At 42.7% G+C, this 133,376-nt stretch overlaps 2 protein-coding genes across 12 annotated transcripts; one reads left to right on the forward strand and one right to left on the reverse strand.

Moving 5' to 3' along the window:
• The first annotated feature begins 21,723 nt into the window (after positions 1-21,723).
• On the forward strand, positions 21,724-42,347 carry mgmt (O-6-methylguanine-DNA methyltransferase). Of its 3 annotated transcripts, none has more exons than XM_037783070.1 (5): positions 21,724-21,885; positions 24,206-24,354; positions 33,120-33,280; positions 37,707-37,846; positions 41,542-42,347. In XM_037783070.1, exons 1-5 carry the CDS (start codon positions 21,832-21,834, stop codon positions 41,668-41,670), a joined length of 633 nt encoding a protein of 210 aa, XP_037638998.1. In that variant the 5' UTR covers positions 21,724-21,831; the 3' UTR covers positions 41,671-42,347. The 3 variants fall into 3 exon arrangements, with proteins under 3 accessions (XP_037638998.1, XP_037638999.1, XP_037639000.1); XM_037783071.1 differs by having other exon boundaries at positions 21,746-21,885; positions 24,209-24,354; XM_037783072.1 differs by lacking the exon at positions 21,724-21,885 and adding an exon at positions 21,958-21,973.
• Positions 42,348-49,979: 7,632 nt separating this feature from the next.
• LOC119495832 (transcription factor COE3) lies at positions 49,980-121,443 on the reverse strand. 9 transcript variants are annotated; one of them, XM_037782683.1, is made up of 16 exons: positions 120,501-121,443; positions 120,001-120,157; positions 119,605-119,668; positions 119,255-119,310; positions 117,381-117,454; positions 115,572-115,640; positions 78,963-79,044; positions 76,826-76,967; positions 72,153-72,283; positions 71,030-71,156; positions 59,944-60,032; positions 54,874-54,939; positions 54,494-54,665; positions 53,907-54,092; positions 53,295-53,462; positions 49,980-52,019 (listed from the first exon to the last, which is right to left on the reverse strand). In XM_037782683.1, the coding sequence occupies exons 1-16, from the start codon at positions 120,629-120,631 to the stop codon at positions 51,988-51,990; spliced, it is 1,746 nt and encodes a 581-aa protein (XP_037638611.1). In that variant the 5' UTR covers positions 120,632-121,443; the 3' UTR covers positions 49,980-51,987. The 9 variants fall into 9 exon arrangements, with proteins under 9 accessions (XP_037638611.1, XP_037638610.1, XP_037638613.1 ...); XM_037782682.1 differs by having other exon boundaries at positions 72,153-72,286; positions 120,501-121,442; XM_037782685.1 differs by having other exon boundaries at positions 76,850-76,967; positions 120,501-121,437.
• Between the last annotated feature and the right edge of the window lie 11,933 nt (positions 121,444-133,376).

Below are 133,376 nucleotides of genomic sequence, written 5' to 3' on the forward strand. Positions count from 1 at the left end.
TGTGTTCACCGTGACGGGGGGGTAAGGGAAGGCTGGCAGCCACCGAATTGTCTTCGACGAGTGTTACACACTGCGGCGAACGCGGCATTACATATTTGGCCACAACTTACCAAAGACAATGTTCAAAGGAGTTATTTAAATTTCAAGGAAGACGAATGACTCATATATGATGTGTATTTTTCACTTCTAGAGAGCTGCGCCTTTGATGGCGAGAGGGGGAAGACGTGGGTTTGTTATTGAAGTAAAGAATAATAAGGCCACTGCATGTTGGCCGACTCTCCCTGCACAAAGACCTTGATATGAATCCAATGCACTATGTATGCCCCTTAGAAAAAGCAAGGATACAGGAAAGCATGTGGCTTTTGATCCTGCTTTCCTTCTGTTGTCTTTCATCTGACCCATCCCTCCAAAATTGTCACCAGGACTCGTGCAGAAGACGGAGCAGAGATCTGCTAATCCAACCCCTCAGGGGCAAGCACTGTTTTTCTCACTCACTTCCACTTTTTTTTGGATGCTCCTGGACATTTTTAGTCATTGACTCGCAGAGGACAGTGCCTTAAGTCTTAAAAACCTTCCACTCTGTACATTGTGAACCAAGTGGGTATGAAACAAAACTCAGTTTTTGATTCTAGCATTTTTTTGTTACCTCTTCCATGAGTAAACTGTGTTGGATGTTTGAAGAGGCGTCAGGTTAGCCACAGTATCAGCTCCGTATCCTTCCCCTCAGAGGTAGAGAGAGTCTCTGCATGGTGAACATGTCAGCGAATTACACACTGTGAACAACTGATTGAGGCGATGGAGAGGAGGGCATTCCAAAAAAGATAATATGTTTGGTTTGGAGCTGATCCGCTGAACATACATTTTTCTCCCACATAAATTTCCCTGGTCCGCCCTCCGCAGCGGAGTATCCCCCCTCTCAACTAAGTACTTTAATTCTCTGGATTCAGCATTTCGACTTTATAAATTCCATCCCTTTCACCTAAGGGTAGCATTTATAATCAGAAATGTGAGTTTATATGTAGAGTAAATGATGCATTTGAACGTTTTAGTGTTTCCATACCACACAGGCCCATAGTGGCTCTGCTAGTTAGGGAGTATCCACCTCCGGATAGTTACGGTCAGGGGCTTAAATTCCTGGTGGTTGCACGGACGAGCATGTGAAACAAACCGTGACATTTGGCAAATTGAACACCAATAAAATTAAATTGTTTCCGTAAAAGTCAATGCAGAGGTGCTTCAAAGTTTGCCTCTAAAAGATGAAACTTTTTTTTTTTTGCATCAAAACTCTTTGGATATTTGTTTTGTCCATCATGGCAACAGCTGTGATTTATCTTATACAAATAAAAAAAGGGGGGGCTTTTATTCTCAAATGCGACAACCTAGAAAGGCTATTAATGCCAGTCTTCCACATCGATTTTAAGGCAACCTCGCCACTTCCTAGGTAACAACAAGGTACTCATATGGTAATAATCATAATATGTCAAGTATCTCCAGCCATCAGAGATGCTAGTCTCAGTTTAATGATTCTGGGAAATTGAGGATTACCCAGGATATGAGAGCAAGCCTACAGTTTTCATATGGTGTGGGAGGTTGCAGGGCTCTGTATTAGTAATCACAGGGGAGAGCCGAGAGGTGGGAGAGAAAATCTGCTTCTTCTCTCCTCTCATTCATCATAGCAGTCCTCTGGTGAGGAAACATGGCAAATGGCCAAATGAATGCACTTCATAAAGCGCAAATGTCTCCTCTGATGTGCCTCTCACTGAGGATCTGGAGAGAGGGGGAAAGATTTCCACAGATATATTATTGTCAAACTCCGCTGCCCCCGCTTCCAAGTGTTATTATGATATTGTAGGAGATCTTACAATAAGATTTGGTGACTTCACTCAAGCAGTTACCATAACAATGTTACAGTGATGGCAGCGGTTTTCAATAGCCGCCTAAACCGAATGAAGCACATTGTCAGGCCGGATGATAAGTTTTCCAAGAGAAGCACTCGTTTTTAATGTTTTATGATGTTGTAATTTAACAGGGTAATCTCGGAATGGAAAGAAGAATCTCGCTAGGTAGATAAAAGTGACTATAAGTGGAGGAGATGTGAGATAAGATATTGAGAGTGGAGCCAATTCACACCACTCACAATGAGATGGTCAGCACCACAGGGAGGTGCTATGGATCTGTATCGCCTATTACATGCAGCACGTGCACTTTAATGCATGAATTACCAAATGTGTAACACTTTACACATCTGCCAGGTCATTTTTTCACCTTTTACGCATTGTGTTGCACACGTACGACAAAAAAACACTCCTATAATATAAAATTATTTAGAAGCAGGATAAAAAAAGGAAATGCTTCCAACCTTTTGTTGTAAAATATCAGGAGTGAGGTAAAAGTAAAATAGGTTTATATTTAAGCCAAAATCAAATTTGAAATAATTAAAATGTAATAATGAATGTATAAATAAAAGCAGGCTATTATACTAATTAAACAATTACCACAATTCTCCTATTATTAGATGGTACTTTTCTGTGTGTATTTTTATATAAATGTACACACTTTAGATAGATAGATAGATAAATGACTCAGTGACCAAGAACAACATAACAGAAGCCTGAACATAATTAGCCTTTTCCTCACAATACTGTTTTTATTAGATGGTACTTTTCTGTGTGTATTTTTGTATAAATGTCAGTATTATAGATAGATAGATAGATAGATAGATAGATAGATAGATAGATGGATATATATATATATAGATAGATAGATAAACTCAGTGACCAAGAACAACATAACAGAAGCCTGAACATAATTAGCTTTTTCCCACAATACTGTTAACAAATGTGTTATTTTCATATTTTATGTTACCTTGGACACACGTTGGTCGTGGGAGAAAATAATTTATTATACTAATTAAACTGTTACCACAATTCTCTTTTTATTAGATGGTACTATTCTGTGTGTATTTTTATAAAAATGTGCATACTTTAAATAGATAGATAGATAGATAGATAGATAGATAGATAGATAAACTCAGTGACTAAGAACATAACAGAAGCCTGAAAATTATAATTTTCCTCACAATACTGTTAATAACTGTGTTATTTTCAGAATGGTGAAAGGTTAGTTTGAAAGGGCTGTGGAGAAAAGAAAATAATTTTATATAAAAAGATATGATTAATATTTAAAAAAATTATTAATAACAAAATGTAAACGTATATATGAAATTTGTTTTACATATAAATACTGTACTTCTAGTTACCTAGAAGATGCCTCGCCTCTTATGCTTGTGTTTTACTATCTCTACCTGATTAGAGCAATTATGCCTTTTATGTATAGTCCCTCATTGTATCACTGTATTAATTACAGTATTGATTCAATTTAACACCTAATGCCCAAAAAGCATAAATCACATTTTCCCACTTAACTGTGTGTTTGAACTAATTAAGAGCAGAGCTGAAGCTGCTGCTGTCTTTGAAAAAAAAAAAAAAAAGAATATGTATAGGATTGTTATTTATTATTTATTCCCTGGGCTGTCACGATGGAATGTGATTAAACTGTTTGTACATGCTTAAGTATACATTTTTCTTTTTCAATTATGAAGATATCAGTTAAAGCAACATATTGTTTGGATTGTTTCGTGTTTACATTTATATGAAGTGAACAAAGCCTTTCAGCGAGATGAGGAATCTGATATTTTCTTTTTTAATGCCTCTTCAAATTAGATCTTCACTCCTAACAATACTGTACGGTTGCCAATCATGGCATACGTACAGTATTGTACCGCAGCTTTGCCTCATTTCTCATGCCAACTTACAGTTACACTTGGACATCTAAAGTGAGACTGTAAGGGAGACGAGTGGCAAGAGAGGGCAAAGGAGGCGGGAGAAAGAGATCCAAGAAGGCTTGGCTTGTATAATTACACTCTCAAGATGGCATATTTACCGTCTCTGCCAGCGAGGTCATGCCTTCTGTCGTAGTAAGCGTAGTGGAGTATGAAAGAGCCAATTACAGCACACTGGGTGACCTTTTAACAACTATTACCACATCCCATCAACACATTATCATGATGGAGATTGTGATTCCGCGAGAATTACAACATTATCCTGTCACATCCAGCGCCGAGACGGGCTTGTTGTGTGACGGCGGTGTGACAGCGCAGCTTTGAAGAATCAGCGCAATAAAGGGAGACAAGTGAAATGAAAAAAAAAAAAAAAAAGTGAGACGGAGAGAGATATGGAGGAAGGATGAGAGAGAGAGAGGGGGGTTAGAACAATAGCCCCGTACAGTACATTAGCTGTGGATGTCAAGCACCCCAGTCGTTCCCAATGAAAAGCACAACAAATAAGACGTTGGCCTGTTTGTATTCATTATCAGTCAGCACATGCCCCGGCTCCTGCATTAAACATTAGACTGCCTCTGATGTCTGCTTAACAGTTTAATTCCCTCCCCGCCGCTCAGCCTGTCATAATAAACCCAGCGAAGCACACACAAAGTCAAATAAGAGTGTGAGGGGGCCGCCTTTGTGTGTGTGTATGGCTGTCCTCGTGTTTGTTACTGTGTGTGTGTGTTTGAGCAACATACAGATCATTCATAATAGCCCATGCCCTCTATTGCCAGGCTTTCCTTTATTGTAGTTTATCTGATCACAGATTAAGTCGATTTTAGAGTGGCAGGCTCGTCTGCCCATGTGTGTGTGTGTGTGTGTGTGTGTGTGAAAGATATATCTGTGTATACATCAAGTGCATTTTTGAGTGTTGCTTCGTTATGTGTGTGTTTTAATGTGTTCAGCCTCTGTGTGTGTGTGTTTTTTTTTTCCCGTGCGCTCCCTATCTCGCCGCCACAGCCAGAGGTTGGCACGAACACCACATGGTCATAACAGTCTCCTTGAGAAGGGGGACCAGCCTCTTAGGCTGGCAAGCCTGGCAGCCTGGCACAAAGACGCCAATCTCAGTCAAAAAGGAGGAGACCAGTGGGCACAGAAATCCCCCCCATTCAAAAGAGATGATTGGATTAATTAGATAAATCCACTGTATCCAATGCAATTGTGTGTTGTCCAGAAATATGTTCATGTTATTGGTAAAGGTATGGCCTCTGACACGAGCCGCTCGCACAGTAACACTGGCATAAGGGTGACCATCTGCTCCCTAATCTGACAGCGCTGGAAATATGAAGTCCTTCACTTCCAATGAACATTTATATTATTCGATTTATTCCACTTTGATAATTTAATCCACTTATGAATTTATTCAGTGTGCTCTGGCTGTGCTAATCACGGGCTATGAAAACACTGCAACAAAAGCTGTCTTCTAATATTAATAAATCACAAGCAGTGGTGCACTGTAAATATGTTTCAGCAGCATTATCAAAGAAGGGGAGGGTTTCTCTTATTTCTCCCTCTTAGGGAAAATAGTGTAATTACCCCTTGGCGTTGTAAGAGAGCAAAACTGTTTCGGGTTTTACTTTTTCATGACATTTGAACAAAGATATAAAATTTGAAGGAAAAAAAAACATTGGTTGTCTATTATTCATATGCTAATGTGTACTCCCTGAAAAGGGTGTGACATTAGTAATTCAGCACACTATTATTGTATTTGGGGTCCTTTTTTTTTCCTGGTGGAAAGCCTTTATTTGTCTTGTAAATGCGGGAGAAGAGTAGTACAATGCGTGTATGTCTTTTAAAAGGCATGTTTAGCCAGCAGAATGTTAACTAAGGTAAGCAGTGTTGTTTTAGCCCCTCAGTAACCACGCCAATTATCTGTAAACTTATTTTTTTCGACTTCCATGCATACTTAATGCATCCCCTGTTTCCCTCTCGCCATCTGCCCCCCCTTCCACCTCCCCCCCCACACACGCCCTCACCCCACCCCCCCGTCCCCCTCCGCCCTCCCCCCCTCTCCAACACTCTGGAATTTTTATGAGATAGGACAAAAATGGGCACTTCCCTTATTAACATCTCACAGTGGAAATCAAATATGCAAGGAAAGTAGTGTATCTACTAATTAGTGCTGAATTCATAATTACTGTGCTCATTGATGGAGATACATTTGAATACGTTCATTTCCTTAGGGAGAGAGGCAGGCTGTCCGGGATAGACTGGGAGAAAAAAAATCCCCTTCAGCCCCCCCCCCCACCCTCCCTTTTCTTTTGGAAATTAGGGATCCGTGGCACATGGCGATACTACCAGACTAAGATCCGAAGTGCCCGCAATTTTCTTCAGATATAATTAATCAAGTGAAGCATGTAACCTAATGAATGTGTTTGATATCCGCTCCTATTCAAATATGGGCTTTATCGCGATGTGTGCCGGAATTGCTTAGAGCTATGCATAGACAGTGACATTGCTTGGAAATGTTCTTCAACAGTTTCTCTTTGCGTGTAAACAATATCCATGCTTGTCAAGGCATGAAAAAAAAAAAAAAAAAAAAAAAAAACAGACAGAGAGAGAGACACATTTTAATTGCAGTAAATTAATAACAATTAAGCCGCAGGATGCTGGGTATCTTGACAGTGCTTTGTTGTTGCCCTGGAGATAATTTCACAGAGTGCCTTGCAAGTCTGACAAGCAGGTGAAGAGGTAGAAAAGAGAGGAATTGTGACATTTTCACAGATATTTCACATATAACAAGGAAATAAAAGTGGCCTGGCTCTTTTCCTTTTCACAGTGGATTAAATAAATAATTAACCAACTTTGGAAGTTGCTGAATTTTTTGACCATGAAAGTTGACGAATGAGTTCAGCGTTGAATCGAAGAACTGTCCAACGTAGGCACCAAAAAAAACAATGAAAAATTGTGAAAGCGAACACACAGCGCAGGTAGACAGATAGACAAACGGACGTTGCGGGGAGGAAGATCCATAAGTCCTTTCTGTGACCTCAGAGTGTCAGACCGGCGGAGTCACGTGACGGACAAAGGCTCTCTAATTAACAGAGAGGACTCTGGAAAGCCGCTCTGTAATGAGGCACCATGCTGGACGGGCCTCCAGTGAGGCACTCGGCCCATATGCAAGGCCAGCATTGCAGGAATTTACATACTGCAGGTCAATTGAACATATGCACACTCAAAACTGACTAATGACTTCCACCAGCGCTCTGATTCTATTTCACAGCCTGCTCTCAGGATGAACATAGTATAGAACACTAATGAGGACAACATTGGGAGGCGTACGACTGCAAACATTAATATATGTATTGAGACATGGGTTCAATATTAAACCTGGTTGCTGGGGGAAATGGGCACAACATTTTCACGGGTGCGACTTGGAGCTCCCGTACAAAGGGAGAGCAGCGTTTCATAGTGTGGCCGATCATCAGGGAGCAAAAGCCAATGTCCAGTAAAGTGCCCATCCTTGTCTTTTTGCCGCACATTTACTCTCAGACAGCTGATGCCCAGTACCTGTAAGGCCACCCATTCACTATTAAACTCTTCCCCCAGCACCCCACAGTTCGGACAGTTTGGGGGCTCGGCAGGGGTGTGTGTCCATCTGTGTGTGGCTGCGTGTGCGTGCAAGCGTGCATACATGTGTATGTATGTGCATGAGAGAGGGGGTTTATGTTGAGGGGGTGGCGGCGGCGGCGGCGAGGAGTTGGAAGGTGTTAAAAGAAGGAGTGCTGGTGGTGGTGGGGGGTGGCTCTTATTTGGCTGGGTGTAAAAAAATGCCCCCAGGTCTCCTGATGGAAGAGACAGGTATTAGCTCTGAGACCTCCATAGTCCCAGCTTGCCATTAGTTTCCTCTCCAGCTGCACCAGGATCCGGACTATGAATCTGCCATGGCTGGTCATTCATCAGTTTCACAGTCCGCACCAGCACACACACACATTCCAATAACAACACTGTGAAATAGTGAGTGAGTGAGAAAGAGACACACAGAGAGAAAGAGAGAGATGGAGGGAGAGAGAGTAAAAGTGTGAGAGAAATATCTTGTCATACAGAGACTTTTACTTCAGCAAGTGTGTATGGCCCACTACAATACAGTACCTTGGACTCAAATGGGGGGGTACATTACCAGCCCAGAGAGAGTGAGTGTGTGTGCATGACCAAAAAGCCCTGCGCTCAAATGTTTGCCTCCGCCTGATTGTGTACATGTGTGGGTGCAGTCTTCCACAAAAAGGTGATGAGACATGATATAAATTAACTCGGGGGTTCCGCGCGCTGCCGTTTCGCACAGTTGAGCAGCTAGCCCTGCATGGTCCCACAGAGCGATGTGGAACTTCCTGTCAAACAGGAAGCATTTAAATGTTGGCTGGAGAGTTATGGAATTGCCTGTGGAAACATATTCAGGGGGAGGTCAAACGCAGAGGTCAGCACTCCAAGACTTTCCGTGTCAAGGTCAGGAGTTTTTGGAGTTCTGCCGGTTTGTTTTAATTGTAATGTTCTGCGATTGGAAATCAAGCTGTGAAAAAAATATCAGTGACATCCGTGCACTTCAACCTGAAGTTTTGAAATTTAAATCCTTGTTGACATGCTACAGTATTCCCTTTTATGAAAAGTGCCGAAACAAAACAAATCAATGAAAGTATTCTGTCTCATCCAGACGACCTGTCCTACCAAAAAAGACCTTTTTTTTATTTTTCGCTGCCCTGAGTGAGTGAAGGCCACAAGCTCTGTCATGTAGTGTATATGCTAACTCAAAAGGAAGGACAGGTCCTAGCGATTCGGTCGCTTGGGTTGATGTGACCAGGACATGGCCATGGCAGCAGTGAAAGCCCGGTTGAGCCATAGTGACACGTCGTCTCCATCCATCTTCAGTCTGAAACATTTTACGCTAACTGACAGAGCGTGGCGCTTGCTTACCCACCTCCCAGAGGAAATAGTCCAGACTGGTGTCTTCTTGACATGCACTAAAGAGTGAGCAGTCCAGAGGTCCGGAGGGGCATTGTGTATTCAGTCCAAGACGAAAGGTTAGATCCTCTGAAGGAAAAGAGGAGTTCAGTATATATTGTTGAAAGTGACAATGACTTTTTTTGGTGTGTTATTCAAGCAAATAAACAATTCAGGCAGTCCTTTCAGATTTTTTTTTTTTTCCATGTTGTTGTTATTGTGCAGAGGCGCTGTGTAAGTGCAGGTATGATGGAGGTGTGAGAGTGAATCTCTTGTTTATATCATGGCTTCATACTGGAATCAGAAATTTTCTTGATTCTATTTATTATTTCCCCCTCTGGGGTCAACATTATTGATCCCTGGGGGGAAATAATAAAATATAATATTACTGTTGCTCTTATATAAACATAAGAAATGTAAGAAAATAGAAATAAAGGAGTATGTAACATTATGTTATGTGCATAATGCTACAATACAAACAAAATATAATGTCAAGAAATATAAGTACTAAAATAAAAAAAGAAAATGAGAATATAAAAAATATGAAATCTGTACAAATATTTGCATTAAGACGTGCATGAGTGCATAAGAACAGCACATTATGTTTACTGAGGAAATACACTGTTTGAAAATAAATGTGTGAAATGTGTATATAAATATGTGTGTGAAAAATATACATTTCAAAGTTAAAAAAACAAACAAAGTTGGCTTAATTTTCCATAAATGTTTTCCAACAAATCATTTAAATAGCTAAAATATTTCCAATACAGATGTAACCGGCTCACTGACGTGCCGGATTTTGTCTACACTTCTGTTCATATCCTGTATCTCGGTCAGGTACCCGAAGAAGGGGGGAGGTAGAAAAGGAGAATTGAGCAGTGGCTGTAGTAATAAATCACAGGATCGCTGGTGACATTCATACAATACGGATACAGTGTTAACTCAATGAGTCGGACAGCCCTAGCCTGTTCCTCCATCCTGACCTTGCCTCCCTGTCGTAATCAATCATGTTGGCACGGCACACACGCTCCTTATTTATTATTACTCTGGACCCGCATGTACAGTAAACAATGAGTAGAATACATTGGAAAGACTGAGAGAGTGGGGTGCTATTATAAGAGGGGAGGTAAAGGTCCAGTGGAATAACCGGGGGGCATATGTGTCCGGCTGGCTGGTTAAAAGACTACAGAGCAGGATGGTGAGCAACCACCGTGGCCGATAGACGCCCATAACGTGCAGAAATCACCTATACTAAGTGCTCATTGCACCACAAAGGTCACCATATTGTCACTAGTTACAATTTACAAGTGCTGCTGTTGATGTTGTGAAACATCATAGTGTCATGTTCATGCACTGCCCTTTGTATAGACTCAGATATGTGGACTCTATTTAAAGGGAGGTGGTGTTAAAGCTGTTTTCTTCCTCCTCCAAGATCACATTAAGAAACTGTCAGACGGATGTCATTTAATACAACGCCTTTTGGCTGTTTTTTCCTTTTCGACATATTGTAATTTCACTTCTCAGGTAGCAGGTGTATATCCGGAGTGACAAACCGCTTCCTTTGTAAAAAACTAATAGCTTACAAAGTCAGTGTAAATTAACTATGACCCAATGTGAAGCCTCCATAACACCACCATAACAATCCGTGAAAGCCGGCCAAGCCAGACGTCATACAGTCCCATATGCAGCCTATGCAGGGGGCCTGTCTTGGCAACAAAACAGGGCCCCAATGTACAGCAGAGGGCCCCTGAACTCCTCATGAAGGATGGCTGGCTACGAGGAGGGCCGAGGGGGAGTCAGTTTAAAACACATACCATATGCAGTTAGGAAGAGCCTCATTTATCAGCCGCAGAAATTCCTGGGTTTTTACACCTCAGACCCCCCAGCACTTTCTCTCCTCCCCCTAGGGGTTAGCCACCGCCTAACTGTGCACCGCAGATGACAGGTCTCTGAGACCCGGCTTTAACTGCAGACCACAACTCTGATTTGTCTCTCCATTGAAATAACAAGGAATTGATTATGCAAGTAATCTAGTGACAGGCTGTACAGCGGTAAGTATGCGATAAATATGCCAAATAGGTTCATGTTACTGTGATTTAGCTTCTTTTTTGTGATTTTTTTTCTTGTAAAGTCCATCAACCTCTCCTGTCTCTTTTGCCCTTCTCCTACCCTTCCTGTCCAAAGCTCTTCCTCGCAGTTGGACATCATCTGGCCCGTGAATGGCACATTGTTATTCTCGTTCCTCAGTGGCCGCGCGAGCAGATGCCATGAGCAGCCGCAACACCGGTCCCTGCACAAGGTTGGTAACTCGCATTCAACGCGAGGCCGTAAATTACATCCCGCGAACACACAAACACTCTGCGCTCAACTGAGTTTTCGGCAGTTTAGAGCACCATTGGAGGAGCATGGCATATCCTGATTTTGTTTGAGTGAAGACCGGGTTTCAGGCAGCGGGGGGAAGTGGCCCCGCGGCGCACGACCGTGGCCTAGACGAAGAGATCAGGCACGGACAGCTGGGCTTTGAACTTCTTACCCCTGCGTTCCTGGGGTCAACAGCTTGGTGGCCGCTAGGGGTCAACCAGCAGTAAGAGGCCATCTTCTAGTGAACCGGCCGACTTGTTTTGACTGGGTCCCTGTGGCACGATTACCCCATGGCGACTGGAGGTGATACTCTTCGGAGGGATCAGGTGAAGCAAAGTTTAGAAATAACATTTGGATTGCAGGCCTATGTATGCACATTGCTGGGATGGAAAATGCTACAAATACCTTCTTGAACTGAAAAGAAAAGATCTGTTCAATTTAAGACTTTAAGACTTAAAAACAGACTTGCCAACAGTAGGAGCCCTCAATCTGAACAAAACTTCAAACAAAATCACGGAGTTAAGCTCGCTAGAAGTACAGTAAATAACGCTATAGATCTAAGATGAGACACAATAAAGTATGATTTGTTATGATCTTGGGAAATACATGGCTCAAAATCCAATCAAACATATCACCAAAGTGTGTTTGAGGAAGAATCATCCTTGTTGCGACTCGCTACAGACAATATTTACACACTCAAATCCCACGTCTAGTCAACGGATGCATAGTGGCTCGCTAAGATATATGGGCTGCTTTATTCATAGCACTTCAATTACAAAATCATGTATTGGGGGAAGAATAAATTAATAATAAAACCCCCTATCTGAACTTCTAATATTTTGCTTGGCGAAGGGAAACGAATTACCCTTTTCAGAACTGATGATGTATTACTAGCGTTTGATCCTTGGAGGTTTCACCATGCTCACATTCATTACTTTCAAGTGCTGAGGTGTATCTGCAATTAGAAGCACCTTGCAGTGGATTTCTGACACTCCCGCAGACTTGAAACACCAGATCATAGAATCATCACAGCATTATAGTGCAGTAGAGGGGACGGTGTCTCCTTCGAATGGAGGCGAAGATGGGGGGTGGGGTGGTGGTGGTGGTGGGGGAGCTTAATTTAACCATGTGCCCGTAAGTGAGGGGAGCCGGTAAGCAAATGAGGACCTTTCATTAAATCAAAGGTGATTTTTGTTCTGCTAATGGGTGCCCCAAAAATCTAGTACAGCAGCGAAACATGTGATCATTCTCTGTGGAGCCTGCTATACTGCTACAGACCGGTCAGGGCTATTCTTATTACAGTATGCATAATGTAATGAGCATGCTTGTGTAATTTAATCACACTGAGTGGACCGCGTTAGTATTTCTTTGAAACGACAAAGCCATACAAGCATGTGGTTTGATAAAAAAAAAAAAAGAAAGGGGAATAAATAATACAATCACTCACCCGGCTTGTACAGTTAATGCACTTGCTATTTCACAAATGGCAGCCATTTACATGCTATAGTGATTTCATAGTATGGAGTAGTCATGTGTCTTTTTTTCCCACCCGAGAGCTCAATTTTACATTTCAATGCCCAACTCTCAAACGTCTTTAGAATTATTGTCCTCGAGCATCGCTATCATCCTCAAGTCCTCCGCTGATTGGCCGTGACAGGGCCAAAATGGCCACCGCGGTGAAACACCTCAGAGAAGCAAAGGAAGTTTAGCCAAAAAACACGCTGAGCCATTATGTTAAAGTAAACGACAGCACATCCTAATGTCATTTGGCAGTGCTAGCGCTCGGCAATTAGGGCCTCTCTTAATGCGACGCTGAGAGCATTTCTCCTCAAGGTTAGCGCCTCATTTCCCCACGATGGGTCTGCGGGGCCGCACCAGATGCATTGTGGGAGCTGGGGGGCGCGAGTTAGGACAGGTGTCCGCCACCTTGGATATCTCCCCTCGCAGCTGGCACCAGCTGGCACCCCCAGTGCCCCATCCGGACGGTCTGCTCTCCCTTCTCCGTGGAGGAGAAGGAGGAGGAGGAGGAGTAGTGAGGGGTGGGGGGGGGGGCATGTCAAGGGCAGACCTGGTACAAGCTCACTCACAGGGCACCCATGCCATGACATGACCTGGCCCCTAGGGGAGCTGCCAGCAGTGAGGGGTAGGAGTAATGTGGTGCAGCCGTGCCCGTTTGGAGACCTGCTCCAGCATTCCTAATGGACCGGCAATGATGAGGCCCAGCAGTGCCAGAGGGTCAGAGGCAGCTTCTGTGGAGGACGCCGCTCTCGCCACCAGAGAGCCGAGGATGTCATGTCTGAAGGTGGTCTCTCTGGATGCACAGCAGCCATTTTGCCAAGAGGTAAATGGGAGACACGTCTTTGAATTACTGAATTACTGAGGTATGTACTGTATATTTGCACATGCACAGATACGCCCATATTAAGAAAACAAAACCGTGCAAGAATCACGTGTTGTAGAATGTTGCAATTTACAAACTTTATTTATGAACATACAATGTTTTGTTTTGCACGACTACGGCCACTTTAATAAACGTAAATGATTACGGATAATAATTCACACAATTTGCTTTATGTTCGGTTAGTACCACATATATATTTTGTACTGAAATATGACATTCATGCATGTGCAAAACTTAATATGGACGACTGAATTACTTAAAAAAATACAATATATTAAGTCAGATATGAAAATTTGAGTCATTGAGACAAACATCAACATTGTATGTTCATATACAATTTACATGTTACACAAATCATATAAATCATGTATGTCACACAAAATATGTTAACTGATTTCCAATAATATACATATACATACATTTGCATAAAGCAAGCATATTTGCCCACTCACATGGTGATAAGAGTATTAAATACTTGACAAATCTCCCTATAAGGTACATTTTGAACAGATAAAAAAAATGCGTGATTTGCGATTAATCTCGATTAACTATGGACAATAATTAAACATTTCAATCGATTGACAGCCCTAATACATATCTATACATATATAAAAAAAAATTACGTATTTACTCATTAAATTGTACTTACTAAATTGTACTATATAGATTATTTATATGGATACAAAAAATAAAATATCTGTGTCTGTGGTAAAATGGCTGAATGCTGCAGGGGTTAAAGCAAATTATTATGAATGTAAACTGGCTGACTTGTCTCCAGTCAGGAGAAATCACTTCACATTATAAGCACATTATGTTCCAGGCAATACCACACAGTGGTTCCCTACTCATGATGTGAGTTAATTCACTTAATATGTCTTTAATGGGGAGCGGCTCTTCTTTGTATAAAATGGTTTTCCACGCTGACCATTATCTGAAATCAAGCCTAATGATGGCTCCGGTTTATGATAATGACCATTATCACACAGACCACCATCATGTCTGCCAAATGATCAAATGATCTTGCATTTCTTACTTGCCGTCTGAATTCGTTAGTCATGTAAATTTAAGCCCTTGATGAAGCTCACCCCCTGTTTCTCCTGTATAATATTAGACATCTGATGCTTGTGCTGCTGTTGTTCAGACCTTATATTGAACTGAGGCTGCTTTTGAAGTTGTTAACAGCATATAGGATATCATCTTTGCTCTCATCAGCCCTTAATGGACCAAACAAATGCTGATAATAATAATAATAACATGCATGAATCTCATCTTAGTTACAGTCATCAGCGTCTAGTATATAAAGGTAACTGTGAGGCAATAATAACAATTTGTAATAACACACACTGGCTCTTGGTGTCTGATGCCACATGAATCCTTTGAAGTGCAGACTGTTGATTACTGTAAATGAGAGCTGTTTCAGGGTGGATTGTGGGTAATTATATGCAGTGCACCCCAGGGAGCAGTGCTAGGACCCAGGGGACAGCAGTTCCACAGGAGAGTGAAGCACAGACAGAGCAACACATGCTGGGCCACCGATTCCCAGCATGAAACAAGTCAACAGGCCTGTCTTTTATTTCTAATGTCTGTGATTTACATGAAAGAACCACTGTCACCCAACCGCAACAGTGTGTTGTACACCGCAGTTTGATTGACAGCATTTCATATTTCACGTGTCCCTGCACCCCCCTCGCCCCCCTCTACTCCCTCCCCCGTACAACTTGATGATGATTGCAGCGTTATAACATAGAACATATTGCAGGTTTAGCTGCTGTGAAATGTAACTCCTCTATTTATATATTTAGCATGTCATATGGATGGCAATTTTTGTCTGTTACAGCATGTCAAATCTAAAATGTAATATAAATAATTAACTGTTGGTGTGCATTTAAATCACACATTTAGGATTAAATGACATCCTGTGGTTCTTTTTTTTCAAATATTAATCTTATGTGAAGAGGAATAGACAAGCAAAACTAGATTTGTATTGGTGACACATACCCCCTATTTAGCTTTTATATAGCAGTATATAAAATGTAATGAATGGTTTATAACATACTACAACGTGGTTGTAAGCCAATATATTCATATCTTTAAGTGTTTATTAATATACAGTATTTGTCAACAATCATAACTTCCTCTATGAAGAGATAATAAACGGTCTATAACACACTGGTTGTAAGCAGATATAAAGATATTTTAAAGTGTTTCATATACAGTATTTGTCAATAATCAAAACTTCCTCTATGAAGACATGTTTTATATTATTAAAAAATGTGTTTAACTATATTTTCATTAATTACCTACAGCATACGTTTATGGTTGCCAGTGGGAGGAGTTATAGTTGTTGTTATATACTGCATTTACAGGCTGTATGTAAATGGTTTATAACACACTATAAGGTAGTTGTAAGCTGACATTTTTAAGTGTTTATTAATATACAGTATTTCTCAACAATCATAACTTCCTCTATAGACATATTTTATATTATTACAAATGTGTTTTACAATGTTGTCATTCATTATCTGTTATACAACAGCGTTATGGATTGCCCATGTGGAGTTATAGTTGTTATATAGCCTACTGCATTTGTAGGCTGTATATAAGCCTACAATAAACGGTTTATAACACACTAGTTGTAAGCAGATATAAGGACATTTTAAAGTGTTTATTAATATACAGTATTTGTCAACAATTAAAACTTCCTCTCTGAAGACATATTTTATATTATTACAAACTATTTTTTTTCATTGTCTATTTATACAACAGCATCCACTTATGGATGCCCACAGGAGGAGTTATATACATGTACATATGCAATAGTTGTTGTTATATACTAAATTTGCAGGCTGTATATAAACATATAATAAACGGTTTATAACACACTAGTTGTAAGCAGATATAAATGTTTATTAATAAATTAATTTGTGGGTATCCATAAGTGGATGCTGTTGTATAAACAGATAACGTCATTGTAAAACATATGTCTAATAGTATGAAATATGTCTTCATAGATGAAGCTATAATTGCTGTATAGTAATAAACAAAAAATGTCCATATATCTCTGTTATAAACCATTTATTACATGCTTATGTACTGCATATAAATGCTAAATAGGTTGGGGGCTAAAGTCAATAATTTTTCTAAGTACACATTTTCTAATTGTCCTTATCTATCACATATACATTGAAAATTGAATTCAAATTAGGATGCAATGTGAGGCAAAGTTTCCAATCATGCTGGGAGCCCCGCAATCTCTTTCTCTTCACTTGAGCTCATTTCTCCACTAATGACTTTGCCCTCTGATGCAAGCCAAGGGATCATCAAAGGTCCTTGAAACAAAAAGGGAAATATAGCAATTACTGGGACTTTCATCGGCAAGAAAGAGATTAAAAACCCCGTGGTTGTATAAGCGCCCGAGAAGCAAACCCCGAGATCTGTTTCACTATTAAATGTATATTCAAGCACCTCGCTGCGGACGTTATTCATCATCAACGTGTTCTTCCTTTCACCATTTTCATTCTTTTTTTTTTTTTTTCCTCCTCCATGCGTGATAATAGAATCAAATGTATTATGTATTACTAATCACATGATAAAAGCCTGTGGTGCTAGTAAAGCATGTAGATTCCAAAATGCTGTGCATGTACAAGAAAGTCATTGCCTTTTTAACGGTGGCCTGAGGGAATGGAATTGTCCCTTAGCCTCCATAACCATTGACACAAAAGGTCCCCAAACAATTTCAAATTACTGCTTTATTTCTCTCTCTTATATAATCCACCCACATTATTAAATCTACCACCTTCTGGGACTTTCCTGATACAATAATATTACAGTGCTAAGATGTTTACATTCGAGACCGCTAGCTTTCCTTGTTATAAACATGTATGCCCTTAGGACTTAGCACAATATGTATGCATACTACTTGGCCTAAATGAGGCACAGGGTCATTTTGTTTTTAAGAGGGGTCAATATTACCTCAAGCAAGGGGCCAAGGCCAACACCAGAACCTGACTGAGCAGAAAATGACTGCTGATACTCACAGATGAGATCTATTATACATTAAACACGCTTGTAAATATTCACTAGTAGGACCATTCAAATGGAAAATATGGTTTAGGTCAAAGGTCTATGAAAATGTTGTCTCCAGAGGAAGTCCCCCTAGGATAGAAGCAATGATGATAACAGGGAGAAACACCCATAGGGGACTGGGGAGAACATTAAGAGTTGTTTTACATGTTTGACTGTGGGACAGCGATGATACCAGGGAGATAAATGATGGGCACTTATCAGACTGGACTGACCTAGAGTTATGTACCATGGCTAATGGAATGTAACACTCCCATCAATTACACGCTGCAAGGCTGAATTACAATGAATTCATGTCCAATAAAGTTTTCTCTGTTTAAGCATTTTATAAGCATAAAAGATTTAAAAAAAAAGAAGAATTAGACCACACAAATAATACCAGAGCAGGTAGTGCTTTGTGACTACAACAATACTTATTGAAATCTATGAATAGCAAAGCACCAAAGGTGCAGAATAATACACGGACGTCAGTTTTATTAGCGGTTTGTCTCGCTGACAGGATCACATGGCTCGAAAATTATTTCATCATGTTCGAGTCCAACTGTGGGACTACGGTGTTATCTTCTATTTTTGTCTCTCTCGGCCGTATATTTCAGAGACCAGGAACAATGTAGTCTGACAGACATATTCTTTATGAGGGGCTCGTGGCCTCTCTAATTTGACACAGTTGTCAGAGATAAAGCTCCTTAGAGAGTGTGGCCATGCTCTGGGTAAGAATGGGGATTAAATTAACACCCCCACCTTCACATCCTCTGACCCCAATACTGGAGAATAAAACATACATGGTGACTCACTTCAGCACCCCACATCTCCCTTCCAACTTCATCTCTGGATGGGTTTGATTTTATAAGTAAAACAATAATGCACTTTATTTTTAAAACAATTCTGTAAATTAACTGAGAATTAATGCAATTAGATAAAAAATACAAAGATATTTTTGACAATTTCAATAAAATCTGATATGAAGAAAACAATCCTGTTTATCAACAAGCATCTTTACTGTAAATGTGGCCAGCGAGAGTAAAATGACACCCCGAACAGCTTGCACAGTGTAACAATACACTCCCCCTCCTTGGTAGTTTCCTATCAAATGACCCGAGCACGTAAAATCAAATCAACACTGGAATGGATCATATCAAATTCTAATGAAAACATAATGTGCTCTTAAAATGTGTGCTGGCCCGGCAGCCAGTCATCCAGAGAGTCTCCCCCAGATGACGTGATGAATAGGGAACACTGATGGAATATGCATCAAAGTCGAGCTCATGATTTATGTAATAGCAGTCACTTGGACACTGATTAGCTGCTCTGTCAAGCGTGTAATACGAGAGGCACAACCCCTGGTTTATCAGTCATTTATCTGAAGTGCGTCCTGATATTATCACTGGATCCTAATGTCATCATTATGCCGCACAGCATGTGCGGGCCAGTGTGTCATGGTGCCGGCGACACTGCCTGTCAGGAGTTCAAGCCTCTTCATTTGCAAAGTGCTCAGACATTCATAGCACTGTGTCAACAGTAAAATAGAGAAGCCGCATCATATCAGAGATGGAGGGACGGAGGCACACAGGCACACTAAATAAGTGGGCACCAGAGGGTACAGGGACATTTTGTCACGTCTCTATGATTGCGGCATTGCTTATGTGGTGATCAGGCTAATTCTTTTGAGAGGAGTGGAATGACAAAGTGTCAAAGTAAAAAAAAAAAAAGAACAGGTCGCCCTTTTCCATGCCTGCTTCATGGTTTGATTTAGAGGAACATAGACATAACATCTACTGTACACTGGGTACACACAATGAGAACACCCAGACCTCCTCGACGTGCAATGTGAGGCCCACAGAGCCATTTCTCCTGATTAAAATGCACACTCACACACGAAACTGTGTGAGAGGACGGCGGTTGTTCAGTCTGACAGGACTTTTCCTGCTCTCCTAGAGAATATCTGATATCATAAATGACTTCAACTCCTCCCACGCCAACATGAGAGTGAGACTGCGAACACAGGAAAAGAGAGCAAGACACAGACAGGCAGTGTATGACTGAGCTATGGCGATCATACATTACCGGATGGACAAAACTGCTAATAAACAATTTCTGTCATGATGTCAAAAAAAAGGGGTTAGGGTTGTTATTCTCACAAACATCTGGTGCTGTACACTAAAAGGAAACTGTGCAACGTATAAGTCTATCAACACCTCACGCAAACAAAAATAGTGAGGGAAACTGAACAGGAAAAAGAGCTCTTTGAGTCTCAAACAAAAGATATCAGCCCGGCTGCCAACACAGACAGGGCACCACACCTTGGCAACGATGCCGCTCACAATCAAAGGAACAGTCGTCATCAGTGCAGCCGTGTTTTTAAAGGATATCTTAAAAAGATTGAAAATATGTGTCACTGTGGAAAACAATCGAGGCTGGAGCCTTTAGTGTATCAGGTTATCACACGCACTTCAGGGCTGTTTATTTCAACACACCACAGCTAAGTATTTCCTGTTTTTTTAAAATTTGCACTTATCAGAATAAATATACATGACTGTACAAACAAAATATAAAATGTGCAAAACAACTTTGATGTGCCAGCAGTCATTAAAATTAATATACAATAAATATAGGATGACAAAAAAAGGCAAAAGTTGCCTTTAAATCATTTTAAATTTGCACATTTGAGACTTTTTTTTTTCTTCTCTAAATGTAATAAAGCAAACGCAAAAACATCCACTGTGACTGCCACATATGATAATTGTCTGGCCACTGAATGCAGCATTAAAATGATTTCAAACAGTATGGCTCAGAAGATCCAGCAGAGGGGGCTGCTTACTGCAATCATATGCTGATTAATTGAGCTTGATTCTCCCCATGCTGCGAACATAAGTTGTCCCACACTGTAGGCTACATGTTGGTATGTGGGTAAAGGTCACAAGGCTTTATCGAAGTCACCTTTTACCACAGGTAGCCCCTCACATCATTTTTGATGAATATTAAGAAAACAGTGATTTTCTGATTATCCTTCATCAAGCCTATATCAAACTAGGTTATGTTCATTTTTATTAATTGTGCATGTTTCTCTCTAATTAGCTAATGAGAGACAAAAAGCATGTTTAGAGCAGAAAAATGCAAATGACTCTTAGAAAATAGCACAAAAAAAGTAAATGGCAAGGCTGAGAATCATCCTTCATTGAAATGTCAGAGATAAATGGCTCAAATGTCACATCAATTAAAACGGGGGACAGTTAGTAGTTCATTAAAGAGAGAGCCATATTGCACCGTCGGGTACCGTTGCCAACCCTTACTATCTGGGGCAGACTGGCAGCGGGTCCAGATGGCACGGAAATCCTCACAGATTTCAAAATGGTCTCTGCAGGGGTGGCGTTTTCTCCCCCGCTCCCACCCTCACCGCTGAGATGGGGTGTGGGCCACAGGCCCACGCCGGCCTACACATTCCAAACGGAGGCATGCAGAGAGCTGAAGGCACCACAGAAATAAAAATAAAGCTGCAGAGGACAACAGACACTTTTAAACAATACATGACTGATGCCACACACTTGGTCATAATGACTGAAATATATGCTCCAGTTAAATCAGTGACTGCTCCAGGCAACATAAGGCAACTCCCTCTCTCCTTTAAACTGCATAAAACTCTAATAAAAGGATGTTGCCCCATGTGTTGTTCATAATAACACGCTGACTTTATTAGTCGGTAATACATAAGACGTTATTGGTTGTTGGCATCACATAGGTGTTTTTTAAACATGGGACCCTGAAGACCTCACTGTCATCGGAGACACAGAATTGGATAAATGTCTCAGCTATAAGTGGATAAATAACAACTGTTTGAAATTAATGTTCAAAATATGCATTATCATTTATTTTTTTTCCTGCTGTAAAAAAAAAAAATATCAAGCAAATCAAATATCTAAATCACTACCATTACTAGTCTTCGGGGTACTGGAGAGACCCCCCTGAAGGACCCCAAATCCCAATTTGAGACCCATTAGACAAGCCTTCTGTGTCTGTCCCTGGCAAGGTGGGAGGAGCGAAGACTCATACCGACCAATCACAGAGCTCGAGTTGACTTTGGCCTCTTCTGATTGGTCGACGCGACCAACGCGGTCTGGAGAATCAGGAAGAGACTTTTTTTTTTCTGTCACGCTTGTTTTTGCAGAGAGACATGATGAGGAAGCGGACGTCTCTCAGACACCCTGCGGATACAAAAACCTTCACTGTAAGCTACAGAGCTAATTCACGATGTTAAAGTTACTCTAATAAACCTGCAGTTCAAATATTATCATACTAACCAGGACTATCTTTGAGTAAGGCCTTCAAGTTACCAGACTACGTTCATCTTTTAGACATTTTAAGTGCGCACTTAGTGTAAAGCGTGTTTTTTAACTCGTTTTTAATGTACTTATAAGCTCAAACAAACGCGGGAACCTTTGCGTACGTTTCGGCATGACTTTCCTTAATTTTAATCGCACTTAAAAGACACGTGTTGCGTTTCTTTCTACCCAATTACGCACGCAGGTTTGACCAGGAACTAGTGTAATGAGACAACAGTCCAATGATTGACGAGCACCAGGATGCTGCCAGTGCTGCGTATTGTTTGTTGTTCCTCACCGTGAAGAGCTGGGTGGGTAAACATCCTAACACATCCAGAGTATATATAGTCACTTAGACTGGTTGTGTGCGAAAAACCAGCACAAAAACATGAACGCATTATTTTTAATCAGCACCAGACTATTAGCCAAGGCCATTATTGCCAAAGTCCATTATTCTATCTATGAGTCTATTACCAGCTTGCTAAATGGCAGCAGGCAGTATGTTCAGCGCTTATCCAAAGTGCACTGTACCATTGTTTTTGGCTCAGAAAATTTTCTCCTCGCCTTTATTGTCAGTTCAGGCAAACCCCCGATGAATACAGTGAGAGCTGCAAGAGTAGAAACAAGAAAGTTGAAGCAGACGCATTTGTGATCGCATACCATGACAGATGTGTGTGTATCTGAAGAGGGGGGTGCAACTGGAAGTCTAAATGAAATACTGTAAATGCATGACTACTTTTTTTTTTTTTTTTTTTTTTTTTATATATCACATAACCTTTGTTTAATCTAAAAATATATATATTCTTTTAAAAATAATTATTAAAAGTACAGGCTGAATTGAGTATTTTTTATGAATTAGTTATTTTTTATTTTAGGGCTGCAACTAAGATTATTTGAATTATAGATTGGTGTAAAATATGAGAGAATAGTTAAAAAATGTCCATTATTTCCATCATTTTTTGTCTGACTTACAACCCAAAACCCCCCCAAAGAAAATCTCTTTACCATCACACAAGATACAGAAAAGCAGCAATTCCTTACATTTGAGAAGCTGTAACTATTCTAGTATTTTCACTATAGAATAAATACAGTAAATGATAAATTGGTTATCAGAATAGTTTCCACTTGCGATTAATCAGTTAATTGTTTCAGCTCTAGTTTGTTTTTTTGTTGCTTGATTTACTAGTTTACAGGACTGCATCTAGTGAGTGCATTTTTAAACTGCAGTTATTCTCTGGTTACGGCGTCTTAAATTTGAGGATTTGCTACTTTTCTCTGTTTTATATATTTGTAAACTAAATATCTTTTGGTTTTGGACTGTTGGTCAAACAAAACAACATGTGAAAATGTCACCTTGGACTCTGGAAAACTGTGATGCACATTTATTTTTAGTATTTTCTGATAAACTAAACAATTTGTTGATGAATCAAGAAAACAATCAGCAGAATAATCCATAATGAAAATAATTATTAGTAGCGCGTTGAAATATATGGATATGAATTACACGCACTATTAAAAATGAAAGAGAGAGAGAGACATATTGCGTTTGTACCCTTTAGACACTTTTCAGATCAAGCTTCCTGGAAGGAAAGGTTTCCTTGGTTGAAACTCTTACAATCAATGTGACCTTTATTTATTATAACCCCCATCTCTCAAAAACTCACATATAACATAGTCAATCATCTCTCCTTCCCTCAAAGTAAAAATAAAAAAGGAACTGCTGTCTGGTTATTGCCAGTATCCATCTCAGTCGTCAGAAAAGCTGCACGTTTTTGCTGTTGTTAAGGGCTGGAAACCAGAATCCCATCGGAGTTGCACCCTAAGGAACAAATTTAATGCTAGAAAAACATCCCGACCATCAACCAAAAATGACGGATTGAAAATAATGTCGAGCTATCTTGGGAATCCCCCACCAGACAAGGGAACAGACTGCATTGTTTTTCTCATTTATGTGATATATAGAACAGAAAGAGGGGAAAAAATGGGCGATTTATTGGTTAGATAGGCGTATTCTTTTCCATGCACAAAAGAAATATTGGATAGTAATGTCGAGATCAAGTCACATCATGACATTGTTTGGAGGCTAGGTGTTCAAATATGTAAGTCATCATCCGTTGGTGGCCCGCTAGGTTTCCAATAGATCATTCAATGCAAATATGTGTGGGAAATTGTGCAAGTTGCCACATGAATATGTCAATGAACGGAGTGTAATTTGTGCTTCCTTAGCAGGGCAGCAAGATGAAGAAGCGAAGGGAGAGCCAGTGCACTCAGAAGACCATCTCATTGCTGAGCCCCCTGGGGACGATCCGAGTCAGTGGATGTGAGAATGGTGTGCACACCATCCAGATCCTAATGGATGTCGCACCTGCTGAAAGGTACTGTACAACAGCCGGGCTGGTGACGTGATAAACAAAGGTGTGAAATTTACAGGCGGACAGAATCCACTCCTGTGATGGAGTGCCACCATTCCTCATTGGAAGCAGGGCATTTTTGTAGATCCCACAAGAAATATCCGGGAGAAAGTTGGGCAAATATGAGCCGGCACTAGAAATATGAGGGGCACTAGAATACAGTTGGGCTTGAAATTAGATTTCTGATGGCATGTGGTTGTGATTCTTCCCGCAGTATATTTGAAATTTCCGAAAAATAACTTGTTTATTACCCACCGGGGAGTTTATTAGAGCTGATGTCTGTAGGGTCAGCAGAGGCCATGGGGAGCATGGACTGTTCGCTCCTGTTTATTTATGTTCCCCTCCAAGTTGCATGCAGTAGTTTGGAGTGTCGACCGGCACTCAGAAATGTAATATGTGATTGCATTTCATGCCCTGCCCATCCCTCAAAATTGTGAGAATGTTGACAGCCTTACTGAAGCGATTGAAACTGATTAAACTCGGCGTTAATAAGTACTTATTCCTTATTTTTACAGGTCCACATCCTACATCTCAGATTAGTTTTGATTAGATTGAAATTAAATATCCATGTATCGCAGATTCGCATTTGATAAACTTGAATGGTTTGGGAAATTAAACCGTTTTCCGAATGCACCCGGATAGGAAGTTATCCTTTTGCAAATGTATGTTCAAATTCTAATTTATGGAAAACCCATTAATGACCTTGTATATTATACCTCAACATGTGTTTCCTTCTCGACTGTCTGCTATTTCCTAAAATTCATCAAGCAGTAAAAACATTCCACTTGTTGTTAATGAGTTGAAGTGAGAAAATTAATAATATGGAATTTTGATTATGGAAGATGTCCTGTAACCATGCGCAAGCACCTTTCTCCGTCTCCTTGTGAACAGGGTTTAATTTGTGTGTTCGGGTTCAGTAGGAATATGCAAATGAATTTAATGATTCGCATCACTAGATCATTTCTCAGTTTAATATCATTTGCTATGTCGGTCATAAGTGATGCCTCGATCCCATCGCCCGTCTGTACGTTCTCAAAGGTGTGAGCAAGGAATCATTAAACTAAATGTTTAGATTTTATCACGACCAGTTGAATGCAACGTTATTGTCATAGGACAGGGGAACTAGAGCCACCTCAGATATATGGAGCAGCACAATGTAAACAGGCATTAAGGGAGGCGAGATAAAGTGACAAAATATGGGCTTATCTTTGCAACCGGCTTTACATGTAGATCTCACAAAAGCCCGCCTGTAGCAGTAATAGTTCAAATCAGCCATTTCCATTGATTTATTTATGACATACTAAACAAGGCTCTCTCCAGCTTTGGATGTGGTGTGGTGCAGGCTTAGGAAGTCAGTGTGATAAATGATCTCTAAGAGCATATTTTGGATAAGGGAAATAGATAGCATCTATGCATAGCATAAAGTAAGACCTACAGTAGTATATTTGTGAGCGAGTCAAAGCTTTTGCGGGGCTTATGCGACTGTGTTTGCTTTCTATGTTTTGTTTTTTTTCCAGAATTGGTTGGTGTTGAACAGCCGGTGCGGCAACAAAAGCATTCGTGGCATTGATAGATAGTTATTGATAAATGCCATTATAGCTACATAAACGCCCTTGAAGTATTGCTTACACACCATGACCGTCAGCTCTTTCTAATAGAAACGTCTCAAGCCCCTTTTGCTTCCTAACTGATCTTAGGAACATTTCCTAAAATCAACCTCCTCTGCCAGTCTAACGACAGCCCTGAAGGCACCATCAGATGAACAAATTCATTACATCTCAACAACCCCTGTTGGGGCCCTACGCACCAGCCTCCCTGTTAACCAGCTTTTTTTTCTCCCCCCCCTTTTAGTTTTTTAGCATGGCCTCAGCGTTCGCAGAAAAAAATGATCCGCATTTTGTTTACAGGAGATTACTATTATCTGAAATATGATGCTTCTTGCCTCTTTCGCACAGAGCACAGACACATAATATAGAGGAAATCATAGAGTACTTTTTTATTAGGGTGAAAAATGAAAAAAAAAAGGGCTGGACTCCTGCCCCGAGACATTTTGTGAGCATATTATTTTACAATGCTTTGATCAATTTGTCTGTCAAGCTGGCTGAGATGTGGGGGAGCAGGAAAAAAGCAATTTAGCTTGTGAGGTCCTCAATAGAAATGTACTACAGGAGCCTGTGTATGACATGTTGCATTAGAACCTGAGTAGCCTTTATTGCCTGATAATGTCGCGAGGCAATGCTGATATCAATCACCCTTTAACAGCCGGTATGATGTGTTTTATGAAAAGAAGAGAGAAAAAAAAAAATAATAATGCACGAAAGCATTTCTTGGAAAATAATTGATTTAATTCTGAGCTGAGGGATTTCTACTTTTAACAACATAAAAATATTGTGTTGGAAAAAAATAGGCACAAAATGTGCTAGAAGCTAAAAATTGCTAAGAACAAGCTCTTTGCATACGCTCCTATAGAAAACTGTAATTAATTTTACACGGATAAACATTCTCATTCTCAGTCTCATTTGCATATAGATATAAACAATATATTTGTGCATCTGAATTCCCAGCACACTTGAGTCACGTGGTGTGCCTAAAATCCTAAGTGGCTAAAACCAAAAACAAAAAAAAAGAATTATCATTATATTTCCCGGGCCATAAATCCGCCTTTTTTTTTCCCTGACACAAAGCCTTATAAATCTGTGTCTGATTTTTCACATTGCACATTGTTTTTAGTTAATGATTTTCATCTGTTTGTTGTTGCTGTGATAGTGGGGAAATGTACCATATGCTCCGGCAAAAGACAAATGATTAGCAAATGAAATTCTGGACAGCTGTCTGACTGAAAGCGTTTGGTTGATAGCATTCTGCTACCATAATTAGCTTAAGCTTTGGGTTAATTAACTTTCTACCTGGATATGCATAATAATAGCATTCTGCAGAAAGCCAAGGAGCTTCCAGTATATCAGCAGCAAAGGCAGGCGTTTTATTTTGTATTTCGCCTGCATATTTCAATTTCAAGAGGCGATTTAGCTCGGGAGCATCGTCAAATATTGTAGATTTTACTCCCCAAGCCAGATAATTCTGAAACAATAGGGGTGTATTATGTGGCAGAAATGCCATTTCTGAATGTAATTAAAGCGGATGAAAGCAATCACCGATTTTTAAACGCTTTTGTCTAGCACGAGGCCTACTTGTAAAAAAATACCCATCAAGAGGAGAAAAGAGGCACGAGAACCCCCAAGTCCTTATATAAGAGGCCTTTGAGACTGAAGTGAAGTACAACAGTAATTAGTCTTTTGTATGAATTTTGCCGGCCATGCTCATGATTAGTTAAGCATATGAGGGGACTGCAGGACTGCATTGGTCTTAAGGAGGAGGGTGTTAAAGTCTATTTATCACCAGTTATCCTCACAGCTTTCCATTATCACTGACAACACTGGATGGGGCCTGAGAACAGCCTAATTGTTCGGAGGTGGAGTGTTTTTGTGTCGAACCCGTCACCCCCAGTCACATTGGCATTCATAAGCAGCCAGACATTTTCCATCTATCTAGCCCTAATACCCAAGCTGTCACAACAGCTTTTACACACTACCGACGCTAGTGTGAAATATCTGAGGTGATGCATTTATCGTTTTTCTCACACTCGTGTAGTGTTGTGAATCAATGTCCTGGTTCACACTGAATAGCAGTATGGTAAATGTGTTCCCTGTGTGGGGCCTGTTTACATGATGTGCTCACACACCGGGAACCATATCAACAATTTTTTTTTTTTTTTTCCCCTCTATAATTTTTTTCTCCGTCTCTCTCACCTTCTCTCTTGTATTTAGTCTGACACATAATTTAAATTATTATTTTGCTAGATAAATAAACTGCTTACATTTGTAGCTAAAATGCTTTGTCATACAAACGGCGATCTGCTGAGATATTGAATGAAATCATCAATAAAGCAGGGGGGGGAGACTTTTTGACGTGGTCCCTTTAGAAATGGCATGAATAATTCATCGCGTAATGATATTCAGATCATTTTTGTGCTATTTTTTACTGCGGCCTTAGAATATTGTTTTGCATGTTGTGAAGTGCAGTACTCAGCTGCGTATTCATTAAGGTGCTGCTCCCACTGGCCCTTGGACCCATCTGTGCTCTACGTTTATGCCTCCCGTCTCTCGGGACCGTCCCAATCAGGCTGCATGTGCCATTTCCTGTGTAAACCAACACCTGTGTAACACACTACCTGTAAACCGCCCCCGCGCAGACGAGACGCCGACGTTCGCCTCGGACGAAAATCTGCAAATGTTGTGGTTTCTAAAGCAGAACCTCCAGGGTGAGGAGCGAGAGTTACCCTTCGCTGTAGAGACGCAGCTAAAAGCAGCTCCTGCAGTTTTTTTTTCTTTCTTTTTTTCCCCCTGCTGTCGACCGGGAAGTTTTTTCCCCGGCGCGAGGGTTCGCGCTGGTTTGTTTTAGAACTTGATTGGATTCTATATCTGCAACATGCAGAAGTGTACAGTGTGTGACATACTGAGGCAATATGCAGAGAGATGATTCCGCTCTGACATCTTGGAGAGGAGTACGAGTCAATTATGCCCAAGTGTTGTTCTTGCTTATCTTCCTGCGGCACCAAACAAGGATTTAGTCAAGGATTTAGGGGTGAGGGGGCGGTGGTGGGGATCATGGTAAGCGGTTCACAACAAAACACTCAAAACTCCTGGGAGCGGGCACTGATTTAAAAATAAATTACAGAAGACGAAGCGCTAACACTCAAGGGCCCTCAGCAGTGCTGGCGTACACAGGTGAAGATTAGCCTCCTCGCTAATCAGAGGAACAAGGCAGTAATTTGCTCTGAACACAGACAGTAATTAGGACTTGGTGACACTGGATTCCCATAATGCCTTTGTGCTTGACGTGGTCAAATTTTGACAGAGGCTATCCATGCAGGGTCACTGTCCCTCCAGTCTCCCGGCCCTCTTCAGTCGAGGCTCTAAAAGGTCCCTGCAGTTACAGGGGATCCCTAATGTACTTTATGCCTCCCTCACTGGCTCCTTACCATTCGGGTAATTGGAATCTCTTACTATGGCACTTGAGAATAGAGGCTAAAAACACTATTTGAAACTGCTCAGTAGTCTGTTGTAGATAAACATTGCAGCGTCGGGGTGTGGATACACTACATAATGGAGTAAGAGTTAAGGCTCCGGTAATACATGCCTTCACTGACTCCTGTGGCTAGCCAGTTGGGAGAAGACCTAATTGTTGTGTGCTTTGTTGCCTACTCTGCAGTATTTTACCACCACCTTTATGTATTGGATTGAGCGCCGCGGCCTCTTTGGTGGACATTCGCTAATAAGAGCTGTTGGATATCTGGAGAGCAGTTTATCCGGCCGAGTTGTTTTTATTTTGAGCACAAAACGTGTACCCCTCCTAAACAGAATAGGAAGCATTCCTTACAGCTTACCACTCCAAAAGCTCTCCACTTTAGCGGCGCAGTAGCTAGATAGGCATCTGAATGATCTTCAAATGGTTGAACGAGCCGCATTGAGCAAGTGGCTTACAATTGTATCACAGCCTTTGGCTCAGAGACCATCAGGATCTTGACATTCATAGAGACATGCTGTATTTTTTTCCCTTTTTAGACAGTCATTTTAGGCTTTTTTCATGCTCTCTTGAGTCTTTGACGTCTCTGAGTTAAGTATCTGCGGCTATAAAGCTTGAGGAAAATATTGGACTGCTCTTGGCCTTTTCTATTTCATCCTCTGACCCGCCATGTTACCCATGATCGGTGAAGGAGAACTCTGGCAGGCTGTGTCAAAAGTGACAGCCGATCGAGTCGGGATGAGCGCCATCACGCTTCACAGGATGGAGGCATGAGTTCTGAGTTTTTCCCCCTTTTTGTGCAATATACCATTACACCCTTCGCCAGATTCCTTTCAATTAGATCCTGTGGTTAACCTGTTTCATTCTTAACGTCTGCTGCTGATAGAAAAAGTCTTACTGAAGTCTTGTGCAACTAGAGATACGGAATATGCCAAAGGAAATTGACAAATTTAATGTCTTTTTTTTTTTTTTGGTTCCTTTGTCTCCTTTGATTGTTTCCTCCAGGATGAATGGAATAACCTCCCAACATTTATATAAATGCTCAATTCATTCTTTATATTAGAGTTGGAGAATAGGTAGAACTCCAAATGACTCCCACTTTACGCAGCAATGATTTATGGTAATTGGAAATTGATTGTGACAGGAGCACAATATTAGAAATTTTCTCAAATCACAATCTTCTATCAGGGGAAATATTCTTTTTAGTGCGGCAGATCCTGGCTAGTTTGGAATTAGTTTCTTATTTCCTTACCTGTGATGAAATAATAAACGCCTGAAGGACATTGGGAAAGAAAATATATGATTTTAACTAGTCAAAAAGATAATAAATAACAATTTTGCTTTAACCAAATCTGATGTGTTTATTCAAACTTATTAAACACAGGTATTGAAATACAGTTTATGATCACTATTAATTATAATTCTTTGTTTTTACATAAAGGGTATGGCAGGTCCCTTTAAGACAATATGAAGATTGCTCCTCCTCTGAGAGTTTCTTTTGTAATAAGCCCAACATTTATCGCACATCTCTAATCTCTCATTTGAAGGGCAGAGTTTTCTAACGTGCCAGTCTGGACACTATAAAGATCATATGATGCTGCTTGATTTGTAATTCATTGAAGCGACTGGAAATGTTGCCCGAGCGCAGGAGCTACATCTCCACTGCCCACATGCTCTTTAAAAACAATCCCCCATTGCACCTCGAGGTGACAGACTTCAGCTCGACTGATGTTGTTCCACTTTTATTTATTTATTTTTCGGGTGTTGTTTACCGGCCATAACATGTACTGCATTGCATTAACTTTTACTACTGTCAATGTTGTATCACTCAAAAGCACCTTTGAAGCCGGCGCATCCGTAACGGAAGGGGGCTGAGGGGAGGAAGGAAAATTAGCCACGGTGACAAGTCTGAAGTGTGAGCTGGAGGTCAAAGGTGCCGAGCCTTAAGCAAAGGTGCTCTAGCCTTTGTCCGGTAGATTGTAAGGGCCTGCGGGTCCAACAGGAACATTTCCACACACAATATCCCCGAGCTGTCAGTGTGCAGCGGCTGGAACATCCTCTCAGAGAGAAAGAGGGGCTGTGGAGGGGTAGTGGTGGTGGAGGTGGTGGGAGGAGGCGCACTGGGGGTGGAGGGGAAGCGGGGAGGGTGTAGAGAGGGAACAGTGGCCTGAAGATCCTTGCAGAGAGAAAGAGAGGTGGGGGGATGGTGGGTGTAGGTGGTGGGGAGCCAAAAGAGCTGGAGTGGGAGGATAGAGAAATAGAGAGGGGGAAATGAGGAGAGAGGGAGGGGAGGCGAGGCGAGGGATGGAAAGGAGAGACAATGACAAGTAGGGGCTGGCTGGGCACTCACCCATGCCGACAGAGATTGCCATGAGCCATGGCCATTGTTTGAGCGGGTCTCAGCACAGGACCCGCCGGTGGGTTTCCGAGTTTTCACCACTCAACTATAAACTGCTGTGCGGTTTATTTAGAAATGAGAGTATTTACACCTTTTACTGTATTTACACCCACTGTTAAACGGCACCCGGGAGATTTCCATCGCACAGCCACAAACTAGCAGGCAGAGCAGGGCTCCCTGAAAACTGACCTGCTCAGTCATAACACTCCAGTAAACCTCGGCTTCACATGTCCAATATAAAACGTTGCTCAAACTGTGACCTGCAGAAGTGTAAAAACACTTTAGGGCCGCGTTGTTACGGCGGGCAGGAGAGAGACGGTCCGCGTGTTTAACAAAGTAAATGTCTATTATTAATACCGTACAGGATAAGCCAATTTTGAAAAAAGGGGCACTTAAATGGTGATATTATTTATTTATAAGTCCTGTACACCAGTTAATGGAATTGGCGGCCTGCTTTAGATCCACAACACAGCTTGAGGTCCACTTTGCAGTAATGCACATGCTAAGAGAGGACCTTCCCAGTAGGGTCTTTAAGTGTCAAATATGGGTCAGTCTGCTTGCATTGACCTGGGGGGTGGTCAGCAGCGGAAAGAAATTCAGCTGTTAAGTGATGCCAACTCAACCATCGGCAAATTCCTCCAAGCATCTACTCATGCTAAGATGAACGTCCAAGTGCAGCGTTTTGCTGGCCAGCACCGCTCTGGCCAAAAAATCCATTTATTCTTGTCATGAACTATAAACTAGACCCAAGCAGAGTTGAGACTGTTGTTAACGCTGCGCTCTTAACTTTTTTTTTTTTTTCCATAAAACAGCTGCAAGACTTTTTGAAAACTCTTTATTTCTTTTTTTCAGAAGCTGGTTCTGCTTTCTTTAAGCTGTTTGAAATAAACTGTTAGCGCCGTTCCTTATGACCTGACAATGTTTTCTTTCATACTCTATCATGCTGCACTTCATATAAATATATATATATCTACTGTAACAAATGCCCGGATTACTGTCTTTATATTTTCGCAGCTCTGATATTTTGTCACAAGCCCAGTGACAGGAGCGACATGTTGAACTTTAGATTTTAAACACGTCTTGACTTTAGTTTCACTAAGCGAATTATGCCATCTTGCATCTGTGTCACCCGTGGCATGTTATTACACTCTTGTGCCATATTTTAGCACTATTCAACCAAGAACTGGGTATTATGATTGCTCCTCTGATCCCCACCTCAACTCCCCATCCTGCCTTATATCCCTCGCAGGAGCGCCGAGGACCCCCTGAGCTGTGTGGTCAACGATAGCCCGGCAGAAACGAGCCCCGAGTTGCAGCGCTGCGTCGAATGGCTCCAGGCGTACTTCAACGAGCCGCAGACCACTGGGAGTCTCCCGCTCCCCGCCTTTCACCACCCCGCCCTGCAAGGAGGTCTGTCATGGATAAATATTTGCAGAGCCATGACTGGGATCAGGCTTTCACTCTTAATTGTCAGTTACATCACTTACACTCACTGGCTCAGTGTGTTATAATGAAGTATTTTATGGCTGAGAGCGAGAGCAGAGGAAGAGCGAGTGAGTGGGTGAGCGAAAGGAGAGAGAACAGAACACAGAGCTGTAACTTGGTTCAGTAATCTGTGGCAGCTCTTACCACGCGTGTTAGTCTTGGCAAGCTTTCCCATGATTCTTGGCACATTCTTTGAAACTGATCGAATTCCACTCTTGACATTTTCAGACAGGAAGCTTTTTTTTTTTTTTTTCAATGACAACATGTGAATGGTGGTAAAGTTTGAATGAGCTTATTGTTGGCTTGACCAGTCACCTAGGGCGAGTAAAAAATGAAAGCACCCCCAAAAAATGGACAATTAGCGTCCTTTCAACTGGTAGTTGCGACTGCGGAGTGAATGATTGAGGGCGCCGAGGAAAAAAATGAGGAATTAATTATCCCTGGCGCTTTTGTTTTCGAGGAAACAAACAGCACCACTCGCAGCCTGACAACTCACTTTTGAAAACTTATCGCGCCCGTGCCGTTTTTCGAAACAATTACAGGCTATTTCTTTGTCACACGAGACGCAGGTTGCATTTTAACTTAAAGATTTTCAGAAGTGCTCATTTAGACCCAGAAGCGCACCCACACAGGGAAAAAAAAATAACTCTTAATATATGCATTTAACAATTGTGCCTCTCTTCCCCTGCAATCAGGCCTTAGTTGCTCTCTAATTTCATGCAGATCTGCAGTGCTTGAGTGATGGCATTTTCAATGAGCAGGTACTCCATCGAGACCCTGTATACAGCTATGAGTCCCACGCTCCCGCAAAGGCAATGCAGAAATACATCAGGACCAATTACGATATCAACTTTCAGTGTGATTCCCTTCGCCACCAAGTGCTTGTGTACCAGCCCCAGGCTCTTTCAAATCGCATCTCATCTGAAGTCTTTGGGGTTTTAATTAAATTTCAGGATAGATGGAATTCTTCATTAGTACCTGATCTGAATAGGTGATTGTGCTGTGTTCCACCTCTCTCCCTCGCCTGTTGTTTTGGGGCTCAGTAAATACAGGGTTTAGGCTTGGATTGCTCTCAGTAGTCAGAACCATAGGCCATGCCAGTATAAAAATGTTAAATGTGAGCATCAAGAGTATTTGTCTTTTGAGAGAGGAAAATAGAAGGTTTCTTCTTTTTTTTTTTAGCTTGTTAATTCACAAATATTAAGGATTATTTTTTTGCCTTGCTGCTGTACAAAATTCCTACTTGATCCAGTCATGCAGCCGCTGCCTGCCTGCCTGCCTGCCTGCCTGCTTGGGAAAAAAAAAAAAAAATACAAGTTTAATCAGGTCATTACAATCTGTGACAACCAACTTTTGTTTGCTCAGTTTATCTTGTGGGAGAACCCGAAACGCGACAGCGCTCTCGCAGCACTTGTCATGTAATATTGAGTTGTGACCTTCACTTGAAGCGTTGCCATGTTTATTTACACATTTCTGACAAAACAAGCCACTTTTCATATTAGCTGTCACGACATACCTGAGCAACAGAGGTGACATGAAAGGAGATGGCGAGGCGCGGGTTTCTGTACCGTCTGACTGATTGGCATGTGCAACATCACACGCGAGTTTGGTCGTCGGAGGTAGAGGAATGGCGAGTGCGCGTGCGTGTGCATATTCGTGCACGTGCGTGTGCGTGCACTCATATTCGCCCCCCCCACCCCCTCCTTCAGAAAAACACAGACGCCATCATGGGTTCTTAAAACGATGCATATTCTTATCTCATTAATTATACATCCATATGTAACAGACGAGAGGATCTTAGTCTCGGTAAGCGGCACAGGGAATATGCAGGGAGGGGGCCCGGCAAAGGGGGGGAAGGGCGCTCTTCAAAGCCCAAATGACTGTGTTCCTGCAGGAGGCTGAACCTCCCCCTGTGCACAGCACAGGGCGAGATGAGACGCTCACCAGGACTCGCCCCTGTGATGTGGAGAGGAATTAGGGAAATGAACGTTTTCAGAATATCGAATAATCAGAGAATCATCAGCACCCCGTCAGCCTTCAAAAGTATGGATCCCTCAAGACTCAAGAGACACTTTGACTGGGAGTCAAAGTCTTCCCTCCCATTAGACACAAAGGATAATGAGGGAGCTGCATTTCCACTATTGTCTTTTTATTGTCACCACCGTGTATAGGGTGACTGTCAGCTGGAAGTCATCTCCCCTGAAATCTATCATTAGCTGGGCTGATAAAAATTCCATTTATTATTTTCTTCTTTCAAATTGCTCTCATATACACAATTATGAGCAAATCAATCATAGATGTCGATACCTTCATAATGACTAGATCGGTTTGATTTTATTCTGGGTCAATGCGTCTCTGCCTTCTGCAGTGGCCCTATCACCTGGCCTCATGCTAGGTAATGACCTGTGACATAATTATGGGATGTCTGTAAACATGTAAGTGGTTCCTCTCAACTTTTATTTAAACAATTGACACCACTGCACCCCGATCTAAAGAGGGTCCTGACCCCCAGACACAGCGTATTAGGCTCTTTATGAAGTATGGGGCTAGGGGACCGCTCTCCAAATCATTGCCGGTCACCTCGAGTGACCCGCATGAAGTCTCTGTCACTACCACTGATGAGGGCAAAGTTCTTTAACCTCTGATAGCGGCAGATAAAAGCGCAGCAGACACTTGTTTTTTTGGTCCAGAACTAGTCGGAGATGCGGAAAACCTTTCCAGGAGAAACAGCTGCTCGGGATTTATAAAAGGTGTAAACAGCCCCCGTGTAGCTTGTTGCTCGGTGTGCTTGTAGGCGACCGCGTCTGCTGGCGTGACTTTGGTTGTTTGTCAATAACGATTGCATCAGCGGGGATTTGTCATAGCCACAGTCTGGGCCAAGTTGTCATCCACCCACCGGTGACAAAGCGATACCAATATGTACCGCGCACATTTGCGGTGGCCAAATCCGAGCTTTACGAGGGGAGAATAATGCATAAAAGAAATTTCAGGGGTGTATCTTATCTCCTCATAACATTAAGTCTGTCTGCGTAAGAGCCCGTCATCTCGTTGACAGCGTGATTATTACCTGAAAAATTATTAAACAGTACCTACGGGCCTTGTTCAAGACAAAGAACTCACATGGGTGCGCATCAATCAAATATATCCCCTTTAGGTTTTACACTTATTCCCCCCAGTTTAGGCAAATTGCCTTGTTCGCGTGGCTTTGTGTAGCGGAGAGTGACTATAAGGTAGCGAGGGAGCCTGGGGAGCAAAGGATGTTCACTCTGTAGAAGAGAGACAGGGGTGTGACATGTTTTCACACAATGCCAATTTAGAGGGATTTCTCATAGATCACTTGTCATGTGCTCTCTTAGACCATATAAATGAGAGAGAATGGGAGATCACTAATTGAATTTTCATGACTGAGTACATGTATGTACTAGAAGAGTTTCACCCCCTTCTTGATAACGAGACTATTGTTCCCCATCTTGTTCTCTGTGCAAGAGAAAAAAAAAAAAAGTGTTGTTCGTTTGCTGCACAAGCTCACACTGCATCACCGTCTTCGAAGATGTTTCAAATACGTTTCCCCTTTTTCTTTCAGCAATCAGAGCTACACAAACATGCCTCTCAGTCACTGCCTGGTAATCCAGAAAAAAAAGATAATGCTACCGCTAAAGTGCTAATGAAATCAAAGCCGTTAATGTGGTCGGTTAAGCTGCGGATGATTTGAAGAATTCCGCCATTTAAGTGAAGATGATATAATGAATCTACTCTGAATAGAAAGCAATTAAAAGGACAAATTGGTCTGATTAACCTCAAAGTCATCCCACTGCCACAAATGGTGTGCAACATTCAAATTATTATTATTAAAAATCTGGAGCAGATTTGCAGTCTTTTTGGCCTCTCTTAATCCTTTTAAATGAAGGAGCGAACTTTTTTAATTTTAGCTGTGACCTTTCAAAGCATAACCTAGATTTTTTTTCCGCCATAGAAATAATTTTCTCACATCGGCTTGTGTAGCATGTTAATACTAGTGCTAAGGTCAAATAGAGGGACTTCTATGTATTTAGTTGTTTAATGAGTGCTGTAAAGAAAAAGTCCTCCAGAGCCCCTTGGAAAAAAGAATTGGACCTCAAACATGATGGAGAAACTATTAAGTGGATCAAAATGTAATGATGTCTCAAAACTTTTGATTTTAAATTCAAAACACCAAAAGGAGTGAAATCAGCGTTGTACTAAAAAGTGTTTGTCTTGTTGTCGTCAGCCTCTCAGGCAGCTGTCTGATTAAACGAGGAACTCCCTCTTCCTCTGTTCTCTCCGTCTGTCTCCCCGCTCTTCCTCTCTGTCCTCTGCTTTGTGTGTGGCGAAGACGCGTTCTCCACCCGCGTGCTGCAGATACTTCTGAAGGATGTGAAGTTTGGAGAGACGGTCTCGTACAAGCGCCTCGCCGAGATGGCGGGAAACCCCAGAGCGGCGCGGGCGGTGGGAGGGGCCATGGTGATCAACCCGGTGAGTGTGACATTGATTGACAGGCTTCTCTCTTGCTTACTTCATGTAGTCAGATAGGGAAAGTATTCATTAGATCAGATCAGATTACTATTAGTTTTTAATGATTTGATGAACCTGAATGTTGTAGTAAAAGTTAATTAGTCATTTTATAAGGGTAGTAAATAAGGAATTTGACAAGTAGTGCTGCAGACTTTATGACATCACTTCCAGTATTAAATATGGAGCTGCAGCGATTAGTCGATTAATCGATTAGTCGGTTGACAGAAAATTAATCTGCAACTATTTTAATAATCTAGTAATCACTTTTCTAAGCAAAACTCCCATCATCCTCTGGTTTAAGCTTCTAAAATGTGAAGATATGCTTCTTTTCTCTATTTTTATGGCATTGCAAACAGAATATCTTTTGAACATATTCACCTTGGAAACTGTGATGGATATTTATCACAGTTTTCTGGTGTTATAGACTTTATTCGAGAAAATAATCGATAATGAAACTAATCATCAGTTACGGCTCCAATTAAATGTTCTTAAATGTAATTTGGATTATGTGAAACAACCACATGTGTTGTAATAAATTTAACGGTTTTACATCGATAAGCTGTAATTGCATATAAAAGTTTGGAAAAAAGGTTAAATGAATGAATGAAATAGTAAAATATTAATAGATACACTATGTGATCTATTCTGTGGTTATATTAAACTTATATCCTCAAAAAATCACAAAAACTGATAACACAGATTTTCAGTCCATCTCTTTTCTTTTAATTAGTTGAAGAGCACCGCCTACAACAACGTACTCCACTGAAGTATTAAATATGGAGATGCAACGATTAGTCGATTAATTGACTAATCGATTAATCGATTAATCGATTAGTCGATTGACAGAAAATTAATCAGCAGCTATTTTAATAATCTACTAATCATTTGAGTCACTTCGGTGCAAAACCTCCAAATCATCCTCTGATTAAAGCTTCTAATATGTGAAGACTTGCGCGTCTTTTCTCCGTTTTATGTCATTGTGAACAAAATATCTGTTGGTTTTGGACTGTTGGTTGCAAAAACAAGACATTTGAAATTGTCACCTTGGAAACTGTGATGGATATTTATCACTGTTTTCTGTTTTTTTTATAGACTTCAGAAAATAATCAGTAGATTAATCGATAATGAAACTAATCATCAGTTGCAGCGCCAATTAAATGTTCTATTAAGTGTAATGCTGTAATAGCATATAAACATTTGGAAAAAGGTTAAAAGAATGAATAAAATAAGTAAACAAATACAGAAGAATGAATAGATACTGTCTATGTCATCTATTCTGTGGGTACATTTAAACATATGCTCAAATAATCCCTTAATGAAACTATATAAAAAGTGGTAACATAGATTTTCAATCTGTTTTGTTTTAATTTGTTTGAGAGCACTACCTACAACAACTTGAGTTTTCCAATAAAATAAGTTTTAAAAGCTCCTCGTGATGCAGGATATCTAATCCTAACTGTAGGTGTGTTCCAATATGAGCAACGGCGAAACAAAACGCCTCCCCGCGAGAGCGGCGGAGAAGTAAAAGTCTACCTACAGCACAATTTTTAAGCCCACACCTTTTGTTCCTGTTCTCTCAAGTCTTTACTGTAGATGTTCGCCGCAAATCTCCGATTCTTGTAGGAAACCTGGCCCGCACCGCTTCGCCCATGAATCCACTGTGTACAAAATGGAGGGCTAGAGGGCAAGTGGTGTGTCTTCTTTTGATCAAACCCTTTGATCAAAGCCCGTTTAGCTCTGCCCATGTAGTGCTGTGGGCACCACCGGTGTGCTCTGTGAGGCAGAGAAATGCAGCCAGTGAGATGCTCTCCCTCATATGTGCAGTGAAATAGCTTGTGTACATCCTCATCTTAGTGCTGTGTTCTGCTCTCTGACACGCTTTCTGTTATTAAAGCAGGAAGAAAAGTCATTTGCAATAAAAAAAAAAAGTAGTTTGAAACAGAATAAATGCAAATAAACCACAAATGCTATTTCTTTATTTGCATTTTTTCTGTTTCTTGACTTTTTTAAATTATAAATGACTTTTCTTCCTGCCTTTTATTTAACAAAAACGGTGTCAGAGGAAGCACACAGCGCTAAGAGGAGGATTTTAAAACTATACACTAGTTTCTTTATGCTTTATATATTACATTAGCCAACGGCGTTGCTTTTGGATGGCTGTATAAAACCTCTCAGTTTCGTGTTTTAAAGACATTTCCGTCCTTTCGTCAGGGAGGCTGGGAGCCTGAGCCCTCAGCTCCTGATACAGATCCAGAGTCAGATTGTCAGTGTCAATTACTTGTCAGTAGCGCCGCTCCACTCAGGCTTCAACTGTGAAAAGCTCAGTGTGCTCAATCGATCCTCGCCTCTCTGTGGCACTTCTTCTTCACCAGGATTTGAGTATTGATAAGCCTGGCGTAGTGCTCCTTCTCCCCCCCCCCCTTCCCCAAGTGAAGAGGCAGATCCGCAGGCCTTGAGGGTACCCCGCTCTCCCTCCAAACCCGGGGAACAGTATTGATCCGAATACTCGAGCAGTATTTCTCTGTCTGCAAGGTTAATCCGGGGCTCGAAAAGTTTTATTGCTGTTGATATGGGAGCGGGTTTAATGATGGATTTGAGCTGAAACACACTGCACGTCCAACTTTTATATAAAAGGCTGGAGGTGCAGCCGGCAAGTCGGTAGAACTTGCTTAAATTGGAGAAATATAGTCACAATGCAGCAGTAGTTGGGATGTTTTGGTATGTAGAATAACTAGAAGACAATGAGGGCAACATTAAGAGTATTTTAAAAGGGAATAATTGCTGTGATTCATTCCAACCATTGCCACTCTTCTTGTTCTGAATTCACAATGATCGAAGTGTTTTAGGCTTGCTTGTTTAATCCTTCTCCAGCCATTTAGTTTACAAAGAACTCGGGACCCCCCTGGCAGTCGTCTGCAACAAGAGTAAACGCTCCACCGACTTCCTCTTTTTAATGATCACAGGGTTATCAGATCTTAATGTTGACACCCTCTCGATTGAATATTCATCCTGCTGGTGTTTTTGCCCATTAATTTTTGATTGCTTCTTTGCTTTACACTATTAAAGAGTAAAAAACATTTATACCCAAAGACTGAGCCATCACCCCGAATGTGGATTCATGCAGGATCAAACCAGACACTTCTAGTGTGACACTTTGTTTTCATGCAGTGCATGAACATAAAAAGCAAAAAAAAAAAAAAAAAAAAGGTGCAGATTCATATTTTCTGCACGTTGGTTACTTTTAAGTCACACCGTTTATGCGGTAAATCAGAGATTCTTTCATACATAATACATATCTACTATCAACACCTCCAACTGTTGTTGCTGTGATAATAAATGTCAAGCACAGAATAAGAAAGCAGCAAAGCTCCAATCTGTATTTCTTTTTCAAATAGTAGTTTTTTTACTAATACATCATAGTTTTTGTAGTAACAGTAACAATATTTTTAAACTTGTACAGTGAAAATATGCTTTTTGCAACCTCCTTTCTGAATGTATAAATTGGAAAAAACAATGTTCGTTTAAAGGAAAAGTAAAAGCAAACATTTTAAAAGTCTCTCTTGTGTGTGTAGAAATGTTCTTGCGTAATATTTGCAGAACTTCCAACATATTTATTTCCTCAGAGTTGAATTTTATTCTCTGTCTGTCTGTGCCAGGTTCCTCTCATCATCCCCTGCCACCGAGTCATTTTGAGCAATGGACAGAGTGGGCCGTACATGAGCGGCAGGGGCAACCATCTCAAACAATGGCTGCTCACCCATGAGAGGCAGAAAGAGGAAGGCTAAAGCATGACAGAGGCCAACTGTCCTTCATTCAGTACACACACACACACAAACACAGGAGGCCGGGATATTATTATTTTTTTAAGAACACAAAACAGGGCCATAAAGTTTAGCGTGCTTGGCACACTCTGTGGAACAACTGGAGCTTCTTGTAGATATTCAGTTTATTCTCCTTTTTTTTTTTTTTTAAATCTAAGAATAGAGATGCTGCATAGTTAATGTGATACAGAGTTGTTGCAGAATTAGAATGTACAAAAATAACTTAAACAGAGAACAGTAGGAATTACAAACATATGCTCCCGTGGGCCTCTGTTGCGTTTGCCAGATAGTGCTGGAATGGTTTTTCTAAAGAATTATTATTCCCTTAAAAATATGTCTCTTGCATTGTTGTTGTTGTTGTTGTGTTTTTTTTTTTTTCTCCTAAGCAGAATTAGTCTTTGTACCTCTCGTTGGTTTTTTAATTTCCTGCCAAGTGAATGCTTTGTTCAACATCCAGTGATAAAGGCTCTGAATTTTACTGCTACAAAGCTTTGTAGTGAAGCATTTGTTTTGTCTTCATTTAGATCTCATTGTTTGCTCTCTCCTTACAATCCACCTAGATGCGGAGACGTCTTATGCATTATATACTGCACTTTTTTTGTTGCATTGGACATGTTTAAATAAACACATTTCAAAAATGACAAATCCCATCTTTTCATCATTTTAATTGCATTTAATTTAAAAATTGATTCCTGTGTAGCGTTCACTCAGTTCAGCTCATAATTAATTATGCTGTATGTCTTCTCTCTTCTCGCTGCAGCTCTGGATGTCAGAGCTTTTTATTTCTGAGTAGTGTTTTCCATTAGAGGGCAGTACAGAACGGGAAACAGAAAATCAACATTTCAACCTTGGATTCATCCTGCACATTTAATCTGTAACTTAAATGTTTATATGTTGTTTTATTTCCATCACAACCCAGTTTTAATCCCTTTGGGATAAATTATTCTCTCTTAAAAAGACCATATGGAGAGGGCAGCAGCGGCGTTCAGAAATAGCAGTTGCTTTAATTGAATATGTCCTGTGCTTTTTATTTTCTACATTTCCTCTCGATGATGAGTTGTAACATTGACAGTTTAGTCTGTTTTTTTTCCTCCCTAAGTTCTCGATTCTAAGTCAAGTGCAGCCCCAGAGTGACCCTTACTTGCCCATAGTTATTCCTCTTCTGTTCAGCCCAGGTAGCCTAATAATCCACCCTCCAAAAATAACCTCAGCTCTAACCTTTTACACACCCAATTCAAGTGGCCCCGCTCGCTGAATACATTTGAACTTTGCTGCATTTTTGAATTTCTTATCCGTTCCCTATCAGCTCCGTGTGGCTGTCTTTCTTGCCGTGCTTGCTGCTGGACTCACTTAACTCTGCCGTTGGAGCGCCATCGCGGTGTAGATGTTGAGGCAGCAGACAGGCAGATGAAGAATGAGACTCAGTCTGTGGTTTCACAGAGGGCTAATGATGCCTGTGGTGACTACAGGCTACAGTCAGCCCCCTAACGAAGGGAGCTGTGACACAGCCACAAGGGGTCCCATTTAAGCCAGGCGCACTCTGAAGTGCACTGTAAGCACCCTCCTTTTTTTTCTTCTTCTTGTGGCTAAGTAAATTCTATGGAATGCTACGAATTTAGCACCCAGAGAAAGTGATGTCTGTAGAGATCTGTGACTGATGTTAAAAAACAAGTCCAGCTTCAAAGCTTCAAACATGCTGCCAGTAATTGGCCATGTAATTGCCGAGGTGCCCGAGGAATCTCTTACAGATAATTCAACCCTTTTTATTTGCTCAATTTCTACATTTTCATGGTATTTTAGTATTTATCAGCATTAGTAGCAGCCTTATTATTATTATTATTATTATGTCTGTATTATTTTGCGGTGGTATTTTCACCATGTGTACCACTTCCGTATCACGCTGGCTCGGAGATAAAAAAGGAATTAGATTAAAAGAGGCTGAGACGATCTCATCATCCGCACTGTTAATCTCTGTGAAACCTTTAATTTTGGCCTAATATCTGCCTCCATTTCAGAGAGAGAGACTCCACGGAGTGCACGTGCTCGCATGCTCGTGAGAGAGAGGGAGAGAGAGAGAGTGTGTGTGTTTGAGCATGTGGCCCATGCGTGTTTTGGTGTGTGCACATGTGTATGTCCATATGTGTGTGGGTGAAGTGGATGATATTGAGTCTGACTTCATAAATCACCCAGACACTGATAAACTCCCCATGCACCCACACACCGCTAATGGGCAACCCTTAAGGAGTGTGAGTGTCTCGTGCGGCGTTTGATTCAACATTTATTAACCCCCTCACACACACACACTCCCTCACGCACAACACACACTCATTTGAGCCCCAGAAAAGAGCGGGGATATGGTTGGTGGCATCCGTAGCGTTGTAGCGCGGGGTTTTGACCCGGCCGGGCTGTATTAATCATGGCCTGATAGTAGCGAGATGCATTTTAGCTTATACAGCCACAACAACAACAACCCCTGCATTTCCTAACATTAGTTTCCTTCTCATAACTTACATCCTGTCTCCAACTCCCCACTTCCCATCTCATATCCTGGCACCTCTCCTCATTATAGAGCAATTTTCTGCCCCCACATCAAATACAAGCTCACTCCACGCTTCCATCTCTTGCTCTCCATACATGTCGCCTCGTAATTCTAACGTTATCGCAACGTGCACCCCTTGGTACGAGTCGCGAGCTTAGTGGGGACCCTTGCAGAAGTGAATCCCGCGGCCACATCAGTGATTCATAAATAGCTGCTTTTATTCTTCCCTTAAGAAGTTTGTATGCTTAAAAAAAATAAAATAACAGTGAAACTTTTTGGATCGTATTAACTCGGCTGCAAGCGGTGCGCTGCTGCTTGGAAGCCGGAGGAGTATCCGGCATGCAGATAGGCAGTGTCCAACAGTCAGTCAGACAGATAGACACAGGAATAGATAGCTGGATACACAGACATTAGACTGGGGCTTGGCTGCGCTATCAGGTTTCCTCCCCCCTCTGTCTGTCTGCCGGGACAGCCTGGCCTCGGAGGCCCTGACACCGAGGCACCACGCAGCCAGCCACGACAGCTGCCACAGCAGCATCTAATACCAACACACTCCATGCTACGCCACAACTACAAAGAGAAATATCATTTCAAACATGGCATACTTTGATGCTCTCGTAATGATCTTTGTGTTTTGAGAGAGAGAAAAGCGGGAGGATGGAGAATTCGTATGGTGCCTTTTTTTTTGTTTTGTTGTCTTTAGAACAAAGAGATACCCCCCCTTCCACATGAGCAAGTTTAGGACAGTGGTGATGAGACGGAGCGGGATTAAATGAGAAAGTAGAAGAAACCCTGAGAGGTATCAGCATGCGAGTGTGTACGTTGGTAACCTCGTATCAGTGTGTCATTGTAACCTTCTGAACCCGAGTGTTGGTCCGGGGGTCCCTAATTAGGAACGGCTGATGAACGACCATGCGTTACGTGAGAGCGGGCGCCAAGCGAGCGCGTACCCCTGCGTGTATCAATCTGTGACTGTGCAGCGCGGTTGTCAGCGTGGTAAGGAGAGTGTCTCGGGCCTGGAGAAAGTGCAGGTCTAGCCTTGGTCATGTTGACGGAGGGGGCGGCACTTCAGAGGCTCCAGGACCCCATGGCACCAGTCTCCCCAGTCCCCCAGACAGACTGGGAGCATCTGGGCTCTGTCAGCGCCTCTGGCCCCCGCAGACTCCGATCTATATGACGGGGGAGAGGAGTGGATTGGATCAGGGAGAGGGGAAAATATGAGCCAGATTCCTCAGCCTTGTGCAAAATGCATGCTTTGCCAGTTCACATGTGCCTGCATTAAGGCCTGATAACAGGTCGTAGTGATTAATTTTGCATGATGTGAGATAGGGGTTATTGATTGGCGACTCATGTTGGAAAAAGTCCTCTCTATAAATCGTCCAATTAAGCATTAATTAAAAGTGTGCGGCTAAAAATATGCAAAGCCCGTGCTGTGCGAAAACATCAAGATTAGAGTGACAGATATCATTCCAGAGTTTCCTTATGAAAGCGAGCAGCGATTTGATGATGAAGTGGATATAGCTCCTAAGCTCTGCCACATGGAAACTGATACACACACACACACAAGACTAATTAATCCATACACTAAATTAGGAATATAAATTGTGGTCCCAATTTAACAAGGTCAGTTTTAACTTCTCCCTTTACACTTTATTTAACTGTGTTGGAGAAGAAGGGAGAAAAAAAAAAAAAAAGGAGCCCTATCAATGTGCTTCGCTTATTATGATTGACGATTGATGATTAAGTCCTCCAGCTGACACACACCACCAAAGCCGGTGAGTTGGAATTGGATGTGACACATACACAGTTCTGCGTGTTAGGTAATTCGTTGACGAGGGGCCAAATTCATTTATGGAACAGCGGTATTGGCAGGCGTGGACACTCTCTGCAAAAACAACGATAATCACAGAGGTTTGGCGCGGCGTGACAAGGACTCTTCAGGGAAAGGCCCTTACACGCTGCTTTGTTGGCCGTTCCTCCCTAAGATGGAGGGAAACATCCGCCACTGTTCTTAAGATGAGAGCAGCTCCGAGCGGGAGGGGAGAGGTTTATGTAAGGTGTGGATGATGTTGAAAGGGCTTGATTAGCACTTGTTGGGTCTGTTTTGACGGAATAGCTTGTTATAATATCTGGAATGTGTAGATTTTTTTTAAGGTGGAAGCAATAAATGATTTATTTTTTTGGTGGAATTGACGAAATAAAGGCTCTGATAAATCCTCTGTAATGAAACATGAGGGGGACCCTGTCTCAAGCCATTTAATCTCTTTTCGCATTCTCCATTTTTTCTGCTAATGAGCCTTATTGACAATCAAACAGAAGCTGTCATCCCCCAGGATGCAACACTCCCAGCCCCTGCGTGTTTGTCATAGTGTCCTGGCAATCAGAGCCGCCTGCAAGACCAGGCTGGCAGTTAGTGGTTCTCACAGCAGCGCTGCCTGAAAATGGCACACTTCCTGTAGAGTTGCAGCTGCCACCTCTGCTACTTCCATTACTTTCTATAGCATGCAGATGTTGTATCAACATTCCCTGCCAAGGGGACTGCAATAACTGTGAGATTCATGCCATGTTTCAGAGGCACGTCAATTTCTCAAGTGGCACAATTAAAGAGGGAAATACAGTACCAGGTTTTTCACAGGCGCTGAAATCGGAAAAGGGCTTTTTCACTTCTTTTTTTTTTTTTTCTTTCCAAAGGGGGGCTGTTTCATAAGGGTTCAGAAATCCACCCGATTTTTACTGCCCTTTTCCTGAGTCGAGCTGCTCTGTGAGCCTTTGTGCGGCAGACCTGTCGTGACCCACAGCGGATATGGAAATGGGGCTAAGGTTTTATGGGCCAAACGGATTGGACACAGTCAAGCTCAGGGGGCATGAATATTGGATGTTATTTCTGCTCCCTTTTTATGTAATCCATTGCCAATACATTATTAATAGATGATATCATATCCAGAACTACTGGACAAAGCACTACAGAGGGGTGCTATGAAAGGAGCTCTATGTGGTGGAGACTGTGGCAGAAAATACAAGTGATATTATTTTATCACCGTAGCCTAACACTCCCTGACCAGCCGATCTTTACGGTGTAATTTTTTGGACTAAGTGACGTTCATAGACGGAAAATATAGTGTATTTCTACCGGGGGTTAAATCCTGCATGTGTGGGTTTGAGATGCACTGAAACATTGATGACGTATCAAATGACACCCAAATACAAGTTTAATGGATTTTGAAGCACTGGGATACTTTGCTCATCGTCCTTGACTGCGGCGAGTGAAGTGGAAATCTTTTTTGCGAGGATCTAGAGTTTTCCTTGCAAAAGCTGACTCCCAGTGTACAGTAGCAGGGGAGCAGTGTCTTATCTGATGTGCCGATTCACAGGCAGGAGACTGCGCTAATGTGGGACCGTTTTTTAAAATGTGGAATTGTAGAAAAAAAAAAGACAAAAAAAAGGTCAGACACTATTTTGAATCGTTGTCATCTCAAAGTTATGATCTCGAGTTGTGCAGTTTTTACGAGTCACGGCGGCAGTATCCCACTCGTGTATAAACTTCACGAGAGTCGCTTTTCTTTTCTTTTTTTCCCCACATCGCAAAACACATCACTCAGCGGTTACACAAATCCCATCTGTCCGAGAGCAAATCCTTAAAAAGTACTTCTCAGCACTGCCCATCGAGCAGAGAAGATAATATCATCCACCTTTTAGTTTCACGGCCTGCTGTCTCGATACTGTACACATATCTGCACAAAGGTATTATCACATCAACGTCCATTAAAAGTGAATGTATAAGCCCCCCTCCGCCGCTTCTCAATGAGAGTTATACATAGGGAGTGGATGCGTAAGGTAATATTCTCTTTTTAAGGTCAGATTGAATTGTTTTTTCTCATGGGAAACGGCAGATTGATAAAGAGCAAACAAAACCTCTTTTCTGAATGCTTGTCCTCCACGGCCTCAATGAAGGTTTCATTCCTTTATATCATCCAGCCCAATTCCCAGCATGCACGGCCATTGTGGCTCCTTTCAACCGGAGCTCTCCATTGACTGGCTCATTGTCCGGCCGCTCTTTTGTGTGCTGCTATCACCGGAGCACAATCTTTCACCTGAACAGCACAGGAGCGCAGCCTGGATGTGGTTGCACGTAAAAGCTACGGAGTCGGACGCCAGGCAGCAACAATTAACCCGCCCGCTAATTAAGAAGTCCGCGTATCAACTTTTTTTTTTTTTTAAATCTCCGGCGATGCTTTTTTAATAACGTGGTTATTAGTCATGCTCAGGCAGCCCTGCGTCACACAGAGATGTTCAATATTACCGCTCGGGTTTATATTATTGAGAGGAGGTGTTTTTGAAATATAACAATGCACGAGCAGATGTTTGAAGCGTGGCCCTCGGCAACGCGAGGCTAGTTAAGATCGATATTGCTTTCAATATTTCTTTCCTTTGACAGATAACCAGTACTGGGGAAAGTCTTGATAAGAGTGGCAACATATGGATGTGGCGAGCCTCGCTCCCTTTTGATTGCGTGACCCCGTGACCTTTGCCTGCGTTTGAGAGGGAGGCAGCCACATGGTACGGTGGGGGTCTGTCAGGCTCTGGTTATGGGGCATTATTGACCCAGGATTTATAAATATTTAATGCACACATTAAGATCATGGTGGAGGGTGGCCATTAGAGTTCTCCAATAAAGAGGCTCTCACAATGATTGAGTGGTGTGGCAGAGCTAGCGGCTGGTCGTTGGGTACAGAGAAACCTGCTGAGACAATATACTGTACCTCGCTTCTGCCAGAGCTCTTAAATCTGGCAACAACTGAGCAAACTTGTCGTTTTTTTATTGTACTTTTACCCTCTTTTTGTGTCTTTTTTTTGCTGTATTGGTTATTGTTTCTGCAATGAGAGACAGTTTCCTTAGTTTCATGTATCGGACAGTTAAGACTAAAGAGTTGGTGCAACATTTTGTCACTGAATAGCAGAGAGAGTGAGCAAAGCGATAGATCCAAACCTGTATCTGAAACAGATAATGCAATGTCAGGAAGCAGATGTGTGGCAATTGTTATCAGACACATTGGATTATCGAGGGACTGATTTGAAGCACAAGGCGATCGCAGCTGAAAATTAAATCGCTCTTTTGAGTGCATCCGTCCTTTTCGCGCTATCAGCAGCTCCTGGACTATCTCCCCGACCGCTTGCCGGGTGAGATCTGTGCATGCCGGCTGACATAATAAGCTGTGATATGCTGATTGCCGCCGTTGTTTAATTGTGCATTAAAGGCAGAGGTGGCCCTCGGACAATGTTGCCTTGATGAGAAATTGACATTTTGTGACCCGCTCTCGGCGACCACTCAGGATGCCAGATAAGATGCTCAGTTGTTTTTAAGGAGAAGCGCCATTCTTCCCTCAAACACTCCTATCCTTCTGTTTGACCCACTTGATGAGTATAGATTTCACAGTGGCCCCCCCTTTCAGCGCTCAAACTATAAGAGGTTCAAAACGATACCAGCCCTTATAGACAAAGGATAACCTTGCTCTTTCAATGTATCGATTCTTTATTAACTAGGTGGCTTAATGCAATGAAATGAGGGATTTGAATGAGCCCCATTTGGGGTGCTTTGAATAAAAAGCTTGCACTGTTTATGAATGACTACAATGAACCTTTGAAGCACCACAGATGCAGGATACGCTGATACAAAGACCAGTAGGAATATGTCACAATGTCAGAGTGCTTTGCTGAAAGAATTGGAGTAGTAGAGCAGTTTTCATCTTTTATGGATGTTACACTTTTCCACAGGTTTCAAACAGTTATCTCTATGGCAAAGTCTAAACACTACAACTTACAGACGAGTCACAGGTTTGTCTTCAGAAGTTTTTCTACTGTCTTTTTTTTTCTTTGTTCTGATTGTCAGTTTGTCTGCCAGCCAAACTGTACTTAAAACTGAAGAAGTCCACAGTTGAGGAGCTATTGTGTTTTTACTGAAAATTTTAATAAAACATCACTTATTCATTTCTGTTTCCATTCCAAATGTTGACATTTTTAAATTTTCTTCCCTGTAAACACATGTAAGCTGTGGCAGAGTCATAAGTGGTGAGTAAAAATGACTTCTATACATTCTACAAAACAGAAAAAAAAAGATACAACCACAAATGGAGTGTTTTTTTTTTATCTCCAAGGTTGTCCCTCATGCACATTAGTCTCTATTGGATCTTAACAACTATCATATGGGTCACAAACAATTTATTTGACAATACAACCAACAAAGTTTTCTCCAAAAATGGTCTGTATAGATAATTTAAAATCAATATAAAAATAAACAATGAAGTTTGACTTCCCCTTTAAAAAAAATGGACAGAGAGTCTTGACGGAGTAACACAAAAGTTTTTTGAGGATACACGTGAAATATATGCACATTGCATTTCATCAAATACAAAAAGAAAACAAATGAAGGCAACAGTTCTTGGCTGAATTATCTGTGCTGCATCACTATATTAAGGGCATGACGATTAATACATACATAATGAAAAGCAATATACAAAATTTCAGAGATAAATACATTATTTATAGTTGATATGTTACAAAATTTCCCTCAGTGAGCGCAAGTGTGTGTTTGAACAGAAAGATGACGATGAACTACTATACTCCTACATTCTCAATGGGATTTTAATTTTGTTTTGTTCGTTTTTTTATGTTTTTTTGTCGATCTAAAAGAACATGAAAAAGACAGATGTATAAATATTTAGCACAAGTTTGGCAATATCACAATAGTCTACAATTTTTAACCACATATAAAACACATAAGGGAGTTGGAGCTAGAAGGGGGAGACTGCTCCTCATCAACAAGAAACAGACTTCACAGTAGCCTAGGAATGCATTAATATACAGTGCTAGCAAAAAAGTTGAAAAACATGGCAAAACACACTTGCTTAAAAGGAAGCTCTAGACATGGAAGTACATCATATTCATCAACAGAGCAGTGTTTGTACACGTCAGTGTGCTTGTTGAATCAAAGAGGAATTTTTTTTTTTTTAACTTTTGAAGATGATTTTCTAGCTACAATAAATTACAAAATTTAAGTTAAAATGCAGGAATGAAACATGATACAACCTTACCCACCCAGCCCCGTCCCCTTTTCACTCGTATTTGTTGTACTTTTATGATCAATTTTTCTACATTATATATATCATATATTTTTCCAGTTGAAATTCAAACTGTCTTGGCCCCTGTGTATTTTTCTCACACATAAAAATACAAAAAGTCACATTATAAAGACACACAACTGCTGTGGATCTATTAAAAGAGAGTTGAAACAGAAAAAAAAAAAAATTGAAGTTCATTGGCAAATGTACTGTACATCAGTGTTTTTACTTTACAACCAGATGGTGAGTCCACAGAGTCCCTTCCAGTATTGAATGTGTGGTTGATTGGACGTGTCCAAGGCCGAAGCACAACCCGACAGGTATACAAAATAAACCCTTCATCATCCCATGTCCTCTTCAAGGGTGATAAAATTAGGGGGTAAGGGGGGGGGAAGGATAAACAAACAAAAAAAAATCCCACAGAAAAAAAAAAATATTGTTCCTCGTGAAATCCTTTTTTTTCTGCAGGTTTTGCGAAAGTCATTTAAAAGAATTTCTTTCTTTTTTTTTCTCTTCATCTTTAAAAACAGAACAAGCGGTTGACTATACATTACACCAGCGTTTTTCGCTGTGTGCTCCTGTGAAGTGGTAATGTGTAGACTGGTGCTTGAGATGATGAAAGTGCATTTACATTGGAGGGACAACCAGGCCGGACATGGCTGGAAAAAAAAAAAAAGGAGAAAGAAGATTAGATTATTTTTGCCTAAAACAGATTATGGATATAAATATTAAACATTTACTAACATTTTGTAATTTAGTGTGTGTGTGTGTGTGTGTGTGTGTGTGTGTGTGTGGGTGCATGTGTGTGAGTCCAGCCATCTGACTGATCTGTGCACAAGTGCGTGAATGTGTGCCTTTAATGTGCCTGTTTGCGTATGTGCCTGTGAGTGTTTGCCGTGTCCGCCAGCCTGCTGCTGCTGCTGCTGCACGTCCTCCCTAACGGGGGGAGAGAGTTTGAAAACCTCCCTCCTGCTCTGACATTTCAGCCCCCAGCATGCCAGTCTTGCTATGTGTGATATTTCTCCTGGCGTTGGGGTAATGGCAAACAGTGGCCCAGACTCCCAGGAGACGCGGCCGTGGTGACGGCAGAGCAACAACACGGTCACTTCCCACAATGCCACAAACGCTACAGTACTAGACGCTCCTCAGACTCCCCTCAGATTCCTCTCCTCTCCCCTCGTCTCTCTCTTTTTTTTATCCTCCGCTCTCCAGCACTGTACGGCGCATTAGTAACTACATTCCCCAAGTCGTGCCTCTGCGTCATTATCTAAGAGAGATTAGGCGAGATCAAAGGTAGCTTCCGTTGTTTTACCGAGACCATCTGCTTAGGATATCATTAGCAACTGTACCTCATCCTGAGAGTTTATATATTCAGTACTTTCACACGTTTTAACAATTAGGCGACTAGTGGAGTGCCGGGATGATATATTATTATATTGCTCTGAGTATATTTGTAGAGTCATGGTTGAAATGCTTTTAAGTTTGCCAGCGCAGATGATGGCAAGGCATTGCTCATTAATTTCTGCACAACATGTATTAATAAGTATGAACGTGTAGCAAGATGAACTTTAATTTCCCACTTCATTAAGCCCAATGTTATTAATCTTGGGGCACACACTACGGCTAAGCTTGTTTTCAAAGTAATCATGTTGGTCATGACACATGCACAAAACCTAATAAACATAATTACTAAAACAATTCGGGGGAAGGTCTTTTCCTGCGACATCGGAGGGGATCATTTGTATGAAAGGGCAACGAGGATGTAGGTTCGCGCAGACGTGGGACGGCGCTTGCGGTTCTGTATTCGTGTATGTGTGTGTGTGTGTATGTATGTGTGTGTGTGTGTGTGTAAAGGCATGCTATGTGTAAGTGTGAACTGAAAGGTGTAAATTGGCCTGTCAAAATGCATATATTTGTAATGATTAATCCCTCACCAAACCGGACAGAGGCCTGAGCAGCGGTATCTGACCAGTAGTCCGTAGGGAAGGGATGAGGGGGTGAGGGGGGCTCACCTTGCAGTCCGTTGCCGTTGGCGCTGGTGCAGGAGGGGGGTGGGGAGGCCTGGGGTCGGACCACAGGGGCGAAGGCGCTCTTTTGTTTAACTGCAGAGACGATAGGGAGGGAGAAGGAAGGAGAGGAGGAGGGGGGGTTGAGAGTGAGAACGTGCTGTGAGTAGTGCCGGAGAGGGAGAGGGCAGTTAAGGTAAGGCTAGGATAGTATTACTGCCAGGGGGGATACACGATCAGTACTCACAGGCCCCTACCATCAACATCTTGTCCGGTTGAACAAATACAGGTGGCATACGGTGAAATCCACATAAAAACGAAGACTCCTTCCCCGACTACTCTTCGCCACTACATGTGTGTTCTCCGAAGTGCTAAAACTAAACAAGCCCCCGCGAATGAATAGTAATATATTATCACCATCAATAATGTTATAACCCTGTCAGAAGTGATTCATAGAAGTGAAAAACGAATGTGGGAGCTGGAATTAAATCAGCAGCAGCTTAGTGCTACTACAGCGTGCGATAGTGGCAAGCTACTCACTTCCATATGGGGAGTTGGCAGAGGATCCGTTGAGGAACCCAGGGGAGCTTGGCACTCCCAGGTTCATGCCGGCGTTGCCGTAGCCATTCATGCTGTTGCTGACGGAGTTGTAGCTCGACTGCTGCGGGGTGCTGCTGGAGATGTAGCCCCGGGGGGACACACTGCTGGTGTTCCGGCTGTAGCCCACTGCAAAAACACGGGGCGGGAGATAGAAAAGGGGAAATCCATTCATTTTCTTTCCTTCGGTACAGTGTTTACCAGGGAAATGTTCACTGATTACAGTAAATGATAATGGGGATTTACTGCTGCAATCAAACATTTTTATATCGGCACATGCTGCAGATGCCAGTTTAATAAGAAAAGAATTTGGCACTTAATTGGCCCCTTTAACTGCCTATATTATAGGCGAGGATGGGGGTAGTGAACCCGGTGTTCAAAAACATAATTTCTATCCATTTTAATGAGTGAAAAAAAATAGTGAAATTTAACTATTTCTCATTTTGCTGCCGGAATCCCCTCAAGGACCCCCAGCATGTCCCTGGACCCTACTTTTGAGAAACACTAGGAGCCATACCCTAAATGCATACCTTGGTCATTCCCTTGTGACTCAGACACATTGACTGCTAGCTGGCTGCTGAAGGAGTTGACTCCCATCATGCCGTGGGAGGCTGTGTTAGCGAGAGAGGGGATCTGGTTGTGGTTGCGGGGAACGCTGTACAGGGCCTCGGCGATGTCAGCTGCCCTCTTCAGAATGATCTCCTGGAAAGCGCAGAGAGGAGCAGAGGTTTTCGTTATTTATGGCTTGTTTTATAGCTGCGCTTTGATGCACGGTTCATGGCTGTATGGTTAACTCATGTAGCCTACGTTGTTCCAGATATAGTGATGTAAAAACATACCCTTTGGTCATACTATCAGTAAGTTTTCAATGGTTCCTTTATATTTAGCAGAGCTGCGTGTGGATACAGACCTGATTGTTGTGGGGCATTCCATACAGGGCTTCGACGAGATCAGCCGCCCTCTTCAGTAGCACCTCCTGATGAGGAAAACAGGAAAATGTTAAGACCCAAACAGATTATGTTGGAGACCCCAGTGGTCCGGCACAGTAACAAACAATATCAACATTACACAGCGGGGTCGTGGAGAGCTTTGGACATGTTTACATATTCAACCGGCTAAATAAAAGCCACCCTGATTTAAGAGGCAACCGGCGCCGCGTTTATACGGCGCTACCACTTTGCTCCTTCCAACCATGCGGAGCAGTGAATAATGTTCCCTATCTTAATTAAACTGGCATGGTCCTTTAAAAACAACACCTCACCCCTGATTCTGGGCTCCACGTTTGCTCTGGAGTTCAGCGCCGAGTCCCCTCTCTTCAGAACAATAAAGTGAATTAGCTCTGGGTTAATCTAGTTCTGTTGTAATGACATTAAGGAATTTTTCAATTAACCTCTTTGACTGGCTGTTGCAAAGGACTTCACAAATGACTTCCCATCCAGCAAGAGCTGGGTGCTTGTGCCTTGGGGACATGGATGCTCAGGATGTGGTCTTATCCATGTCTGCATGCTTGCCCCCGCTTGACAATGCGGATTAGCTGTGTTGCTGTGGCTCTTAACACTGAAAATGAGTTGGCCCCGGATCCCGTTCCCCCCCACTCTGTTTGGGGCTTCCAGCTAGGTGGGGTTTGGCCCGTTCGCGTGTCTTTATCTGCTCTTTGAATTCAGCACTTACAATTAAATCCCTCTCGAGCATCCAGACTGCTCTCTTTTGTTTTCTATAATACAGAAGGCAATATGCTCTATGAAAACCCTCTTCTCCTTTTAGAGTGCATTTAATCTGACAAAGGCAAATTGCAGACATGACTGTTGCGCGTGTTTTTTTTTTTTAAAATGCTCGCTTGTTGTCACCTGCTGTAGAGCAGAGATTTGTCGACTGCGCTGTTAGAACCCTGGTTAAAAGCAATGCAAATCTGTCACCAGAAACATCTCAGATGGCGCTTGTTTTCTTCCCACATTCGCCGTGTTTTCTTTTGCGGGCCGCGGTAATTTGTCTGAAGTGTTCCATCACTTGGCAATAGCAGTGTGGGATTAAGACGGCAGCTGCCGTAAATGAATGTAAACACAGCCTTCGCGCCTTCAAACAGCGGCCTCCAAGACTTGGCCTGCGTTTCCAAGGCACAGCGTATGTAGTGTTTACGGAGTGTGTATGGGCCCTTTCATCCTGAGGAGCATATCTACCACAGTCCTTGATTTATCAAGATGAATCACTGTAGAAGCCACTTCCAGCGTATGCCATGCTCTCTTATAGAAACATATCGCTTAATCCACCCCAAGTTACCGGATGGGTGGCTCTTAGAATGGGCATTTACCTCTGAAATTGGTGTGTATGCTCAACGTTGCATGCATCTAGTTTGCATACAAATAAAGAATTATGGTTGTCGTGAGGCAGGTAGACTAAATGAGAGGACCAGCTGTCTTGATGTGTTCTCATCAGGCAGAACAGATTTCTCTCTCTCTTGCTGAGTGAGATAAAGTGGTTTTCTTTCTTTTTGTCTGCAGTTAATAATTACCAATAATCTATTCTATCATATTTCAAGATCTCCTACATGGCTCTCAATTTTAAACAACAATTAAAGCAATTAAGACTGTCGCGTTCGCAAGCCATGTTTCATTCTCTGTAAAACGTCCTCTCCCTCCTTGTCCATATGGTACTTTGCAGCAGTGACATAAGGACAGCTTGGAGAAAAAAAAAAGGGAGGAGAGGAAACGATATTGCCTCTCATCCTTAATCTGTCGTTTACCGCGTGGTGTCTTAACTAACCAAGCCGACTCGCGAGGCTATGCTTAAGTGCAACCTAGTCATATCCGCGGATGATGAGAAGTGCTGCACCCAATCAAGGAAGAAGTTTGTTTTTCTTCTGACGAGACGCTTCCATGCATATCAGCTCACGCTGTGAATACGATTAACACGGAATAGTGTTCCGAGGGCATTTCCATGTAAATCTCAATGCTACTCCAGCATAAGTGTAATTGGCTTTCTTGTCATGGAGACATATCAGAACACGCCATGTTAAATTGGAACAATTAAAGGCCTCAAATGATTTCTGTTGTTCTGTGACAAACGCGTGACAGATTCCTGCTATTGTTGTGCCTCGCTTTTGCATAAAAGGTCTCGTGTTCAACAACTGTTTAAATGGGGCTGCTCAGATGACAGATCACCTAAGATTTAGAGGCCGTTTTTTTTTATTTTTTGTTGTTATTGCGCATAAAAAAATGAGAGGAAGCCATAACAAATGATGTGTTATAAAGAATATCTAACAATAAGGTCTAAGACGGGCCGAATGTGACTCTTCAAGCACTAGATTAACATGGATGTTGTATTTATATTATCACAGTTAATAAAAGAGGGCCTAGGTTATGTAGCTTGGAGTGCTAATGCCATTATAAAACTGTAAGGCAATTACTCTGTTAGCTCTAGCCTGAGGTAATGAATGCATTTAGAAGCATAGGGCCATTAGATGAAGGTACTTCAAAGAGCACAGGAAGAGAGATTCATTTAAATACATGGGTAATTGCTTGACATGAACACATTTGTAATATTTTCTCCTTGTGGATTACACAAAGAATTGGAAAAGAATGGGCTTATGCTCATTTTGGGAGGAAAGAGAGGAATCCAAAGCAATCAGCTTAATAATAAAACAATATTGAGTTTCCACTTTTAATTTCATAATGAATCTAATTTGTTACAGAAGAGAGAAATTGAGTGTGATATAATGTGATATCCAGTCTATTTGTCCATTACTGCCAGAGGGCACAAAATGGTATTATAAATTGTCTTTTTTATATTATGAATAGAAAATTGTTTTATAACAAGATCTTAAAAAGGAGGGTGAATTCCAAAGTCTCTCTTCACTTAACGCGATGCCCGCAAACCAATCTCCTTTCTCATCACTTGACTGCTCACACTTATTACTTTCATATTCACCCTGGACTTTGCATTGAATTTTTATATCTCCACTCCTCCCACAGGGTCAGACTGTCATCTACGATGTTGTCTTAGAATTACGAGGTAAACTTCAATCAGAGGCAGCTTCCCCCTCTTTTTTTTTTTTCTCTGTGTAGCAACAATATTAGCGTGCATCCCTTGCTATCCATGAGCACTCCCATATTGGCTTTCTGTCTCCTTACAATTACCACGTGTCTTACTGGTCCCAGGGAGAAGGCTGGTGGAAATCAATATAGCGCAGTAATATTATCAACTGGAGGGTGAAGTCATGGGAGGGGGGGCAGTAGAGGCGGTGAGTGGACTTGGTGTCGATTTGCCTTTCTGCTAATGCACACCGCGCGTCCTCCAGCTTTATCTTCTTTTTATAGAGTCTCCCTACCTCACCTGCACCCTGTAATGGCTGCTCTCTATATGCCGTTTCTGCTCTCATTCCGAATGTACATACGAGCGTCAGCCCCGCCGCGGGCTGTTTTATTGGGAATGTGCTTTTGACCCCGTGAGCTGACCCTCAGATGGCAAGCTTAACAATGACGAATCACTCGGCGGGATCATTTACATGCCCCCTGAACCCCATATTTGGGTCCATTAGAGAGCAAATCAAATATTTATGTTGTTTATTGGAAGTGCAGGGTTTCATCTCACTCTGTGATTGTTTCATGCACGGGGCCGGGAGACCGTGCTATATTAAGTATATGCACACCCAGGAAACTAATCTCGGGTTCAGTGTCAAAATCTGTCTCGCCGCCAACAACGCTGCTTTTTGGTATTCAAGGATAGAAGTCTTTGTAATAAAGCAGTGTGTTTAACATTGTTGCTCTCTTTGTTCTGGATTTCACAAAGACGCCGTGACTTTATAAAAATTGAAACGGCGCAGCTAGATTGACCAGTGACGCCTGCGGAGATGGTGGATATTAAAGGTGTAAAAGTGTACTTTACCTTTTGGTCTACGTTTACAGTTGAAATTAGAGCAACATTTCATGTCTAGGTGTTGTTTCCTGTCTCCACGGGGACCAGGTCTAATTGAAACACTTCATATACCGAACCAGGGACTAGCTGTGATGTTCCATTTCTCCACATTGCCTTGGTCAAACGTCTACGGCTACCACACAGTCTGCTCTTTATTAAATTGTCCATTGGACGTTAATGATATTGCTGTGTTGCATGCTGGGATTTAATAGATAAGGTCTTTAAAGGTTTTACAGTATTATTAAAACTCTGAGGTGGCCTCCACTTTACCACATGCCAAGGGGTTTTTGAGTGTACTAATCAGTTATATTATTACACTTGACACATCTGGAACGTCAGTCACCGGAATGGTTACTAGCAGGGTGGCAATTAGTGCAAACGCACAGATAGATTTTATCAATAGGAAATGGAAAGAGTGAGAGAATCAAAGAGTAAAAGAATCAAAGAGTTTCTGCAGGGGAGGGAAATAGCAAAAAAAAAAAAAAAAAAAAAAAACACGTGCACCTTCATGCTCAGGTCTTTCAATATGGCAGCCCCGTTTATGTGCCACACCGGTGCGTCTAAAACTGATGTGGCTTTCAACTCCTTCACCCAGGTTCAAAAGAAAACAATAAGAAAGCCGAAGCATAATAACATGCAGTCTTTGTCTATTAGCTGCAGTAAGACGAGGGGGTTTACGGCACAGGGTTCTGTAAACAAAAGATTAAACCAAATCGAGCCGCAGAAAATGAAAGGAAAACATGAGTGGGGTAATGAGGGCGCAGACGTCGCTCCTGACCAGATTACCATCTCCACAGACTACTGGAGAGGAAAACGCCTGATTGAGCTATTTTACCACACAGAGAGTTTACGCCTCTCTCCGCGCACAAAACCAATACCATTACCACGCTGGTTAGTGGGTAAGCCACATATGTGAAGCAAAGCTGTTACGGTTTGGGGTCGCAGTGCTCTGCCTTGATGGGAATGTTGTTTCGTTTATTCGTCACGTTCGGAGTATTAAAGGCATTACAACCCAGACAGCTCTTGTTGTTCTGTGTTTGTCTGTGCTGCGGGGAGACACTGTACTGACCTTTGGTAACCTCTCGGGGTCGCCGGGGTGTCTGGGGATGACCTTCTGCAGCCTCTGGAAACCATAGTCGATGGTTGGCTCGTTCAGGGCTGAAAGTGAGAAAGAAAAGGGGAGGAGAATTAGAACCAGTTCAGGGCTAATTTTGAGATGGGAAGAAACTAATTGAGAAATCTGTCGAAGTTTTTCAGAACAAAAGTCATTTCGGAATGCCTAATTTCAAAGAGACCTCCAGGGGTGAGAGGGATGTTTTATGAAACATCCAGGGAAGTGATGGAAACTGACACCCGCTCCTCTGACACTTGTGTCACCGAGTGTTATTCCATTAACAGCCGCGATGACCTACATCGGTCTGAGAATCTTTCAGAGGGACCCTCCCTCTTTTTATCTGCTTGGGAATATTGACTACAGCAAACTACATAGCGGGGGTCTTTTAATCTAACCGAGCTTTAATAATCTGTGAAAGGCTGTCCACACATTGATCTAGTGTAAGTTGCTGTCATTTCACCCCTTCTGCACCAACTGTACTGCAACACTGGGCCCGTGAAATACGGCGTCGGATCCCGCCGAGCCATTAATCTCTCCCACCCCTCAAATAGTAATCTGGGGCACGAGGCATATTGGGCGATGAATCAGAGGCACAAAGTAAATGAATCATAACCCAGACTTTGGTGAGAGCAGGGCGTTTTATGTCTGACAGTCCTAATGGGTAATTGAAGGCTTCCTTACAGCTCCGCCTGATTCTAAACAATCATGTGCACACTCATAGGCAGGACACGGCGAGGGCGGGAGGGAAGGAAGGGAGGGAGGGAGGGAAGGCAGAGGAGAGAAGGAGGGGAGGAAAAGGAGGAGAGCGGTGTAAAGGGGGAAGGAACGACTTAATAGAGAACATCACTTCTCAATGTAGATATCATTTTCAGGAGAGTAACTCCGCCGAGCAAGGCGCTTCATAAATCAATGGCTTTCTATGGAGACTAATAAGAGCTGCCTGCCTCTATTCATTGTTCAGCCTGTAATTTGGCCCATCACTCATTACTCAGCATGTAATTTCAGCATTAACACCGCACAGCTCGCTGAACCTGCTGAACACCAGAGAATGTGAAAGCAAGCGAACGCACCCCCCCACCACACACACACACACACACACACACACACACACACACACACAGAGGCAGGCAGGCAGGGCCACTGAAGCACAAGCCGGGGAGTCAAAAAGCGAACATTCATGTGTCGTTCTTTTGTTCCCTCGCATCTAAATACACATGCAAGCATGCTCACACACACACACACATACTGTACCTACTCACGCATACATACTGTACTAGCAGTACACACAATCGAAAAACACATGCACCACTTGTGCCAAAACCTGAATACAGTAATTGCCAGCTCGACCGTGATCAAATGGAGCAATTATGTGTTCAAGCATGGACAATGCGAGGTGCTAATCGATAGCGAGGATCTAGCTTGCAAAATACAGTGGTGTTCAGCCCTGGTGGCTGTATAGGCACACCTGAATAAACCCCACGCCGCGACAACATACACTGCTGGAAATCTGATTTGACGTGTCATCATGCGTCCGCGAAACGACAAAAGGTCTGCTAGGGAATGTGCGGGGGAACGCCATCTTCTCCTTAATAAAGGATTGATCTGCCGTATTGATCGTACATGACAAGGCTGTAGCGAGGAATTTGCCCCCTTTCTTTTGTTATTTCCACCCCCTTTCTTATCTATGCACTCTGGCAGTCCCGCACATGTGTATACACACACACTCACAAGCATGCATATATATATGTGTGTGTGTGTGTGTGTGTGTGTGTGTGTGTGTGTGTGTGCACGTGCCCGGCCCAAGATATGTGCGCGGCAGCCCTGCCAGACCCCGCTGCTCAGTGTGATGTAAATTGTGTATGTGTAAAAAGCACTCCATAATCAGGCCATCCATCATCAGAGGCTGTCAGTGGGCTCTCTCAGGGTGATACATCACGCTCTCCTGTCCTCTGCCTCAGCTGGGGCCTACACAACCCGCCAGGCATGCTGGGAACACAGCCGGAGAGACGTACAGTACAGGACGAGACCTAGGTTGGGAGAGGTGTTCTGTTTGATGTGCCTCTCCAATGATAATGATGCCCCACTGTAAGTGCGGACCTAAGAATTATGGCGAACGTGATTTGGAGGGTAGGCTACCCTTAAAGAGCGGTTTAAACTGATTTTGCTGCAGTTTTTTTTACAGTTTATACACAGTAATAAATGCCTACACATGGAGGAATTTAAATGTGTTACTTTTAAAACTAGGTTTAAAACACAGCTCTGCCGCCGCAGTCCGAGCGGCCAGTCATGATCTCCGCGTGTCGCCATCTCATCTATCATGGAGATGATCTTTGTAACAACCCTGGCGTAATGAAATTGGTGACACAGACCGCCATCTGCTATTGATTTCATGCAAATGCTTTTGACAGCTGATGGAGACTTGCATTAGCGCTAAACGGTGCTGTCAGTTGATGAGTTGACAGTTTTGTAGTCATAGCATGTACACATGGTGCAGACAGACACAGACAATGTCAATAATCCTGTAAGGGCCGCTGATGATATATACTGAGCACTTATATTCAATCCCGGACAATAAATGCGTTATGTGTGTGCTCATCGCATCGCCCGGCGCGCTATTTCTTCCCGGGCAAAGATTTTCTTTCATCTGCTGAGAGTCATTGGGACTGCTCGTCTTACTTTTTCTCACACCACACACATTGACAGCATCCTTTTTTTTTTGCTTTGTCTTTTTTTAATCCTTCGGTACGTCATTATGTTCCCACTTCACACTCTGTCGTAAACTTTACTCTCCTCTACAGATATAACAGGCAAATCTATAGCCTCTCTGCCCTTGCATGACTCCATGCATGCCAAAATTAGTTTGGCCCTCCTCGTCCTTCCAACACAATATGGTGAAAGGGAGGGGGGCGAGGGTGTGGAAGGAGCGTATGTGTGTGTGTGTCCCCCCCCCTCACTTCACCCCACCCTTTACCCCTCCTGTAAGGGGTCTCAGTCGCTGCAAGGAAACATGAAACCCTCCACACACATCCCATAAATCCTGCACTGGGTGGGGAGTCTAGCCGAGGGGCGGAGGGACCGAGGAAGGTGGAAGGGGGGAACCGGGGGGGAGGTATGATAGGGGTGGTGGGGAGGCGGAGGGGGGGGTCGCTGGCACGTTCCAGTCACGCCCGCTTCCCGGCTCGCGGCCAATCAATACCACTTTCCTGTTTTAGAGGCGGGTAATTATGAGGTGGAGAGATTGTGTGACCTCTCACCCCTGCTGCATTACTCGCCTGATATTAAGATAAATTGCCTGATTTTGGGTAAACATATGCTGCAATTCAAACTGTCAGCACTGGTTTGCTCAGGGATAATTTGTATTGATCTCCTGGCTTCTTCCCCATTTTGCTTACTGACCTCATGGATAATTAGAGAAAAAGAGACACGGGGAGGTAAGGCAGGGCTTGCATTTGAATACTTTGCAGGAGAGATGAAGAGCACATGGGAAGAGGGGCGGGGGGGGGGGCGAGGGAACATTATGGACTAATAGAATTTTCATTTTCTCTCATTTTCGCTTCAGATTTAGACAGCTTGCATGCTTTGTTCAATTACATCGCTTATATCTTTTTCCCCTGCTTGCGGTACATATACAGAGATATAATTGTTCGTAGATTTGTTTCCATGGTTTTTTAGTTCAGATTTGATTAGAATTTAACAAAAGTAATGAGACAAAGTGACACAAATATGTTTCAAATTTGGTAACAAAAGAATTATTGCGAGGAAGTTATTTTCTTGACAAAGACTCGCTCCCTTCCACACGGATGTTTCTTTTTTTATGAATATTTCAGTAATTTTCTCACTCTAGAGAGTACCACGATCATGTTTCAAGAATATGAAGAAATGGAATGCATGACTCGGTGCGCAGCTGTGACCATATCATTTCCAATTTTCAATATCACGCATGCGCGCGGGCGCCCGTGGCAGTGCTTCAGTGGAATTCTTCTGCCTGGAATGTGCACTTCCCAATCTTATTTTGATCTGACGCCTTAATCTTCCCCCGTCCTTTTCACGCCACTAGAACACATTTTCTCCGAGAGCCCCCTTTAGCCGCCCCAGCTAGCCACTTCACTTAAAATGTAGAGTGGATGGCGTGTACATGGCATCTGAGTGTGGTCTGCTGCTCCTTCTCCATGTTCTCTAGAAATAGGACATGAGTAACCGCTCTACAGGAACAGTGTAACATGGCCGACGTTGGCAGCCAGAAGTGCTTACACGGCAATACACTACCGTGTGCCCTCGGTCTATATGGAAGTGGATTGAACACGTGTATTGACTTACAGTATCTGGGTACAAACATGGGGAAATGTTTGAGCAAAGCAGTAAATTTAAGGGAAATTGTTCCTTGTTAAGTCTATGAGCCTGAATGGAAGCTCGCACAGAGTACTAGCATTCCTGCCAGCCATTACAGCTTATTACGATAACTCTATCTTTCCAGGAGATAAAAACCTAGCCTTGTTGCCATTTGCCAGCTATTACTTTCGCTAATTATACTTAACTGCTTCGAGCTTATCTCCACTCCTCCTACACCATTGAGCAGTTATTTTTTTCTTTCCCCTTAACACAAATTAGAGGTGGAGTGGGAGTTGGAAAGGGGGAGACAGATAAACAGCGCAGGCAGAAGTTCATTCAAGTGTTATTGCATTTGTGACTTGTCAAACAGTCTAGCTGAGGCCTCCTAGGCACCTGCGGTCTGTTAGACGGATGCAGTTCACAACGGCATCAGCACACATAATGACCTCGTCTCGCTGACGTTCACCACTCTTCCTGTCTGCTGGAGACGTTTAAAGAGTGAATATCCTCTCAGTGTTACTGTAAGGAGTTAAAATAGAATACTGTGCATACAATGGAGGTAAGAGTCATGCTGCTGCTCCACAGTATAGATATTTCGCCAGTGTTGAGAGAATAGGGGAACACGCATGCAGATGTAGAGAGACCACCTTTTAAAAAAAACAAACCAAGCCAAATTGGAATTTTCACAGCAAACCCACGCAAAGCAAACCTCATCTGTTTCACCACTGACCATATCATCTCCATCCACTGCAGCCAGTTACCACTGAGTGATTCCATCTCCAGCGGTCTCGAGATGAACAGGAAATTAAAATTTCAAAGATCTGCAGTTAGGATAAATCAATGGAGACAGATCAATGTTCATTGAAATTTCATGAACTTTGAGCCAATACAGATGGAAAAAAAAGAACCTAGACAGTTACAGTCTCCAGCAGATATTGCTCCTGCAACAGATAAAATGTAATTAACACGGTTAAAAGGGAGCAATGTTACAGATTGCACATCCATAATTCCAGACTCCCTTCATATCGGTTGTATTATTAGAAAGGGCCAGAGACACCTGTTCAATCCTCTTAGATGACATCTAAAGTATGTGTGCCACTTCTCTAAGGACGCCGGCGGACTTTCACACATTACCGGCCAACAGAAATCAAATGGGTTCCCTTCACAGCTGATTGCGAGCGCAAATTAATATTGTAAAATGAAGATCAATACATGGACGGGGCACAGATCGATGGCGGCTAAATTACGGCCGCGTTTTCCCCCTCATTCAAGATGAGTTGTGTTTTCCTCTCAAAGTCAATACCGTGCTGCCTCCCTCATTCATTTCTCAATAAACTTGCCGATGAATTTCAATCAAAATGCGCCAGTGGAGGAGGAGGTTGGGGGGGGGTGGAGTTCTTTTAAAGCCCGTTGGGTGTGGATCATACTGAAAATGGGGCAAGAAGAGGAGGTAGAGAAAAGAGGAGGAGGAGGAGGGGAAAGATCCTCGTCTATCAAGAGCCCCCTCCCCGCCTCCTCCGTCTATCTTTCCTGTGGCAGAGGACTGATGCTGTGACTTACTGAGGACAATCCATTTTAAGAGCCATTACAAAACAGACCTCTAACGATACTGTGGGACAAAAAGTGGGTCCAATTAAAATTAAATCAATGAATACCGTCCTTACTGGGAGGAGAGGAATAAAAAAACACACACAGCCATACTTTCATTTTTCTCTTGAAAGATACCCACAATACGTTTCACGGAGAGGTGTAATGGGGGAAAATACATGCTCAACTGCAAGTACTTATTTCAATCAATTTCCCGGAGCTGGATTTCACAGGTCACTTGCTGATAACACGCTGCGGAATAATGCCACAGTGTGCTTCTCAAAGCCTACCTGACAAGCTGCCTGACAGTGGGGGAGTGCGAGCACGTGTCACGTCAGCCCTCTAATTGGACACAAGGACCTTCCTCCGTGGAACCTTGTCGCGCTCCACACAAGCTCACAAGGCCTTCAAACCAGGCCCCATCTAACTTGGCAACGAGTGTCTGCTCCACTCCCGTGGAGCCGGTGCTAAATACCAGAGTTGTAATGAGACAGGCAGGTATGGGGACATGGCTAGTGGATAACATGCTTTGACACATGCTAAAACTGTTGTGCCAACTGGTTACAACCCACTTGACTGTGGCGATGACATTTATAAATGCCTACTTCATCCTTACTCGCAGCAGTTCATACTGCAGGGTGAATTTACAAAAAAGGATCTGTAGTAGATTTAGGAATTTTAAAATCCACAATGCTCGTATGAAGCATTTGGTGTGTGTCTGCGAGTCCTCCTCTAAGAGCCGATCTGTTTACATACCTCTTTGAATGCCTTTGATTATAGCATATCTTTGCTGTAGGCCACACCCCGTCACTGACCAGCCACCGACAGAGTACCAAACCCAACCCTGCAGGACAGGAAATGAAACGGAAGCTCTCCATCTGATCAGCTTCTGAGTCTGGGACTTCAAAGTGACGGCAGGGCGGAGAGGAGACGTAAGGATAGGCCCGATTCACAGGCCGAGCGGCACAGAGCCCTATCTGATGTGCTCCGATAAAGACGTCTCTGTTTGTTTATTTAATGTTTTCTGAGGGGGGGGGAGAGAAGGGTCCAAGGCCACATTACATTCTGTGTTGGCTGGCCCACACTAAAAGATTTTTTCAAATCTTAACAGATTTTGAAAATGTGAGAGACCTCACACATGACAACATGTTATGTTGAATTTAACAGTTTTGTTCCTATAGTGTGTGGTGAGCAACGACTTGGCCAAAACAGCACTAACAGATTCCATTCATGAACAACCAACTAAAAAAAAAACGGAAATCTCGCAAAATCTCTCGCGATCAAACGTGACTTTCGTGGAAACAAATATGGCGGACGACGGGCAGGAAGAATTAGCAATGTTAGTTTTTGCACTATTTTGTCCGGAAAATTCACAAAGGATGGATGGATGGAGTCATTGAGACACGTTAAATACACACTTGTGTTGTTGCTACAAATCAACAAGTTGGTCCTCCATTTCTGAGGTCCATCTTACTACTTTATGCTTCACCATTTAGCATTAGCTCATGCATTCACCGTGGCTGCCATAAGGGCGGCGGTTGTTGTCGTTATGCTTCAGCCACCTTTGTTCCCAAATGGTTCTTAAGATATATATATTTTTTTTTTATTCTTAAAAAAGAGACCCTACTTCTGCAACATGAACATCTTCCTTTTCCATCCCTTACAGGGCTGACATTTCTTGATCTCCACCAGTATTGAGTGAAGCACACATGACCCCTTTGTCCTTATGTTGATGAATGACTGCCTCATACCCATTTTGTCAGATTTTGGTGCAGTGGAGTCGATAGCGTCACCTTGACGAGGAAAGTTTGCGATCCATCAGCCCTCAAGGCTGTCTGGCCTCAACTAAGGCCTGGCAAGAGCTGCTCACTGTATGGGGGCATCTACTCCATCCAAAATCCTTCACCCAGTGTGCCGCGATCTTGTGAGGTCGAACGAATGGCTCTTATTACTGCCGCTTTACAGTGAAGGGGGGGGGGGGAGAGAAAAGAAAAAAAACACTTGACTTGTACTAATAGCTGAGAAGCCATGCTGGTCACCAAAGGTCTGAAGACGAAGCACCCTGTCAGTGCCCAGCTTGGGAAATTAGCAAATAATGTTCCCTTCCCCCTGACAAATGTGTGACAGCTCGCCTTCGCCAATCATTCTCTCCTAACGTTATGATGCATGTCCCGGATCCCCACTGGAGGATACAGGCGAAGTTTACTGACCCTCAATTTACCCATGACAAATGGGGTCCCGGTAAATGTGCGTTTTCTGGGGCGCGGAAGGGGTTCATTTTAAGCAATCCTGGTTATGTGGATGTCACTGATTAGGATAAATAGTGGCTGAGTGTGTTAGGACTGCTTGCAGAACCGTATTACCAAGGGCCTGCATCGTTGCCCCTGGAGGGGAGCTCTCGTGGAAACTTGGCCAAGATGGAAAACCAAAAGCTCTGATGCAATTAGGAGCTTAAATTGGATGAATTGTACGGTCAAAGTTTTTATTTATGATTTACTCTTTCATATGGCGCTGTAACTATGCGGTAAAAAGGTTAAGAGGCTGCAAATGAGGCTGAAAACTGAGACTTTTTTTTTTAAAAGAAATCATCCAATCAAACCAGCATGTACTGTTGTACCGCGGTGCTTAATAAAGTGCAAAGCATAATAAAGTATTGACCTCAGGTGCAGCCTGGAGTTTCTCCTTTTGATTTTCTACAACCTTGCTGACAGTTGGACCAATGGATAACCAATACATGGATTAGACAGAGGACAAGCTAGCAAGCTCCAAGGGACAATGTTTTGTTAGCAGGAATAGACTGTAAAATAGCAAAAATAGCCTTTTAAAAGCGTGCCAATTAAAGTACAGATACAAGCAGGCAGTAAACTACAGTCTACTAAAGTTTTATATAGTCTGTCTGTTTGTCTCATTAGTGTTTTAAACCTTCAATAGTCAATGCCAACAGGATCATTTGACATACATTACAGGGTGCTCTCTTTCTGAGAATGGATTGTGAGTTTTGGATCCGTTCCAGGGTACTAACCCGGAGTGAGGACGTGTACCTCCGCTGTTCGAATTGGCTGCAGTCTCCTCTGTGTTGACTCTTGGTAATTTGTGATAATTTCTTAAATTGACCGAGTTAAATCTCCACAATTAGGGTGGTGGTGCAAGAAGAGTCAACACGAAGGAAAAAAAAAAAAAAAGGGTCTAAAAAGGCACTCCTCTCAAGCCGTTGCTCTCAAGTCACGCTTGAAGCCATATGCTTTGATAACTAGACCTTTGATATGCACATGTTGCTCTCCAATATGACACCGGAACATTCCGTGCCTTTTCGACGCCACCGTGTTGTGTCACTACATGCCCTTTTCGGTCCCAAGTAATTTGCTATTGTAACTCCAGGTCATTTCAAACCTATTTGCCCGTGTAGTGCCATTTCTTCTTTTTTTTTCAAGTGCTGTAACACGGATGGTTTTGAAACGAGCTGTTTCGCTCTTAAATACACGATCCACTCTAGATGCATCAGCTCGTTCACATCTTAACGTCTCAGAGAAGTAGCTAACATCCTTTCACCTGGCAATTACTGTACATATGGAATCAGCGGCGCCTAATTGTGGCGATATGCATTCTGCTCTCTTTAACGGCTTCATTCTCTCAAGCGTCAACCCCTGTACAATCAGGGTGAGCCACGCAGGGAATAGCGGGAGCAGAGGAGCCGGACCTGTCTATTCGTGACTTTCTCTTTTAATTCAGCGCACTAATCAATTGTACCACCGTTGCCTCCAGGGGTAATTGTATCTTTATACTAACTGGAAGTGAGTAGGAACCCAGGGAAGACAGAGAGGAAGAATGGGGCGGGGAGGGGGGGGTGAAAAATCAACAAAGATAGAGAGAAGGGGACACGTTTCCCCAGTAAAACCTGATGGTAATCATCCCAATCCGCTTAGCCTCTGTGACTAATGGGGTCTGTTCTTAAGGGACCTGGCACTTTCACCAGGGTGCTATAGAAGCCATTAATGTCTTAACTTATACACCTTCTCAGTGCTGCGCGGTAACACATGTACACACCCGCGCACACACTTCTTTTCCCCCGCTCGCTCTCACACTCTCACACATGCACTTACGCAGCCACACTACACTCCTGTTTCATTATCCCGGTGCCTTGTTGGCCTCTGCTCCACTCCTGCTAGGGAGGTTAAATGCAGGAGAGCTGGGCCAGACTGCACGGTTGGAGGAGAAGGGGACGGATGGCTGGGGGTGGTGGTGGTGGTAGTGGTGGTTTGGGGAGCGAGAGAGAAAGGGGGGGGGGGGGACTTGATGAGAAACAGCTGCCCCAGGATGGAGGGGTCTGGATGGGGGTTTCCGAGGGGAAGGAGGGGGGGTCCAGCAGCCCCACACTTTGCAATTCTGCTGCGCTCAAGGCCAGGGCTGTGCTGGAGGCCTTCGGGGTGCTGGGGGGGGGGAAGTGAGAGTGCTTTGACGCCCCCCTCCTGTTTCATTCTGCCCATCAGAGTTAGAACAGACAGAGGCTTCCAGGTCAGACAGGCTCTGACCCCCGCGACCTCTGTCTCCTCACCAATGATGACAGATAAGACCACCACTTCCTTCTGTTAGCCAAGATAATCAGATCCCTTACTTATAGTGTGACACACACACACACACACATTCTCTCACGTCACACTTTCTCTCTCCCATGCATTCACATTGAACAACTTCAGACGCACTTACCCCGGATACTGCTCTTCTAATCTGATTCATAAAAAAATGAAGCCGCATTTAGCTTTTACAAAATCGGCAAATTAGCAGAAAGCATTATCCGTCTCGCAACAGGGCGGATAAAGGGAATTGGCAGAATGAGATATCCTGACAGCTTGAGTTTAACAGAGCTTGGCAGCGCCCTCGTATGATGGCAGGTCAGAGGGGGATCGAGTTGCACTTGTAGTCGGAGCCCCTCCACGAAACACCTTTTCCCTTCGCAGTGCAGATCTCACACTTTTAACATTCAGCAGGCAGAGCCCTGGTTAGTTCATTATTAGTGCCTGGACTTGAGGGCTCCATCCAGACAGAGGGAAGGAGGAGAGAGGGGAGGTGTGGGGGGTGCAAGAGAAGCCTGTAGAAAGTGGGAGAGGAAGAGAAGGTTTTGACTCACCAGTATAGACAAATCTCCCAGGGGCACCTTTGCAGAACTGCTTGGACTTGTAGGACAGCGTGACTTCCACAACGCCAGGGATGTGCCGAGGTGGAGTCTGGACGCGGATGGCGTGGGGAGTTATCAGCTGGATTACAGAGGAAAAGAAATAATGAGTCTTCTGTAATAACAAACTAGAGACTCTGTACTGTTAACCATAGAGGTGGGAAAAAATGTATTCACCTCTGTCTTATTTATTTTTTATTTTTTAATGCCAGAATTGATATATTTGTTTAATATCAGTCTATGCAGAGGTAGAAGGAAGTTACCGCTTTTATTGTTGTCCTCTGAGTAACGAAACGAGAAAGTAGAAAACGGCGGAGGGTTTGCATGGATACGAACTGCAACCTCACATTTTAAATCCAAAGTGGTAAAAACACTACACATACAGGAAAGTATGGAAACACTTTGGGTTTCACACATTACCAGGAAAACCAGAGCTACACATCACGGCTATAGCTGCAGGTTAACTCTGACATGGACAGCACCCATATACCACGGATGTATAAAGAGAACGGAGCTAACGGGAGAGCTAGCGACGGACTTGGCAAAGTTATCAGAAGTATACATGGGTGTTTTTAAAAATAAGGTGTTAACTAAGGGAACTGTATAAATACATATATGTAAATATTAACAATTGATTAATAATTGATTGGATTATATTCACCAGAACTACAAAACATTACATGCCTCTTATAAATTAAAAAGAAAATACCACTAATTTGTGTGGGAAATTTCTTTATTCTTTGATTATTGGGTTGCTGGAAAAAAAATAATTATAATGCCTGACAATGACTGATATATTTGACTTTAGGACTACATACATGCTGAAAATCAAACTTTTTTACTGTATTAATTTAGATATTTTCCAAAGTAAAAGTCCCTAGAAGTGTATGATTCAACTTTTTCCCATGGTCTAGTGTTAAAAAAGTAATAAATCGTAATATCGAATTGCAATACTTATACAATTATAAGTATACATATACATATTATATGAGTGTATATATAAGTATACAATAACTACTACAATTTCTAATACTATAACTGAATTTGAGTGCAATCTATAACTCTACAAACATCATACCTCACTCCATACGAGCATGGTGCCGAACACGACTTGTAGGCCGTCAAAGAAGTTGTCCCCTATGATGATGACGGTGGCTCCTCCGGTGGTCCATCCCTCACTTGGGCTGATAGCCTTGATGCACGGGGTGGCTGCTTATCCAAGACAAAAAGAGAAAAGCAAATTTAGCACCCTCAGCTTGAACACTCGGTCCCCATGTCTCTCTTTCCACACAGACACATTACTGGATCACCTCCGCGTCTCTCTCACAAAGACATATCATGGAAATTGCCCCCTGGAAAGAAAAAAAAATGATGGATTTGTCCTTTAAGGCATGAGAATCAAAATCATTTATCAGCGCGCTGGAGTGGTGTAGTTAAGCAGACCCTTCAAATGGTCCACTTCACAAAGGCTAAACGCCCGGGCTCGCCAGGAAAATGATTTGATGGAGCAAATTATGTGTCAGGGCAAATGCAGCCATCAGAATTGATTAAGCATGCATGTACAGTAAAAATTTCAAAGTTGAACACATCTTAAATGAGTCAAGAATACGGGCCGTTAAAGTGGAAATGACAAGCCAAAGCTTTCGCTGGTTCACGTTATTTCATTACCTTTGTTCTGCATATGCAGCACAGTGCGGGCGCACTGAGTGGAGTTTCAGGTTTCATAACGTGAAATGCACTCATGAATTATTCAGATTGAGGTTTTTTTTTTGTGATCGATTCAATCCATTTCATATTGTTTATTACAATGCTTTTCATCTGGCATGACTTCTGCTACGTAGCTCCGCCATTCATCAACAGTCTGGGTTGTTATTATAATCTAATTTGAGTGATCTGGTGCCTCACATTCACTGTCATTTGATGCATTACCTTAATATGGTGTTCGGCACAACACCGTGTTTACAACAGAAATAGCATGACAGCCAGCCATAAAATAGCAATATCAAATTTAATCTATTTCCATCAATATCTTTTAATACACTATGAATTGTGGATGTTTTTTTTTCCTGCTCCTGAGCAACTATTTCAGCAAGTTCCTTTTTTCTTTACAAGCTGCAGTCCTACACCTCTATTATCCTTTCCATCCAGTAAGTAAATCACAGTCGGCCATTGTTGTATGGATCACCTCCGACAAGACATCTCCCTTTGTTTGCCTTGCTGTTGGGTCTGTTCAGGTCATGTTTGCTCTCTCTCCCTGCCCATAAAGTGCACACACACACGTCGGTACTACAGGGAATCTGACTTTAACAGGCGCTGTTGACTTCATGCTAATCACCTCGTACAGATTTTCATTTGTGAGGCCTGGAGGAGTGACATTTGCTTTCCTTAATTGCGAAGCGGAGCGTCTGAAAGAGGACCAACCCTCTATGGGCATGCCGGGCCCCCTCTAAGGGCCTGACCTTCATCAGTGCGGACGATTACAGCAAATAATTCACCCTTCAAAATTACTGTAAACAAATTGACTTTGGGGATGAGAGAGGGGGGTGGGGGGCCAGGAAGGAGGAGGAGGAGGAGGAGGAGGCCTGATGGTGACGGCGACTGTTGGGGGGCAGCTGCAGCCTGAAACCTACGACAGGCATACACAATCACGCACACACACACACACACACAGACGCACCACCTCGGAAATCCCAATGCCCCCCTCCCACACACACACACACACACACACAGAAGGACCCATGGAGAGGCAGCGACTGAGGCCCTAAGCCGTCCACCCTTCTGCCTAAAAATTTGCATATGTCTCAATGCGCAGACAGAGAGGGGAGCATGTGCTGAATGGGGACCGTGGCGAAGTGGATTACACAGTCAGCGCAGGCGATCTGATGACAGACACGCACAATGCCCCCTCAGCAGATGATAGGCATCACGAGGAGTGGACGGATGAGGATGCAAAGAGCCGGCTCGCCGGGCCTGAGTGTTGCATCACTAAGTCTTTGCAAACTTTGCACTACAGTAGGGGAGGATATTCACTCCGTTTGAATTCATATGTCATATTTTGTTTGCCGAATTGTCCGCCCCATCCGTTTTTTTTGTTTGTGTGCTCGAATTTATTTCAAGATCCACTTTGCTGCGAAATGACCTCGGGCAGCCGATCTGTGATCCGTCCTAATCTTTTCCCTCAGTGGCGAGGGTTGTAGCCGCGGAGGACGTCAAAACTGATCCGAGATCTGAGCGGAGGAGGTCCCGGCTCTAGTATTGTGACACTCAAACAGGTCTGATGTGGCCCCGCGAAGCCGTCCTTTGTTCTGCCTGCTGAAATGTGTTGTAATTGTGCTGTGGGATGTCCAGATGGTCGGTTGATAGTGCAGCTGATGGGATTATACCTTTTACCTCTCCCTGGGCCATCTGTTCCCTTTGACTCTCTCTCTCTCTCTCTCTCTCTCCCTCTGCCTCTCACTCACTCCCAACCTCTCTCTCTCTCACACTCTCTCCTTCTCTTTCTCCTCTCCTCCTCTCCTTTTTCCCCCCTCCTTCCTTCTTTTCTCCCTCTCTTTCTTCCTCTTAGGCCCAGCAGTCTGGATTCACTTGTCTTTATTGCATAAACCCTAACAGCATTACAGCCACTTGGCATGCAAATGAGGCAGGCGCTGCAGGCTCTATGCTGAGTCTCCTATATTGTCTGGGGCTCTATAATGGTGGAACTGAGCTAAGGAACGTGTGTGTGTGTGTGAGAGAAAGAGTCTGTGTGTGTCTCGCATGTGTGTGTGGGGGGGCGATGCCGCTGTGTGTGTGTGTGTGTGTGTGTGAACGACTCGGCTATTTGTGAGCATGTTTATGCACCTTTGAGCCCGAATCTATACATGTTTGAGTGACAGGCAGCCACAAAGCGCATTCGTGTCTGAATGCATAATATGCTTGTTGTGTGACAGTACACACACAAAAAAATGTCACACGGCGAGGTTCAGTGTGTCAGATCACAGGTTATCCCGTCTGTGCGCCAACAGGGGGCAGCACCTCTTGATCAATGCGAGCAAGTCTGGCACAAGTGCAGCTGAGAGGAGGAAGGATGCTTCTCTGTTTCAGCCACACAGGCAGGCAGGCACATATCTGAGGCTTCTCGCCCAGTGAACTCCCGAGGAAGAATGTGTTGCTAATTTAAAGCACGCTGTCTGTCTGCCGGCTAGTTGTCATGAGCGCCGTGGAGGACATGGATAGAATTACATTTTACGACCGGCCCTCCTTTTTCCTCACGTCTCTGTTTGTTAAAGGTGACTCAAACAAAAGCAATCGTTGTTGATGCATGTTAAATTAGTTTGTTATGGAGCCTGGGAGGGAGAAAAAAAAACCGACTTGTGCGAGCGGCTAAGCAGAGGGAAGGTGTATTAAAAGTTATTAGACAAAGACATGTTCAACTGGGCGGTTGACAATAGCTTCTTCTCTTGCTTTACGGGGCGTCACTCTGCTGCTTTGAAGAGTGCGGTGAAGAGAGGAAGAAAGGGGATGGGTTGGGGGGGGGGGGGTAACCTGTAAAGAACGCAAGCGCACACCCACACACACACACACACACACACACGCACAAAACACACAGGGTCCCATGGGAGAGGGGGAACATGGAGGCGAGGGCTCAACCTCTTTAATTGCTCCCCTCATTAAGAAACTGGTTGCTAGGCGATCCACACCTATCGTGTCATAAACGTGAAACACACAAACAGAACGTCAGCGAACATAATGACTTTGGTGCTCCGGGCAGGACTTTAATTATTTGATTTTGTTCTCCAGTAGAGGAGTCATTAATAAAGACAAAAACAAATAGATTAGCTTTTTCCCCCACTAGGACTGGAGAGCACTGAGATATATTAATTGTCTAGTTTTTTTTATTAGTCGTTGTTGTATTAAACATTACATTTGCTTTTGGTGATAGAACCATTAATGCCCATTAATGTGTAGAGAAGCTTGTTTTAGTCAGTGGTGTATATAAACTGTTTGCCCAGCCATAATTGGCTCTTGAAATCTGAAGATAAGCAATTTGCACAACTGGCCCGAGTCAGTTCTCGAACTCCTTTTTTTTCTTACGATCTTTCAGCTGCGTGTGCTCCCATCTGCGAGTGGAGGCCACGAGGGTCATAAGGTTATGTTTAGTGCATTTTACTTTTTGGATTTCCCATGGTTTGGTGGTCCTTCTTTTCTCTCTTTTTTGGCTGAGCAGGCAATCAGTCTATCATATGGAATCAGTTGGAAGAAAAACAGTAAGTTCTGTTTTTCTCATAGGCCGCCCCCCTCTCCACACACACACACACACACACACACACACCATCAACCCCCTCCTTTCTCTCGTTCTCCTTCCTCCCCCTGTTTCAGCTCACTCACAGCTAAATCTGCAGAACCCAATGACAGGAAATTGACCTCACAGCCAAATTCTTAAGCAATTTGATCATGTTTCACATAGGCTTTTAGGACAAATGTAGGTGCATTAGGAGGCTGGAAGTAGTCTAACATTTTCAAATCGTGAATTAGCCTCATCATTAGTGATATCGACATAACAAATACAGCGAGTAATGCATACTGTTTCCAGTCAAGACACAGCAAAAGGTATGGTGGAGGCAAAAAAGAAACTTAAAAAAGTGAAAGTGATGGAGGAATGAAGGATTCTACTAGTAGAAGCAACTACTGTAGGTGCGTGGCTGGAAAAATGGGTGGACATCTGAGTGAGGAAGGAGCGTAACAAATTATAGGATGTAAAACCGTGCCTACCATTCTCCAGATAAGGAGGCGTACCTTCTGAAGGGTCGAGTCTGCGAGCCCTTCGCCCATGCTTGGAATTGTTGTGTACGAACATGTTGTCAGAGACGGCCAGCACATGGCCATCCACATTGACGGTCGTCGATACGACAACCTGCAACAGAAGTGAAGGTGAAACATGCGATTTAATACATCAGAAGATTAAAAAAAAATTATCTAATATAGTTTTGCAGACTCATTAATGCTCTGGGGTATACAGGGGATACATGGAGGCTTTAGAAACTGTCCAGGTACATGCCTGTGTTGTGTGCTATTGATTGTCAAACCTCTTGAAGTGCTCGTTCTCTTCGGTCATATCGCATTACAGTTACCCTGCGTCTCTGCCTTTTTGTTTTTGCTTTTTAGTGTCTCGCATTTGTGTACGGCTAATTGACTTTTTTCAATCGCTAAAATACCATTTCCGTTTGCTGTCATCACAGCCCAAGCTCAGAATTATTGATCAGCTTGTCCATCTGTTTGAGGATGGAAGGCCTCCCTTTTAAAATATTACTGGAGTCATTAGCAGCCGAACCGTGCTCCCATCCCATCACTCAGCAAACATTTTACTAGGATCGGATTCCAAGCCACACTCCATATTTCATAATGCTTATTTTTGTTGTTGTTTTTTTGGCTACCGCATCGCCAAACAGTGAGCCGCGTGTGAATGGCCAAAGTGTTCCTGAGCCGGAAACAGAGAGCCCCTCTCAGGTTTGCTTTCGCCGGTAAGTGACCTCGGTGTAGCAGTGGAATTTAGGGGGGCACTTTTTTTTTTTTGGTTCGGTTTGGGAAGGGTGGGGGGTGTAAGGGGGAGGAGGAGGGGAGAGAAGGGGAAGTGAAAGAGCTCCATTCTTGTGAGCAGGTTCAGAGCTGGGCCAAGCTGAGGATGATGGATTGGGCCCTCTCTGGCCTCCAGCTGGTTTTTGGGGGTAATAAGTGGAGTGGAAGGCATGCAGAATACACAACTTTGGCCCAGAGAAACACCTATGGTGGAGCATCTGGGAAATCTATTTGGGGGGAAAAATGGCATACTAACTGTTGGACTAAAAATCTTGTTGTTTTAGACTCGATGTACATGTTTTTAGTTTCAGAAAAAGAACTTGACACATGGGAGTGAGAGGTGAAAGCCCCTCGGTGGCTGTCATGCATCAGTCCACATTCACCCTGAGGGAAGATTTGAGGAGGCAGGGGAGGTCTGATGGTGGTGACATCAGGAGGGGACACCCTGTCTCGTCTGTTTCATGTCTGGGCTTCCTCCTGGAGGATGCGAGCTTGTGTGTCTATCACAGAACAGTGCTGTCAGTGACGGCCGCCCTCCTGGAGTTTGTCGCTACCCTGATAGGACAAATCACACTAAACTCTCACCTTGACCTAGTGGGCTGCTTGTGGGGAAAGTGTCTGGGTAGAATGGATGGATAGTTGGATCGGGGTGGGGGGATGGGGGGGCGAGGGGGTAAATAATTTCAAGGCTCAACTACTTGACACATTAGACGCGAGAGGGTTAAAGAAGGCAGTAAAAGTGCTCAGTGGTCATGTCCTTCTGGTGTAAATCGCAGCATTTCGTCAGCCCTCGCAATAACGATGGTTTTCAGATGGCTTGAGATAGTTTTCATTGGCTGTACAGTGAACTGTGTGAGTTTAAGCATATGCATATGTGGCTAAGAATGAGAGAGCAAATATATGCGCTTCTAGCTTGTACAGGCTTCCATCCATATGTGTGTGTGTCTGCGTGCTTGTGCATATGTGCGTATAAAGAAGGTATGCGTTTCCGCTGCCAGACAGATCCTGAGTTAACACTGTTGTTACATGTGGTCGGATCGTCCTCCCCTCCGCGCCAAGGCTCAGAAAGCTGTCAGGAGCACAATTGATGGCACTCTAAAATCCTACATCCTTATTTGTGTCAGATGGTATTCCCTAATAAATATTCTGTCCAGAGCGCCCAGGACACGGAATCTCTCTCTTATGGGTTTAGCCTCCTTCAGTGCGAATAATAGAAGCGTATTCTATGTGTGTGTCGATGTGACTTAGTGTTGTGCATTTGTACACCTGTGTGTCTGCAAAAAGAGAGACAGGCAGAGAAAGACATGGGGAATCTGTGTGAGACTTCAGTCACCTGGAATCTGCGCATATCTCTCGGATTCCCTGCATTCTTCAGACAGTTCTGATTGCACTTGAGGAAGAACTTTAGGAAGAATCTGAAAGAGAGCACAAAACAGAAGCAGAAAACTGTTAAAGGTAGGGTTGGTGATCCTGAGAAATTAGCAAGAGTACACTAGATTTTTAAAAATGATCCAACCGAAAAACTCAGCCTAGTCAAAGAAGTATATTGCCAAGAAGTGAAAGTCAACATCAAGTCATAGTCAAGTCAGCACACTGACACACTGACAGCTGTTGTTGCCTGTTGGGCTGCAGTTTGCCATGTTATGATTTGAGCATATTTTTTATGCTAAATGCAGTACCCGTGAGGGTTTCTGGACAATAATTGTCATTGTTTTGTGTTATTACTTGATTTCCAATAATAAATATTAAATCAAACATTTGCATAAAACAAGCACATTTGCCCACTCCCATGTTGATATCAAATACTTGACAAATCTCCCTTTAAGTTTCATTTTGAACAGATAAAAAAATTAGATTAATTTGCGATTAATCATGGACAATCATGCGATTAAGTATCTTCAATCGATTGACAGCCCTAATTATTAATATAATATGTGTTTTCAGTCCAAAATGGAGGCAGCAGCTGTTGTCAAAAAAACCACCAGAGTGTTGTCTCGTTGCTTCTGTACTTTGGCCCAGTGTTACCAACTCTTTTCCAATGAAAGTAGCTAGCAGCACTATCTGCTAACTAGCTCCAAAAGTTGCTAAATCTAGAGAGAAAGTCACCAAGTCTGCAACACTGACAGTCTGTATATTTAGGCCTCCCTCCAAAGCCACTCCTCCAAAATTATCATTATGAATATTAACATAATGAACATGAACGGCAAGCATGGCTGTTGTTAGTACTCACAGCTGTCAAGCTAGCATCTTGAGGAAAACTACGGTGTTGCACAAAGAGTGCAGGTAGGTAGGTAGACAGGCAGGTAGCCCGTCCAATCATTTCATTCGGCCCGAATAAAATGATTGGACGGGTTTATTACAGTCGTGCGACAGCCACAGATACTAGATGTCTTTTCCTTTTTTTTTGGTCAGCATTTGATTTATTGATCACTGTCAGGATGTAAAGAGGATTTCAACTAATATAACAAAAACGTTTCTAAAATCTTTACCAACCCTACCTTTAATTACACCTTTTTTAAAATCATATTTAAGTAAGAATGATCATAACACTCCCACGTCTGATCCATTCATCAGAAACAAACATGTCATTGCACTATTTCGGTTTGGGAAGTCGCGGCGTTTGACGTTCCCTCGAAATCAAGCGCGTCAGTCTCTTTGTCGTCTCGTCCCCTCACCTGAGTTCACGGGTCTTTCCCAACACCCATCTGCCACTAACATACAGGAAGTCACTTGATATTCCACCCACCTCTTTAATCCCAGGACACCCCCTGTGCAATTAAAGTACTCCTGTTCAATAGGGAAGCAAATGAGGCCCACCTGTGACCAGGTCTTGTTTGAAGAGCATCAGGGATAAAGGACCTAACAAGGTGGGAGCGCGCCACAAAACTTATAGTCCTGTCAGGCAATTAGGCGGACACTCCTGGGACCACCGTATGCCACACACACACACACACACGCAGACACACAACGCACACACACCCATGCACTTGTGGGTGGGTGAGGCAATTATGCCACAAATTACAACCTGGCTAATCGTCTCTGAACAAATGTCACGTCTGAGTGAGATCTGGGCTTGGTTAGTTTGTAAGCCGCCTTCCTCTCCTTCTCCGGGGTCTCGCAAAAATGTATTGATAAAGCCTCGTGTTATATCAGATGTAGCCTCACAGACGTAAAAATGGTTAAAAAGAGCCAGATTAACAACAGGGCCGATGAGAAAAATTGTCTCAGATGTAGCCTATTGTGTAAAATGTTGCACAACCACACAGAGTAAACAATGAAATTGACTTGTTTTTTGTAAATTCTCCCCAAAGAATCATGACTGATTGTGCCTTTTGCTTTCCTCCGATTCATTATAAACACCGCGCCGAGATATTTATTTTTCATCACATTGCTCTAGCGTTACTATATGCAATACTGTGGTTCCCATTGTAATACCACCTTGGCTCACAGAATCACAGCGGCTCATTGGATTACCATAGATTGCACCATAGATTGCACGGCCATTTCATTCCGCTAAACACGGTGGCTTGTGTGGCCTGCGAGGACGCTTTCACAACACTTAAGACTTCTCGCTCACCCAGTGGGATCCCGGCCAGGCCATAAATCAGAGTCTGAAATGACCCTTCTAACCCCGGCCACATTAACACATGCACCGGTCATTTAGAAGTGTTCTTCGATAGACTCCTATGCCTTGTGCCTCAACCGAGGGCCCAGGAGGGAGAGGAGAGGTGAGAAAATATTTTCACTCCACATCCAAAGGAGCTTTGGCTCGGACATCAATAAAAGACGTTTTAACCCATGCCAGAATGCTGATTGCCTGTCGGTGTGTGGCTAGGCCATAAAAAACCTGACTTGTCATTAGTGCATTTCGCTTGATTGTGTTCGCCGTGTTTTCGGGTTGCATCTGTTGGCTGATCATCAAAATGACCATTATGTACTCTAATTCCCTGACCCTGTTTTTATTTCCCCAAAGAGTCATAATGTAGAGCAGCAGACATCTGCGGAAAGCAGACCTGAAATACGACTTTTATTTGTCTGTCGCCTCTCATACAGATTGGGTAAGGCCAGCGTGTGTGTGTTTGTGTGCACGCGTATGTGTGAGCATGTGCATGCATCATCCGTTGGTACAATTTATGTCGAAGCGAGAGATAGAATACATTTCCTAGGCAATGCGTTGACTTCATAAAAGAAACACATTACTTCCAGAGTTAGTCTTGTCTTGGATACTTTTACACACTGTTTCCACCACGGCGAAACCAAAAGTTAAGAAACGATAAACACAAGGAACCGAGTGCCCACGCTATCATAAAGTGGCTCCTTTATGTTTACTGTTATGAAGGCAATTAAGCACAATTTCGCTACTAAAAAGATAAGCTTAATTTTCATAGTCCGCAGCAGTGGCGGTGCTATAGCATCCATTACATTTGAGTTGGTTAAGATTCTCCGTGAGCACGGTGCAAATTGGTCCTTGGTGAGAAGGAGAGCAATTAAGACGAGGCCCCGCTCTCTCTCTTTTACTTCTTAAATATCTACAGAAGTTTGTGCTGGTGTTTTGGCACGCGCGGAGACAAAAGGAGGTTGTTTAATTGTTTTTTAATGGGATATCAAGTCGTCGCTGCCATTAGATGTTGGCAATGGAGGGCAAAGGGGGATAGAGAGAAAGAATGAACTGCAATTAGGTTTGATTAAAGCTATCCTTCTCAATAATCAGCTGTTCTGACAGGACAGGGGGACCCTGGTGGCCGCTGAGATGGAGGAAGGTGTTGAGTGATATTAAGGCCAATGAAGGGGATATTAACATGGCTAATTAAAGCTCTTCCAAAGCCGGGAGAGGAGGCTCTCAGTGGACCGCACTGGATGAAATAATCGGCCAAGGCAGCTATCAGTTGGAGGGGAGAGAGAGAAAGGGAGTGCGGGGAAGGGGTGGGGTGTAGTCCATCTGAGGGAAGGGGGGGGAGGGATAGTGGGAGGCGTAAAGGAAAACTATGAAGTGTGAAGAAAGACAAAGAGGAAGACATCGACAGGCGTATAGAGAAAGACTTCCAGGGCAGCCGCGGAAGCTCATTTTGACATCAGCCCTCTCCGTCTGCATGCCCGAAGTCTGCCAGTATAACTAAGACCTGACATCAGCTTTTATCTCCCGACAGCCAGTCATACAGGTCCACAAATCAACGTTAAAACAATCCTGCTCGTGCCTCGGTCTGAGGCAATTAATACGATTTCTCCCGTAGTACCTCCATGCTCGCCCGCTGCCGAAGCTACTAATCATGCCATAATGATTTCTCTCCCTCTGGTCAAAGGGGAAATAGATTGTCTCTTTAGTAATGCAGCAGGCTCGGTGCCTTCCACTCCCTGGCTTCACAGACCCGGTAATTGAGGAGAAAAAGGCCGACTTTGGCACTTTGACTGATTTGAGGGCTGCTAGACCCTCTTATCTTTACTCTGATCATTTTAGGCTGACACTCAAAGGAAGACCCATCGCCCTAATTCTAGCTCACCCTCTACCATCATCAAACAGAGAGGGGATAGAGGAAAAAAAAAAAGAAGAGAGGAGAGAGAGAGAGGAAAAAAACAAACAGGCAGGGCGAGGAAGGCCTTCTCTCATTTAAATGGCCAACTTAATTGCAGGGTTGATGTCACTCATGCATAAATGTCCATCCCTTTGATTTGAGCGAAGAGGGCAAATAAGGATAATGTTATATTATTAAGGAGCTTCTCCTGTCAATTTTTTTCATGCATTCATTTTCTGATTTGTATTATTTTTAATGACTTGTGCGAAATAAGAAGTCTGAGCTGTTTGAAATTCTTCTCACTCGCTGGTTTCTTAAATTACACACGTGAGGGTGTATTTTCTCCCTCCGATAGTACACCTTATTGTACAAAAGAGCTTCCCCTTATTTGTTTAGGCCGTTACACAATACACTGACAGATGGCCACAGTATCGGTAAGAGTCAGACTACAATCTGCTGACACCAGATCTCTACGCTGAGATAGTAGTACACGGGTCAATAGCGTATCGGATTTCCAAAACGCCGGGGTCTTAATGTCAAGCCTCCTGCCTCCCCTACCTACTGCTCCAGTTATTAGGCACTCCACTGAACTGCATTCAGATTCCTGTTGTGACAAGGCGGAGAGCAGGTAAAACGAGAAATAGAGACACTTATAGATCTTAATCTTCCCGAGCACTTATTTATGCAACCGAGTGGTCCTGGGTATACGCGCCAGTTAAGTCCCTGGGAGACCCGAGAGCCGGGCAGCATGGCCGTTTCTGTCGTATTCTGGCTCGCCGCTGTCTTCCCTCGTCAAGCGGGGCTGTTTTTTCTCGCCTCAGCCGAAGTAAACCACAGCACATTAACAATATTTGCTCTACCCCTGTACAAGCGCCGAGGGACCGGACCCACAGATCCTATCACTTCTTTATCAGGGAACAAGTGCCTCACTATCCAACCTTATTGGGTTTGGGAGATTAACCCCTTCCACTCACGGGCCTCTGCCCATCTCCTCGGAGAGAGCAGCAAGGCAGATGTCACCGTGATTATTATTGTTCGACATCAAATACACGTCTCGGGGAATTTATAGGGTATTTCCAAGGCCTTTCCTTTTTGTTTTTCATTTCTTTATTTTTTCCGGCTGCTATTGTCAGTTCATTTTGTTGTTTCATATTTCATATTTTTTGTTGGTGGTGTTGGTGGTGGTGTGTGTGTGTGTGTGTGTGTGTGTGTGTACGTGTACGTGTGTGTCACAAATAATTTATGTGCTTCCTCTGCACACTAACATGTAGCCGTGTCCCTCCATTCATCCCTCTTTACCCTCTTCCTTCACCATCCCCCTTTCTCTCTAATGGGCAGAGTGGCATTGACATTATTTCACTTGAGGATCCCTCACTCTGTCAATCCCTCTTCATTTACTCCATGGCTACAGGACTCATTATGGTATCTCTTCCTCCTTCTCTCTCTCTCGTACTCTTACTCATTTTCCTCACCTTTCCTGTCTCGCTCTTTCTCCAGCTCCCTCTCTTTCTCTCTCTCTCTCTCTCTCTCCGGACACTGTTAGTTTCTTACTTAAGAGAATCGCTCGTCTTCACAAATGGTTTCACGTCAAGCCCACTCCTAGCAAGCCCCCGCTGATTCCCTTCAGGCTTTGGCACAGGTTTACTGTAACAGATTAGACGAACACTCGGAGCTCCTGCTAACTATCCATCACTTGCTAACAGTGGACTAAGGCTGTGTGCTTTATGCAGCTTTTAGCTCCAGCCCGCCGCCACATACTGCATGTTTAGCCCCGAGCTCTCTCTCTGCCTCTCCCATCCCCTCGCATCGAGACGCTGCTGAGGCTGTGTACTGTTGCACGCTGTTCTTTGTTTTACTCCGAATACGCCTTTTCTCTCTCTACCAGGGACTTTGAACACAATATAATAAGACACAAAACATAAATAATTCCGCGTTGTTTTGTCTTGTGCGGCCCTCGTTGTAAAATCAAACACGGGTTTGCCGCCATAGAGCCAACATCATCTACGTCCAATACTCATAAATATTACTGAATCATCATCGGCGCCATAAAAAAAGATGATGATTACCGATAATGACAGTCTCAACGATGTCGGCCGCGAGGTTGCTGACTTTACAGAAATAATCACGTACATCAACAATGCAGTTGTGGGGAATATTTACTCTGCTCGCCAGCTGGACGGCAGAGAGGTGTCTCCAGGTTATTTTTTCACGCGGGAGGGGAGAAATATGGTGCTTTGATTACTGGTCAGCGTTGGAGCTCGGGGCCTTGCGGAAATACCAGTCAGCACCTCCCTGCGCCGGCGAGATGGAAGATAAGCATATGTTGGAGCGACTGGCCGAGGTGAATAGTAGTATTTAGGGTGTTGGACGTGGGGTTCTGGAAGGCCCCAGAGCCGGCCTACAATGAGAGCTATACAGCGCCGTCTCTCTCCCGTGGCACCTCGGAGTGATCAGACCCAGGCGGGACGCAGAGGAACGCAGCTGGAAAAGGCAGCGCCAGCAGGGGGGCTTTGACCGTTTACCGACAGCCATGTTGGATCCAGCGGGGGCTGATTTGCATGTGTGTGTGTTATATATAGGTCGGTGAGTCAGTGGTTTTGCTGTCTGTCCATGCATGCTCAAATGTATGCGAGTGTATTTTCTACATCATATTATTACTAATGTATAATACATACATCCAAAGTGGCTGTCAGGACTGGTCAGTCATCATAAAACATGAGGCAGCCACTGTGACATCGCAGCCACATTAACGCGTTCTCAGAAGGAGGGGAAAAAAAACACTGTGGACTGTCATGTAGGCAGGGCATGGGGGGGCGGAGGGGGGATAGAGACAGAAAGACAGAGAGCGGGTCGGTGCTTAAAGCTAACAGGTAACCTTTCTGTGCACCTAGGACAAAGGCAGGGGGAAAAAGAAAATGTCAAATTAAGAGAGGCCAGGCAGAGAGACGTGGCTGCCATATTTGTGTGAAAGCCCAGTGCTGTTGGCAGCAGAGATGGCTGCTTTCTGATTCATCTGGGGCCGTATGGCAAAGCTTTGTCAGTCTGTGCGAGGTATAAATAATTCAGGGTGAGAGATGGCAATTACAGGGCCCTGCACAACCAAAATGAATATTTTATAAGGACTAAAACTGCCCTGGAATGAATCACACACATGGAGTCACACACACATACACACACACAAGCATAAGTGAATGTGTGCACACACGTAAGCACACCAAACACACACACACACACAAAGGTAGCACACATGAACCCTTAGCTGTGTTGTATTGTTGACAATATAACTATTTTATCATATACACCGCTGCGTTGTGGGTTAATATTTTTTAATATGCTTGTGTTTGGTTAAGGGTGAAGGAGCGTGTTGGATTTGTTGTTCTGTTGCGGAGAATAAAAAAAAAAAATACCTGTTTAAGATTTTAACTGTTCAGTATAGCCCATTTGAAATGCATTAGCATAGAATAAAAATAAAAGGCAAGTGTTGTCAATATGTAGAAAAGATCTATACAAAAAGCAGTCTCCAGAGACTCTGAGCCTTTACTTTTGACCCTGTAAATATGGTCTTTGTGTGTGAGCAAGAGGGAAAAGGAGGGGGGCCAAAATGCTAATGGGAAAAGATTAAACCCAAAAGCCGCCTGGAGCATTTACCTCTAAAGGGTTTTGTCTGTCAGGTTTCCTGCAAAACTCTGTCTTTATAATTCTGAGACAAAAAATAACATTGTTCCCCGGTCCTGAGGAGCGCAGTGGCTTGGTTGAATGGCCATTGTGTGGGCCTAGCTAATGATACCTTAGCTTTTGTGAGAGGGAGGCCAGGTAGGTCTGTGACATCAGCGCCACACAAGTGCTTCTCTGTGCCGATGTTTAGGGACGGATTTCGTCCATGGTGGGAAAAAGGGTATAGAGAATAAACAGGTCCTGTTTTCCCTGCGTTTTTGAACCCCCCCTCTGCCTAAGAGACACCTGAGGATAAAAAAAAGCATTTAAAATAACTTCATAGAAAATAGAAAAAATATGTACATCAATTTCTGGAAGGAATCGCTTCGGCAGAGAATGATGTAATTCCTGAGCTTTTTTTTTTTTTTTTTCTTTCTCCCTTCCTCTTTTTTATTTCAGCGGGAAGCGTGGGCGTTTTATTTGTCAGTCCAAAGGGAAGATGGCAACCCTCTGAGGGAGGAGAGACCCCAAGCATGAAGACACAGATCGCATGTGTTGGAAAAAAAAAAAAAAGTGACAGCGAGGCAAATGCTAAGAGAAAGCTGCTTCCTTTACCGAAACCGTGCGCTGTTAGCGATACAGCTAGCTGTTGTGAAGGCAGCTGACAAACCCGTAGCGTGGCATGTCTCGCCCCGTTTGCGAGTTTTCAAAGAATGTGATTTGCAAATAACATGAGTCTCTGGGCATAGACTGGGCATGTAAGTACGGCGAATAAAAGCCCCCCTGCTCTGCCGAGGGAAACCCTTACTTGTCAGCTCAGTTCTTTGTCAGGAACCTGACAGATAAATAGACAGTGTTTTGCCGCTCACTCCTCCCGCCTTATGTACACAGAGGCATGTGTCTGCCTCCACATACAGGTTGACTTGCTTTAGGGGAGGAATTTGTTAAAAGATACCCCACCGCTTCTCGGGGCAGCGACTGAAAAATATTGTGGGGGCCACTTCACACAGCCTCAAACAACAAACAATGGGGGTTGATGTGTAACCAGATAAAACGCAGATCGGATAGCTGGGTCCATGAGCACCACTACAGGGCTTATTTTTCATGCAAATTACTACTAATGAGCTTCCTGAAATCTGACTAATTATATCAAAGTGATTTCTTTAATTAGTTTGTAATAATTCCGCGCATAAACATCATAGTAAACAGATTAAGCTATATAAAAATATCAATTTGTCACACTTTATACGAGATGCTGTGCGGTCGACGCTAATCTTGCTTCTCCAAAATGTCAGCGCAAACATTTATTAAAGAATTAAACATGTGCTTAGAGAATGTTTGGTAACATTAAGGGAGCATATCTTTTGCATATTTGTCACGGTTTTCTCCACAATGGTGTCTCTGACATAGGGAGGGAGAAGCACATAATGAAGTGAATTGCGCATATGTAACTGGTGGGAGAAGGAGTCAAGTTAATAATTCAATATTATAGTATAAAATTCTGTAATTAAAAGTCATAAAATATCTAACTAAAACAGAGCTAATGTTAATAGCGATTATACCACTGAGTGACTGGAAATACCGCATGTCAAATCCAAACCTATTTGAAAAATAACAGACGACCTCAGAAAAGATAAGAAATTGCATTTATCTACCACTTTGCACCTCTTGTTAATCCAACAACATTCCCCAAACCCCCAAAGAGTAAAAATATCTAATGTACTACCAGTCACAAGAGAACTCATACGACTACCGATCTTTCTGATACCCTCAATCTGCACTGAGATGGATTAAACATTCAATTTGTTACTCGCCAGACCACCACCCAGGTTCACCACTTACCATACAAATGGAAAACACGCTAGTAATCTATTAGCCTGCCTGGTCTGACACTGTATTATGTTGTATTTGTATTATATTTACTTCAGGGAAATTACGATTCAAGTCATATTTATCTTCATGTGGAAATGTGTGTCTAAATGGAAATCACCTATAGCGCTGGGGTAGATGCAGAGCAATACTAATGTGATCCATGAACCGTGCGATTTAGTCACCCTCTATGGATGCACTATGGGCTGATTCTACATATCAAACATGCTCTCCCCCTGTTAAAGCCCGTACCCAGAGCCCCTGATGCTGTTTGATAATTATTACGCTTACATTACAACACAAGACCTTGCCTGTGGAGCTGGAAGAGACGCCCCCTTTTTTACCCATAAACACACACATACATCCGCGCACGCCCGTGCATGCACACCCTTTTGTCATATACAGTAGTAAACAGCTTCCCAGTAAGCTGTTTGCACTTCACTGCCCGCTCTAGGAAATAAAAACAAAGAGCAAATTGGGGGGTTTCGCGTCTCAGTGAATAAATAAGGTTGTTTTACTCACAGAATCCATTACCTTTTAAAACATGTGCCTAATGCGTTCAGCCTTTTCATTTTACAAACAAAGCCTAAATTAGGAATTAAATACGTTCGTATTTAGATAACGGCATTAGCTTTATGACATCAATGTGGAAAAAGTTGGACGCCATCCATATCATTCCCATGCCTCCATTGTTACGTTAAATTGCAATATTAATCCTGGCTCAAACCAAGGTACTGTAGCTTTTATGCGGTGCACTTGAATTATGCTATTGAAGTAATTGATAGTGATTCAGTCATTGAAGGTACTAATCCCATGATTCAGTTCATCTCTCTCAGTGCCATTTACCTCCAGATGTTTAGAGTTTGGGGTAATCAATAAAGAGGGAATAAAGATTGGCATTCACAATACTCCCCTTGACAAGCTCCAGCCGAATGTTTGTCAAGCAAATTAAACACACTTAGACTTTTCACCTGCTCCTACAACGACACCACATATGGCCGTGAAGTTAAAAATAAGAAACTCTGCATACATTACCATGCATAATGCACAACTCCCTCCATTTAATATGCAAATTTTGTAAAATATTACTGAATACCTTCTGTTCGGAATGAATAAATTTGAATTGCAATTAGAATAATCTTGTATAATTAATGAAAACTGTCAATTTTGGTTCCGAAGTAATTTGATTAGCATGTTGATAGGACACTTATCAAGTTCAGTAAACTGTTAGATTAAGAAGATGAAAAAAAAAAAGATTCTAAGGATATTTTTCTCAACGGCTCTGACATTTTCCCTTGGCATTGTAAACAAAGACAGTAGCTGGCAAACTTCCTGAATCGCGGGGCGAGAGAGGGGAGGGCGGAGAAACAGAAAAAGAGAAATAGAGACGAGGACAGAGATAGAGAGCCTCTTGAGATAATCTGCGAATCTCAGTCCGCAGATGAAAAGGAGTCTATCGTCAAGGCTCCTGAGTGAGCTACTCATCTCTGCCCTCTGCTCTCCAGCTAAGCCCAAGTTTATGGGATTTATCTCGTGCACCATTTGTAGTTCTCACATCACATGATGAGTTAAAAACAGCACACAGCTCTTCTAAATGTTCCGAGGCTATAAATGTAGAGTTCTCAGCTAAAACCCACAGATCCCAGCCTGCAATTCATCTGAGAGTAGCTATCTATTAGCGATCAACAAATTGATGTACGCCATTGTTGCATTGTATAAAACCGAACCATCTGTACTGTCTACAGATGAACAGAGCTAGTGACCTCCTTTTCCCCTCTCTTTCTCTGCTCATTAGCTATCCTGAACCTCTTTCTCTCCTGCTTTCAGTTTTCAAACCCCCAAATGAGACCTAAATCGCTTGCAATACAGGTTAGCTTGAGGAAGAGGGGATGGGGGAGGGGGGCAAACATCTGTCGCGCTAGGTACCCACACGCAGCTCGGGGTATCTCCTGCGAGGAACTTTGGGGATGTTTAATTCATAAACGCTGTCATCCATGTAAACCTCCTGATTTCATAATGACTAACTCTTGGTGGTTTAATTAATTTAATAATGCCTTTCAGAAGCCATAAATGAAAGGGTCTCTGAAGTGGCGCATTAATTAGCCGGCGCCGATGCTAGCCCTGTCAGACTGGTGGCTGTCAAAAGCGGGGCAGAGCGGAGGATGGGCACAGCTGACGTCCCGGGGTCAGAGGTCGTGCCAATCACGCTCCTCGCCACACTTAATGACTCATAATTTGTGTGTAGTACACACATGTATCAGGGTCAACCTGTGGTCATGTCCATAATTCTCTCCCCCCTTGCAAGGCTACATGAAAATAAGTGGCGGGGCGACAAAGTAGTTACCATCTCGGTAATAAGCTGTGGCACGGCCACATTATGTTGCTACTTGTATTTACATGACAACGACCTCAATCTAGGGATGCACGATCTGACTTTTTCATACCGATAGCGATACCTCGGCTTTGGGGTATCGTTCGATACCGAGTACCGATCCAATACCAGTGTTTAGTTAATAAGCTGTGTGCCTCACTGTGTGGAGGATCATTCTTTTATGTGTAAGGCAACATCAGACTTGACTTCAATATTGCTTTCCTAACTTTGTAAAACAAAATGTGAGCAATAAATACATAGATGTAAATGTATTTAATTGTTCTTTATTATTATAAATTAAATATTAAATCTTACACCAGCAACTTGGTAAAAAAATCTTTAAAATGAACAGGAATTACAATTCAAGTGTAAACCTTTTTAATGCAGCAGAAAATTGGTCAAAACTTAAACAGGAATTCAAATTCCAGTATATAATGTATATAGTATATAAACATTGAATCGAATAGATTGGTCCCATTGTCACCGATATTCGATACAGCTATTTGAGTCACCGGTTTGGATTTGACACGCGGTATTTGAGTACCGATCCGGTATCGGTGTATCCCTGCCCCACTCCGTCACATCTTACCTTTTTATAAGGTTGACACTGTCTACATGTTTGACTTTAATTACAATGTAATGGCTCATGCTCACAAGGTTATAACGTAGAATAAATCAAACTTCATTAAAAGTCTCGGCAACTCAACGCATGAGCACACAAAATCATCACGGAGCCAGCCAGATTATATTCCAAACTAACTCCGTGCATCTCATAAGGAGGTTGTTTTCCTTTTTCATATTTCATAAATATGAACCGGGGAGGTTTGTGTCTGTGCCTGTCCATTTATTACCATAAAAATCAGCTGACTGAAGTATCTCACTATCTGTGGAGGCAATTAACTGTTTTGAGAGAATGCGTAATACGGGACTTTGTAATGGTATCATTTGGAGTCAAGGCACAGATGCGCCGTGCGGAGCCATACTGTAATTAGAGAGAAACGCTGTACAGGTTTTCCACTAATTAGCAAATTATGCTGAAAATAGCATCAAGCTAATTAACAGTTATTATGGCATTTTTGAAAGTATGACTTTAATTAGCAAAGTCCTGACGCAGGCAATTTCAAACTCGTCTCCGAGAAGATGAGGAAGAAAGGAAGGGAAAAAAAACAAAACATGGGGCATGATCAAGAAGATACCCAGATTATTATGATGCCGTCAAAAACTAAAGGAAGGGGAGAAAAAAGCAGGAGGGGAAAAAGAGAGAGTGAGTGAGGGAAGGGAGGAGGAGGAGGACCGGGGGGGTAAAGCTTTTGTGTGTTGTGTCTGAATCTCCATCCAAATGAGGGGACATGTGTGCTGTGCCACGTTGCCAAGAGGAGCCCTGAGCCGTGTGCCCAGTGTCAGGTGGCAGCGGCTCACCCCTCAGCTACCAGGCGAAGACGAGAGTGAGCTCAGCTGGTGCCCACAGCCACTCACTTATTCTACTCCGCTGCACATTAAAGGAGCCCTCGAGTGGAGCCAAGCAACGCCAGCCAGCCAACCTGACAACAACACTCCGCCTCCTCCTCGTTCCCAACAGTTCCTCTTAGCACTTCCAGGGAACCCACCTTGGACCTAATGACGGTCGGTGACGGCACATAAACCTGAAGCATCCTCGTAGTTTGAGAAAGAAAAACACACCTCCATCTTTATGGAAATCTGTGTGGAATAATTTCTAATTGGTGAAATGTCATTCATTAACACCACAGTTGATGATAAAAATGGACGTAGAAAATGTGTTTTTAGAGGCACCTGCGCGCAGCCTTTTTTGAAGGGAGGAAGTGTCACCAGTGGAAGAGAGGAAAAGAGTAAAAGAGGAGTGGAAGAGATGGAGGAAGAAGAGGAGAGAAGGAGAGGGGTGGACTGAAGGGTCTTTGAAGGCCCAGTGTGTGAGAGAGAACAGAAGTGTGCCTAGCCCCAGGCAGCCTACGGCTCAGGCCCATTAGCTAGACTGACCTTGCCCGCGCCTTTGTCTTTGTGCTCTCCTCCCGCTGCTTCCCCTTCTCAAGCATTCCCTTTTTGTTGTCTCCGAGCGAGATTGGGAAGGGGGCCATATCTTTCAGCTTTCTAAACCTCCCAACCCCCCCATCTACCACTCCACCCCCCCACACACTCCCCACGCCTCGCCTGCAGCTCGTGCCCCAGAGGGCTCAGCACAGTGACACCCCCTAGCCGGTGGCCACCTCTGCCCCGACGAGAACTTGGCCGGAGTGGTCAGCGCCCCCGAAGACCCCCTTGAGAGAATGCCGCGTATCGGAGGAGGAGGGGGCGTGGGGGGGAATCGTGGCGCTGCAGGCCTCACATACGTGCACCCACTCTGGGCAGCCTGCCTATTTATTGCCTGCCTCTCATTTGAGAGGATGGAGCCAGGCTGCCAAGTTTTGACACCGCCACATATGGCCTCCTCCATCAATCGGACTAATCAAGCATCAAGGGGAGGCAGGACCAGCTTAATTGCCAGCCAGATATAGCTGCTCTCACTTGACGCGCAACCTGAAATAGAAACAGGTCTGAGGAGACATGACAGAAGACAAATGAATACGGCCATTGTTCTAATAATTATATCAAAATACTAGGGCTGTCAATCGATTAAAATATTCAATCGTGGTTAATCGCACATTTTTTATCTGTTCAAAATGTACCTTAAAGGGAGATTTGTCAAGTATTTAATACTCTTATCAACATGGGAGTGGGCAAATATGCTGCTTTATGCAAATGTATGTATATATTTATTATTAGAAAATCAATTAACAACATAAAATATTGTCCAGGTACTGCATTTAGCATAAAAATATGCTCAAATCATAACATGGCAAACTGAAGCCCAACAGGCAACAACAGCTGTCAGTGTGTCAGTGTGCTGACTTGACTGTGACTTGCCCCAAAACTGCATGTGATTATCCTAAAGTGGGCATGTCTGTGAAGGGGAGACTCGTGGGTACCCATAGAACCCATTTTCATTCACATATCTTGAGGTCAGAGGTCAAGGGACTCCTTTGAAAATGGCCATCACAGTTTTTCCTCGCCAAAATGTAGCGCAAGTTCGGAGCGTTATTTAGCCTCCTTTGCGACAAGCTAGTATGACATGGTTTGAACCAATGGATTTAGGTTTTTATAGTTTCATATGATGCCAGTATATTAACTCTAGCATTAAAACTGAGCCTGGTACAACCTCCGGGAGATCAATTGCATTAATGCGTTAAAGAAATTAGTGGCGTTAAAACAAATTTGCGTTAACGCGTTATTATCTTGTTAACTTTGACAGCCCTATTTATAATATATTATTGTTCAACACAGGCCACTTCGGTAGAATATGACAATAGAATAGAAATAATTTTGTTTTACTTTTGTACTGCACTTTTTAGGCGGACGTTTTACCGACGTCCGGTAGACACTTTCAGTCCAAAATCGCGTTAGCGTAGCTGTGCTGCTGGGTGCTGATGTTGCAATGGAACAAACAATTGACTTTCATTTCTTGGCAATATACGTTCTTTGACTGGGCTGGGTTTTTCCGGTTTGATCATTTAAAAAAAATCTAGATCGATTGCGTTAATGCGTTAAAGAAATTAGTGGCGTTAAAACAAATTAGCGTCATTATCACATTAACTTTGACAGACCCTACACTTAAATTCACACTCTGCAAGAATAACAGCTAACGCAACAGATCCTGTTATCAACACTATTGCAAATATTGCCTTAATATAGCATCATCTACTCATTAAAATGTGGATTATGTTCACATTTGTAATGTTTGGTACCTCCGGTTAGAGAAGTGTACAGTAAGTTGTAAGGGAGTTCTTTTTTTTCCCATGCAGGCTGCAGTGCTCTGCTCCTCCAGAGTCCTTGAGGCGTTCTGCCTGCCTCTCTCAACTTCCTGTTTCCCTCCGCCCCCCACTGGGGCAGCAGCCACGGAATAACTTAGCACATGGAATGAGACGGCGAGATCAACAGCGGTGATCCATTCATCTTGAGTTTCTCCTGTCACTCTCCCCTCTTCCGTTTGTAAACACTGAGGGTCTGTGGTCAGAATGGCCTTTTGTCCACCGTGTTTTTGCGCGTCCCTCTCTCATTCACTTCAAAGGTAACAAGTGACAGATGTCTGTCTCCTCTGCCGGTCTTAAACGCCGAGGCTCCGCGATAGCATCTGGGCTGAATGTCAAACTGTGAATCTTCCCTAAGAATGCACTGTGGTTATGCCAAGCTCATTGTTATTAATGTCAGGGACCCTGCCTACAGAAGTATTTAAGATACTCCCTGTAGTTCACAGCGGGGTGTCCATGGAGGGGGGGCACGTATGTAAAAATGATGGACAACAATTATTACAAAAAAAATATTACAATAGAGAAAGGACAAAGTGAATGGATGAATAGCTCAATTGGATCCATATCAAGATTTCCGGGTGGGCGTGCAACTTCCCAAAGACTCCGCATGAATCGATTTAGCCACAGGAGATTAAGAAAAACAAGACTAAGAAAAAAAATATAATATGTTAAAGCAGAAGTTTAGCTGGATTAAAGAGTTCCTTGGAAGTTGCAGGGAAAAAAAAGTGGCAAAGGTGGTGGTGTTTTGAGCTTGTAATCACAGCGCGGTGCTGTGTTTATTTAACTTTCTCATCTCCATCGCTGCCATGCTTTTGGTATTTACATGTTTAATTGAGAAGTGTGCTGCCGGTTTCTTGTGCCCATCTGCCGAGTCCCTTCCTCTTATCAGGCTCATTCCTCAAACTGACAGCTCTCCCTCTCTGCATATCTCTCTCTCTCACTCCCGTGCCACTACACTATACTAACTCCTCTGTCTCTCCCTCTTCTCTCCCTGCCCCTCTTCAATCTGTCACGGCCGGATATGAGTAATGACAATGCGTTTTCCCGCAAATCAAACCAATAAGTAGAAACATGCGGCGGCCCTCGCGAGAAAATTCTGCATCGAAACTCTCTGTTGTGTGGTCCAGGTTTTTTTTTTTACCCCACGTCTAAATCACCGCCTGTCAGACGCAACATGTGTGTCATTGTATCCCCATCAGCGTGTCTCATTGTACACACTACCACCTCTGAAGAGCTGCCTCTTATCAGTCGAGTGTCAGAAAGCCCCCCCCAGCACCGCCGCCCCCCCCCTTCCCCGCTGCCTTTCTAAATGCTTTTCTATTAAGAGCAGTGTTGTGTCCCTCTGATAGCGGCAAGCTTCTCCACTTCATCATTCATAATCCCAATGGGCATCAATGGACTCTGTAGCCTGGCTATCCACACCAAAGGCTTTGTCAGTCAGCGCAAATGAAAACAACCCTAAATGAGAGGGAGAATCTGAGGAATTCACTATATGAGAGGGGAGGAAAAAGGAAGTGGCCCAATAGGCCAAAGCACTCCAGTCATGAATAGTCCACTCCACAGCAAGACATACCTCACATGTTTGAAGTGGGCTCCTTCTAGATAAAACATATGGAGGGCATTTTTACAAGTGTAAAATGCTCCTACTTATGTGCTTTGTCTTTTAAATGCTGTTCTATTTTAGCATGGCATGACAGAGAAAAAACAATAAATTCCCCGAGGTAGACGAGTGTTGTGCAAATCAAGAGCCATATGAGAAAACAAGGAGGAGGGAAAAATATGCACAACTCATATATTATAGCGACGGCGTTGTAGGCTAACTTTCACCAGCCTAAAAGTCTGAAAATGATGTTCCCGCCCTTCCCAGCGTGCAGAAGTCCCGCTGGGGGCCTCAATGTGATCAGCAGCATCCCCACCACGTCTCCTCATTATTGAGTAAATAGGTTTGGGCATGTCCTCAGTAAACAAAGCCAAGACTGACAGTTAAGGGAGTGAGGGGAGTGGGAGGCAGCCTCGTTCCCAATTAGAGTCGCCTCAGGCAAAACTTTAAAGAGGAGATCAATCCTACAGATCGCTAAACTGATCCTGTCACAGGCTGGGGATATTTAAACCGTGGTGCAGAGCGGAGCGGCGCAGGGCAGTTCTCGGTGCAGTTTTGACTGTGTGTGCTAATGACTTGGGGGTAGGCTCTCTCACCAGGACACACACCCCACAGCGAGGCGGCCGTGATTGACGGGTGAAATCGGACCTCAGCTGCAGTCCTCGGCACAGTGGGGGCCAGATGGGGAAATAGTGATTTGCGTTTTTTTTTTTTAGTATGCAGCTCCTGCACTTACGGATATTCCCTAATTGTCTCCCTTACTTACCTGTGAGGCTGTTTCCCATCACAGATGCAGAGTACATTTCAAATTAACCCAGAATGTTTTGATTTTTTTCTACACCTTTGAAGCAGACTTATTAAAATGTGCCAGTGGGTCTCATCCCTGTCTATCTACTCGAGGTGAAAAGTTAGTTCTCCCTAACCGCCGGAACAAAAATAAAGGCGACTAACACGAAGGCGAACAAGTTTAATCGCGTCGTCAATCCGTGACATCCTGCTAAAGCAGCACATACTGTATCTTTGACTACAAGTGAGTATGGCTGGCACACTCCAACTCCCAGGCACACATGGGTAATGTGTAATGAGCTACCCAATGCTCCCTGCAACTGCAGAGGAACTGAACATTTAAATGAGCCAATGATGCATTATGTATATCACAGAGGTTCCTGTGCAGGAATTAATCATGATCATAAAAGCCAAAGACAAAACAACATGCTCAGGCCATTGCTAAATTGTTGTGATCTAATGCAAAACAAATTCATTTTTCATGCCATTAAAGATAAAGGAAATCTTAAAAGGTTCGGTTTTGCTTGTCTGCGTCTCTTATTGAGAGTCATTCACTTTCAACTTTATTTGCGGATTATTGCAAATCCCCGGTACAAATCATATCATGAAATCATGTAGCTGGGACATTGGATGTGTTCTGCTAATGCTCAAGGAAGATCCCCTGAGGGAGCCATTGAGTGGGGGGGGAGAAAGAGGGAGGCAGATAGGGGGAGAGAAAGCAAGAGAGAGGTGGAGAGCGAGTTACAGGATGAGGGAAGGGAGGGAAGGGCGGGAAAGAAAGACAGAGAGGAGGGGAGGGCAGCAGCAGTCAAGCTGCACTTTATCCTGACAGATCTCCTTTACACACTAATTTCCTTGTTAAAGAAGAGAAAATGGCACTCAATCCGGAGAAATCCTTTTCTCCTGGAGCAAGCCTGTCAGCTGAGGGATGAGTGGATACAAGCAGAGCTTTCCTCCTCAGGCTAGCTCCCCCTGGCACACAGCAGCTAGGCTACCGCTCACAGCAGAGCTCTCTATCTATAGCCATAATTAATACACCATCGGAATATAATGAACCATACCGTGATGCATGCATTTCAGCGGGCGCCGTCGACGCCGGTCGTTTAAGCGCTCGCTGGAAATCAAACGTGAAGTGAATTGATTTTTTGATCATGTCATCTCCATCACAAATGGCGAGCAAATCGTGTACAAACATTTCATGCTCAGTTGCTGTTTATAAACATTCCCCGTGACAAAATGCTAATCCATCCCCTGCACCATCCATTCACAGTTACCCAGCAAATCCAACTCTCAGCGCAACATATTTATCACCGAATTTGTAATTCACCAAAGTGTGTTAGCTTGGATTTAACAAAAAGGGAGAAATGAAAAGCCTCTTTTATTTTAAGTCAGGGGTGTTAGCTGTTCAGTCTGGATGTTCTCATCTCCTCAGATTACTATTCGCGGGGTGTGTGTCAAGACTACTTTTCAGAAATCTCGGTAACAATTCAGATGCGATCGATAAGGAGTGACAGTTTATTCTAAGGCTTAGCACGGGCCAAGAAAAGAGCGACTGGAGCATCAAGTTTAGAGGAATGAATTTGTTTTGTATTTGATTTTTCCATTAAATTTATCACCACTTTAACTCCTGCCTTCTTTTTTCCCCTCCTCTCTCGCTCGTTCCCTCTCACTTTCCCCCCTCGCTCCGTCACTCACATCAACAACAAGGCTGTAAACGGCTGTCAATTTCTCATCTGTGATTTCCATGTCTTCACTTTCATCCATTTTTGATTGCTTCACACCCTATACCTCTGATGCTTTTAGTGCTCATCGGTGACCTTGTGAGATGATGGGGAAAATTATAAAAATAAATTTTCAGTGGCAGAGAGCTGCTGCCCTTTATAACACTTCATCATATCTCGCCGTGGACGGAAAAATAGTTGAGAAACATTTTCTTACAAAACTGCCTAATGCTGGTTTGGCACAGTATCATATGGTAAATCTATTACCACTTTGTCAAGAGAAACCACTTGAGGTTTCCCGCAGCGTAGCAGCAGGCAAAGTGGGAAAACTGTGACCCTGAAACTACTGTCCGATTTCTCTTATTAAAGTGTTTTCAAAATTGTCTCCCTTTTCGGATTTAAGGGTCATTGAGGATGCCAATCAGAGGGACAGGCCAGTCAGAAAGCCAGCGGCGTGAACAGGACAGGAACCAGCTGATGAAATTCATCCATACTTCTCACTTATGATGACATGATTGATTTTCCCTCAGAGTGCTCAAATGTAGGATTGTCTTCCTACCCCCATCTCCTCCTCCATCCCGCCTCAATCTGCCCACCCACCCGCCAAGCCGGCAGCTAATGGATAAAGCCTCTGTCTGTCTCAGGCGTGGCGGAGAGTTGACGAGTGGAAGAACAACTGCAACGAATGAAGGGTGAAATCTGAGAGTGCAATTTTCCGTCTGTCAATCTCCCTTCAAGAGAACAAGTTGACCACCAATCAGCGGAGTCGATTCGGGCCCTGGCGGTTGATGGGAGCGTTGTGAGTGACAGCGTCATGTCACTACATTAACACAGCAATGAGAGACGTAAAAGGGATTTTTTTGCTGGCCAGTTATTCGATTTCTGGATGTGATTTTGGGGGGTCGAGGGCCATACTTTTCTGCCTTAACAAACGAACAAACTGACAGGTTAATGCATAACATATCGCTGTATAACTCATGCTCCTGAATTTGGGAGACTCCTATCATCCACTAGGTGCTTCAAAATACAACCAATTAAACTTTACTTAATTATTAAAGGTAGAAAGTGAGGGAGAAACATGCCTTAAAAAACTCCTGCTTGCAGTCAATTACGATAAAACTTTAATGAGGCTGGATAGAGAGCCATAAAAACTGATAGCCCCTCCGTCATGAATTATATATCCATATCGATTTTGTTTCTTTGCTATAAGAATTGCAGGTAATCGTATGTTACCACATGTAAAGTGCACTTCCCCAGCGAGGATAAATATTAACTATCAAATATATATGAGGTGTGTGTGCATTTATGACCACGCTCATGTGGAAAATGAAGAGCAGGGATGTCGAGGCGAGGGCCATTGGGAATGGATGAAGGGTGCCATATCTGACAGTAAGAGAGACCCTTAGCGGTGCCGGCTTGATATGTTACCTAGTTAGCGTCACAGAGAGAGGAATAAATAGTTCTTTATTATTTGTGGTTGCCATCATGTCTCTCCTAATAGACAGGCTATACTGAGTTTAAACCACATTATCCTCGGCGAGACCATCGCAATTACTCTTGAGAGCTGGGTCTGATGTGTGGATAAGGCAGGTCGCCCATGTCTTAATGAACACAAACAATGTGAAATGGAGGGAAGGAGCAGTGGGGGGAAAGATAATGGCAGGGGAGGGCTTGTTTTAATAGAGACAGCACTAAGTTGTTTGCTATGATCTATGCCAAGTCTGAGAATGCTGAAAACCCCCAATGTTAGTTTGTAGAGCTCTTTTTTTTTTTCCATGATCCTATTACCCAATCACTCCACACCCCTTTTCTCTGCGTTGCGCCGGGCACAAATCCTGTTTAGTGGATCTCCAGTTGTGGACTTGTGTGTCTTGCTGTCATCGTTGTTGTCGGACACTCGCGGGGGGTTAAAGGGCACCAAACTGGATCACCGGCGCGAGTGTTATCCCCAGCACGAACGGCTCAGAGCTGGGTTAATTGATAAACTGCCGCTCCACTTCATTAGTCAGACAGACCGGGCTTAACGAACGAACACGGAGAGAGTGTCACTCTGAATATGTTAATCATGACTGGCCATTATGGGGCTCTTCCCTCTTACCTCCTCGTCTCAATCTGTGGCGAACTACAAAGACTTCAAACCGTGTGTACGCTCGTGTCGAGCAAGGCTATTTATCAGTGACAATAGAGAAAAAAAAAAAAAACAGGAGACAGACAAGAGTGGTCCTTGGTGTTATTGAATATAAATATATAATAACCATGTAAAAAATGCATCATTTGGCCTTTTCACAAAGGCAGTTGTAATATAGCGCTAGGTGAGCACTGTACTTGACGTACACACTGGAGGTGAGGGTGTCAGGGGAGAGCTCGCTGGAGCGAGAGGAGGTTTTATTGTTGCCCAGCCCTTCCGCTTAAGTGCACATGGCTGGGAGGAAGCCGGGACCTCCAGCTCTGACCTCTGCGCATGTATATTTAATAGGCCATCAGTTGGCCGGGGCAGCGCTCTGATCAGGATTCAGAGAGGGGCTTTGAACACCCCTGTGTATTCCTGAGCGTGCAGCCTCAAGCTGCTCTCCCCAGCTGTGTCAATCCGACAGCACTGTTACAGGCACCCAGACAAGGCGCTGGGCACTCCACTGCTACCGCCTAATGACTACAGAAAAAAAAAAAACAGCAAAACAAACACAAAAACAATAACATTTGGCGTATGGAGCTCTGCTACCATCTAATGAGTGGTTTTAAAAACTGAAATATGACGCCAGCTGATGTAGTGTAGGGTGTGTGTGGGATGTGTGTTTGGATTACATCAGCTATACCATGCTATGTTCCCCTTAATAATAACAAAATGGCAATCTCACGGTGACTGCACTACACACGCCGGTAACGATTGCAGAAACAAGGCGGCGAACAGAGGAGTGCCACTCGTGTGTCTTTTCTTCTAACAAGGTATCACTACTCTTTGAATCAGATCGGCTCTCTGCGTGTGTGTGTGTGTGTGTGTGAGCGTATGAATGTCACAGTGCACGCACGAGTGTGTGTGTGTGTGTGAGGGCAGCTTAACGAGGGTGGTTCATTTGACAGGCAATTAGTTTGCGGAGCTGCTATTGACAGCCCCTGTGCTTGTGTTTGTTCAACAGCTCTGGGTGAGTTCCACGCTCCCTGGGCTACGTGACAAAGCACCTCCGACAGGGAGCTCCTGATCTCCACCGAGGCTCGGAGGCTCGCGCTGTGAGGGAGGGGGGGGTGGATATGTGACAGCCCAGCAGAGAGAAGAGAGGAGAGAGAGAGGGTGGGGGGGGTGGAGTGATACAAAACCCACAAGGGTCTATTAGGGGGTTGTTGCAAGTTAATGTAGCTACAACACACTTTTTTGTGTGTCGTATTTTGAAAGGCCTGAGCAATGATGTTGTCATTTGTTGTTTGATTGCGGGGGATAGCGGAGGGTAATCTTAGGAGACATGCGGGCTCTCGCACATAAAAATGCAGAAGGAGACGAGACAAGGAGGAGGTGGAGGTGGATGGTGGTGGTGGTGGTGGTGGGGAGCTAGGGGGGAGACGGAGGAGAGGAAAAATATAACAAGATCCAAACACTCTTTTATCCTCGAAAATCCCATATTCTAATGCAAAGGCCCATCCCTCTTTTAGTTGCAACCGTTTCGTTTGTAGAGCCAAGCTCCAATCAATATCATTATTTTCACAGAGGATCGAAGCGCCTTCACCGAGTTAATGGGGGATTGAGGTGGTAAACGTTTACCCTCTCACTGTCAGCAGAGCAGTGGTCCATAGTGGGCCCAGATGACAGCGGCTGGCCCCGCTGTGGACACACTGTGTGGAGATGTCCTGTGGGTAGACAGGCTGCATGGACTGTCAACCGCCTGCCATGCCCTAGATGGCCTAACATATCAGCCACTTGAGTTAGAGCAGCAGCATGGGCTTTGACTTCTGCTGGAGTTAACAGAAACAAACCGGCCAGCGCTGGCAGCAGCATTACTGCACCGCTTGACACTGTTATTGTTGATACAAGAAAAACTGGAATTGCTTTTTTCCTGTGTTATTTTAACAGAATAATTCGACGTAATGCAGAGGTAATTAAGTAAAATATGAAATAACATGCATGAAACGTTATTGCCGCCAATGCTATAGCCGTACTTGACTATGGATCAGCTGTTCTGTCGGATTTCGGAGAAATGAAGACTAATCTGCAGCTGGCAGCGGCGAGGCGAATTCTCTCGTATAGCAGCATATGCTAAATAGCTCTTCAAGCGCGCAGATGCATTGCTGTAAAATACTTCTCCTGTCTGCGTATCTGCATCTCCCAGATGGGTCCCAAGCTGTGCCAAACTGCATCTCATCAACGGCTATGAACTATGGCATCACATGACCGCTGGAGATATGTGGAGTCCTATTCTGCCTCGCCTTGGCACGACGTGGTCAAGCGATGCATCATCAGGAAGCCCACACTTTGTCAAAAAATGGAGGTGACTAACGCAGGGGGGAGGAGGAGGCAAGGGGAGAAAGTGTCTTTTTACTGTGTTGAAAGTTCTGTTCGACAAAACAGGAGAAAAGACTTTTGTCCGATTCCTTTTTTTTTTCCACTTTGGAAAAAAGACTAATCAGCGGAGTTGGAGTTGATTTGGGTTCGCAATGAGGGTGTGACAGAGCAGTGAGAGATTTCATGGGACGTTGCCCCATGATTCATTGAGTTATTGGTTTCCGCCCTGTTTTAATCGCTGGCGGGCCCGGGCCAAAAAATCTCGGAGGATTCCGGAGAGCTCTTTTTCTCCACCATTCAGCAGAATGGAATTTGGTCTGCAAGTGCCTCACGTCATTCGAGGCGTCCTTCACAGTTTCGGGGGCCCTAATGCAAACCACATGGAGGCCAGCGTCCGGTTACGGACCTCTGCGCATAAAAAAAAAAAAGGACACATTCCCATTGGCTGCTTCAAGATGGGAAATGGGGTGTCTTGATGGAAAAAGATAACAAACACATCTAAGTAGGAGTCACAACACAGCCAAAGCACACACACACACTTTCGCATGCATAAATATACATACACATGTACATACACAGGGACATAGACAAATATACACGCGTATACACAAATACACACACGCAGACTGAAACATACACTTATGGGCCTGCGAAAAGCTGTTTGCTTGACATGATGGAAGAATGAGCAGCAGGCTCTGTAATATTGCCCCTATTCTTCATTGACAAGCATATATATTTTTTGCTGTTCCCAACTGACTTTGCAGCGCTGAACTCCATTTATGAATTATCTGACATATTTCCTGCTATTTTTTTGACAGGAGTACTCAGAGGAAATTTCAAGGCACCTTTCTCCTGACAAGTAGAAATATCAATATTTGAATAAATTGCAGATTTGGATCTCCTCACATGGATGCTCTCCAGCAAGAGTGTGTGTGTGAGTGTGTGTTTGTGTGCTTTTGCGTGTGTGAGTGAAGGGAATGGGAAGGGGTTTGTTTCATTCTGTTACCACGGTCTTATCCCCCCGAGCCCGCAGGCAGAAATCTGTATGCAGCATTTCATTAGGAGGGAGCTCGACTGAGTGACATGTGAAGCACACCTCGCCGTCGACCTGATGAAGTTTACTCCTCTCAAACGGCAAAAAGCCACTTTGTAGACTAGCCCTTTTTTTCCCACAGAGGAAGAGAGAAGGGGGGGTGATGGCTGAGCACCAATAAAAGAATCATGAATGTTGTTTCGCGGGATGACAGGCCTATCTGTACACAAATATTTCTCTTCGAGAGAAATGTAAGCTTCAGAGCTTTTTTTTTCTCTCTCTCTCTTTTTAAAGTAGATTTGAATTGATAGAACTGACACTCTTCAAAATATGATCACCTAAATTCTTGTGAAGAACATCTAACGAGACGCGCAAAACGGATTCGCTCTTATCTTTCAAAAGTGGCGAGGAAAGTAGCATCTCACCCAGTGAACTAAATAATTTACAAACAAATACACTATTGTCCTACAATCTTGATAAATACTCCATGTCTGTATAAGAGGTCAATGTCAAGCATCCATAACACTCAGCGCTGTCGTCTTAAAGCTCCCGGTGTTACGTATGAGAGACTTCTGCCTATCTGTCTCACTCTGTTTAGCTGCAGTAGCTGCCATTCTGTCTGCATGTCTGCCGCTGCCGCTGATAGATCACTCTCCTGCCCACCCCTTCACCCGAACCCCCTCCCCTGCGCACCCCGCCATCATTTCAGGGAGCCTGAGAAATGGCTTAGCCATGTGAGGTTACTCAGGTACCAAAAAGGCCGTGACCCCGTGACCCCACCGAGTCGACCTCCCTGACCCGAGCGTCATACTTTCTCCCTCTCCAACAGAAAACAAAAACAAATCTTATCATGCGCCGCTGCGGCTCAAAGCGGGAAAGAAAAGAAAGCCCTTATATCAACGCAGCGCTTTGACAATCATCTATCCACATGACCTGTGATTTCTCCGACAGGGTCTGCTTGACACTTACAACAGAGAGGTGACGGCGCGCAGGTTGTCCATCTCTCGCCTCGCCTGCCCTTATCTCCTCTCCTCTCCATCTCCCTCTCCTCACTCCTCCTTGTGTGCACAACTTAATAAGCAAGCAAGGGGTAGATTCCCATTATGGAAACGCTGGAAAATAGCCCGGACATTCCCCCCCCCACACCCCCTCCCGCCATATCTGGGATCTCCATCTGGAGAAGGCACTCTCGCTCTCACTGCCCCCCTCGTCCAATCTCTGTGTGTGTTCTGGTGAGGTTACGCCGCAGAGATGGCTTTCACTCTCCACTGGCTACAATGAGATTGGCCCACCAGGTTGACTCTATTCGAATCGACAACCCATTTCAATAACGTAACAAAACAGAACAGAGTGGTGATGTTGAATAAAACATTTTTGAGGAGTGCCCAGGGGGCGAGATGGGGGGGTTTAAATTATCTAAATCTGTAAGATTTTGGAACACTTTAGCAGAAACATAGATTCATCTCCCATCTCCACCTAACATAATCTGTTACATATTGGTTTAATAATAGCATGTAATCTGGTTAGTTTCCCACTTTGCGTTGTCCTGAGCTGCACGTCTGTGTCACTGCTCTCACATCAGTTAGGGTATATAGTTAACAGACTAATAAAGATTACACTGAGGTCAGCAAGTCACTAATCCCCGGCGTTATTAGTAAAAACAAAGCCTACAGCTTTACGCCATGCACCTCATCACATCGGAGTGCACGTGCATAAGGTCCGAACATAATATGGTGTGACTGAAACCATACAATGAGAAGAGAAAATAAATAGGCTAAGAGCAGCAGGGGTGGACCGGGCCAGGCCTCTGCGGACCTATGTCATCACTCCCTCTGGTCCCGGCTGTGCTCCCCACCCGAGCAAAAGGCTCAATGATTACGGAGGCTCAGCTTCCCTCTAAGAAAGCAAACCGGAGCTGCAGTCCAAACAAGGCCGAGCCAGCAGCGAGGGGAGCGCTGCGATACACCAGGCGGCTCGGGTTTACCGTCGCCTCCGACCTGGCTGGCCCCCGGGCTTGCATTAGTCCCCCCAGCCCAGCCTCTCTAGGACAAACAAACAACCGCCACTTACACAGTCAGGGACGAGCAGCGAGGCAGGGAGAGCTGGTGCCACCAGCGCTGTGTGGAGGGGAACCTGACCCAATTGGATTTGCTTTATCACCCCATATAATGATTCCCAGACTGGCCTGTTCCAGTGGTAGAAAATAAAAATTACAACAACAAAAAAAATCTGCCTGCCATTCTGAGTTTGGCCCAAAATGGGCAGCTCCCCCAAAACAGATGGGGAGGCATCTCAAAAATGTTCTCTGCCTCTGGGGACATGTGGTTTTCCCCATCATTATATAACTGTAAACTCCTGGATGTCAGAGATTGGGGATAATAACTTTCAGATGTTGGCAGCCCGGGCCAGTGCTGGGACCTGCTGGATGGGAACGGTTATTTGGCAGAGGGGAGGAAGTCCGAGAGATTAGGACTAAGATGTGACAGGGAGGAAAGTGGATCTGGACTGGAGCTGAGTGGGTCGCCTTAGTCGGTTCCAGTTTGTACCGGGCCCTAATGATGGCCGTGTGGGAGGCGGGAGGCCCCGGCATGTGTGCAGGCGGGAAAAAAGAATGGGACAAATTAATATCAAAACCACAGGAAATCATGTCATCCTGTTAACACGGCGAAATCAAGCTAAAGTGCTCGGGCTTGATCCGCCACTTTTAGCATTCCGTTTCAATTTCCACATAGATTTGATATGACAGTTTTAGCGCTCCCCGTTGCCGTGCAGATGTGCCACTAATTCAGGAACAGACACACCTCCTTCAATAAATGAGTCCTTATAGAAGTGTCATCCCGTTAAACCATTTTTTATTGGCTCGTCTCACATGGCGGGAGAGGATCATCGCTCACTGCGGACGTGGTCGCCGGTCGCCGGTGTGGTCAAGGTTTGGTCACTTAAACCCCTCTAATGAAAATGAAACATCCCATTTTTATACATTCCAGCTGGTCACCGTGTGGTAAAAAAGCACAATCCTGTTTTTTTTCTTCTTTTAAAATATTTTTTTCCCCCTCTTTTGCTTTAAAGTATCGATCGCAGTGCTGAACAAGCACAGGAGTGTTTTTTATTGTAAATCAATACTGATCGATCGGCTGCCTGGGTGTTGAATATGGATCAATATCACACCAGGCTGTGGAGGAGATCTGATTTCAATTGGCAAGAGAAGCCCGCAGCAGGTTTCCATCAAGCGGTAATTCAAGACATGGGAACATAAGTCAGATGGATTGATATAGACTAGCCAGGACCTTTCTTGCCACTGAACCAGCTCAAGGAAATTTCTGTCATATATCATTAACGCAGTTGGGGCAGGCAGTAAAAAAAAAAAAGAGGGGGAGCAGAGTACCTCAGTGACCCTAAATGAAGAGCTCAAACATTGAATAAATACTCCATTATTAGCATGAATATTAGCATGAATGTATTTTTTTAATAAAGAAACTAAAAAAAGTCTCTAAAATAGACGCTGAAGCTCTCCTCTCTACACACACACACACACACACATCGTGGTGTGGTCATGTTCTGCGGAACTTCTGGTACTGATTATGCGGAGGTCAGCTCCAGATTCATACTGTAAAGCTGTTATTCATTTACTGAACAAATGTCCTGGAGAAAAACTGGTGAATGGTGAAATATTTTCATTACACTTATCATACGCTCGATCTCTATTAAACCCGCACGTTTTTTTAATTTACAACAATTTAACATGTGTGGCCGTCGAGCATGTGTGTTTAAAAAAAAGCAGGTCACCTCGTTCATTTGTCACTTGTTTGTGATTCCTGAAGAGAGAGAGAAGGGGGAGGCACCGTTCCAAACGACAGCATTGTAAAACAATAAAAACAGAGCTATAGTTAGAAATAACTTGTCACTTTTAATAAATGACACTGGTTCAGGGCTCTTTCTCTGGGGCTTCTCCTCCGATACATCCCAGGCACCCCTGGGGCCAACAGAGCAGCCAGCGGACCAGCTCATTTCCCCGAGGTAACTGATGACCCTCTCCTCGAGTCCCCCTCCACCCCCCCAGCCCCATCTTTGTCCTGTGACCTCACGCCAGCGGGAGCAGGACCATGTCCGATGAAATCTTCAGACTGCTTCCCATCCTAATCTTGCCCGTGTCACACTACAAATTGCTACATTCAGAAAATGGAAATAGATTGAGGTGGAGATGGAGGGAGGGAGTGACGGAGGTAGGGGAGAAAAAGGGGAAGGCTGGGAGGGGGCAGAGGAGCGCGCATCGACAACCAGTCCCCTAAGAAAAATACTTGAGGAAAGAACGACTCGGGAGATCCCGACGAGGAATCACATCTCAGCGAACATATTGATCTGATTTACAAAACCTCCACTCTAATGCGAAACAAATGGCGTGGGCGTGAACTGGTACTTAACCATAAAACCCCAGCATTACTCCGTCTCCGATGAAATACCACATATATCCCTCACCAGGGCCTAATGTGCTGTTTTACGGCCAGATACGACTGAGGTTGACCCAACAGTTTGTTTGACAATTAGGGGAAACCTAATAAGGATTGAATGGGAGTGAGAACATGCCAAGAGAAAGAAAGGAGACCCTTTTTCAAAAAGAAAAAATGGCTAAAAAAAAAAAAGAAAAAGGTCCGAGTGACCTGAATGCGATTCACAGAATCGGGAGCTGTTCGACAAAAGCTCTTTCTCGCGTCATTAATGCTTTAAGAAACCAAACAGCGTCTACAAAACAGCCACAAAGTTTAATTATAAAGGAGCGCTTGCTAAATATTTGAGAAAGAGTGGCATGTTTTATTTACTTCGGATTTAATTTCAATAATGTACGATTTTCACCGTGGTGGCTCGTTGCGGCAGCGTGTCAGGAAGAAGAAGACGAGGTGAATAAATCTTAATAGTTTTCTTTCATAATATCAAAAATAAATCACTTCCATTGCGCCACAGCTGGATTTAAATCACATGAACGCGGCGCTAAAACCAAGTCAGTGAATGCAACTGAAACTTTAACATCATATACACCGGAAAAAAAAATCTTTGATAACCTTTTCTTATTTCTCTTCAGTGTGTGTGTGTGTGTATGTATAACGTCCAGTGTTGCTCTTGGCCCAGCATTCATCCCATCACCCCAGCTCTGGCCTTGTTTCTGTCAGCAGTGAACCAGGGGAGTAAAGAGTGGTGGTGGTGGTGGGGAGGGGAGGTGAGCAAGAGAAGGAGAAGAGGAGAAGGAAAGAGGGAAAGAGAAGGGGGTGGTGAAGGGGGGAGGGGTTGTCTCCATGGACAGATGGACTGCTCTTTCTCAACACATGTGGAACCATGTTTCGTCTTTCACTGCCGTCAAGCTGGAGCCGAATCCGTCGCTCTGTTGGCCCGCGCCACTCTTTTCGTGCTGCACACCTCTCTCTTTAGCACAGCACGCACACACTAACACACACACAACGAACACACACACGTGCATGTGCACACGCGCAGGGACACACACACACACACGCGCAACGCACGCACACACCGCACAAACATCTCAGTCTTTCTCTGCACACATGTTAAAGTCATCACCCCTGCTCAGCGCTAGTAAAACACAACACCCCCGGCTTCTCTGCTGTTGTCAAGTCTTGCCATTAGCTGATGCCACTGGGGAATCCTACCCTAGTGAGGTGGGTCTCCCACGGGAGCGCCAGGCACCGCGTTACGTTCAGCCGCCACTCATGTGAACCCAAACATGTGAGCATAATTTGGAAAATATCATTTATACTGTGCGTCTTTGTACGTGTCTTGACATTTACAAACTGCGATAAAACCGACATGAGGGAGGAGGGAATAGAAAACAGGGCGAGAATAATTTGAGGTAATGTTTTGCTTAGTGAACAGTATTACCCAATCCTGGATGTTGGAGCGCTGGGGAAGGAAGGTTCTGGCTCGGGGGGCTGCGGAGAGGGGTCTGGGTTTCATTTTTCGGCAAGTGCAAGCCAAAGGAGAGCTGCCAAGTACAGCTTTCGCTCTCAACACTTCCTGCTCTTCCTACTCTGGCTCGGGAGGAGACAGGCTTCACTCAAACATCACGTCGGCTCAGGCAGGGGTGGCCAGTTCGCTCTCCAATTTCTCAATGGGCGTCAAAAGCTCGCATCTGTCGCACGAATTGCACCAATGAGCAAAACGCTGAGATATTTATAAGCCCCAAATAAAAAGATGTGCATGTAAACACAGAAAGAGAGCATTTCCTACACACATTAACAGCTTTAAATGACTCACTGGGAAGCCTAAAAAACACATTGCAGTGCAGGTCCCACAGCTCAATGTAAAAAAATCCAGAAGCAACACCTGCAGCAATCAACTCTCTATCACAACAGTGACCCCCATCCACTGCATTCATTATGGATGGTGGGAGCACAATGCTAGATTAACACTACCTTCCGAGTGCCATCTTAATTGCCCCTCTACAGATGCGGTGAAAACACGCCATTTAGGTACTTCATAAACAGACTTCTCTTTGCAGGTTATCAAGACAGCCGCTCTGTGAAAACACACCCTCCTTTCCAATGCTGATGTGCAATTAAAATGGTTTTAGAAATCCTCTTTGACAGTCCGGGGCTTAGCCAAAAATGTAAATGACATTAAAGGAGACAATGAATTTAATTTTGTTTAATGTCCCCTTTCGCTGATTCTCATTTACATCACATTTCCACATAAAGGGCTGACCTTATAAATACTGGCATTTGTTCAGCTTTTGGAGGTAATCACGGTTTTGCAAAAACCAGATGGGAGCACACAAATTTCCCCCGATTTATTTCTTAGAAGGCCGAGGGAACCGCGCGCGAGACGTCCTAAGGCTTGCGGTCTTTTGTTTTCCTGGTAAACAACTTGACAACAAGTCAAGTGCACTCTGGGAAATGACCTCGTAGGTGTTCCACAAATGAACGATAACGCAAAGTCATTTGGAAAATACAGGCGCACTAATGAGGGACATAACGGAGAGCTAAGCAAAATTTACATTAGGCCAAAATTTAATCGCATTAACACACGAACAGGTGCGGTGAGGCCTTTATAAATGAGCTAAATGAATAAAAGCCTCCCACAGCACAACCATGTGTGCTGACCAAAAAAAAAAAAACAGACAAGGGGAAAAAATAAGAGGAAAAAAACAAGTCAATGTCATGAATTATTCAGCGGCTGGGCTGCGCTCCAAAGGTCAGTGCTCTTTGACCTTTGTGACAGGAAGTGAAAGGGAGTGCCGTAGCCGCTGGAATAAAAACGGAGCTGACATGTTTAGATCTGGTCCGAGATCTGTTTGTGAATGGCGGCGCAAATTGACACGAGATGTTAAACTGTATGAACATACATTAAATTCAAAATTCATATATGGGCAGAATACACATTGATAACACATCCTCTCTCTCTCTCTCTCTCTCTCTCTCTCTCTGTGTCTGTCTTGCATAAATTGCTCCAGCTTCTTCAGAGTAAAGCGTGACCTTTGAACCCTGACATGCAGAATGAGTCATTTTCTCTCCTCTTTCAACAACATGTGCTGCCTTTATTACAAAATCCATGTGTAAGCCGGAACAATGTATCTAATCTTTCACACAAGAGAAGACAAAGTCAATATGCGAGAGAGCGAAGACAGATACCACACCAGGAGAGTCATCGCAAATTGAGTTATGTTTGGCTAAACACTACATGCACTGTAAATGGGGAAGCCATCTAATCAGATATTGGGTACCTCATCACTATAATTCTAAAGACTCAAATTACTGACTGAATAAACCTACACCCCCACTTACTTTAAGGCACCATTAACTTATAAATGTGACATCTGTAGCACTGCTGGATTTATAAAGGGGAGAGATGATTATGCTGCAAAGTGATGCGGTCATGGCAAAAGTGCTGCAATTAGTCACAAGATAAATGTTTCTTTTATTTAATGTAACTGACTTCTTGAAAAAGCACATGCGCGCACTATTGAAAGACAATAGACTTTTTTTCTGTAGAGCGAAATATGTGCTGACTTTCCTTAAACGATGTTGAAATTTGAGTCACAACACACCCAAATGTAACAGAAATAGGGCCTTTCTTCATCCAAAAAAGGCGTATGAATAATGCAAGGGCATCAAATGTAAGTGCTGAAATATTTAAACACCAAGCAGTGCTGAAACTTTGTGACAGCTGTTGGGCCTATATCTAACCAACTTTTTCTTTTTTTTTTTTTTTTTAAAGAGAATCCTTCCTCTTCAAAAAATCTGAGTGAAAATCTGTATCAAAACTCCGAGAGAAAATAGGGTAAACAGATGTCTGGCTTGACCGCAGGAAAATAGGACACATTTGGAATGATAAGTTTCCCAAACTCCGTTGGATATGCCAGATCCATGGGAACGCCAGTTAATGTCTTGCTAGATGCCAGCTAGCTGTGCGCGCTTTCCCCCCTCTTACCATCTGGGAAAATGTTACAGCGAATGAACGCCATCAATGATTCACTCCAAATCTGTTTCTTAAGGTTCGGCCATGCTACTGTTTCTCTAGGAAATGTGGCAGTGCGAGCCGGTTTTCACGCTGTAATTGTAGACAGATGAGACATGCCTGATTCAACAATCAAACCTCTCCTCTAGGTTTATGTCACTCAACTATGTTCTACTCAATTGGAAATAATCAGTTTCTGCCAGCAGCGACCGCAGCACAGGTGCCTGTAATGATGTGCATGAGAAAATGACAGATGTAACAGGGACGGCTGTAAAACATGGAAGCTTTAACTAAAAGCTTACCCATATGCACAGCAGGAACTAATTGTAGGTAAATAGCCAGTGTTGCTCTGGCCGTGTGTGTCCGTAACTCTAAAGCTAAACCCTGCAACCTTTCACCGGCACCCCTCTCCGCGAGCCTCCTCCAGTCACTGGGAACCTGTGTGGGTCTGTTAGGGTGAGCTGACGGGCTCATAGTTACGACATGGAGACAATGGGAGGGTCTAATGAGGAACATATGCTTTTGTGTTTCAACAGAGCCGCTCATTGTGCAAGGAAAGGGATACTCTGCTCCCATTCAGGCTCGTCACAATGAAAATCCGAGCCCTCCCTGAGCCGGTTGAGCTTACAATATCCATCCGCTTCTTTTTTCCCCCCCCTGTTCTTTTTTTTTTCTTTCCCACCCCTCTTTCTTGACTTTAATTCTCTATGCGTTCATTTTGCTTACTGTACTTATGTTACATGTTTTGTACCCGCAGATTGAAGAACAATGGTGTGCGAAACTCTAAGCAGTAAAAAAGGCAGCAGAGCGACACAAAGCAAACATGAAAGCGGCGGAAATTAGGCAAAGTAGACGTCTCAAGTTATATGTTAATGTTCCCTTCACTAGCAAATGCACTTGACTAATGAATTAAGCAGGTAGCAGATACAGCAAAAAAAAATCCTGACATTAAACACCTCAGTTCTGTGCATGCACTGTGACTGTCGAGCATAAACAACATACATGCGTGCGTGTATGTGTGTGTGTGTGTGTTTGTGTCCTCGTCTCTACGTGTGTCTGTGTGAGTTTGAGTTCAGACAGCAGTAGCTCTGGTAATCCATCCAGGCTCCCAGGGCAGCCAGCTCCTACTTCCTGATGCATGAGAAGCCGCTGGAGTGGAGTGGCAGCAACAACTGCTCAGCCCTATTTGATTACTAATAAGAGAGTTGTCCCCTCTGTCAGATACCAGGCATTCTCCACTAAGCAAACAGTGATTCCGGCTAGTCAAACATTAGCATTGCTGTCTCTCCCTACTACGTGGTGAGAGTTACATTGAGATCGACGTTCCAAACGACACCCCCCGCCTCACCACCTATTATCCACCACACACACACACACACACACACTACACTAAACTACCTAAACATAGTCACACACTGTAAACAATTGCTGTTAATTTACAGCAGGATTTCAACAGTATTAACCTGTTATTGCTAAAAACAGTGCTTTACTGTTAATACAAAAGAAAACCTGTTAAATTACACTCAATGCATTCTTTAAAAAAACAGCACTTTACTGCTGATCAACTGTCTAAAGTATCATCAGTAACACTTTTTAATGCAGTATTTTTTTAAATTCTGGGACCTGATCTGCACATGTGAGGCTTGTACATTGTACATGATTGTAAAATCAGTGAATTAGCTCTGTTCTTCACTCACATGTTGTTATGGTTTGCATTCTGTGTTTGTAGCCAGCTATAGACACACATTTTTGGGAAAAGTCTATTATAGCCTTTTTCCTAACAAGTGCCTTTAATTGTATTTAGTGTGACTATCCTATGTCCGTAACCTGCTAAGTCTATTCATCTATGCAAAAAATAATGTAAAGTATACACAGACACTATAATAATGTTAATTTTACAGTAACATAAAGGCAACCCTGCTGCCAGTTCTTGACTGTTATTTTACTGGGAAATTCTTAACAGTGCACTGACCAGGACATACAGTGTAGTTTCACAGAGTGTGAGAAAAATGTCAATGCCTGAGAGGAGACCATTTATTCTCCCTCTTTAAGAAGGTGATGAAGGTGATATAAATGCAACTTCCCCGAAGGTGCCGAACAAAACAGCAGACATAAAATGTTTATCCCTTTTTAAAATGCAAACTTTAATGGCGTCTCGCTCACAGTTAGAGAAGGGAAACAGTCAATGAAAAAAAAAAAACTATTGACAGTGCAAGCATCACTGTCGTAAACAAAGAGGGGAAGCCAGCCAAATAAATGTGAAGTTGCCTAAGCTAATTAGGTGTATTCCCAGCATGATCCTCTAGTGATTGAACCACCTGTGATTGAACAAACCCTATCCAGGTGGTGACCGCCCCTTGGTGCACAGGTACCTGGGAAAGACGCCCCTCAGCCGCTCACACAAGAATCACCCACAGTTCCCACACTGTGGAGCCGTGTGAGATGCAAGTCAGCCCAACTGGGCCGTCTGGCACACCGGGAGGCAGCTCAGTTGTTCACAAGCTCATGCATCCACTCATCCAGTCACTCATCCATTTAAGACACTCACTCGTTCACAAGCACTGGAGGAAGCGTGCACACAAACCCTACCTGTCAATGATCACAGGGTCTGACGGAGTCTCGTTCCTGTTTCCACAGCTTTTCTTGTCACAGCATCGGCTGTAGGGACACAGACAGACAGCGAGGTTTCAGAGCAGGCAAACACTTTGCTGAATAAATAAAAATAAATAAATAATGCACACAAAACCACATACATTTATTAAGTGCCTCGGAGTGGTTTTGATTATGGTGGGAAAAAAAAAATCACCATGAGATTTCCTTCACTCAATCTATCCATTCCATTGATGCTGATGGCTGATAAAAAATGGTGAAAACAACATGTTGTGTTGTTTGGCTTAGTGTTGGAGGGGAGGGGAGTGGGGATTGGGCCAGGAGGCAGGGGAGTCACTTTTCACAGCTTCAGCTTTTGTTTACCTCTAATTGCCAAGCTGCTATTTCTGAGGGAGATGCAAGGTGCCACCCTCAACCAATATTTCTGCAGGGCATTTATCAATTATGGCCTCAAAAGCACTAATCTATCTTCCACCACATGTTTCAGCCATCTCCCCCTCCTATACCCCTCCCTCCCTAAGCCTATAGCTAGCTTCCTTTCACTTCTTTGATTGGGACTTGAATCAAAAAGTGCAAAAATAAACAAATACATCATCCTAGCTTCCAGTAGAAATGAAAACATATATGAATAAGATTGATTTATGCCATATGGTGCAGGGGAGAAAAACAAAGATTTTGTGCAAAGCTACTGTCAGTCAAGCACACGTTATTTAAATATGTGTGATTTACATGACTTCCCAGCAGCAGTAATAAAGATGTGTTTTATGGCTTTAAGACGCTGCGGTGTATTAGAGCAAAAATATAATTCAAAATGTATGACATGCCCTACAAAATAAGATATAATAAGAGAAGATATCAAAAGATAATTCCTATTAGGAGTGCTCTTATTATGTAGATCTTCTTATCTGATAATAGGCAGCAGTTAAAGTAGTTCTTTTATTCAGCAGCAAAACACACTTCCTCTTGACAAAAAAAAATATTACCTCTAGAGCACGCAGCATATTCAATGTGTCACAAATAAGTGATGGATGCATGTATAAATTGAGCGTGAGTGATGAGTTTATGCATGGAAAAAGACAAATCATTCTCAGCTCTCATGCTGCACTTGCTTTCCCAACCAGCAACTTGAACAATGCACCGGTGCAACAAAGGAGAGGTTAACCGACAGTATCCGAATTCAATGTTCACAAAGCTCATGCTGAGCTCGACAATAACAACAAAAGGCGTTTTTTCCTTTTAGTATCAGTGACACCGCTGAATAGCAGAAGCAATATGAGAGGTTGAGATTTATGTGGTTAAATGACGCTAAAAGGCTGGCTGATCATTGTTGACAGGTGGGATCAACCTAGCAACTGACTCTGTGTTAAAAAGAAAAAAACTGATACATGGCATGCAATGCCTATGCATAAGTTAACAGGAAACACATTGTCTCTGGCAGGCTTAAATGATGACATACAATTCTTGGAATAAAAAAATAAATAAGCTGGGAATTAAAAAACATAACTTATGTACTGTGTCACTGACCCTTTTATTATACATTCAATTTCCCTTCACTGAAAAAGACAGTCAGTTCATTTTCTCACTGGCATATTCATATCAAAGTTGAATCCTATCAAAGTTAGAATTGACAGCATCTCTCTGTGGTTTGCTGAAGGACCACAGGACAGTCTGGATTGCTGCATCACATCATGAGTGTCAAAACTTATTGAAGGGGAGGGAATTACTTTTTGCCTGGATCTGCAAAATGGACAGAGCTAAAAAAAAAAAAAAGAAAAAAATAATGCTTACCTGCACATAATTTCATGGGTAAGGAGAACTCTGCACATTTCTGGATTCTTGTCTTGACCCTCATAAATTATGGCCTTTGAAAGGAGATGAAATGGAAATAAAAGTGAAAAACACAGTCACCTCTTAAACACATATTAATTCACATAAATTCACAAATAATTAGACTGCTATTTTTTTGCACTTAATAAAATAAATCAGGGGCATGAATACACATGCTTGTTATAGGACAACAGAATATATTAGAGGAGTGCAAAGGTTAAGTAAGGAAACATGGTTAAGATAATCACTGTTGTAAATTATATTAATTCATAAAAACATCAATGACAGTTACAATATGATAATAACACCAACAACAATATTTCTAGTGGCAGTGATAATAAAAAATCTACATATAAAATGAATGGTGATAATAATAATTAAAAAAATTGTATTATTTTTTTATTTTTAGTAATCTAGATAATATCCTGTGGCTCAGAGAGAGAGACAGAGAGGGAGACAGTGAGATTTTCATAAGGAGAGATCCAATAGAAGTGTCATCAATATGCTTATAATCTGGGGATATTTGGGGGAAAGTGTTAATGGGCAATCTGTTGTTTATTTTGAGCCGCTAACAATGATCTTTCTGTGGATAAAAAGCGGTGTCTGGCGGTACGGTTGAGTAATTTTTGAGCATTGGCTGAAACAGATGGCGTGGAGCTATCAGTTCTGCAGCTCTTCTCTTCTCCTCCCTCCTCCTCCTTCTATTTCTAAGGATAGACACTTCACTCCCTCGTATAGCTGAACCGGCACCAAGTGCATGCAGGCAAAAAAAAGCACCACATTATTGAATAAAATACTTTAAAAAAAAAACAACAATAATAATATAAAAACAAAAAATATAATTAAATTAAAAAAGCGTGGTTTTTCTTTCATGTTTATATACCATTCATATTTTTTTTGGCACGCGTAAAAGCCAAATATGAGAATGAAAAAGTGACATATCTGATCATCACTTTTAAATGCTGTGCTATTTGACCTGAAGTGTATTTTTTTTCTCTTCTTTTATTATTATAGGAACTGGGCGATTATCTATATTGGTTTGATTTATGTGGCTGTTTGCAGCTGTAGAAACAGAAATCCATAAATTGCTTGTTCTGCGTCATTGACTCGGATCATTCGCACAGGAATGTTGTCTGTGACCAGTGGCTCCTTTTGCACGGCTCTATTCAGAAAGATCTGCCTTAAACCCTCCATTTAATACAGAAACACGAGGCGGGGAGTCGAAATAAGGACGTCTGATTTTATCCCCCAAATTATAATTCACTTTGCAAATCTTTGCGTTGGCTTAAAATGCGCATTAAGACACGAAAATCACATTTTGGTGCTCTGGGTTAAAAGTCACTCGAATATGGTTGTGGGTGAAGAAAAGTGAAATGCACCTCAGCAAAATTATGAATATTTCTATTTTAGATATAATACTTTTGCATTTTTTTTTTAAATGTTTGGAGCGTCACCTCTGACTCTTTGCAGGAAAAGTCAAATCAGATGATTTTGGAGCAGATGTTAAATTTTAATGTGAGCCTACAAAGAACCCTGCCAGAGTTCAGTTGACTTTAGGCTACAGATTATTTTGCAATATGATATATAGCCACAAACATAAACAGTCCAAATGGAAAGCTGTGTTTTCTTGTTAATTTATTTTGTGCCACAACTTTTTTTATTGTTTTTGCAAACACATTTCTTTATTTCATTTTTTTTTTTGGGGTGGGAAACCGTGTGGTGCATGAAGGATCTCTGGGGTGATGATTTGCACGGCGTGTTAAGTTTTTTTTTTTTGCACAAGTGAAACCATGCATGCTGGGTGTGCGTAAAAACAAAGTGTAACAGCAGCTTACCTGCTTCGTCATGGAATCGATTAACCGAATGTAAAGATCCTGTTCTGTTCTGACGCCTGCAGAGAGAAGAAGAAGAAGAAGAAGAAGAAGAAGATCAAGAAGAAGAAGAAAAAGAAGAAGAAGAGGAGGAAGAAGAAGAAGAAGCACTTGTGAGTTTTGAGATATTGTGGGGTAATAAATTAAAAAACAAAAGTTTAGCAACGTGTAATAAATAAAAAGACAGTGGTTGCATTTATAAAATTATCAGACATGCTTTTATTATTATTATTATTATCATGATGTGTTTTTACGCAGACAGACAAACTGATATATTTGCACACGTGTGTTTGCAAAAAGAAATATGAACTCACCGTTGCTGTACAATAACTGTAGTTTGTAATGTATCCCATTGTTAGTTTTTTCACTGGTTGGTTCCTGCAGAAGACAACAGTTTTTTTGGTGAAAATCAAACATCAATAGAACAACTGCATATAAATAAAACCACCAACAACACCAGCACATGTCTGTGTTGACAATATCTGTGCAAAAAGAAGAGAAACAGCTTTAAGTTGTAAAAAAAAAAAACGACTCTCTGTCATCAACGAATTGAGTTATTTTTCTAAAAAAAAGAAATCAATATTATACACGTGACTCCAACCCCTTTTAGTAACCCATTGCCATTTCAGATAACATAATTTCGATACATGTGCTGATTATATGTACAGGGGGTTGTTTTTTATTTTTAAATCCAAAAATACACAGCTTACTTTGTCTTTCTCCACAAAGTCCACAAAAGCTGTCCTTTCGATCTCCACGGGCTGACCCTGTCTGTCATACAGAGCCAGGACGAAATGGAAAAAATTGGATTTTCTGAGGTTGGATGGGGGCTGCTTTTCATAATGTGCCCGTGCCAAGCCGACACCGCTGCGGGGAGAAAACAAGAGACCATCTCGGTTAAGCACCGGACACCGGGGAGAATATAGGAGATGATGGAGAAGAAGATGATGGAAAACATTGGAGATGCAGAAGAAGAAGAAAGCACGCTTTGGAGATTTCTTGATTTGTCACAATAATGGGTAATCTGATGTAATGAAAGAAGCCGAAGGGGGGGCATTTTTTTTATTGGGAGACCGTAATTGATACAGAGTATTCAGGGGATTGAGGGGTCGATATGATGAGGGAGAAGGAAAGGGGAATGCGTGAGAAAAAATCAGATGCGTTTTTTTTTTTTTGTTGGCATGCATGCATTCGTGCATTAGTACCGTACCTTTGGGCGGCTGTGTTCGCATCCACCACCCCAGCTGTGTGCATCCAGGAGCGGACTGAGTTCAGTCCACCGAGCGGTTCCTCCTTCATCGTCGTCCCACCGCGCGGTATAGTTTCCTGAATTCCAAACATTTAGGACAATTTTTGCGTGCAAAAAAAAAGAGATGCCTCCTTTTGCGAGAAAAATTAAGTGGAAATAAAAAAACGTCCAAGCGCGTTATCCTTCAGGGTTGCTTTTTTTTTATTCAGAGACACACTTGCGAAGGGAAAACCCGGTCCACAGGTCTTGCCTCCCTCTTCAGTCCGTCCGATGTGAAACAATTCTCAAAGTGCTGTACTTAGTTAGAGAGCGCGTTATCCACAGACTGCAAAAAAAGTGAATTGTTTTTTTTTGTGTGTTGCTATTGTTCCTCTTTTTCTTTTTTTTCTTTTCTTTTTTTTTTTGTGCTATTCACAGAAAAATCGATGGTTTGTGTTTGTTGGGTGATGATGCTGCTATAGTGCTCTCAAAGTGCCCACATCCCTGAAGCACCGCATCCAAAACCTTCAGGACTTCTTCTTCTTCTTCTTGTTGGAATAAAAAACCCACTCCCCTGAAAAAAAGGTGCTTCTGCTGCTGCTGCTGCTTCTCTCCTCTCCACACAAGACAAACACACAGGCAAAAGGGCTGATCACCAGTGGAGGTGTTCCTAGTACACAGGAGAGGTGGATAAGGGGCCCTTTCGCGTCGTGCAGGATGGATGGGAACATGCAAAACTAAGCCCTCTTTCCCAGAGGACTGAAATCTTTCCCGGGAGCCAAAACTCTAAACCCACGGGAGAGGCGCTGTCAGAATATGACGCGTAAGGGGCGTGGCTTTGCCCAAATATGGAGCTGTGACGCTTCCTGTCAGAGCAGCAGAGGCGCTCCTCTGTAGACGCGTCCAGCCCAATAGTGCAGCAGCCTGAGAAACTCTCATTCGCTCCACTTTTTCCTCTTGCTTAGGCCCCTATATGTGGTGAGTTTCATTTTTTTTTTTTTTTTTTTTATTATAATGATATGGGGGAAAAAAAATTCAACCGGGTGTAACCATGACACATAATGAGAAATATTAATAATAATAACTCATTGCTTATTATTATTTATTTTTTGTAGCCTGGCCTTAATGATTGCAATTTCCGTGTTATGTTTTTTTTATTATATTGGATTAATAGTATTTGATATTTGTTATTATTATTACAAATTGAACTTGATGAGATTTGCTTTGCTCACTATAATGTATCGAAAGCATCTCAATAGCTGCACGGCCATAAATCATATTTCAATAATGGCAGATCATGTTTCTCTTCATATGACTTGATAGATGCATTTGTGCATTTTTTTTTTAACTCCATATACGCTGCGGGATTATTTTATTGTAATTAAAATGTAATTAATCCAAACGCTGATTTTCATAGAATCAGACATGATTATAAATCTATTAATTTGCATTAACTTTTCATTTAGGATTTTTTTTTTTTTTTTTAACAACAGATTAATTGTTTTGTATGGCGGAGCAGATTTCTTTATTTATTGCTATATTGATATACAATATGAGCAAAGTTTGAAAATCCGTTTCTGAGCATCCATATTATTATTATTATTATTATTATTATTATAAAATCACCGCATGTGCCATTTACAGAAAGTCAGATCTTTATGACCTCTTTTTTATGGGCTAAAAAAAATCCAGTGTCTTATGACATTAAACAAACTTCAGGAAACCCTAGTGGTTCTGTGTCTTCTTTTATTTCATGCACGTCCCTGTTTGAAATCAGTAATAATCAGAAACATCTTAATCATTTTTAAAGAGCCAACTGCCTCCATGTCTGACTCTGTCCGAGAGGGGCAAGCAAGCAATTCGGTTCATTAGTGGTGAAAAGGAGGAGAGGATGGAGGGAGAGAGAGAGGGAGGGTGCGAGGAAGAGAGATGTGTGCTATATCCTGAGCAATCTATCTAGCTGGTGCTGAGGGTTAATAGCTGCTGCCAAAGATAAGTGAATTATAAGCTGTTGCTTTCACCTCTACACAATCTATTGCCAAATTGCCCAGTCACAATATGAGGGTGTGGATTTTTTTTTTTACTTTTTTATTATTTAAGAGAAATATAAATTCAGATTTTTGGAAAGAAATATCATGAAAAACTCAAAAGGGGCCCTTTGTATAAAAACAAAAAAATAAATCTTTTTTTATTCTCTTAGTTGAAACAAATGTTGTAAATGTTTTGTCTGTTCTACCCAGATTGCAAAATATCTTTTTTTTTTGCACAGAAGCTCTTTTTTTTGTTGCACACAGTTTCAAGTCGCTTATTAGAACTTAACCCCTGATTACACGCACCGAGGCGATTTAAATCTGATTATCAAATTAGGAGACTTTGAGACAAATCCTCTTAGATCTGATACTGTTGACTGGAGAAGGAAAATGGATCTCCACACCCGTCACGTAGGTAACGATGCTGTCCTGAAAGGGACTTTTAAACCGTATTTGACAACAAATGCAGCTGCCCCTGCTATTTCAGAAGATATTAGAGGGGAAAATGAATGCAAATCTGTGTGCAGGAGCCATCTGGACGTGGAGAGAGAGAGAGAGGAGTCAGCTGCTGCTCCGCACACTGACTGAGAGGCGCAGGAGCCGGAATCCGTCTCAGCTCATTCTGTGGGATCATCTGCGTGGTGTGTGGGGCTTATTCCGTGGAAAATGCGCCTCTCCATCATTAGGTGGAAATGTTAGTAGCATCAGAAATAAAAGAATTATTGATCCCCTCATCACTCCCCACCACAGTTTGTTTTAGAGGCTGCGTGCATGCAAACTTTGGCTTGGAATTAAAGGATTTTAAGTCACATTTTACTAATTTTTTTAATAAAAAAAAGGGTAAGTGGTGCATGACAAGCAGGGAAACAAGTGCAAACTGTTTCAGAATCTTTGGCCATGCAGGATGCTCGTTTAGAGGATCTTAGTCACATTTTTAATTTTTTTTAATAATAAAAAAAGCTTTTTTCTTAAGGTAAGTGGTGCATGAGAAGCAGGGAAACAAACTGTTTCAGGATCTTTGGCCATGCAGGAGGATCTTAGTCACATTTTTTAATTTTTTTTTAATAAATAAAAAGCTTTTTTTTGGAGGTAAGTGGTGCATGACAAGCAAGGAAACAAGTGCAAACTGTTTCAGCATCTTTGGCCACGCTCGTTTAGAGGATCTTAGTCACATTTTCTAATATTTAGTCACATTTTCTAATTTTTTTTAATAAAGAAAAATCTTTTTTCTTAAGGTAAGCGGTGCATGACAAGCAGGGAAACAAACTGTTTCAGCATCTTTTTTGCCATGCATCGTTTAAATGACCGTTTGATGACACGGAGGCCTGTTATCTCATTCTTCTATTCAGTGGCCACAATGAATGAACACCCTGCAGATTTTGGTGCCTGACCATTGATATAAAAACCCAAAACTCCTCAATAAAAAACTGTCCACGGTGACTCCAAAGACCTCCCGCGTCTCGAGCCTCCTCCGTATTGAGGGTGACGTCTTCTTCTTTTTTTGTGTGTGAATTTACGTCGCGAGGCCCCTCATGATCTCCTTTAAATTTGCATGTAAATGGCGACATCAGCCTGTACGCGTGCCAGGGGCCAGCGGGCCTCCCAGATGTCAAAAGGCAAAGTCAATCAGCCGGCCGCTGCCCAGCTGTCCATCGATGCACTTTATTGGGACAACACTTCCATTATGCTCACCTGCATTGTTTCCTAATGAATTGATTGCCAAAAAAAAAAAAGAAGAAAAAAAAATCTTATTAGCACTCAGCAAGCAAAGTTCGCTCACGGCTTGGGTTTATCACAGAGGTTGTTTTAAAGTGATCTTTTTTTATTCGATTAAATATTAATCAAATACGCCTACAGTTACGCATCACTCCAAACTCCATATGGAACAAACAGGCAGCCAGCCCACTTATTGTTTACAGCAAACCAGCCTATATGTTATTCCATTGTTTATACATATCATATTTTGTGTATAGAGTTGAACTTAATATTTATTGTTTACTTTTTTATTTATTTTTAAGCCTATAGGTTTGCCATGTGCTATACTGCGCACAAATAAAAATCACATTTAAGTACAGATGTACAACCTTTTGTTTGAAAAATTCACATCACTTGTAGCTTTATTTAAAAAAAATATCAACTTTTATATAGCCTGTACTTGTGTGTTGTGATTTTCTCATAAGTGGGGAGAAATAGACAAAAATGTATTGTAATTATTTAAAAAAAAAAATTAAATTAGTAAAATGAAAGTAGTAAAATTAGAAGAAAAAAAAAATCACAATCAGCCAAATGTTTAAAGAAGCTTTTATAGGCCTTATAATAAATGCACCTGCTATATTCGATGTGACATATTCAAATATCATATTAAAATACAGTTTGAGCGTTATTTTTAATTATAGGGGGGTAAAAACACAAAATGGCCAAGAGTGATGAGATCAATCATGTGGTGCTGTTCGTGTCAAGTAGTTTATAGCTGATAGACGGACAGCGCCCCTCGTTGGTTACACTTGAGATCATTGTGTCGATATGAGGCAGCTGTGTTCCTCAGTGACAAGATAGCTAAATCTCAACATAGGTTTATCTAACACCCTCCACAGCCCCCCACAGAGCGGCACAAAAAGGCTTGTTTATGTCCAGGATAAATTATCTTAAATAATAAAAACAATAAGATAATTATTAAAAAAAATAATTACTGACCACAAAACAAAAAAATTATAAATTAAAATACATATTTATAGAGTCAAAAGATTGAGGAGAGTAGAAAATATCTTACAATTAAATTGTCACATAAGCCACATCATTAATATTATTATTATTACTATTATTAGTAAATACAGATTTCTTAAGGCATTTTGTATGAGACATGAGGGAGGCAGAGCTCTTACACCTCATAACAACAATTACATTGTACATAAATTAAGGTAATAAACATAACACACATTATAAAACATGTACAACTAACATTCAGAAACACAGCGTCTTATGTAATTATCCATGAAATCAAAATGATTAACAGATAGATCAAACTAAACCTGCCTTATGTTGCACAATAAAAAATATAATAATACAAAATCTGTGCAAGGTTGAAAGGTGTCAATCTAGTAGGCTGGTTGTATATATATATATATATATATATATATGGTGTGTTTAATGTAACATTGTGTCCAAATAAACACCAGCACATTATTTGCTGTGACCTCACATTTCGTCACTAACTTCTGTCAGAGTGCTCACATTATTAATATTATTAGTATTACTATTATTATTAGTAGTAGGCTATAGTTGTATATATATATGTTGGTGTGTTTAATGTAACATTGTGTCCATTATGTGCCACATTATGTGCTGTAACCTCACATTTCGTCACTAACTTCTGTCAGAGTGCTCACATTATTAATATTATTATTACTACTATTAGTAGTAGTAGTAGGCTAGTTGTATATATATATTTTGGTGTGTTTACTGTAACATTGTGTCCATTATGTGCCACATTATGTGCTGTGACCTCACATTTCGTCACTAACTTCTGTCAGAGTGCTCACGTTAATTGTGTGCAGTGGTGAGTTCTGTCAAGGGCATTGCCCGCGCGCACAATTTGCATTTCCATTCTGCTGTGGAAATGATGAGAGAGTTTTCTGCGCGGTTTAGAGCCTCGCGGCGCAGTCTGTGGGCGAATTACATTTAAAGAAGGCGAGAGAAATTAAATAAGAAACCGAGACCACTTCAGGGCTATTAACATCTAAAATATCCCCTGGAAATTTAGACCAAAAATACACATGACCAAATACCTTCGCTCTTATAAGGGGCTCCGTCTTGATTGTGTCCATCAAGGCCTGTCAAAAAAAATTCTTTATTTATATTTAAAAAAAAAAAAAAAGTTATCACACAGCCGCCTCACATTTCTCAGTGGCATTGATGGAAGTGAGGTAAATGTGATTATTCAGCTCTAAATTGGAACATATTATTATAATATAATACCAAACTGACTGTGACACTCAGGAAAAAACCTGACTTTAAAGGTCATTTAAAAAAAACTCATCAGTAAGTATGGGCACATGTTGCATCCTGGCAAAAGTGGCCTCCAAAACGAGGCATCAGCTTTAACCTTGTTTTTTTTATTATGTGTGTGTGTGCATGACCACACAGGCAGCAGCCTTTCCTTCAATACTCAAGAGAACTTTAATTTGCCTGTTGACCCCTGTGATGGAGCTATTGCCAACTTGTAGTGATACTGCCCCAACCAACCTGCAGGAGTCCAATCACATCAAAATGTATATTTTCTACATGTTGCATAAGTGCATCTAATTTAACCTCATCCTCAAAATGTGGTGGTGATTGTGGCAAGGTGGCTCACATATGAGCAACGCAAATTCATTATCGCTCCACAGCTGCATTTTTGATTTTAGCCACAGATCCTTATTAATATTGAACTGTGTTACTATTAACAGAAATGTTAATTATGATGTCAAGATGGAGAGAGAGAGAGTCAAGGTGAAAAGCTGCACAGCAATAGCTAAAAATAATCCATGCCAGCCCGAGTACAGTGTGATCCTGCAGAGGAGTGTTACTGGCAAGGGACCTTTTTGCTGCAACAAAGAGGTGGAAAAGAGGAAGTAAATGAATTAGAGTACAAGCCAGTGTTTTTGTCTTTGTTTCATCCACACTTGTCCTGTCCCTATTTTTCCAACCTCTCCCTTTTCCTTGCTATTGGAAGTGCTGCAAATTGTATAATGCTGGTCTTTGTTCTACAGAGTCAAGCCACATGAATAGCCGTCCTGAGCACACACAAAAAAAAACACACTGACAAACTGATCATCTTAAAAAAGCAACGCCCTGGTGCTCACTTGGCCTACTTTCCACGGCAGCGCTGGGACGTGGGAAGAGGAATATAATTCAGGGGAGGATGTTCTTGCACTCTGGGAAACATTCAGTATAGCAAGTGTGATGCACATAAACATAGCCTTTGCATTGTCAACCTTAGACCGCATTTGCCCCAGATAACTAGTCCCCATGTGCTCGACTATTCTCTTTGACTTTGCAATTGAAATCCTGAGAAGATTATGCCAAAGCTAAAAGAGGCAAACTCCGGGGTGGGATTTCAATTGTCAATTCCTGTTGGATTTCATAGCATTATGACATATAGTACACCATCTGTTACGCTTCCTGTGACTAGGTCTGCACAAGTGGATCCTATTGATCATTACAGCTAAGACCTTGAATGGACAGTAATATTCAATCACCAGTATTTTTCTTTCTTTTACACACTTTAACACGGCTGTATGACTAAGCGCGGGAGGTCTCCAGGTTGCAAAACACAAGGGTAAATTAGGGAAGGTGCAGGAAAGTAACCACTCCTAACTTCAGCTAAACAGACTTCCTGAAGCGCCAGATAATCTGGGGCTTCTATGTACACCGCCTAACCAAATGTCGACATCTGCGAGGGTGTGCATAAAGAAAAGCTCCTCAGAGAAACGGGGGATAATAATCTTAGTTCCCCTCACCTTCAGTTTGCCCATAGGGGTTTAAAAGGGAGATGAAGAAATCCTATGTAAACATGCCAAGTCAAATTTTCACTCGAAATGTGACATGGAGGCAAAGGCCAACCCTGGTGCATCACTAATGTGGTTCCGCACATGAGTCTTCAGTGCCCCTGGATGTAAACAATTGATGTATTCAGTCCGCGGTTTGAACACTGACTCACTATGCACACTTAGTTTGTTTGAACATCTTTCTTTTTTTCATCCACGACTGTGCGTTTAGTGCATAGGTGAAGAGCCCCAAAGAAGTTGCTTGTACACAATCACAATCTCTGTGCTCAATAGCTTCCATGAAAGTGAGTTTTGCTCTCCTGAGGAACATACAAAGTTTGAGCATCTGTTCCATCATGTAGTCTTTGTTGAGAAATTAAATATTGAACTGATCTAGTGTACCATGAATGTTTCACTCACATAGTGATTAGACAGACTGGAGAGGCAAGACATTGCAGCACTTTACACTCTGCTTTAATACACTGTATTTGTTGTTCTTGCCTTTAAGTGTCTCACGCACCGGATTATATTGTTGTCGTATAAAATGGCTATAATTGTGGCTTCAATTGGGCTTAACATGCATGTTCAATTCTAGTGTACACATGCAAATTTAAAGGCACATTATGAATACATGTGCACAAGCACACAATCACTGAAAACAATGAGCATTATGAGTGTAGTCCGGCTGCACATCAATTTAATTGAAAAAAACTCAAATTAGAGTTTTGGTTTTATGATTCTATTATCAACTCGGTGGCATCTGTTTGTACACTTTTATGTTATTGTGCACCATATAGGAAAAAGTACTGATTTAAATTGGTTTTCTTGTTTGCAGTTAAAATCTGAGGATAAAGGATTTTCGTCAAATCAACAATTGTCTCAAGGGAGAACCACCTAATGATGTTTTTTTTTTTATTTTGACATTAACATTTTGTATCAGAGGAGCAGACCCAAGGTAACATGCGAGCAGGAGACGGAAACGGTATCATCACAGAGATCATAAAATGGTGTCGTGAGTAGTCTTTTGTCCGGGACCATAGGAGAGTTCTGTTGCTAAAGGGAAGGACAAAAGCAGAAGGCGCCACGGGTATAAGGTTCCCCTGAGCAACAATGCTGAAAGTTTCAACTTGCAGCGCATGGGTGTAACTTTAACTGGAATACTGTGGATCAAAGAGTCACAAACAAAGTGGGTGGAAATGCTGGAGGAGTGTCAGTGTTCAAGTGAAGGACAGGTTCACTGGAGAGAAAGCAGGGAGAGACCATTTATGAAGCACAGACCGGGCAATCAGGGCTAATTACTGAGACTGTGTATTGTGAACTCAAAGGGCAGCATGATTTAATTAACAAAATTGATGTGTATTATATAGGGCTGTCAATCGATTAAAATATTTAATCCTGATTAATCGCAAATTAATCACACATTTTTTATCTGTTCAAAATGTACCTTAAAGGGAGATTTGTGAAGTATTTAATCCTTTTATACATAACATGGGAGTGGGCAAATATGCTTGCTTTATGCAAATGTATGTATATATTTATTATTGGAAATCAATTAACAAAACAAAACAATGACAAATATTGTCCAGAAACCGTCACAGGTACTGCATTTAGCATAAAAAGATATGCTTAAATCATAACATGAGAACAGCTGTCAGAGTGTCAGTGTGCTGACTTGCCCCAAACTGCATGTGATTATTATAAAGTGGGCATGTCTGTAAAGGGGAGACTCGTGGGTACCCATAGAACCCATTTTCTTTCACATATCTTGAGAGGTCAGAGGTCAAGGGACCCCTTTGAAAATGACAAAAATGTAAACCAAACCAAAGTTTGGAGCATTATTTAGCATCCTTTATGACAATCTAGTATGACATGGTTGATAGCAATGGATTCCTTAGGTTTTCTAGTTTCATATGATACCAGGATGTTCACTCTAACTGAGCCCGCTACAACCTAAAAATCACAAGTTGCGTTAATGCGTTAAAGAAATTAGTGACGTTAAAACACATTTGCGTTGTTATCACATTAACTTTGACAGCCCTAGTGTTACACTTATATTATACACCACAATAAAATTACCCTTACAAAATATGTGGTAAAACAAAATCAGATTTAAATGCTGTCAATGCTTCATGCCCACATAATTGAAAAGAGGACACACAGTAGTATTTTGTATTGCATCTCAAACATTCATTCCACCCTCCTGTCTTCGCCCGTCATCCTGCAGAGAGCGAGATAATTATTCAGTTCTGCTTCTTTAAATAAGAAACACAGCCTTGAAATTTGTGGGGCTTAAGGCAACTCATCAGGTTAGATCAGTGCAATGTGGATGTGTAACCTTTACACTGCAGTTGAACCTGCACATACACGTGTTATGAAAGGTCCCCGTGGCGCTCTGCTCTTCTGACATGGATTTGAAGACTTGCCACTTTATTAGCTGCTAAGCCCCCCCAATACTTGTTCTATATAGTGGAGGCCTACGTTATGAGCCGGGATCTCATTGTCTTGCGTTATTAGAGGAAGAGTCTGCAGCACTCTCTCGTCCCCCCCTGGAGAATACGGCCTGACTGTTTGAAGGGAAGCTACAAGTGCAATTTAACCCATCTTATTTACAATATGATCTGCTACAAGGGCATCACTGCTGCAAAGGATTCACATCTAATATATCCACCACAATGTGATTCTTTTCTGTTTTCATTGATTCGGAAGAGTATTTTGTTTGATGTTCGCTCGAGCCTTTAAAAATAATAATCTCTGAATCCGTCAAGATAGATGTACACTTGGAGATAAACTTTAGTGATCCACTAACACGACTCCAATTTCATATATATTTCACTTGAAACGGTCCAAATCAAAACCATTGCTTTCGCTTTTAAAGGTCAAAGCGGTTCATTAATAAATGCGAGCGGCTACGGAGCTCTTCGTGATAGTATCAACATCAGCTCGGGGAAAACAAGCAGTTTGTGATCATCACTTGTGTCAGCAGCACACACTTAATCCTCCAAAATGGAAATTATCTATTGGCATTGAATAATAAGTGCCATAGTGCCATCTAGTGCACAAATCTGCACACTGAAGAATGACAGACCCTGTATGTAAAATATGAACTGTACCTTGCATATGTAGAGGTACAACTGATAGAGAAACAACACAAACTAAAGGACAGAGTGCTATTTACTCTGCTTCAATGTGAGGTTTTAACTGCACCAAAATGACCACGCTGAAAATTTCCACTCATGGGGGAAATAAACAAGGAGACAAAGGTTTGTCTTCCAAGCCCAGGTCTTTGACAACCCTCAGTTGTGGAGAGCCTGCGAGGATAATCTCCTTCAGACAATGAGACAACGTTGAAGGCTGTGCATGCAAATCACACTCGCTGCCATCTAAATTACAAAGACGTACACAGACCTCAAGTCATCAGGCCTCGTATCTCACTCATCGGGCCCTCCTGGCTGTTAGGTTGCCAGAGGATGCTATAGAAACAACAGAACAGAAATAATAAGAGAAAAAAAAACACACATGAGCCAAAACAAGAGTCTTGAATAATTGATTGTGTTTGTCTTTGCTGTGTGTGTGTGTGTGTGTGTGTGTGTGTGTGTGTGTATGTGTGAGAGAGAGAGAGAGAGAGTTAAGACTGAGGGTCTGGACAGAGCGTATGCCCCTGAGCAGAGCAGACACATCCACTGGCCAATGGTTTGTGTTAAAAGCTGTCTGATGGACCAAATGTGGGGGGAAGGGTATGTTTGTATGTGTATGGGTATTTACGTGCATGCCTGTGAGTGTAAATTCAAATTGAAACAGATGAGGACAGAAGCAGTGTTTGTCAAAAGAGACATATTTTTAAAAAATCCGGACTGTTTTTTTGCAGTTACACGAGAATAAAAAGATTTCCAGGAGACAAATGCTCGTTGTTAAACGGCTCAGGAATAGGTACGTTGTAAGATGTTAAAAAGTCAATACACCTTCATTTTGTCTGTGCTGGTAATGAGCCATATTTTCTGGGGAAAATGGCTGCTTCTCCGGAGGCACCATGTCTACTGAATGTGGCCCTGATCCTGGATAAAACAGAAGGCTCACCAATCAATCTCTCCAGGTTGCCCACAGCCAGAGAAAGCAGCTGCACCACATGTTTGCCTTGCGCGATAGCGACAAGTTAACATACGGGCAGCACAGTAACCATCCACAAGCAGCCTCTAGCTGTCTTATAATGAATTCCCACGGGGACGGGGAACTATCAGAGTCAGTGGTGTTACTGGAGGCTCGGAATAAAGTCAACACCTCTCCTTATACCTGATGAAGCTACGGCACGGCAGCACACACACACACACACACACACAGTCACAGCCACAACACTGAACTTGTAAAAATGTGAAAAATCGAATGTACACAACAATTAAGCTGGACGGTTTATTAAATCGCAAATTAGGCCTAAATCAAATGTTTCTCCTTCACACTGTGATGGTGAATACAAAGAGCCTATTATGTTTTTAATAGTGTGCTATTAATCTAGGCAGCTATGTTTTTTCACTCTATTTTATACAGTAAAGACACATTTTAGAGTGCAAGTACAATTCAAAAACACTTGTTTCAATCATTTATGAGAATTTAAAAAGCTGTATTTAGCATTCCTTATTCTGACTCGGCCATTAGTGCAGTATCTATAGAGTGCTCGAGGGATGACGTATTTTTGTAGGCCAACCAGGAAGTTAGCATCGCCCTGGGCTCCCTCGACAAAAAGCCAATGGGATTTTTCCATTGGGTTTTGGATTATTGCAGAAAATAAACTCTGTGGCAAACACACGTTTATGATACTTACACGTTTTGTTCCGTAAAATAATCTACACAAATGAACACCACTTTTATGATTATCGAAGTGTGAATGAAATCACCAGACGTAAAAAGCTAACATTAAGCTATAAGTGAACTACACCACGGTATACAGTATACACAACGAGGCTGTAAAGGCGATCGTGTCGGAGTGATGACACTTGTTAGCAACCGCCTTTTTTAAGACATGTAAAAGCTTAAAGATCCACAAGTGGGATATTTACTGACATATTTTATATCGTAGATCAAAACGTTAAATTAAGCTTGTGTTAACCACAGACCTTACTTCAGGCATCTAACTAAAAACCCATTCAAAAAACCCATTGACTTTGAGACGAGGGAACCGGAAGTGCTAAAATGCTAACTCAGGGCTCATTTCTGTAGCACTCTATACGCACACTTCTTAATGCTTTAAAATCAAGTGTTTGTATTTACTGTACACAACACATAATATCTGCTGGGCCTTATCGGACAGCTAC

This window comes from Sebastes umbrosus, chromosome 10, assembly GCF_015220745.1.
Source record: "Sebastes umbrosus isolate fSebUmb1 chromosome 10, fSebUmb1.pri, whole genome shotgun sequence".
NCBI lineage: Eukaryota > Metazoa > Chordata > Actinopteri > Perciformes > Sebastidae > Sebastes > Sebastes umbrosus.

What these genes read in the sequence shown, in the direction of transcription:
- mgmt (XM_037783070.1), top strand. Translation starts at nt 21,832, where the DNA reads ATGATGAGGAAGCGGACGTCTCTCAGACACCCTGCGGATACAAAAACC. An exon ending in GATGTCGCACCTGCTGAAAG is followed by an intron (nt 24,355 to 33,119) that starts GTACTGTACAAC and finishes TATCCCTCGCAG; the next exon opens with GAGCGCCGAGGACCCCCTGA. An exon ending in GGGCCATGGTGATCAACCCG is followed by an intron (nt 37,847 to 41,541) that starts GTGAGTGTGACA and finishes TGTCTGTGCCAG; the next exon opens with GTTCCTCTCATCATCCCCTG.
- LOC119495832 (XM_037782682.1), bottom strand. Translation starts at nt 120,631, where the DNA reads ATGTTTGGAATTCAGGAAACTATACCGCGCGGTGGGACGACGATGAAG. An exon ending in ACAGTTATTGTACAGCAACG is followed by an intron (nt 119,311 to 119,604) that starts GTGAGTTCATAT and finishes TTCTCTCTGCAG; the next exon opens with GCGTCAGAACAGAACAGGAT. An exon ending in GCCTCCTTATCTGGAGAATG is followed by an intron (nt 72,287 to 76,825) that starts GTAGGCACGGTT and finishes GTCTTGGATAAG; the next exon opens with CAGCCACCCCGTGCATCAAG.